We start from the raw sequence: 144,179 nt of genomic DNA on the forward strand, positions 1-144,179 counted from the left end.
AATTGTTCCCTTTATCATGTCTAATAGCACAATTGTATTCCATTATATTTATATACCATAATTTATCCATCTATTCTCCAAATGAAATGTACTTTCTTATTTTCTAGGTCTTTACCCTCATAAAAATAGTATTTATCATGCGCTTGTTAAGGATTTGATTCCTTTTACTATTTTGATGATTTCTTTGGAGCTATTCAAATCAAGTAATGGTATATTAGAATTGAAAAGATATACATTTGGGGGATATTTTTTCAAACACTTTTCCAGAATAGTTGAACCAAGTCATAACTCCACCAAAAGTGCATTAAAGTACTTATTTTTCCAAAGACCATCCAACATTTGTAAATTGTTTCTCTCTTTTTTTGGCCAATTTTGTCAGTCTGATAAGTGGAGGTTGAATGTCTAATTTGTTTTAATTTATACTTCTCTACGCAATAATTTCAGGCATACTTAGTTGGCTATTGAGAATGGGAATTTCTTATTCTGAAAACTACTATTTGTATCCTTTCACCTTTTATTAACTCATCCCTATCAATTTCAATCAGTTCTCTATGTATGTTGGAACTAAAGTTTTGATTAGAAAAGCTTGATGTACAGATTTTTTTCCCACAAGTTACTAGCTTCCCTTATAATTGTATCAACTTTGGTTTTATTTCTGCAAAGCAACTAAATTGGAAAATAGATCAAAGAGAGAGAATTTTTAAATTATTGAATTACCTGAAAGTCATGATCAACAAAAAAGAACTTAGACATCATCATTCAAGAAATTATTTTTAAAAATTGTCCTGATATTCTAGTATTTTATACATCCTATAAGTTTTGTTGATATAAAGAAATGATTTATGTTGCTTGATTTTATATCATTTAAATTTGCTGAAGTTGTTATTTATATTAATCTTAGTTGACTCTAAAAGATTATCTAACTAAACATCCCAAATTTCTAAGTTTGAGCAGACAAAAAATTAAAAGGCAATTTGTTAATTAAAAATAGATCTGTGAAAATTATATAATATCTATAATAAATGCAGTTTGTTTTCTCTTCCTATGTTTACTTGCTAAATTTCTTCTTCACATCTTATCTTTATAGCTAGAGACTATATCTACACATTATAGAATGTCATTTCTGCCAATTTATCATTTGGTAAGTGAAATTCTCTTGCTGACCATACTAGAAAGATCCCTAGCATATCCTTATTATATGTAATAGCTATTAGCTTTTGGTTTTAGATGAACTTTTTTTTATATTTAGCAAAGATCTGTTTATTTTTATGTTTTTATGCAAAACATTTCCATAAAAATCATGCTGTGAAAGAAACCATAGATTATTCCTTCCTCCCACCCTGAAAAAAAAAAAAAAAGCCTCAAGATAATTTTTTTAAAAAAAACTATGTTTAAACGTGTATTCAGACACAATCAATTCTTTCTCTGGGTATAGATAGCATTTTTCATCAGAAGTCCTTCAGAGTTGGCTTGGATCATTGTATTGCTGAGAATAGCAAAGTCATTAATAGATGATCATCCTACACTCTTGCAATGATTTTGTGCATTTTCCATGAGCTCATGGGAAGACTTTCCAGGTTTTTCTGATTATATCTTGATCATCATTTCTTATAGTACAATAGTATTCCATCATAAACACATAGCACAATTTTTTCAGCCATTCCCTAGTTGATAAGCATCCCCTCAATTCCGAATTATTTGCCCTGAGGAAAGAGATGCTGTAAATATTTTTTGTACATGTAGGTCCTCCTCTCCCACCTTTTTAAGAAATCTCTTTTAGACATTTGTTAGGTCAAAGAGTATACAATACTCTATAGCCCTTTGGGCATATTTCCAAATTCTACCAATTCCTTAATGTCTCATTTCCCCAATATTCTCTCTATCATTTGTCATTTTGTATTCTGTCTTATTAGCCAATCTAATAGGTATGAGGTACTACCTCAAAATCATTTTAATTTGCATTTCTTCAATTAAAAGTATTTTAAAATATGATTATACATAGTTTTCTTACTTCATTTGAAAATTGTGCATATCTTTTGATCATCTGTCAAGTGAAGAATGATTCTTTTTTTATACATTTGACTTAGTTCCTATACACTTGAAAAATGAGGGCTTTATCAGAGAAACTTGCTTCAAAATTGTTTTCTTTCTTAATTTCTCATAAAATCATTAGCTTCTATTTGCTCATATCTAATTTTTAAGGAAATATTTTCTTCAGTGAGCTTATATACCTTCTTTTTCTTTTATCCAATTTTATTTTTTAAGGCATTCTTCTCCTTATTGGCTTTTTGTACCTCCTTTTGCATCACTCATTTATCTTCCCAATTTTTTCTTTTAGATCTTTTATTTGATTTTCAAACTCCCTTTTGAGCTCTTTCATGGAAACCAACTCTTATTTTTTTTGGAGGCTTTTCATATAGAAGCTTTGACTTTCTTATCTGCTTCTGAATCTATATTTTGATCTTCCTTGACGCTACCTTGTCAGAATCTTTTTTTTTTTTTTGCTCATTTTTCCATCCTATTACTCTACTTTTTGTTAAAGTTGGGCTCTGTTTCCAGAATAGAGGGTGGGATGTCCCAAGATTCAGATATTTTGTGGATCTGTTTTCAGAGATCCATCTAGGGACCTATAAATTTTCTTTTCTTTAAAAAAAAATTATTACTTTATAAATCATGAAGGGAGAGAAAAATCAAAGCAAAAGGGAAAACATAGTTCTTTTTCTGAATGCAGATGGCATGTTCTATCCAAAGTCTATTGGGATTGCTTTGGCTCACAGAACTACTCAGAAGAACCAAGTCTTTCAAATTTGATGATCACATAGACTTGCTGTTACTGTGTACAATGGATTCTTAGTTCTGCTTGTTTTCCTCAGCATCAGTTCATGTACATCTTTCCAAGCATTTTTATAATCACCTTGTTCATCATTTTTATAGAACAATAATATTCCATTACCTTCATGTACCACAGCTTCTTCAGCCATTACCCAATTGGTTGACATCTATATATTTTCCAATTCTTTGTTACCACAAAAAGAGCTGCTACAAACATTTTTGAACATGTGGATCCTTTTTTCCTCCTTTATGATTTCCTGGGGATACAATCCCATTAGTGGCACTGCTGGGTCAAAAGGTATGCACAGTATTAAAACCCTTTTGGCATGGTTCCAGATTCCTTTTCAGAATGATTGGATCATTTGCAACTTTACCAACAATGCATAAGTGTCCCAGTTTTCCCACAGTCCCACCAATATTTATCATTCTTTTCCTGTAATTTTAATCACTCTGAGAGGTGTGAGGTGGTATCTCAGAATTGTTTAATTTGCATTTCTGTAATCAATAATGATTTAGAGCATTTTTTTACAGGATATCCTAAAAGTTTTAGTGAACTTCTTTTTGTTTTTTTTTTTAATATTTTTATTATAGCTTTTTATTTACAAGATATATGCATGGATAATTTTTCAGCATTGACAATTGCAAAACCTTTTGTATCAACTTTTCCCCTCCTTCCCCCATTCCCTCCCCCAAATGGCAGGTTGACCAATACATGTTAAATATGTTAAAATATAAGTTAAATACAATATAGATATACATGCCCATACAGTTATTTTGCTATGCAAAAAGTATTGGACTTTGAAATAGTGTACAATTAGCCTGCAAAATAAATTAAAAATGTAGGCAGACAAAAATAGAGGGATTGGGAATTCTATGTAGTGGTTCATCTTCTCATTTTTTAAAAGTAATAATGTCAATATAGTCAATTACTACTAATATTTTTCCTAATATTCAACCAGCCCTGCATTTCTGATATAAATCCTACTTGATCATGGTGTATTATCCTCGGGATGATTTCTGTAGTCTTTTTGCTAATATCTTATCTAAGATTTTAGCATCAATATTCATTAGGGACATTGGTCTATAATTTTCTTTCTCTGTTTTCAGCCTACTTGGTTTAGGTATCTACCATGTCTGTGTCATAAAAGGAATTTGGTAGGACTCCTTCATTCCCTATTTTTCAAATAGTTTATATAGCATTGGGGCTAATTGTTCTTTAAATGTTTGGTAGAATTCACATGTAAATCCATCAGGTCCTGGGGATTTTTTCTTAGGGAGTTGATTAATAGCTTGTTCTATTTCTTTTTCTGAAATGGGACTATTTAAGCAATTTACTTCCTGCTCTATTAATCTGGAAAGCCTATATTTTTGGAGGTAGTCATCCATTTCACTTAAATTATCAAATTTATTAGCATAAAGCTGGGCAAAGTACCTCATTATTATTTCTCTAATTTCCTCTTCATTGGTGGAAAGTTCTCCATTTTCATTTTTAAGACTAACAATTTGATTTTTCTCTTTCCTTTTTCTAATCAGATTTACCAAAGTTTTATCTATTTTATTGTTTTTTTTTCATAAAACCAACTCTTCGTTTTATTTATTAATTCAATAATTATTTTACTTTCAATATTATTAATTTCTCCTTTTAAATTTAGAATTTCAAGTTTAGTATTTGATTGGGGGTTTTAATTTGGTCTTTTTCTAGCTTTTTTAGTTGCAAGCACAATTCATTGATCTTCACTTTATCTATTTTATGCAAGTAATCCTCTATGGATATAAAATTTCCTCTTATTACCGCTTTGGCTGCATCCCACAAATTTTGGTATGATGTCTCATCATTGTCATTATCTTGTGTGAAATTATTAATTGTGTCTATAATTTGCTGTTTCACACAATCATTCTTTAAGATGAGATTGTTTAGTTTCCAATTACTTTTTGGTCTATTTTTTGTTGACTGTAGTTTTTATTGCATTGTGATCTGAAAAGAAAGCATTGGCTATTTCTGCCTTCCTGCATTTAAATTTTGAGGTCTTTATGTCCTAATACATGGTCAATTTTTGTATAGGTTCCATGAACTGCTGAAAAGAAAGCATGCTCCTTTCTGTCACCATTCAGTTTTCTCCAAAGATCTATCATACTAATTTTTCTAATATTCTATTTACCTCTTTAATTTTTTTCTTATTTGTTTTATGGTTTGATTTATCTAATTCTGAGAGTGCAAGGTTGAGATCCCCCACTATTATAGTTTTGCTGTCTACTTCTTCTTGCAACTCTCTTAACTTTTCCTTTAGGAAGTTAAATACTGTCAAAAAAAAGTTATAATATGGTGGGTGATCTTCTTCTTTTAAAATAAGTAGAATAGTTCTCTCTGGGGGAGAATGGTTCTCTCTGGGGAGAAGGTTTCTTGAGGAGATTTTCTGGAGGCAGTCTTAGTTGCAGTTGAAAGTAATAATCACCCAACTGCAGCCAGCTGGTAAAAATGCAAATCTTTATTTTCTCCTTCCAAAATGGCCCGGTTAGTTGAGGCCTATCTCTCTGCTTTGTTCCAAGAGCTCCCTCCGAATGTCTCCAAATCCAAAGGTTTGTCCTTCAGCCTCTGCCTCTGCTTTCTTCAGCCTCCAGCCAGCTCCACTCTTCATGTAATTCCAGTGAAATCTGGCTGAGAGCCTGTCTGTTTCTTTTATATGAGAAAGAAGGATTATGGTTTTTCTCCCATAGTGCTCTCTGGCCCTAAGAGCTTCAAGGGAGATGTGAATTCACAAAGTTACACAGTTAACTTTGTGAATCTCTCATACTTGTGAACTTCAATGAGTAAAGGTGTGAACACAAGCATTCTATCAATTAATTCTACTTAGTACCTTGTTTCAGGTTGTGGCCCAAAACCTCAACTCTAATGAGCTAGCAGTCTGTAAAGATTCCAACATCATAATAATAATAAAAAAGGAAGTTAAATGCTATACCACTTGATGCATATATGTTTAGTATTAATATTGCTTCATTGTCTATCCTACCCTTCAGCAAGATATAGTTTCCTTCCTTATCTCTTTTAATTAGATCAATTTTTGCTTTTGCTTGATCTGAGATAAGTATGGCTACCCCTGCTTTTATTTGCTTCACCTGAAGCATAATAGTTTCTGCTCCAGCCTTTTACCTTTACTCTGTATGTATCTCCCTGCTTTAAATGGGTTTTCTGTAAACAGCATATTGTAGGGTTCTGACTTTTGATCCAGTCTTCTATCTGCTTCCACTTTATGGGAAAGTTCATCCCATTCACATTTATAGGTAAAATTACTAATTCTGTTTTTCATGCCATCTTATTATCCCCAGATTATGCTTTTCTTTTTCTTGCTCCTCTTTTCCCCCTTTCCCAGTATTAAACTTATGGGCACCACTTGTTCCATGCAGCTCTCCCTCTTTAGGATCCCTCCCATCCCCTTTGAATCCCCTTTCCTTTCTTGTACCCTTCCCTTATTACTCTTTTCCTTTTCCCTTTTCCTCTCCCACTTTTTAATGAGGTGACAGAAGTTTCTCTGTAAACCAAATATGTCAATTATTTTCTCTTTGAGCCAACTCTGATAAGAGTAAGATTCACACAATGTTACTCCCCCTCTCTAAAATCCCTCAGATATGATAGGTTTCCTTTGCCTCTTCATGGGATGTAGTTTCCCTCTTTTTATCTCCTCTTTTCCCTTTTTCTGACACTATCCCCTTTCCATTTTTACTTCCCTTTTTTATATTATATCAGTAAAAATCAAATTATACATGTACTCTTTATGTATATCCACAAAAGAAATACAGTTCTCAAGAGTTCTTTTTATCTTTTTTCTGCTTTTCTTGAGTCCTATGTTTGGAGATCAATTTTTTTGTTTATATCTGGTTTTTTCCTTAGAAAGAAATGGAATTCATCTGTTTCATTAAATGTCCATCTTCTTCCATGGAAGAAAATGCTCAGCTTAGCTGGGTAGTTTATTCTTGGCTGCATTCCAAGTTCTTTTACCTTTTGGAATATCAGATTCCAGGACCTTTGATCCTTTAATGTGGAGGCAACCAGATCTTGAGTGATCCTTATTGTGGCACCTCAGTAATTGAATTGTTTTTTTTCTGGATGCTTGTAATATTTTTTCCTTAGTCTGATTGTTCCGAAATTTAGCCACAATATTCCTTGGAGTTTTTATTTTAGGGTCTTTTTCAGAAGGTGTTCGATGAATTTTTTCGATTACTATTTTACCTTCTGATTCTATTACATCTGGGCAGTTCTCTTTGATGATTTTATAAAAGAGTATCTAGGTTCTTTTTTCATCATAATTTTTGGGAAGTCCAATAATCCTCAGATTATCTCTCCTACATCTATTTTCTAGGTCTGCTGTTTTTCCAAGTAGATATTTAATATTTTTTCTAATTTTTTCTTTTTTTTGGTTTTGCTTGATTGATTCTTGATGTCTCAATGAATCAATAATTTCTATTTGTTCAGTTCTGATTTTTAATGAGTTATTTTCTTCATTAGCTTTTTAAACTTCTTTTTTGTATATGTCCAATTGAGTTTTTAAATGAGTTGTTTTGATATATTGATTTTTTTTTTCCATTTCACTACTTTTTTTTTTTTTTTAACTGAATTATTTTCTTTTTCCAATTCACAAATCCTACTTTCCTGGGAGTTCCTTACCTTTTTCAATTCACAAATTCTGTTTCCCTGCACTTGCTGGGAGTTCTTTACCTTTTCTAATTCACATTTCAGGAAGTTGTTACTCTCTTGCATAGCTTCTCTTTCCTTTACCCATTTTTCTTCTGGCTCTCTTTTAAGATCTTTTATAATTTCTTCTATGAGACCTTGTGTGATGGGGGCCAGATTATACCCCCCACCCTTTGTGGTTTTGAATGGAGACTATTTGCTATTAATCTCCTTGGGGTTGCAAACCTGTTCTCTTTCTGTATAGAAGCTATTGATTGTCCTTTTAATTTTTTTTACAAAACCTTTAGGTCTGCCTTCAAGTCAAGCAGGCTACCAGCTTCCTCTGCAGAGCAGGGATAGCTACATGGAAAGTAGCTGTCCTGCCAATGGGCTGCAAAGAGCACCAAGGTGCAGGCGTGCTCTAGGAAAAGTTCCCCACCAGAAGTGACTCAGGTCTGGGTATCACCACTGAGCTGCAGAAGTACCCAGTGAAGAACCCCACTGTGCAGATTAGCAACTGCCCTGAGGTTAGAGGCTGAGCAGCAAAAGTGTCACTACCCCAAGCCAAAACCCACTGTGGGGCTGTGGGTATTAGCAGTTGCCTAGTGAATAGCCCTGCACAGCACCAGAAGTGTTTCTGCCCAGGGGAGCACAGTCGTACTGCGGAAGTTCTATTGCCCCAGGCCGAGCCCCACACTGTGCAGATTACAGGCTGCCCCAGACTGCGCCCCCCCTGCTGTGCAGATTTGTGACTGCTCTGGCCTGTGATGCAGAAAGCAGCTGCACAGCTGTGCTGTGGTCTGTGCTGAGTTACTACCAGTTTTTGGTGGGTATAGCCAGATCCTGTTAGATTCTGGCATTTTTAAGAGTACCCTCTACCTTTGGCTTAAATTTCTCTACTGGTCTACTGCTTTGTAACCAAAGCAGAACATTCTATGGCAGAGTCCTCTCTGTAAATTTTCTAACCACAGAGCCCACCCCTGCCTGGTCTCCTCAATAAGTTAGCCTTTGGTTCTATTCCTGCTTACGCTGGTCTGTTCCCACCACTCAGGACAAACTTTCTCTGGCTATCTTCCAGATTATCTCTGGCTAGTAAATTGTGGCACTTCCAATCTTTGTGAATTTTACCAGTCAAGCACTATTTTTGAGGCTGAATTTAATAATTGGTAGTGAGGGTATAAGAGAGGATCAGAAAGTCGCATGTGCCTTCTTTGGCCTCTTGGCTCTGTCCTCAAGCATTTTTTATGTTGCTATAGATGGCTTTAATTTTGTAATTTGGAAATTGTTAATATTCTTTGACAATTTATCAATTGAAGAGTGACTTGCATTCTTATAAATTTAAAACAGTTTTTTTATATATTTTTAAAAACAAGACCTTTATCAGAAATCCTGGCTGTAAATAATAAATAACTTTTCCCAGCATTGTAATTCTCTTTTAATCTTGTTTCTGTTGGTTTTATTTGTATAAAAGATTATTAATATAACATAATCAAAGTTGTCTATTTTCCCTTTCATAATGTTCTCATTCTTCTTTGCTCATAAATTCCTCCCTTCTCCAAAGATCTGATGGGTAAATTATCAGTTGTTCTCCTAATTTGTTTAAGGTATCCTTTATGCCCAAATCATATACCCATTTTGTCTTTATTTTGGTATGAGATGTAGGTTTATGCTGAGTTTCTTTTTTTTAATTTTTTATTGTAGTAAGATTTTTATTTTTAGTATGCATTAATTTATGAATCATGTTGGGTGAGAAAAATCAGAGCAAAAGAGAAAAGCCATGGGAAGAGATAAAAAAAAAAACAGAAAAAAAAGAAGTTAACATAATTTATGTGTTGATTTACATTCAGTCTTCATAGTTCTTTTTCTGGATGCAGATGGCATTTTCTGTCCAAAGTCTATTGGGATTACTTTGGCTCACTGAACCACTGAGAAAACCCAGCCTTTCATAATTGATGATCACATAGTCTTGCTGTTACTATGCAGAATGTATTCTTGGTTCTATTTGTTTCAATCAGCATTAGTTCTTGTAAATCTTTTTAGGCCTTTCTATAATCAGCTTGTTCATCATTTTTTATAGAACAATAATATTCAATTACTTTCATGAACCACAGCTTCTTCAGCCATTACCCAAATCCTGTTCATCCACTCCTTTTCCAATTCTTTATTACCACAAAAAAGAGCTGCTACAAACATTTTTGCACATGTGGGTCTTTTGCCCTCCTTGATAATTTCCTTGGGATAGAGACCCAGTAATTGCACTGCTGGGTCAAAGGATATTCATAGTTTTATGGCTTGGGCATAGTTACAGATTTCTTTCTAGAATGCTTTTATTGTTTCACAACTCCACCAACAATACATTAGTGTTCCAGTTTTTCCACATCCTCTCCAATATTTGTAATTATCTTTTCTTGTCATCTTAACCAATCTGAGAGATGTGAGGTGGTAACTCAGATTTGTTTTAATTTGCATTTCTATAATCAATAGTAATTTAGAACATATTTTCATATAACTATAGATGGCTTTAATTTCATCTCCTGAAACTTGTCTGTTCATATTATTTGACTATTTATCAATTGGGGAATTAATTGTATTCTTATAAATTTGACATAGTTCTTTATATATTTTAGAAGTGAGATCTTTGTCAGAAATAGTCTGTAAAGATTTTTCCCAGCTTTATATTTTCCTTTTAATCTTGTTTCTGTTCATTTTGTTTGTGTAAAATCTTTTTAAATTTAATGTAATCAAAGTTGTGCATTTTGCCTTTAATAATGTTTTCTATTTCTTATTTGGTCATAAATCTGTCCCTTCCCCAGAGTTCTGATAGGTAAATTATCTCTTGTTTTTCTAATTTGTTTATGATATCATCCATTATGCCCAAATCATCTATCCATTCTTACCCTATTTTAGTATAGGATGTGAGATGTAGGTCTATGCCAATTTTCTGACATTATTTTCCAGTTTTCCCAGCAACTATTTTCTCAAATAGTGAATTCTTAATCAAAAGATGGAGTTTGAGGGTTTACCAAATATTAGATTGCTATAGCCCTTGATTATTTTGTGATGTGTATCTAATCTATTTCACTGACTCACCATTCTATTTCTTAGCCAGTACTAAATCATTTTGACTATTGCTGCTTTATTATACAGTTTTAGGTTTGTTACTGTTAAGCTTCTATGCTTTGTAATTTTTTCCTCTTAATTCCTATGGTATTCTTGACCTTTTGTTCTTTCAGATGAATTTTGTTATTATTTTTTCAAGTTGTATAAAATATTGTTTTGGTTGTTTGATTTAATTTTTTTTTTTTTACTATGGCACTGAGAAAGTAGAACAATTTAGGCAGAATTGTCATTTTATTATATTAGCTCAGCCTAGCCATGAACAATTGATACTTTCCTAATTGTTTAAATCTGACTTTATTTGTGTGAGAAGTATTTTGTAAATGTGTTCATATAATTCTGAGATTTGTCTTGGTGCATAGAACCTCCAAGTATTTTATTTTATCTACTATAATTTTAAATACAATTTAGCTTTCTATCTCTTACTAATAGACTTTGTCAGTAATATATAGAAATGATGATGATTTGTGTAGGCTTATTTTATATCCTGTAATTTTGCTAAAGCTGTGAATTGTTTCCAAAAGGTCTTTGGATAATTTTCTAGGATTCTCTAAGTATATCATCATATCATCTGCAAAGAATAATAGTTTTATTTCCTCATTGCCTATTCTAATTCTTTTAATTTCTTTTTTTTATTCCTAAAGCCAGCATTTCTAGTACAAGGTTGAGTAATAGTGATGATAATGGGCATCCTTATCAACTTTGTTCTTAATGGGAATGGATTTAGCTTCTCTCTTTACAAATGATGGCTACTGTACTATAGATAGATAGTGCTTATTATTTTAAAGAAAGCTTCCTTTTCCCTGTGCTCTCTAGAAATAGGAATGGGTACTGTATTTTGTCAAAAGTTATTTCAGTATCTATTGAAATTATCATAAGATTACTGTATCTAGGATATATAGTGATATATTTAACAGGTATAGGACTGCTTGCCATCTGGGGGAGGGGGAGGAGGGAAGGAAGGAAAAAATCAGAACAGAAGTGAGTGCAAGGGATAATATTGTAAAAAAATTACCCAGGCATGGGTTCTGTCAATAAAAAGTTATAATAATAATAATAATAATAATAATAAAAGAAATCAAAGACAAAAGTAAAAAAACAGAGATTATCATATGATTTCTATTGGTTTTGTTATTGATATGATCGATTATGGTATTGATATTTATATTGAACCAGCTCTACATTTCTAGTATGAATACTAATTGATCATAGTGTATCATCCTACGGATAAGTTGCTATAATCTCTTTGTTAATGTTTTATTTAAATTTTTTGCATCAATATTCATTACAGAAATTGGTCTGTAATTTTCTTTCTCTGTTTTGGCCATTTCTGGATTAGATATCAGTACCATATTTGTATCATAGAAGGAATTTGGCAGTACTCCTTCTTTACCTGTTTTTGAAAATAGTTTACATAGTATTGGAATTAATTGTTCTTTAAATATATTATAGAATGCACTTGTGAATCTATTTGGCCCTGGAGATTTTTGCTTAGGGAGTTTATTAATGACTTGTTCAATTTCTTTTTCTAAAGTAGAACTATTTAAGTAATTTATTTCATTTTCTGTTAATCTGGGAAATTTAAATTCTTCTAAATATTCATACATTTCAGTTAAACTATCAGATCTGCTGCTATACAGTTTAACAAAATAGCTCCTAATATTGCTTTAATTTCTTTTTCATTGGTGGTAAGCTCAGTTTTTTCATTTTTGATGCTAGTGATTTATTTTTTCTTTTCTTTTTTCTGATCAAATTATCCAAAGGTTTATCTATTTTGTTGGGTTTTTCAGAAAACTTACTCTTAGTTTTATTTCTTAGTTCAATAGTTTTCTTAGTTTCTATTTTATTAATCTCTCCTTTGAGTTTCAGAATTTCTAATTGAGGTTTTTTTAATTTGTTCTTTTTCTAGCTTTTTTACTTACATTCCTAATTCATTGATCTCCTTTTTCTGATTTTTATACATTTAGTCACTTAAAGATATACAATTTTTCCTAAGAGCTGTTTTGAGTGCATCCCATAGGTTTTGGTATGGTGTGTCATTATTGTCATTTTCTTGGATGAAAGTATGGATTGGTTCTGTGATTTGTTGTTTGATCTACTCATTCTTTAGAATTTGTTTATTTAATTTCCATTGATTTTTAGTTTATCTTTCCCTGGCCCTTTATTGAATATAATTTTTATTATATTGTAATCTGATAAGAAATCATTTACTATTTCTGCTTTTTTGCATTTGAGTGTGAAGTTTTTATGCCCTAATACATGGTCAATTTTTGTGCAGGTACCATGTACTGCTGAGAAAAATATATATTCCTTTCTGTCCCTATTCCATTTTTTCCAGAAGTCTATCATATCTAGATTTTCAAAGATCCTACTAACTTCCCTAGATTCTTTCTTGATTCTTTTGTGATTGTTATTAGATTTGCCTGATTCTGAGAAGGGAAGATTGAGATTCCCTCTCTAGATCAATTTTTCCATCTATTTCTTCCTGTAACTGGTTTAAAATCTACTCTAGAAATTTGCCTGCTCTAACACTTGGAGCATACACAGTTAGTATCATTAGTACTTCATTATTTACTTTACCCTTTATCAAGATGTACTTTCCTTAATTATCTCTTTTAATAAGATGTTTTTACTTTTGCTTTATCTGAAATCAGAATTGCTACCCCTGTATTTTTATTTTACTTTAGCTGAAGCATAAACTCTGCTCTAGCCTTTTACCTTAACTTTGTTACATGTTTCTTTGTGTCAAATGTATTTCTTGTAAACAACATATTGTAGGATTGTTTTTTAATCCATTCTAATATTTGTTTCCATATTATGGGAAAGTTCATCCCATTCACATTAATAGTTATGATTACCAGCTCTGTATTTCCCTCCATCCGATTTTCTCCCTTGTATATACTTTTGTTCTCTCTTTTTACCCTGTCCTTAGTCCTGTGTTTTTTTTACTCACCTATCCACTACCTTATCTCCTACCACCCCTCCCCCTTCTCTTAGGAATGTTTTTTTCACTCACTTCACCCACTATCTTATCTTCTATCAATTCTTTCCCCCTTTTTAATCTTTTTTTCCCTAGTGTTTCTACTCTTGTTTCTATCCTGTCCCTCCTTTTTCCTTTTCTCTTTTCCTCCTATTTCTTTATAGGATAAAATAAATTTCTATGCCCAACTGAATAATTAAGTTATTTCCTCTTAGAGCCAAAACTTATTACATCAAGCTGCAGACAATGCTAATTCCCCTCTCTTTTTTCCCTCCATTTTAATAGATTTTTTGAGCCTCTTGGCATAAACTAATTGTGCCATTATACCTTTCCCTTCCTATTTTTCCAGTACAGACCTTTTTCCATCCTTTAAAGTCCCTTTCTTTGATATCATCACATCAGAATTCATTTACAACCCCACCCTCAGTCTGTATAATGCCCTCTTTTTGTCTATCCCAGTGTCAGATACAGTTCTTAAAAGGTACAGATATTATTTTCCCATCTAGGGATATAAACAATTTAATCTTTAAATAATATGTATATTTTCCCCCATTTGCCTTTCTATGATTCTCTTGAGTCATTGTTTGAAGATTAAATTTTCTATTTAGTTCTGTTTTTTTTTTCCAATAGAAATGATTGAAAGTCTCTTACTTCATTGAAGACTGAGCCCCTCCCCTGAAAGATGATGCTCAGTCCCTGTAAACCATTTGCCTTCTGGAATATGTTATTCCAGGACTTCTGATCTTTTATTGTAGAAGTTGCTAGATCCTGGGTAATACTCACTGTTGCTCCTTCATATTTGAATTATTTTTTGCATGATAGTTTGAAGTATTTTTTTTTCCTTGAGATTGTAATTTTGGAGTTTGTAACAATTGTTCCGTGGGATTTTTCTTGCGGGATCTCTTTCAGAAGGTGATCAATGGATTCTTTTAATGACTATTTCCCCCTCTATTTCTAGAATTTCAGGACATTTTTTTCTTGATTATCTCTTGAAGAATGTTATCTAGACTCTTTTTTTGGTCATTGCCTTCAGGTAGACATATAATTTTAAAATTATCTATTCTGGATCCATTTTTCCTAGTCAGCTATGTTTTTCTAATGAGATTTTTCACATTTTCTTTCATTTTTTCATCTTTTTTAGTTTGATTCATTCTTTATGTCTTATATAGCCATTAGCTTCCATTTGCTCTGTTCTAGTTTTTAATGTGTGATTTTTTTCAGTTATCTTTATATCTCTTTTTTCATTTGCTTAATTACACTTTTGAGGGTGTTTCTTCAGTGGAATTTTTTTTTTAGCATTTAGTCAATTGAATTTTTAAAGGAATTGCCTTCTTTTCCCAAACTGTTGAGTCTCTCTCTTGTATAAATTCTACTCTTATTTGTCTTTTAAAGTTTTTATGAATACTTCTAAGAAGCTTCTTTGGGCTTACGACCAATTGATATCACTCTTTGAGATTTCCTCTGTGGACTTTGTGTCTTTGGCTGAGTTGGTGTTTTGGTATTCCCTGTCACCTTAGTAACTTTCTACGATGATTGTTCTTTTTTGTTTCTTGCTCATTTTATTTCTTTTCTTTTCTTTTCTTTTCTTTTTCTTTTTTCTTTTGGGAGGGAGGGTTATTTCCTCTTTCTTTCTTTCTTTCTTTTTTTAAACTTTTATGGTTGAGCTCTGCAACTGGGGTAATGGGGGTGATATCCCAAGCTTCCTATGCAGCTTTGGATCTTGGTTTTAAGCACAGAGGCTCTTTGTGTTAGCAGGGGGTAGCTTTGCCTGCTTTGTACAGGAAACAACCTGTTGCTTTTTGAACTGGGGCTGGAGGCTGCCCCACTGATTTGCTCCTCTACTAAGCCAGAACCTAGGGTCTCAATTGCTGATTTGCTGTGATTAAGAACTTCTCATCAGTTTTCACAGAGTCTGTTAAGTTAGATTTTATACCATTTTCACCCCAGGGAGACTGACTTTTCTTGAACATTTTCCAATCTATCTTGAACTGGAGAATGCTCTCATTCTATCAGATTCTGTTCAAGTGTTTGGTTTCATGTGCTTATTGAGGGAAACTGGGAGAGCTGTCATCTTGGCTCTAGCCTCAGACCTGTAAGTTTTCAGCTCTTTCAAGATAGTATTTTCCAAGGAGAAGTGTGTTTAGTAGTCTCCTGGCCTGTGCTCTGCTCTGTGAGTAACCAAGGGCATTCCTTTGTTCCCTGAAACTGTGAGAAAAATCCCTGCTCCACAGAAAGGTATTCTAATACTCTTCCTCATCCTAGTACTGTGAGGCAGAGAGATCTGAATGTGGGCAAAGCAACAGAGTCCTACCTCTATGCTAGCAAAGAGACTTTCTTCTGGCCAGATGTTCAATCCCCTTACCATCTGTGGTCTGAGACTTTCAGCAGTGTCCCCTGCTGCTACTACTGCTGATTCATTAGTTCCCAAGGCCTGGTTTGCTGGCCTGGGCCTGTGTTCCTCTCTAATCCTATTATGACAAGCCTTTCCTGCTAAACTTCTAAGTTGTCTTCAATTGGAAAATTGTTTCATACTGTATTTTTGTGGGTTCTCATGTCCTTAAAATTATTTAAAGTTATTTGGAGGGATTTGGGAAAGAGCATAGGTAAGCCCCTACCTTCACTCTGCCATCTTGACTCCCCCCACCATCTAGTGTTTTTAATAAGGATGGGTGTTTTGTCAGAAAGGACTTTTTCTCTATTAAATATAATCATATAATTTCATTATTATTAATATGGTGCATTATTAGTTTTTCTAAAATTAAACCAACCCTGAATTTTTGGTATAGCTTCAAATTATTTATAGTATATAATCTTTATGATATATTGATATAGGCTTCTTATTAATATTTTATTTGCATCAATATTCATCAAGGATATGAATCTCTAGTTTTCTTTCTCTATTTTGACTCTCTCTGGTTGTTACCATAATCTTATTTAGATTGTGAGCAGAATTCAGTAGGATTTATTTATTTATTTATTTCAAACAGTTTACTTAACATTGTGCAATTCCTCTTTAGATATTTTTACAATTTATTTGCAAATACATCTGATTCTGGGTCTTTTTACTTTGGGAGCTCATTAGGGACTTATTTAATTATTTTTATGAGATTAAATTATTTTGATACTATATTTCTTAATCTGCTAATCTATTATTTAAACTCACTTTTATTGGCATATGATTGGGAAAATATTTTCAAATTATAGCCTTTATTACTTTTTTCATTTATTAATTCCTTTTAAAAAAATTTTTGGTAGTGGTAATTTGGTTTTCTTCTGTGTGTATATTTCTCTCTCTCTCTCTCTATGTCTATCTGCCTGTCTGATAATTTCTTCCTCTTTTTCATTAAAGAATTTAATATATTATCTACTTCATTTCTTTAAAAGTCTCTAGTTTTATTTGTTAATGTTAATGACACTTTGCTGTCAATTTTTAATCTCTTATTTGATTTTTGGATTTATATTTTAGTGTTTAATTGTAGTTTTTAATTTGTTTTTGTATTTTCTTGCTGAATTAGCAATTTCCTGATTTTTCCTCTCCTGTTAATGGAGTTATTTGGAGATATACACTTTTTCTTATGGCTGCATCACAAAAATTTTAATATATTGTCTCATGATTATAATTATATTTATTGATCTTACTATTTGAAATTATTTGTACTTGGCCCATCTATTCTTTAATATTATGTTGTTTAGTTTTGAATTTTTAAATATTCCTTCAGTGGTCCTTAATTGAATATATATTTATTGGATTATGGTCTGTATAAGATGTAAACAATTCTATTATTTTGCATTTTTGCTTGGCTTTTTATTTCCTTAGTCAGTTTTTATATTCAGTTTTTGTAAATGTGTCATGCACATTTGAAAAATAAATGTAATACTTCCTATTTCCATTGAATAGTTACCAGAGGACTATAATATTTGGTTTTTCTAAAAAAAATTTCTCCATTTTCAACTTGTTTTTTGTTTATTTTTGTATTAAATTTATGTATGTCTCTCCTTATTATAACTTTACTATAATTTTCTCCTTATAACTCAAATGCTATGATATTCAGTACAGATATGTTTAGTGTTGATAAAAATTCATTGTTTATGGGACTTTTTACCAAAATATACTTTTTCTCGATATCTTTTAATCAAGTCTAATTTTGCTCTCGCTTTCTCTGAGATCATGATTGTTATTCTTGTCTTTTTTTTTTCAGATGAGACAGATTAAATTTTCCTCAAGCCCCTCATTTCAATTTTGTGACAGTTTTTATGCTTCAGATATATTTTTTGTAAACAATATATTGTTGTATTCAATTCTGCTATCCTCTTTCACTTTATAAGTGAAATCCTATTTAAACTAACACTTCTGCTAGTTAACTATATATCTTCCTCCATTTTATTCTCTTTGCAAGACAAACCTTTGTATTTTGCCTTTTGGAATATCTTATATCTTGTTCTTCATTTCTTCACACTAGTAGCTGATGATTTTTGGGTGGATCTGATTTCAGTTTCCCAGAACTTGAATTTGTTTTTTCTGGTTGCTTGTAATATGTTTTCTTTGATGTGGGCTCTATATTTTAGCTATAATATTCCTGAGAGTTTTTATTTTGGAGAGTCTTTTTGAAGGTAACTAGTAAAGTTTCTATTTTTATTTTGTCCTCTGCTTCCAAGAAATTTGGGCAGTTTTTTTTTCCTTTCTTAATTGAAATATGCTATATCAACCACTTCTTTTGTTTTTGCTCATGGCTTTCTGGTTATTCATTAATTGTCAAATTATCACTTCTTGATTTCTTTTGGGCAACTTATTTTTGATACCTTTTATTTTCTTTTATTTTTATCTGTCTTTTTGTGCTGTTTTGATGTATTCTGTGTTTTCTTGAGATTCTAATTTCTAAGAAGATTGTTACTTGCAAAGATTTATACTTGTTATACCAAGGTATTAATATTTTTTTAATATTGCTCATAGTTTCCCCAATTCTTTCCTCTGGCATTCTCATTTCACCTATAAAAATCATTTTAACTATTATTATTATTATTATTATCTCATTTATTCCAGGAATTTTAGTTGAACTTTTCTCCATTCTAGTTTTTTTGTGTTTTTGTGTTTGTTTGGTTGGGTTTTTTTTGGGGGGGTGGAGTCATCTTCTTATATTCTGGGTTTTTATCTTGGGCATCTCTGCTGCTATAATAGCTATTAATGGTAAAATTAATTTCTTTTAAGATATTTGTTTTGTTTTTGTCATTCTCATACCCTTATTTCCCACGTTTGGAATTTTTATTAGAGCCAGTATGTGCACGGTTTTGAAGGGAATCACTGATCTGTACTTTATTTTGATTTTTGTCCTCTTAGATCCTGTTTCTACTTTCTTTTGATATTGATTCTTATGTTATTCAAAAATCTTTTCACTGAGAGCTCAGGTTGTGAATCTAAGGTTTCAGCTTTCAGTGTTCCAAAAGTGGCCTGATTTAAAGCTGTCAGGTTGTTGTCTTCCTTTTATGAGCTCTGTAAGCTTTTGACCTGACATTGGTTCTGTACAATCTAATTATAGGCTTGCCCTTAGCTAGAGATCCAATAGACTTGAAGCTGAACTCAGAAACTGACAACCAGTTGGAAGTTCTGTGGAAACAGAGCAACAAAAATGCTGCTCTCCTTTGATCTAAGCTCTCTGTGCTTGTTAATCAGCTGCAGATTTCACACCAAGTTAGGTACTGGATAGGAGGATGGTTATGCTCCCAGTCAATGCCAGACAACTACCACTCACTTTGGTTCCTGGTTCTTGCCTATCACATAGCCTCAAGCCCAAGACTTTTCCTATCTTAAACACACCTATACACACAAGTCCTCTCCTTAATCTGTACTGAATCTGTGATCCACTCTGGGGTATGATGACAGTCACCAACTGGCACTTGCTCCCTAAACAGTGTTAAAATCTCTCTGCTTGATAATAGGATCTTATATTGATGAAGTGTATGACTGCAAATGTTCTTTCTGTCCACACACACACACACACACACACACACACACACACATCAGAAAGCTTTTTTTGATAGCCCCCAGTTTAGATCTTGTCCCCACTGTCCAAATACCTCTATATCTATTTTATTATGCCAACATGTGCAAAATAAAAACAACATAAAAGATTCACTTCTTCCTCCTCTGTCATCTCTGCTTATCTTTTGATGTAGATTTTGTAAAGAAAAAATCAAAAATCTACAACATATCATTGCAAGTTGAAAAAAACATAGCATCTATAAAGACACAAGCAAATATCCAAAATTTTACAAAAATATGGTACTATCTTACCTAAATTCATGACAAAATTATAAATAACAACACATATTCCCAAATAGTCTTAAAATTAAAGAAAAAAAAAAACAGCAAAGCTGTTGTTTACTTTTGACTAGATATAGCACTGAAGCATGAAAAATTTTGTTGTTGTTCAATCTTGTTTTACTCTTCATGATTCCATTTTTTTGGCAAAGAAAGCATAATAGTTTGGCATTTTCCTCTATTTTTTTTTTAGAGATGAGAAAACTGAGGAAAACCAGGGAAGTGACTTGCCTGGGATCAACAGCTAATAAGTGTCTGAGACCAAATTCGAACTCAAGTCTTCCTGACTCTAGACCTGGCACTTTATCCACTGCACCACTTAGCAAACCTTATAAAAACTTAATAAGCATATTTTAAGAGACATTACTTTATCAAATATGAATATCTTCCAACCTTGATGTTATGAAAAGCTCTTAATATGAAAATACCTAACAACATATCAAAACCATGTGAGGGCAAAATGAGTTCTATAAGAGGCTAAAGTTATCTTTAAGATGTTTTTTAGTGACTATAATTGATGAATTTATATCCTGTTATTTTTATTTAATTACCAGAACTACTTTTATCAACCTTCAAAATAGTTTATATTAATGAATCTTGAGACTATTTTGAATTCAACTCCATCAAAATAATATGAGAAATATGAGAATAATAATATTTTGCTAAGCTTTTATATTTAAAAATGCTTTCCTCATAACAGATCTATTCCAAATGGTCCATGTATCATGATTCACCTTTATACAAATGAGCAAATTGGTAAACATAGAGCTAAAGCAATAATATAATCAAAAGCTTCTATTTGAAGACCTCTGAAAAAAATGGTACCTCTTGTGGCAGATCTTTACATTTTTGGAGAGATATAATTCCAAAGGAGATTTTTCTCCAATGTATAACAATAGTCTGGAAAATGGATTCTTTATATATTCCCAAGTAACATAGCTCCATGAACTTATTTTTTTTAATATTATAAAAGCTATGTTTTAATATAATTGATTTCTTTTATAACCCTATGCTTTTGATTTTATATATCTAAAGACATTATTCTGAGAATAGGTCTTACCAGATTGCCAAAGAGATCAATCACACACACCACACACACACACACACACACACACACACACACACATACACATGCACAAAGGATAAAACTTCCTTTTTTTTATCAATGTTCCAAGTTCTGTCTACTGAGAACAAGGAGAACAAATATAATTCATTCACATGACATGCTTTTGAAGACTTGGAGGTTACTATCATACCATACCTTCCTCTTCCTAATCTTTATTGTCCAACCTAAAAATCCCTAATCCCTTCAACTGATCCTCATATTGCATGATTTACAGTCCCCTCAGCATTCTGGTTGCCCTCCTTTAGATGTACTCTAGCTTGTCAATTTTTAAATCCCCTTTGCTATGTTCAATCTTCTTTCACCCTTAACCCCACAAGTCAAGACATGAAGTCTAATGAAGTCGACTGACGAAAATTGTCTGAATTGCTATATAATCGAAAAAGATTTAAGATTTCATCTTAAAGTCATGGGACACAAAATTTAAAAGTACCCAAAGAAAAATCAACTTATATTATTGTATGGCAGTTTTCTTTGTTGGTTTCTTATTATTCTACTAAATTGTGATGTCACTGAAGAGAAACTTTATCTTATTTGAACTTTATATCTCCTCCCAACACCTAAGATAGTGTTATAATTATAGTTTCTGAATACATTGATTAATTAATATCACTAATAATAATTTATAAAAACAGCTATTATTATATAGAATTCTAAGGTTTGCAAAGATCTCCTGCATAGAATAAGTGTGTAATAGAATTTTATTAATGATCTACCAAATTCTTGCCAATGAATTTCATCTGTTCCATTCATTCAAGAAACACTTTAGGAGGGTAGCTAGATGGCACAGTGGATAGAGCACCAGCCCTGAAGTCAGGAACTGAGTCCAAATCTGGCCTCAGACACTTAATACTTCCTAACTGGGTGACCCTGAGCAAGTCACTTAACCCCAATTGCCTCAGCAGAAAAAAAAAAAAAAAAAAAAACGAAATCCTGAAGGGTTTGCTACTTACATGGTCCTATGCTAAAGGACTGACACTAAGATGGGTAAAAAAGAGTTTCTGACTTCAAAGCACAATGATATAGAAAAATTGATATCAATATACAAATAACTATAATGCAAGTTAGAAAAATGATAAAATTTTAGCAGGGGCCAAGAATTTATTCAGAAGCTTGGGACAGGGTCAATAAGATCACTTCTATCTTTAAGAAGGAAGGAGAAAAGGGGAAGACCATAGAAATCATCTAAGTATTGAAGAGGGTAGTAAATGAACCAGGAGCTCAAGGAAGGGAAAATTTTTGATGCAGATTGATATTCCAATCATAGGGTAGTAAATGAATTCAGACAAATTTGGAAGGTAACAGGATAACATTACAAAATAGCTAGTAGTCAAGTGTGCCTGAAATTCAAGCTGTGGAAGGGAAAGAAGTAAGAAATTAAATTGGGAAGGTGGGTAAGGCAAATAGGGCATAGTCTTGAATAACAGAGTCTGGATTTTATCATTTTCCTTGCATTCAGTGGGAAAACAGTGAAGAAGACTCCTGAGAAAAAAAGAGTCATGATGAAAAAAAAAAAAAACTTTAGTGTATTACAGATAATGGATGGGAGAGAAGAAGAGAATGGATAATTCAATTTAATTCAATAAACATTTAGAAATATCTATGATATGTAGACAACTATGTGCCAAGTGTTAAAGGTCATTTTCAATACCCATTATAAGATCTATCACTAAGGAATTATCCAGAATTGCATATCATATAATTGGTGGATGTGCAAAGGAGCTACATATGAGCCAGTTTCCAGCAAAAGAACAAATTGGTCCTTTTACATCCATTTGATAAGTGCCTAAACCGGAGTCTTTCAAAGCCAAGCTAGATTCTATACATCAGAAGTCAAACAATTACTATTCACAGATGTTAAACCTTAAAGATAATGCAAATTTTGAAAAATAATTCTAGGAGTTTGGCACTATGCTTAAGTGTGGATTTGGTTTCAGAATTTTTGAATCCAGAAATATCTTGCTCAATAATCAGATAATGATTATTTCAGTTTCTAGAGTGGCTTATGTACATTATTGCATTTGATCCTCACAAAGTCCTGTGAGAGATGAAGGAATAGGACTAATTTTTCCATCTCAGAGATGGAAAAAAAATAACTGCCAGAGAGATTAAATCACTCATTTGAGGTCATACAGATAATAAATAACATAGTCAGGACCAAAATCAAGGCCTCCTAACTTAAATTCCAGGGAAGAGGAAACTGAAACCCAAGGAAAAAAATAAGTTAAAATGCATAGAATGAGGAAGCCTAGATTGAGAAAGGGAAATTTCAGCCGAAAGATGATGCTTTATTTGTCTGTAGTGACTTCTGAGTTCACTGAATAACTCCCTGATAACTCCAAGTATTTTTTTCTTTTTTCACTGCATTGGAAGGTGGGGAGAAAGAGAAGAGGAAGAGTTGGCAGGGCTTAAACCCAACACTTAGAATTGGAACAATCATTTAGATATGTAGTGGAGAGGGGGTGACTTAGATTTGAGTCTTTTCTGCCATTTTTATTTTGTCCACTAAATTGTTCAATGTTCCATATTTTGTTAGCTTTCAATGTACTTCTAGAGTAGAGGTAGAAAGGAGTTAAAATTAGGTATTTCCAGATCCCGGACATGTAGTAGGAACAAAACCAGCCATACATGTTATTTGCAAAGAGAAACCCTCAAGGGTGAACTCAGTCATCTGTCAGAGGAAAGCAGTCTATGAGACCCACATGACACATGGTTTATATTATATGGGGTTTTATCAGTTGCCCTCTTAGCAGCCTCACTAGGTCTAAGGGTCACTGAAGTTTCCCTGGAGCCCTGCACTGCATCTGGCTGCTGCTCAAGACAATTGACTACCAGGTAAAATGCACGACTGATGAAATTATAGATTAGCTTCCTCATTTTTCCCTTCTCATTTTTACCCTTCTCTGGGCCTTTGCTAAAATGAAGCATTGAAAAGAGCAATTCCACTCCTAGAACAGCCAGCTTTTTTTAGGAGACTGAGATATGCTAAATGCATTGTTTAAGGAAAATGTGTCATTCCCAATCTCAGTGCTGCTCCCAAGTCCCCAGCCTCCCTTGGCTTTGACAGAGAGCTATGGGCCACCTGGCTCCCATTCAAACAGAGGCCAGGTCACACAGAGGAAAGAAACTGGCTTCTTTTCAAAGGCACTCCAGTCCAACTGAATAAATGCTGCAACTTTATACATTTGAGCTGCTTACAAAGCCTTTAAAAAATAAGATGCTTCAATCTGAATTTCAAATCTGGTGGTAGGATTCCCTTCCCCCTTCTCATCTCATCTAGGATTTGTATTATCCATTGAACTCCAACAAAAGAAATCCTCACGGGACAGATAGAACTGGTGATCTCTGTATTATGAACCCTGCATTTTCACAGACATGTCTTTCTTTTTCCTGGGAAGGTCGAGACGTACCTAGCTCTTACAAGTATATTTAGTTAAGCCTGCAAATTTTCAATACATGCTATTCCAGTTCCTGCAGAGATTACTTTCTGAATGATCAAACTTTCCCTAATTTATTTTCAATCTTCTTTCTCAATGGTGGGCTCATTTTTTCATCAATAATCAAAATCACTTTAGATCTGAAAAGGATATTAGAAATAATTCATTTTATTAGAATATGCAAAACTAATAAAGTGACTTGACCTAGGTAATAGGATTAATTAGTTTTGGATGCAGGCCTAGAACCCAGATTTCCTGATTTCCATTTCAGGGATCTTCATAGAATTTTGTGTTTTCTCTGAGGTGAGAATGGCATTTGATAGTCTTTTTTTTTTCTCTTTTTGTGTGCTCTTCTCTGGGATGATCTTCTAGACTAAAAAGACACTCAGTTCAAACTAATAATTTTTTTTAAAAAACTACTCACTTCATTTTTGATCCTCACTGCCAATTTGCTATTCTTCAGACTTTGCCCCCACTCCCATCAATCTCCTGTCCAAAACCATGTAGAGGAAATAAAAGCTATCATCATCAGTACCCCTCAATCTTTCTTGGTCTTCATTAAGCATGTTTGGCTTATGCCAAAAGGCAGTTTTCTTTAATGGGTTGCCAACCAATGAAGTTGGATACAGTGAATATAATAGACTGCACCATGTTACCAAAGATTGTCTGTGTATTTGAACTAGCATATATGATATCAAAGAGATATACATGATGGTAAAAGATCAGTTAGTCATGAGAGGAAAGCAAAAGATAATAACTTGAGAGGTCATGTCTTGCACTGGGACTCAGAAAATATCAAGAGATCAAAAGGAAGCTCTCTCCCCTGATAATGGTGGGTAGAATCCCTCTGACACAGAGGATTTATGGGAAATAAACAGACAAGAGCTATACAGAATGAGTAGATTTGGATGTGATTCAATCTGCAGCATTGGAAAGATGCTCACATGAAAGAGATAACAGAGAGATTTCAAATACAAAAATATTAAAGCTAAGCATTCCTCTATACTACCTGAGGTAAACAATTCCATCCCATTTTTTCCTAGATATCTTAACCAGGTGAAGATATGACTTAATGGACCATTGGAATGTGGTAGGTTAAATGCTAAATAAAAAGTATTTGTTGAGAGAGGTGGAGGAGTTACTTGGGTTTAGTCCCATCTTTAACACATACCAGCTGTGGAACCAGGCAAATCAGTTAACTTTGAAGCAAGCAAGGCAACTCTCTAAGACAAAACTTTAGGGAAAAATGCTAAACTACATTGGCAGAGGGAATTTCCTTTTAGGAAAGAGAAAGGAAAGAAGGAAGGAAAGAAAGAAATAGAGAGAGAGAAAAAATGAAGAGAGGAAGAGAGAAAAGGAAGGAGGAATGAAGGAATAAATTCATCTTTTTGGCTATCTAAAATTATTTTTTAAGTTACTGAATAATAAATTAGTTGCATAAACTTATTGTTTATAAGACAAGGGGCAGCTAGATAGCACAGTGAATAGAGCATCAACCCTGGGGATCTGAATTCAAATACACCCTGGGTAAGACACTTAACCCCTATTGCCTTGCAAAACAATAAGACTATGCCCATGCACACACAGAAGCCTTCCAACAATGATGTGGTGTATTCTCTCTATATATTCTATTCCGTATATTGTGTTCTTTAAGATATTATTTTTATATTTTAGGGAAATTAAAAATTTTAGTAAAAAAAGGATAATTTAGTCATGTTTATCTCATACTGTAAAATGTTTATTTTGTGCATTTTATAATGCATATGTTATTATAGAAGTATATATATACATAAATTTTATAAATAAATAAATATATGTTGGGATTTTGTGCAATTTTTAAAAACTGTTATAGTAGGTATTAATGAACAAATCATTTTGTACCTTCCCCCTTTCTTACTTCTTCCAATCCTCCTCTTTTTTTTCAAATTCTCCTGATATCTGTTCAAGTTTCTGAGTCAAATCAGATTAAATCAACAAATATTCATTAAATTCTTAGTATATGCTAGAAATTGTGTTTAACTGATTTTATAAAATACAGGAGAAAAGATAAACCCAGTCATAAAGGAGACTACATTCTAATGGGAAGAGATAATTAATAAAAGGAAACTGAAAGGGGGGAGGTGAGATAGAAGGTTCCCAGAAGGATACAAGGCAGAGAAAATCCAGACAGTCAGGAGTGGAGTCTGGAGAGAAATGAAAACTTAACTGACTTTAAAAATTGAAGTTCTAGGAGGAATCAAACAATCAGAGCTAGGCTATACTTCAGGTCACAAAAATTCAGGACTGGAATGCTTCTTTGGTAAGATAGAGAAAATCTGAAGAGTTACTTGGTAGTGGGGCCTGAAGGGGAATAGTAGATAACTGCTTAATCTTAGCTTTATTACTGATTATTTGTATGACCATGGACTTCACTACTCTGGTTTTCTGCTTCCCCTCTATAAAACAAGAGTCAAACTATATACCTAGGGCCCCTTTGAGCTCTGACATTCTATTGTTCCACCCGACTATTATGTATAACTTATGGATCCAAAATTCTATCTCAGCCTTTCAATGAATTGATCCAGAGGGATTCTTCTTCTGAGGATAGTGAGGATTTGTGTATCCTATCCTAAAGATGGCCAAGGAATGCCTTGCAGCCAATATACACTGTCTCTTGGAAGTTTGATTGATATAAAGGTCATCTTCGTTTCCTGAACATGGAAGTATAAACCAGGCCCCTGTATTGCCAGGGGATGATACTCTCAAGGACACCTGACAACCATCTAATTCCCAAATTCAGCCAGATATTAACTCCATTTCCCAGTATCCTAATATATTAAATTGAATGTCAATTCAGTAGAGTGGAAGATCTGTGATGATATCATTTGACTGCTAGTCATGATTATATAAATTTTAGTGTGAATAGCATGTCTCAACATAAAAGCTTCAAAGTGATAACAATAGTGAATTCCTGAACTTTTCAGATTGGAGAACTGGTTTCCCTTTTCTCCATTCCCATGTTTCAGATTAGGTCATGAGGCAAGCCCTGAAAACTCCTAATCAAATATTTGATGTTACAGACATTCTAGTTTGATTTTTTCATTTTATATATATGAGGAAATTAGGACCCAGAGAGGGACATGACAGCCAACAACACATTTAATGGGCACAGCTGAAATCCCAACCCAAGTTGAGTGAAATAATTCCAGTGTTCTTTCCATTATATTATCTGCCACTCGAACAAGGAAGGATCATCCTCCTACTTAAAATTCTCCATTGTTCTAAAAATCTAAAAATTAACTTTATTTTGATATGGACAGGTATCTTCCTCTCTCTTTCTAAAGCTAAGTAACGTAATTAGACTTAGAGACTTAAATTTAGGCCCTGGTTAAGTCTAAAGCAAGAAGTAATAGCAACATAAAGAGCCTTTTTACCAAGGAGGCTGTAGGAAATTAGCTACTAAGACCAAAGTTCACTTTTGGCATAGGTTCAAATCTATCTCCAAATTTATTCTTGCTATGTGACCATAGCCAAGTTCCTATCAGTTCCTATAAAATTTTCTAATACTATAAATTACCAAGGAGTTGTTGATTTGTATTAGTATTTAGGGAATTTTTTTTTCACAATGAAATCAAAATAAAATCTTAGAATTTTAGACCTCTGAGATATCAAAGTTAAATATGAATTGAAAACCCATCTAGTGTAATTTCTTTATTTTATTAACCTAGAGAGTTGGGTGATTTACCCAAGGTAATATAACTAGATTGTGGCAGGTGTCAAATTAGAAGCCAGGATCCTGTATTCTTATTTGGTTGTTTTTAATACTATACTCCAGAAATTTCTAAGTAAATGACTCTGTATCTGAGTCTATACCCTCACAAATTGAGATTGGATAAGGTGAAGGTACAATGTGTTCACTAGTTGACAAAGGGGATCTATCTAAGAAAAGTGGGCATGAGTGCCACCATGCTAGATCAAAGCTTGGGGAGGCAGATTTATTTAGACAATCATCTATATAATTCCATATTTGGGAGTAAATATTCCTAGATAAAAACTACTTCAGTTTCTAGATTCCAGACTTTCACCTCTTTCTCTGAAAGTTTACTTTTACTAAGAAATTATAGTTCTTCATAAGGCTTGGTCTCTAGTTTATACTACAGCTTGGACATAGTCCTTTTCCTGGGGTAGGAAAAATGATTTGCCCTTGTTTGAAAAGGAAAAATGATACATTGCATACTAAAATGGCAGAATTTATTTGTGAGCTTTTCTAGTTTTCCACCAAGATGGAATGTGTTCCCTTCTCACCTATACTTCATAAAATAATCTTCTTCCTGCAAGATGTAACCTTGCATAACCTTCTACTTGCAGGCTTTCCAAATTCTCTCATTTGCTGTTATGCTTTTTCTCTTACTGCCTTCTATTGAACTAGTTTATGTTTATGCTCTTTATATTTATTCTGTACATAATTATTTGTTTACTCAATGTCTTGGAATTACAATGTAAGTTTCTTGAGTGTAAGGATTATTTCAGTCATTTTATTTCTATCTCTACGTGATAAATAAAAAGAACCTTGCATACAAGTAGATGCTTAATAAATACTTGGTGATTGATTAAAATATTCAGTTTAAAATAAGCATTGATCACCCACAGTGTTGTGATAGGAATTGAAATGTCTACCAAAAAATCATATTACTCTGTCTTTAAAGACCTGGTAATCTATTTAGGGGCAATGATCAATAAAGCAATCAACTTACTCATGGAAATGGAAAAAAAAAAAGACTGAAATGATCCTGACTCCCAACAAGCTTACATTTGAGTGGGAATATATATGTATATGTGTGTACATATATACATACATAAATATGAATGTTTGTACAAAATGTGTGTGTATACAAAATGTGTGTGTGTGTGTGTGTGTGTGTGTGTGTGTGTGTGTGTGTGTATAAAGGGATGAGAGACCGAGGTGAAGAAAGAGACAGAGATAGGGAGACAGAGACACACAGAGAATAAATATAAATCAATGTAAAGTAGTTAAATATAAGGGAATCTGGGAGGAAAGGTACTCTGGGAGATAAGGAAATCATGTTCCTACATGCTGCTTGAGCTTCTTCTTAAAGAAGGGAAAAATACTATGATGTGGAAATAAGGAGGGAATGTATTCCAGGCAGGCCTGAAGGACAGCCAATGAAAAGGCATGGAGACAGAAAATAGAATGCTTTGAGTGAGGAACAAAGAGAAGGCCAGTTTGACTAAAATGAAATGTGTAAATTGGGGAATATTGTATAATGAAACTGGAGAGATAAGTTGGGACCAGATTCTGAAAGGCTTTAAAAGCTAAACAAAGGAATTTATAGTTAATTATAGAAGCAACAGGGAGTCATTGGAGCTTATTTTAAAAAGTGACATGATCAAATTTATACAGAAGGAAAATCAATTTGGCAGCAATGTGTAGAATGGACTGGAGTGGTAAGACCCTTGGGGCTGGGATACAAATTTGGAAACCATTTCGAGACTCTAGGTAAAAAGGTGGTGAGGGCCAAAACTAAGTTACTCACTGTCTCAGAAGTACTAGCTAAATAATAAATGAGTAAATGACACAAAAACTGCTTGAGGCAATTTTCATAATTCTCTCTGCCTCCTATGTCCTCCTTAGCATTCAACAAAGGAAAGAATGAGGTTAGAATGGAGGCAATTAGAAAGGGCATTTCATACCTTGGGTTTGTTAAAATTATCTCTGTGAGGAGGAAAGTCTATCTTAGAGATTAAAGAAGAAAGTTCTAGGATATGATTTTCATGTGTTGTACAACATAGTTGGTTCTAAGGGGAATGCAGAAATGTAAGCTATGGCCCCTGTTCTCAAATAATGTACAATCTATTCAGAAAGACAAGATATAGAGAAAACAATATACCGCCACCACCACCACCACCCAAAAAAAGTGAAGAATATAGTATAGAAGTAGGAACTGAACCTGGACCAATGATTTCATTGATATAGGAAAATTCCAGATGGGGAAAGTCCCTCTCCCAATCTAGGTAAACACTTTCTCTGAAATTTATAATATTAGAGAATTTCCTAGACTAATAGTCTAGGAATTCAAATAGAAACAGAATCCCTATGGTCCAGATAATGACTGAGAAAATCTTAAATTAACATTATTGTGTTGTATTGTATTTTTATTTATTTTGTTAAACTTTCCCCAATTATATTTTAATTTGATTCTATCATACTCAGACAGATATGTAAATTTGACATCTCTGGACTAACCCAGTGAAAAGTTAAATGATTTGCCCAAGATCCTATTGCCGATATGTGTCAAAGGGAAAACTTGAACTGCAGTTTTGCCATTACTGGTTCCAGCTCTCAATTTACCAAGAAACACTGCCTTTCAGTGGAAACACTGTATTATGTCCCAAAGATAATATAATGTATTGAAAAGCCCAATGGTTTGGGAGTCAGGAGAGCTGGTTCCTATTTGCAGTGCTTTCCCAAACCAGATATGTGACTTTAGCCAATGTATTTCCCCTTTCTGCACGCTGTTTAACTATCTATAAAATAAGAGGGTCTGATTAGATTTTCTCTATTTTCCTTTCTAGCCCTTATATATAATATATGTTATAAACACATACACACACACACACACACACACACACACACACACACACATGGATAAAGACTGTAAAAGGGATTAGAGAATAGACCTTCCTCCTTCATCTTTCTATGTGTATTTGATGTCTGGCTGCTTATCTGCCTCATTACTAATTCACTTGGAACTGTCTCACATTCTCCCTCCCTACCTCTTCACAAACAATTCAGAAGACTTAACCTTCTTCATGAAGACACAAATTTATAAAACTGTGCTATTTATAATTCAGAGGAGGTATATGTGCATGCATGTGCATACACATGTGTGTCACAATGTGAACATAGAGTGGAATTTCATGATAGCTTGATATAAGAGACCAAACAAATTACAACAAGCCATTCATTCCTGCCCATTTTGAATGCTCTCGCTAAGCAGAGATTACAAAGCTATAGAGCTAACACGGAGCAAATCAAAAGAGAGAATTCTTTTGAAGGAAGACCCAGATTGCAAGATGAGAAGATCCTAGGGAGCTGCTGCTCTGAAAAATTCTATCTGTAGTGTTTTTAATATCAGTTTGATGAGATCTCTGTTATAAACGGGTCTGGTGCCATGTAATTTGCAACATGATTTCACTGTCTGTTTATCTATCCATCCGTCCATCCATTCATATGTATATAAAGGAGGCAGGAAATCTGGTGTCTGTTGCTAGTTCATAAATCAGTGTCTGCTCTCAACAACATCTGAATACAAATGTGATTAAATTTGATACCATGCCCATTTTTCATTTATCAGATTTCAAGATCCGATGCCGAAGCAGCTGGCCTACTTAAAGGCATACTGCTTTTAACCCCCGGAGTGCCAGGGGCATGCCCCCCAACCATAAGCTAAGGGAGAAAGAGAATCTTTTGGGAGAGTTTGAAACAGGGGCCTAAAAGAGAGTATCAGCTATTCAAGAAATCACATTTGACCTTTTCCCTAATGTTTGGAGAACACAGGAAAAGGATGATGAGAGGATTTATACCTGGAAGAGAGTTTAGAGAATATTTGGACCAATCACTTCATTTTTCTTATAAGAACACTGAACCCCTGGGAATTGACTTGCCTAAAATTATAAAGAGAACAAATAGTAGAGCAAGGATTTGACCCAGAGGTTCAGATCCTTAATCCATCCCATATTCCTTTTATTGTATCACATGAAAAGGGGAAAAATAAGAGGAAGCAGGAAAAAAAATTGAAAATATTAGGAAAAGAATAGGAAGATAGACTAAGAAAATAGAGAACAGCTATAATGACAATGATCATTTAAAGTGTAGTTTTTTTAACTCTACTAAGTATTTTTCCACATTTTTTTGAGTTTCATGATTCTATATCAGAGGCTAGTTAGAGATTCTTATCCCCATTATACCAATGAGAAAACTGAGGACAAAAGAAATAATTTAATGTATATAAAGTACTTAGCGAACTTTAGTCTATTATAAAAATATCAATTGCCATCATTATTGTCAACTTAACTAGTTAACAGAGCAGCTGGGTCCAGCATGCTGGCTTTCTGATTCTCAGTTCATTTTTTTTTGTTGTTGTTGTTAGTACTATACTTTACCTAAGGGTACCAGACAACTCAAATTGTTCTCATCTGCCCTTTCCATTAGAGGAAATCTTCAGGTGCTTGAATTAGACATCCTCCTAAATCACCTCTACAGAGAAAGTTTTACAGGAGTGTGGTCACTATGCATGCTACAGCTTCTTAGAACCACAGGTCACACAGAAGCTGAGACATCTACCATAAAGTCTTCTTCAAAAATGAAGGACAAGTAAGAACAATCAGACTTGTCAACCAGAGAGAAGAAATAAATTGGTATAAAAGTCAGAAAATCATTAAAAGTATCTAATCATTATGTTAGATGAATATTCACGTGCATGAGGTTTTTTTCAAAAACAGGATCAAATAGAAAAACTCATATCTTTACAACATGTTTCCAAAAATAATCTTTATCACCATCAAACTTTGCCATACTTGTAGTGATAGAAAGATCAAATGCAGTCTATTTATTATTTATATTAACATTCACTTAATAAATACTGCATCTACCTACTCCTAACAATGATATTTATTTTGATTAATAACAATAGCCAACATTTATAGAGCACTTTAAGATTTGCAAAGATTTTTCTTTTTTTATTCCCATTACCTCTTTTGAGTCTTGGTATAAACCTGTGAGGGATCACAGACATTGTCTTAATTTTACAGAAGAGGGAACTGAGTTAATTGACTTGCCTCTTACTGTGCAATACTAAAGGTGAGATTTCCAAATCTGCAATTGGTATCCCTATCTATTCTATAGAAATGGAGAAAGTGAAATGAGGGATAGGACTGGGCAAAGGTGATCTGAAATCTAGTACTGATTCACTCATCTTGTGGAGGTTATTTGACTTCTCTGGGTCTCAGTTTATCCAGCTGTAAAATGCAGAGCCTCAACATAATTTAACAAACCTTTATTAAGCAATTATGTCTAAGAGCTTGTGTTTGGTGCTTGAGATTCAGGATTAAAAATAATTCTTTTCATTCATAAATATTTAGAATCTATAAATTATTTCTGCATACATCACCTTATTAGATTCTCCAAATAACCCTATGAGAGAGAAGGGGTAATAATTTTAATTTTATAGAGGGTGAAAATGAGGAATAGAGGCAGAAGTGACTTGACTCTGGTTACAAAGGCAATAAATGAGAAAACCAGGACTTGAACATAGACATCTTCACTCCTTATCCAATCATTATTCTTTTCATTTTCCTGTTATAATTCTATGATTATAAGATATACCTTGACTTTTGATACATAAGGTATATTCATTCTCTTCTCACTTAAATTTAATTCACTTGTATATCATAGCATCACCTTCCTGAAGTTATGGTCCTCTTCAAGAATAAAGAACAAACAACAATTCATTCACCCAAATATATTCACATTATCATTAGGGTTTGAGGTCTCCAGGGTGCTTTTAAAAAGCCAGGGTTCCTGTTCTAGGCCTACTGCTTGATATGGAGCACAGGCTCATAAAACTAGTAAACCAGTACCAGTATTCTATATCGGTAGTAATATAAAGATGGAAACAACGGTTTTGTAAATAGCATAGCAAATTCCTAAACAAAGGCAAGTGACTATTCCCTATTATCTTAAATACAAAAATCAACAAATATTATTGTATTTTCAATAATTGGATTTTTATGTTCATTTCCATCCCTGAAATATGAAAATGTTACTATAGCCCTCCTCCAAGATCATAAAAGAAGCAATCATTAATTATGAAACTCCTAAAATTATGGAGCAATAGAAATGAACCAATAGGGCTCACAATTCATGCCTTTGACACATTAGATATGATAGCCTTGATGTTACTTAAAGATCTACTCTTTTATGGTAAGGCACAGAGTATTTGATATATGTTGAACAAAACTCAAAATTATCCAGGGATTTTGACTTGAAGACTTTAATACATATATTCTAGGTCTGTATGTTAACCATATTTGCTTTTAACATTTTCTTCATTTTCCTCATGTTAGTCTTATCCTTTCTTCCTCAGGGACTGAATAAAAGAAGTTTTTCTTTATACCTTCCTCCCTACTCACTCTGTTCCAGCTCTCCTACCATAATGCGATTAAGAAAAGGTTCTTTTGCTCTTCTTCCTCCTTCCTCCAGCATTCATGGGGTTAACAAGTCTCCAGTTTTCCCACCTGAGTAAAGCTGTGATTATCTCACCAGCAATTTCCACCCTCAGCCAATCCTCAGATATAAAAGCCCCAGAACTAAAGGCTTATAGGGGAGGAAACACTTTCTTTCCTTTAGACATCAAAATTAGAGAGGGAAGCAAAAGGACCTTTTTTTTACAAATGCCAGGCTTTCTGCTCAAGGATCTGACCTAGGGCAGACAGGGATTTATCAATGTTTTTTGTTGTCTCAAGTGCAATAGTATTTACTGTGTGAAGGAAAACAGATAAAGCTACAAATTAGTTGCCTGGTCACTCTTGTAGATAGGAAGAGGTACAATACAGTGTATTAGGCACCCACACTCCTTTGCTCAGTGAACAGTGGTTCAAAGGACCTAAATCCATATGTCACAGTTATCGGTTTACATTTAAGCTCCAGATAATATGCGAAGTTGGGGTGGAAGAGGTGCATGGCAGATGGTAGTCCACATGGCTCACTTATTCTTCTACACTTCTTTGGTTTCCCTGGCTGCCATCAATGGCTAAAAATTGCTAGCCTCATCATGGGTCAACTCAACCATACCTTGAATTCCCTCTGTGTCCTAAATTGATTCTGGAAGAAGGGCTATCTAACCTTTAGGCCTCTTGAGAACAATCTGGTAATATCCTGGCTCTTTTTATAAAACAGTTTATCATTTGTGAGACTGAAATTATCCTGCTGTGACATATAATTTATGTGGTTATATTGAGATGTTTTCTGAAGTGATAAAACACAAAAAGAAAAGAAGAAAAAAGCATTAACCTCTTAGGATGGAATTTTTCATTCCATGCTTCAAAAAATCACAATGCAATTAATTAAATCAATCCTGAAATCACTGAATTCCAAGAGCAAAATAGGCTTGGGATAGTTGAAATACAAATCTTTGTTAATTATGTAGTGGATATCTAGAATATCTTCTATTACAGGTTTCTAGTATCCATTTCATTACAGAATCACCACTGAAAATGGCACAAGCAACCTATGGAGAAGTGGAGAAAGGATTTTTGGAAAAGGGAGTCAAGAGCAAGGTTCTTGATAATAAAATGGATCTGAAATATAGCAAAATGGACATGCAGGATATTGCAATCTAGACAAAAGTCTTCCAGTCAGATATTCAAGTATGACCATATATCTCTAAAATGAGTCAAATTGGCTAAATAATTTCTAAAGAGACTATCTAGCTTTAATATTTTCTATGCTAAGCTTTTTCCAGGTCTGACATTCTTTGTTGTATGAGGAAGATAAGAAAGAATCTCAGGTTACAGTGGGATCTAAATGACTAGAGCTTGGGGACACAATTCAAAAAATCTAGATTTCCATTTTTTGATTATACCAAAGACCAGGTCTATAAATCAATTCAAAATTTTTGACAGTGCAAATAACTGATTTATGATGATTATAACAAATTTGATATATATTTCCATCTTTTATCATATTCATATATTCAATGGCTTCGCTCTTTGACATTCTACTATAGATACTATTCCAACAAAATAAAAATTTTGGTTTTATTTGTTTTCCTCTGGTTTAGGCTCCCCAAGAACTGAAGCTCACAAGTTCAGACTCAGGAAGATCAACTATTTATAAAAAGTACTAGTAACTTTGTAAATTCTGTATTTATATGAACTACACAGATATTCTTAAACTGTGGTCATAGTCTCATATGAGATCATAAAACTAAATGTAAAGGTCACAAAAATATGATTTATTATAAATAAATATTTGATTTCTATACTTATTTTATATGCCTATATACCTTAGGATCATGTAAAAATTTCTAGGGTGAAAAGGAATCATGAGTGAAAAAAAAATTTAAGAAGTCCTGAACTTTTTGGTTAACCTCTCTTAGGGGCAATAGATTTAGGTATTCTCAGTAAGAGACAGTTGTCAATCAGCAAGACCAGTTTCCAAAAAGCACTGACACAATAAAATATATAATTACCATCAAATTAGAACAAATAGTTGAAATGATGGCGATAATAACAACAATGGATTAATAGCTGTCCTTTAAATAGAGCATTTTGTAGTTTCCAAAAACTTTAACCTATTTTGAGGACAGCCATATGATGGAAAGAAAAGGGATATTATCATTATTAGAGATGAAGAAATGGAGACCAGAAAGCTTAAATGAATTTCTCAAGATCACATCTTTTTTTAAACCATTTAGAAGTCCTTACTGGTTTAATGGGGAAAGTACTTATTTGTTCTAGTGTGAGCTTTCCTTTTAATTGGCTCTATGACTTTGGACAAATAAGTCACTTAATACTTCCAAGTCTCAAGTGTCCTCTGTATAAAATAAAGAGGTTAGACCAGCAAGCCTCTAAGCTTTCTTCCATCTCTGACATTCCAAGATATCACACCACTTCCTATTTCCAAAGGAATTTGGATAAGGCAACTATTTGTCTTGAACCAACATTTCTTCTTTAATGGCTATAGAAAAGCTAGGTGGTGCAATGGAAATAGTGGGGAGTCTGAAGTCAGAAAGAACTCAATTTCTGAGGTCAAAAACAGCTTTAGACACTTAAGTAGCTGTGTAACTCTGAACAAGTCACTTAACATTGTCTTGGTTTCTTCATCTGAAAAAAGAGCTAGAGAAGAAAAGGACAAACAACTAGAATCTTTGCCAAAGAAAAACCCAAATAGATTCATGAAGAGTCAACATGATTGATCTTCTCTAGTGGCCTGGCTCATTAGTACCTGCTAATCAGATAGATCATATGGGTATCTCTCTTTTAAATGAACTTTTAAATGAAGTTTGGTGTGAGGGAGAAAGACTTTCAAATACTTGAATGCACTTATTTTTTTCTCCATGATATCATCTCTCCTCCAAGTTAAGCATTGCCCTTCCCTTAATGCTTATGTGGCATGGTTTTGGAGTCTATCAAAATTCCTGTTCCCTTCCTGGATGTCATCTCCACTCAATAAATGTCCTTCCTATACAGTGCCCTGAACTAAGTGTGATGCTACTATAGATAGCTCTGTATATAGGATCTGACTGGGGCAGAAAGCAATGAGTGTTATCACCTATCATCTCTCCAAAAGGGGACCAGTGCTTTTGATGCAGTCTAAGATTGTGTTAGCTTTTTAGTCAGATAGGTCACATACTTAGCATAGTGGTTCACTAAACTCCCCCCTCCAAATTTAAAAAAAAAAACTGCCATCTAGCCACAGTTCCTCCATCTTATGAAGACTTTTTGAACTCAAATGTAAGCTATTAAATTTATCCCTATTTAATAGCTTATCGTATTCACAATCAACATACTAGTTTGTTGAGATCTTCGGCAATAAAGCCTAATTTTGCCTCTTTGCTCTTACCACCCATTGCTCCAAGATGGTAGATAGCATATCTATTGCTCTGTAGGGCCAAAGGGAATAATTCTAATTTCTTTCCACATGGCAAATACTTGAACATAGATATTATATTTTCTTTGGGTTAAAGATCCAAGTTTCTTCAAATAATGACCTCAAGTCCTTTCATGTCAATATCCTCATTAAAATGTGGTGCCCAGATTGATCCTAACTGTTGAACTATAGTTTGACCTGAGCAGAAGACAGAGAATTTTCTGTCTTCCTTTGCTCTAATCGAAGGGTTCTTGTAGAGGGTCACAGTCAGTGGGGAAACTCTGGGTGAGGTATAAAACCCTTCACCCAGAGGGAACCTGCTGACAGTGTCTGGTATGGCTCCCCATTTTCCCTAAGAGTTCTCAGCCTTCCTGAGAATTCAGGGGGTGGTGGCAATCTGTGTTGAGATTGAAGCAGAGTGATACCAAGTGGAAGAGTGATGCCAGCTGGCAAACTACATACACCAGCAAGTTGTTTATGTGGTTCCATGTGCCAGTGTTGTTTTTGTTACATTATATAAAGTGGAAAGTCCTTGAAATAAATGGACTCCATTTTTCCACCATCCTCAAAAGTCCCACTTCATCACTTCTCCACTAGAAAGGTATCTTTTAATCACCCCAGCTTAGGGGCTCTAGAAAGCAGGATACAACATTTGGTACCCAAACATGAGGCTCTAGGTAAGGTTCTATACAAATCACCTCCACTGACAGGATCAGCTGAGTTCAGTGGAGAATTCCCCCTGACACAGAAGAGTAAGTATAGAAATAGGCAAGTAGGAAGAATTGGTAAGGGATTAGTCTAATCACTTTCTTTTTTTCTACCAAAATGAGGCAAATACTAAGAAATGAGCCTCCCTTACCCTGGGGAAGTATGAAGCAGGCTCAGTTAGGTTAGTAGAGAAGCAAGGTTTGTTGGTAACTTGGAAGCAGATCATTGAATTCTCAGATGCTCTAGAGTACACATCTCCTTGGCTCTCTAAGGGAGAGATTTTGGAGCCAGAGATGTGGAAGATAGTGGGAGAACAACCAACTGAATACAATAGAGTTTAATTGGTTTTAAGTAATCCCACAAGTTTTAAAACTAGGAAAAATTTTAACTTGGGCAGCCAAACAAGGAAATATGAGGAGAAAAGCAAGCAGAGAGTTGGTGCCTGTAGCTGTGGAGAGTACAACATCTGGGCAGAGCTAAGGAAGATTTTTTTTTTTAGCATTTTATTGTTTTCATTGGCCAAAGATTATGGCAAACATCTATATGTCTGGCATAGAAAGATCAATAGCAGCTGAATTTGGTGCTGTTCCTTTGGGGTGGAGGTTTGGGGATGAAGCAGAGGATTTTGCTCTTTTTTTAGTGTTAAAAAAAAGGATCCTCATCAATCTATGGGGAAGAGACGTCTTACAACAGTTAGGAAACAATTAAATACTTCTGCTTTTTTAAGCAAGGCTGCTATAGAAGGCCTGCCTACACTCTCACCTGTTCCCATTCAATGGAAAATTAATATATCAGTGTGGGTGGAACAGTGTTCCTTAATCAATGAAAAAATTCAGGCCTACTGATACATACTCCTGAAATGCAATTTGATGCTATTTATCCAGATTTTGACTCCCAACAACAGAATCCAGGATCAAGATGCTCCTCCAAAAATAAAAGAGAGGAGGAGCCACAGATAACCCTACAGAACTTCTAAATTTAACTTTATGTATTAAAAAAATTTGATTTTTTGATGGATATGCACTGGTTCCAGCAGACAGGTTTTATAAACCGCAGGAAGGGCAGTGCCCAGTGCCAGCAGCTCCACTGTCTTTAGATAATCTCTAGGTGATGTGAAGAGATCTAGAAAGTGATGAATGGAAGGAGCCAGATAGGTTAACTGCTTGGGGCAGAGGATTTGCTTGTATCTCTACAGATGGAAAAGGAATCAGATGGGTGCCAATGAGCCATATTCACCTGTCCATCAGAGAGAGATGGAGAAGACCCTTGAAACAAAGAAGACCTAAGAAATATTGGGTGGTTCCATTGCTGACTGTACACACCATTAACGAAGCCTGGCAGTTAATTCTGGGATTTATGGAGATCTTTATAGCATTTTGTTTATCCATCTTGTTTGTTATGCTACTACTTGCTTGTATGATATTACAACTTACCTATGTGATTCCTCCCATGCTGATGGATTTAACCACTGTTATATACCTGCTTCAATTAAAACAAAAGAAAGGGTGAGATGTAGAGGGCCACAATCAGTGGAGAAACTGGGTAAGGTATAAAACCCTTCAGCCAGAAGGAACCTGCTGACAGTGTCTGGTTCAGCTCCCCATCTCCCCTAAAGGCTCTTGGCCTTCCTGAGAAGCCAGGGGGCAGTCACAACCTGTGTTGTGATTGAAGTAGAGTGATACCAGGTGGCAAACTACATACAACTGCAAGTTGTTTATGTGGTCCCACGTACTCAGTGTTGTTTTTGTTATGTTATAAAAAGGGAGAAATCCTTGAAATAAATGGACTCCATTTTTCCACTCTCCTCAGGAGTCCCACCTCATCACTTCTCCACTAGGAAGGTATATTTTAATCACTCCAGCATAGGGGGCTCTAGAAAGTAGGAAATAACAAGTTCTTAACCATCTTTTGTGTGTCAAAGACTCTTTTGATATTGCAAATGAGACTATGGACCCCTTCTCAGAATGTTTTGAAATGCATATAACAAAATATATATCTTTCATCTCCAACTCTCCCCTCTTCGTAACTTTTTTATTGTTTTCCTGGATAACACTATCATCCCAGTCCTCCTAATCACCTCAGCTTATGACCTAGATGTCATCTTTCACCCTCACTCCCTCTGACTATCTTCATATTCACTCAGTAACCAAATCTTATTTTTTCTACTTTATCTCTCATAGACCTCCTTCTCTCCTCTGCCCTCTGCCCTAGTGTACATGTGCATCATACATGTCAAGATTATTGCAATATGCTCCTGGTTCATTTGCCTTCCACAAGTCTTTCTCTCTGCTTTAGTTCTTCTTACACTCAGCTGTTAAACTGATCTTCCTCAGATCAGGCCTTATTACCCTTCTATTCAACAAACTTGAGTAGCTCCCTCTTACTTCCAGGATAAAATATCAAATTGTTTGTCCTTTCCTATATAAGCTGGTCCTTTCCTATATTCCCAGTTCTCTTATATCTTACTCCCTTTTACGTCCTCTGCAATCTAGTGACATTGATCTTATTGCTATTTTTTAGCCAACCATTTGGTCTATCTCCAAGCATTTTCTTTATTATTTTTATTCTTTTTTTCTTATATTTTTCTTTTTCCCTCAGAGATGATTATATTTGAAAGTCATATCAAATCCCAGATCAGATCCCATTTTCTTGTTCCAAATGGAGAACAGAGTGACAAAGTTTATTTTAAGACAGGCAGCTCTCAGCATAGAGAACCACATGTGTCCAACAATTGATTGTTCTAAGAATGGAAGGCTACCATGAACAAAAGTGGGCTGGGATTAATCTAGTTTCTGGCTTTGTTATATGAAGTTTAGACACTTTTTTTCACTGGTCATAGAGACTTTAATCCAAGATGAAGCTGACTAGATTAACCAATATGGTTTCTTCTTTGAAGAAAAATATAGAAGATGAAAAATTTATTTCTACAAAGATGATACTCTTTTCTTCCTATCTCATTAGTTCTCAGAGAAAGTTCCAATAAAAAAGAAGTCTTCTTTGAAATACTGAGTATAAATTGATAAAAGATATAAATCTTCTGAGATACTGAGACTAGTGATGATTAATGTTTTCACTTTTTTTTTAGAAAGCTCACCCCATTCTTGGCAGCATAGCAGATCACGGACAGGGTCAAAGCATAGGAACCTGAAGACTTGAAAAAAATGTTTCTTTACTGAGCAAATTTTTTGGATGAAATATTTTAGACAAATGATAACTACCTTAGATGCTCCTCAATCAGAGTATTTAATCCATTAAGGAGACTTTCTTATTATTTATCCTTGCTTGTCTTTATTTTAGACTGAGTTTACACAAATTTCAGGTAAGGATATCCCTGAGCCATATAAGATATAAGACTCTATAATTATCACTTTCTCAAAGAAAGTTGGGGTGATTTTAACAAAGATGGCACTATAAATTTTCTTCAGATGATGTTCCTCTATTATCTTTGTCATCTGGTTATTTACTCCATTAATTCTCTTCATATGGACCACAAAGTTCAGATGATGGGCATTCCTCCGCATATAACACCCCAGACTGCAAATCCAGGGACCTGACATGGGCTACATCATGGATTATCCAATGGGATTTATGGACAAATGATTCCAGCTGCCTGAATTTGAGCTGACTTCCTTTCTAATGCATCCTCTTTTCCAAAAGTGCCAGTTTAGCCTAAGAGGTTTTGAGTTCTCGGTAAACTTTCCTCTTCTTCAGGAGTTTCTCTGGAACCAAGGGAATATTTTATATGGGATCAGTTTCTGCCATTTTTCCCCTGTATCCCATGGAAAGGATCTTTCCCACCATTTTCACTGCCTGTCCTTCAAATGTAGAACTTTCTTTTCCCCTATCTCCACATCTTAGTTTCTCTAGCTTCCTTCAAGTTTCAACTAAAATGTCATTTTCTGCAAGAAACTTTGTTCAGGCCTCTTTAATCTTAGTGCCTTCTCTTGGACACAACTGAATGACCAAACAATTACAAACAACTATATTAATTTTCCATAAAAAGAAAAAAATCACATTGAAATATAATTATCAAAATATTTATAAAAAATAAACAACTTCACAGACTAAGAACCCTTTCTTTTAAGCACTATGTTTTTATTAGTTAATGTTTATTAATTCACTTAAGCTCATTATCTTTTTTTCTACCTACCATCTTATACTGCTGACTTTCAATTCTTGAAGCACCCAGATACTTTTTACTTGAACTGTAGTGAACATTTTCTATCACTTTTGAAGGAAAAATGGAAGGCAACCAAAATGAGGTATGTACTTTAAGAGTAAGCTGGGCTTCCACACCTCAGATTTCTTCAGTGACTGATGCCAAAATTGGGATGGGGGTGAGCAAAAAGGTAAAGATAGAAATAATTACCACGAAATATTTTCATCCTTTTTCTAATGACATTTATATTAGCAATTTATCCTGATGGTAATTGATCATAAAATCAGATTATTGGCAAGCCATATGTAGCTCATAATGACAACTTTGGGCAAATGATCAACAATCTTCTGCCAGATCTCAGAAGTTGACTCAACTCATTCAGTATGGAGGCCTCAAATCAAAGGCCCTGCATGAGTGGCACAGAATACAAAATTATCAAGAGAAGAAATGAACATATAAATTCGTCTTGAATTAAAAGTATAAAAAGGTAGTAAAAAGACAAATGAAATATTAGGCTGCATTTAGAAAGCCATAGGGTCCAGAAGCAATAAGTCTTCTTATTTCCATTGTGCTGAAACTCAGTTATACATGTCTGAAATATAATATTTAGTTGATAATATTTAACCCCTTGAGGTCAGAGACTAACTGGTTATTTGTTTGATTAATTTTTGTCTTTCTTTTTATCCCCAATTTTTAGTACAGAGATTAAAACACAGTGTGTTTTTTAATGTTTATTTGTTGATTGATTAAATAACCAACTGATTGGTCTGCACATTTTAATCAGAGACCTGACTCTATGCAACAAATATGTAAATTCCACAAATCTGGAGAATAGAATTGGCCAGGTATGCAGACAATTTAAGATGTAGTCCATGTAGTATGATTTCAGCCTCTTTCTCAAAATATTTTTCCCTTCTACTTGAAATCCCTGTGGTTCAAAAGCCTTTGGGAGAATTCTATAGCAGAAAGGGAACTGATTTTGGGAAAGGATAGTGATTTGGATTGTAAATCCAAATTCTCTTATTTTCTTACTGTAAATTTGGACAAGTTTCTTTGCTTCTTTAAAATTGTGTTTCTTCCTCTATAAAATGAAGTTGAACTATGTGATCTTCCAGATCTCTAATCCCATGATCCTAGTCAGTTCCATAGTTCCATAGTTTTTAGAGAAAACACAAAAAGTTAGAGAAGAAAATTATTAGAAATTATTTTTACAGAAGAGGAAAAAGAGCTCCAATAGTGAATGAAAAACATGAATATAAGCAAATTAGTTTTAAGGTATGTTTTAGAACCTAGAACTTCTCACTGTGCCCTCCTTTCACTCATTCCTAGATTTCATGTTATAACTGTCTCAATCTATTATTTGATTCTGATCTTTTAGTTTCATTTCCCTAAAACAGAATACCAAGGCCTTCATGATTGGACTCCTCCCTAGTTAGGTAGTACCACCTCCCGAGTCAGGTAGTACCACCTCCCCACCCAGATCCCCAAGTGACTGATTCTTTAACAAGGCAGTATAGATATTTGTTTCCTCTGTGAAATTCGAATGGCTCTGTAAGACTCCATGATGGCAACTGAGTGATAAATTGACTTAATGTGAGTAAAAATATCATAGATACTGTCAATAAAAAGTTATTTAAAAAAAGAAAAAATATCATAGATATAAAATTGAATATATTAGCATCATCTGTCCTCCTTACACACTCTATGGTATAGTCAGTCTGCTCTCTGTTCTTCTATACAAACCACTCCATAGGTTTCATTATCTGCCTCCCATGCCTGAAATATAATCCTTCCTCTCTTCTGCCTTTTTGTATCCCTGGTTTTTTAAAAAGTTCTAGACCACTTTGTATGTGAAGCCTTCCTCTCAATTGCTAATGCCCTCCCTCAGAAACTACTTGTATTGATATTTATATATTCAGTATATAAAAATATTTCTGCATACCACTTCATTTGTTATTATAAAATAGTAGTGTCAAACTCAAATAGAAGCTAGACCTTTAAACCAACATAAAAATCCCTATGGGCAGCATATTGATTTAGTTTTAAATTGTAATATTAACTGTGTTGCATTGTATTTTTATTTATTTTGTTATATATTTTCTAATTACATTTTAATCAGGTTCAAGCTACACCAGGGAATGTTGTATGTAGACTGCATGCAGCCTCCAGACCATGAATTTGACAGCTCTAGTGTAAAATGTAATATATTTGAGGGAAGAGACTATTTGTTTCACTTACCTTCATCACCTCTGAGTTTAGCATAGCATCTGACACATATTAAATACTTAATAAATGTTGATTGATAGTTCACTTTCTGAATTTTACAGATGTAGAAACTAAGGCTCATAGAAAAGTACTTGTCCAAATCGATCAGTTAACAAACACTTCTTAAAGACAGACTATGTGCCAAATTAAATACTAGGTCCTAGAAGGAAAAGACAAATGAGAAAGTACCTGCCCTCAAGTACCTTACATCTTCATAGGGTGAGTCAAGACATAAAGTAGAATTCTAACTAAAAGAAGGTGTTTGAATTTAATTGGTTCCAAGGATTGTGAGTAGAACTATAGAGCAACAGAACATCATGATTTCTTTTCTCATAATGAAGGATAATGTTGATTTGGTTTCTATTCCCAGGGCAAGAGCAAGTGGAAAGTCCAGAAGGAGTCTGTCTGTGTGTGTCTGCTTCTGTGTGTGTGTGTGTGTGTGTGTGTGTGTGTGTGTATGTGTGTGTGTGTATCTGTGAATTTTAAGGAGTAGAACAAGTATGGGCTAGTGAGCTCAGAGTTACTTATGTAGTAAATAGAACAACTAGGATTCTATCCCAGACTTTAACTACAAAGACAGTCCTCTTTGTCTGAGTTCATTTAATCTCAATCAAATGCAGGTTAAAACATCTTTCAGTGGCAAAACCTTTAAAATAAAAATGAATGCACTCATTTTATTTTGCTATCAGGCCTTGTTAGATAAAACTTTCAGGTTCCAATTTCTCGGTTATAGATTCTTTTTACTTCTACTTCAAGTTCTAATACCTCCTCTCTCCTCCCCAGCGAGTCTTTGTCCTGCCCTCATGCCACTGTTTTGCACTTTCTCAGACATTGAGTTTTCTTTTAGGGAAACTTTGAGTGGCAAAAACCAGTGTTGTTTTCTTTTTCTTTTTCTTTTTTTTTTTTAGCTCATTTAACTTCCTACCTCAATTCAACATTGTGGCTTATTCTTATAGATGCCCAGTGAAAACCTGCCCTTTTTGAGTATCTTAATCCTAGATTGTGATTATGGAAGGAGGAGGTTTAGGAGCATAGTGAGGGAAGGAAGTGAAGAGGAAGAGAAAGAAAAGGGGAAGAAGAGGAAAAGGGAAAGGAAGTTGGGAGGGGAAGCAGGTAATGGGAAAGGTGAGCGGAGAAAGGGGAGAAAAAGAAGAGAAGGAAAAAAAAACTCTACCCATAATTCCAAGTTTCTAAGGATGTTTTTCAAAGAACAAACGTAAAATGATGTCTTGAATCTTCCTTTGGAGGTATTTTCCTTTTTTGTAAGTGTGAAATTAAGGACAGGAAACATCATGGTAGACACTTTAAACTGACCATAGAGATTTGATAATAGAGTCTATTTTTAATTGAATTTTTTGTTAATGTTTTCCAAGTGATAAAAATTCCAGTAACACAAAATTTGCCTCAACTTGCCTCTGAAACTGAGAAATAGTGGTGTTATCACACCAAATAGCTTCTTTTTGTGTTTGGCATACTAGCAAGGGGTTTGATCATCCTCACAGGAGCACTTTACAAATTACAGCTTTTGTGAATGACCTTATTTATGTCTTCTATTTTGCTGCTCTGTTAATGTTTTCAAAGAATATTCTCTGGCACCATACTCTGATGGGAAGCCAAAGTTGTTTAGGAGGAAAAAAAATGCTAAACTAAGAAAGAGGGAATCTGAGTTCTAGTACCATTTGCTGTCATTTGTTGGGCAAGTCAATTTTCTTCTATTAGTATCCTCATCTGGAAAAAGGAAATGGTTGGATTAGAATGCAGAGTCCTTTAGCAAGGATAAGGACTTTTAAAATATCTTGATAACTGTATTTTCATATATTTATTTCTTTTGCAATTCTATAAAAACATAATTCTGAAAAGAGATCCAAAAGCTCCATCAGATTTCCAAAGTAGCCTATGAAACAAAAATGATTAAGAAGCCTTGGCATAGTCACTGAGCATCCTTCCAGTTCTATGGTCCATAGTCAAAGGTCCTATCAAACTGCAACATTCTATGTTCTATATTATATGACCTCTTACAGCTCTGAGAAACTATATAATTCTATTAAGGAAAGAATAACTTAATGGATAAAGGATGACATGTAAGACTTTTTTTTCTTTTTGCTCCTACAAATCACCACAATCCCCAAAGAGTTGATCATGAATCATAGAATCACAGGCTGTTCCCAGGAAATCCCTTAGGAAGGATTCTAGGAAATGTAGTCAGATTCATAAGCTAGAAGCCTGCTGGTTTGGGCATGATGAGCCAGCTGGACAAGCTCTTATACTTGTGGGCTCAGTGCAGCTGCACTTTCTATCCAACTGTTAACACAGTTCTGGCCTCATAACACAAGGCACATAAGCTGGTTGGCTTAAATTTTGGAATTTAGCCTATAATAGAACCTCATTATGATACTGGTGTCAGGAGGCAAGGATAATACCAGAATGATGGGTTTTCTAGGTAACTTTGAGAGAGATGCCCTCTAACTATGAATATGGTTTGACCCACAATCTAACCAAAATATAGTATGTGGATAAAAGTTTTTCTAATAAGATTTAACTATAATTTTCTATGAAGGCAACATTCAAGCAAAAAACAGAATTCAAGCTATGGGATGATAATTGTCAAGCTGTGAGATAATTCTAGATAGTAAGCTAGACAGAACATCATGGAATCAGAGATAGAGAGCTTGAAAGTATCTCAGATATAATCTAATCCAATCTTTTTTTTTTCCACAGAAAATTTTCTACAGGGAGACAATATAGTTAAATAGAGAGAGTTCTGGATTGGAAGAGAGGATTTTGAATTCATGCTTTGTCACTTGTGTAATTTTTGGAAAGCTACTTAATCACTCTGGGCTTCAAGTTACTCATCTTTAAAATAAAGGTACTGAATTAGGTAGATTCTAAAGTAGCATATAGCTTTGAATCTATGATCTTGTGATTCCTTCTAGACCTGTATCTGTTATCCTGTAAGGGTACCAGCATAGTATCCAGAGCACAGTAATGTTTAATAAATATTTACAGACTGATACTTTGAGGTTAAGTGATTTGCCCAAAGTCATAGAAATAACAAAATAGTTATTTGAATCCACCATGCTCCTGTTTTCTATATATTGTCTTTAAAAGTGGACATTAACTAATTTTTCAATAGATTAATACATTTGAGTAGTGAAGATAACCAAGATAGGCTATTTATATCCATAGTGAGAATGGAACTTAGAGTCATCTAGATTGACTACAATGAATGCCAAAAGATTGTTAAGACTTCTTTTAGTAATATAAAGATGGTGGCTTTGGATCAACTTACCCATAACAAAGTAGTTATAACACACCTTTAAATACATATATATATATATATATATATATAGATATATATATAGAATAGAATGCTGAACTTGGACTCCAGAGACATGGCTTTGAATCCCATATTAAACATTTAGATGCTATGTAATCCTGCAAAAATCATTTAACTCCTTTGGTCTCAGTTTTCTCATCTGTAAAATGAAGCATTTGGACTCAAGGGCATCTAAGGCTGCTTACAATTTTAAAACTGCAAAGGTCTCTGTCTGCATACTAGATTCCAGAGATCTCAGGAAGCTATTTACTTAATTTGTGACTACAATCAATTGACAGATGTTATAATGCAAATATGAACATTACTAAAAAGCAACTTTTAGTAAATTGAACTAATAAATATAGTACTTGAATAAATAACTAGGGATAGAAAGACTAGCTAATCAAACACTTCATGTAGAAAGGACTGCCAATCATAGAAAACTACAAGAGTTAGGAATGTTAGTTTCCATTATGCAGGTAATGGAATGAGGCATAAGGGAGCAGATGATTTAAGAGTCTACACTTGCAATTTTAGTTTGAAATAGGGGAGTCATGATGTATGGACAGAAAACTGGGTATTATTTATTGACCAATCTTTTGGATATGGAAAAAAGAAAAAACTATGAGGGAGACAGAAAGAGCTAAAACTGTAAGGAATGGTCCAGGAACTATTTTGTACTTTCTTCTAAGTCTTGAGGGCAACACCTTAAGAGAGACTTGTGATGTTTATTCAAGATTGAAACTAAGAACTGCTTATATAAAGCTTTTCACTGTGAAATCCAATCCTTCATTCCCAAGGAAGGAATGCTTAATGGCAGGCATCATGATGACACCATTTTTTAAAGTTTCTTTTCAAGTCAAATCAACAAACACAACCAACTATAATCTATTATTAAGCTCATATTAGAAGAATTTCAAAATCAGTAGAATCTACCAGACCTTTCATCCCATTGGCACAGTTTTTAGAAATCAATGGTCACATCTGTCATAATTCAGAATTAGAAGACTTTGCTAAAGGGGCCCCAAAAACTGCAGTTTTGATTTTAAAAAATCATGTATCATCCATATACAAAGATAACAAGGTTGAGTGTATAACCAAATTCTCTTTTTCTCTGTCTCTGTCTCTGTCTCTTTGTTTCTTTTTGTCTCTGTCTCTGTCTTTTTCTGTTTCTCTCTTTGAGTGTCTCTGTTTCTCTCTCTCTCCTCTCTCTCTCTCTCTCTCTCTCTCTGTCTCTCTCTCTCTGTCTTTCTCTCTCTCTCTCTCTCTCTCTCTCTCTCTCTCACACACACACACACACACACACACACACACACATTTCTATTTCAGAGCCATAACCACTAGGGTGGACTAGAAAAAAATTTTTTGAAAACAATGGACCCTACCTGGTACATTGTTATGTCAATTTTAATGTAATATAATTACTTCTGGGGTCACATGAACAAATAACAAATACACAAGCAAAAACTCCATATGTCCCTTATTTAAGTACAAAAAAAAATTTGTCCTAAAAGATGCTCATCATCTATCTATATGAGGACTAAAATCAAATTGCATTTTATGAAAATCGATGTAATTGAATGAGAAATGCTGTGGTGCAGAAGGAAAAACACTGGAATTCAAGTCAGATGACCCTAAAATTTAGCATGAACTTGAGAAAAATATTTAACGTGTTGGAGCCTTGGTTTCCTCATGTGAGAAATAGGGATAAAATTATTCTCACTGCTTTCCTTCACAAAACAGTTTGGAGAGGCGAATGAAATATTATATGAAAAATTCTTTAGCCATGAATGTTATATAAATTAAGCTATTATCTTTAATACAATCCTTTTTCAATTTATATTTTAGTTAAATACACATATCATCCTCCTATAAGAGTGTAAGGAATATTCTTGAGAGTTGGAAATATATCATTTTAATACTCTATAGCCACAGTGCCTCTTAGTGAAACTTATACATACAAATGGTTGGTGATCATCTAGAAAAGGAAACAGTGAATTAAATAAGCCAACATTGCTTCAATATCAGCTCATGTAGAGCTGTCTTATTTCTTTGTTAGATAAAATTACTAAACTACTAGGTCAAGAGAATATTATTTATCCTTAGATAATCTTTTGTTTTGGCAAATCATTCAATGCAGTATCACATAGTATCTATTTTTTGTGGGAAAAAATGTAGAGATGTGAGCTAGTCAAAACTACAAGTAGATTGAAGTAATTAAATAGCTGGACTCAAAGTATAGTTTCCATTGGTTCAATGCCAACTTAATAGTAGATTTTCAGAGGATATCCTAGGGAACTCTGCTTTACTCAGTAGTTAATATAACATATATCAACAATTTAGAGCTAGAAATAATCCAAATGATAATATAATACAAAACGCATACTGTAGAACACTTTTATCAATGACTGTTAATTAACTTGATAAAAGGATAGAAGGCAAGTTTATCTAATTTTCAGATATCACAAAGATGATCTAGTTAACCCACTATGAGTGAGGATCCAAAATATATTAAATGGCTAGAATTTTAGATTCAATTGAATAAAATATAATTCAGTGGGGGAAATGCAACATATTGCACTTGATTTAAAAAAAATCAACTTCACAAATACAAGATGTGGTTTCATGGAGAGATAGAAGTTTGTCTGTGAAATCTCAGTAGAAGTCAGAAATTATGATATAACATGAAAAAAAGAAAAAGAATAAAAGTTCTTGGGTTACAATGAAAAGAACTATGGAGCTAATCATCCCTCTGCACTCTGCCATGAAGAAATGCCACCTGGTTCTTAGTGTCGCAATTTAGGAAAGACATTAATAAGCTGGAAACTGAAGTAAAGGACAATCAGAATGTTAAGAACATTGGCTGAAGAAACTATGAGAAAGAAAAGAAGGGAGAAGAGAAGGTTCAGGAAGAACTGTATCTGAAGGGCTATTCTATGAGTCTAAGCAGAAACATTAAAAACTTACACTATAGTCATTTAACATGTACTTGTTAGCAACAGAATAATAGTAGAAAGATTGGCAGGTGTACAAAGTTTAAAACTTTCTATCTCAGCTCTTACACTTATTATATGTGTGACCTCAAGCAAGTAACTTAAACTTTCAGGTTCTCACTTTACTACCCTTAATTCAGAGGTTATTGTAGCTCAAATGTCTTGATCTGAGGTATATGAATGTTATGATATAGATTCAGATATAGATTAAATTAGACATAGGTAGAAATATACATATATGTATATAAAAAGAAAGGGGGAAACAGGGAGAAAGAGAAGGGAAAGAGATTAAATATGGCACATGCTGGACCTGGAGTTAGAAAAACACATCTTCCTAAATTCAATTCCAGTCTCAGGTACAAATCAGTTGCATAAGCCTGTACAAGTTACTTAATCCTGTTTGCCTCAGTTTCCTTATATATAAAATGGTCTGAAGAAAGAAATGCCAAACCACAAAGTTGTGTTTGCCAATAAAACTTCAAATGCAATCATAAAGAGATGAATAGGACTAAAAACTGATTGAACCACAAAAAAGATTAAATATAGATAGATATAGATATCTGTATTTCAACTTAATAAGTTTCTTTTGTACGTCTTTTTTCTTTTGTGCCTTTACAAACATTATTATGAGAAGAGGTCCATGCTCTTTACCAATTATAACACAGAAAAGATAAGAACCCTTGGTACAGGTGACTTCTAAAGCTTTTCAGTTTTAGGACTATGATGTTATGGTGTCAAAATTTTTTACATTAAAGTGAAAGCCACTAAAATAACACTAAGGTATTTGGGAAAGAAAAAGAATAGAGCACTAACCTGAAAGGATCACATAGAAATTATTTAAACACTTACTGATTTCAACAGGAAGACATTTTCATATGAAATACTTTGCATAAATAAAGCACCCTCTCCAGCCTCCCCCCAGCCAATCGGTAGAAATAACATCCCTGAACTCCAATAGTGGGCTGGGTGAGTAAATTTTGCATTCCTGGCACAGATAGATTTTCATACCGACTAGACAGGGATTATGAGCTATATGTCAACTATTTACTGTGTGAGTTGTTTCCGCTTTCCAGTGGTGCATACTATAAAATGTTGGAGATTTAAAAGGTTCTCTATGCAGTCTCATGAAGGCAGTGACAGACACCCTTAATTTGTAAGCATTAGCAGAATGAGATGCAGTTGCAGAAATTGTAATTGGATCACCTTTGTATTTTATGTCGGCATGTCTAAGTGTGCTTAAAGAATGCGCCATGTGCTTGGTGAGACCTGACAGAAACAGAGAAGCTCTTGTAGGCATGACAGATAATAGCAGAGTTGACTTTTTACTGTTGATTCTGCAGTGCATGTATGTGTGTGTGTACTTCCAAGGCACTATTCATTAAATAAGCAACTTGAAGCATCTGACTACAAGCTTAATGGTTATCAAACCTTTTTGACATTAAAATCATCTGTAATCACTATTCCATTAGCAAAACATACAGAATACTTACTTTATAAATTGTAAAATCCAAAATTTATATCTCTCATCCCTGTTTTCCCCCAGCATCCATGAACTCATCACACTAATTAGCTTTCTTCAGGGTAGCTTCCATTTTTTCATCTCATTACTAAGGTGTCAAACCTCAGGGTATAACATATAGATAGAGAAATGTATGAATGCTAATGACACATCTTGAATTAGGTGGTTTCTGTGGGGTAAAATATGAAGGAGAAAGTTAAACCTTTTAACACATGCATCTTTTTGAGCAACCATGTGTATAGAATATCTCGATTCATGGTGTTGGAAAGGATCTTCAGGATTACAAAATCCTGTATCCTGTTTTATTTCTTATACTATACTTCTTCATATCAACTCTAAACATGCTTTTCTGTAACATCCATCAATTGATCCTAGTTCCAACTTTTAGGGCCTTGAAAAATATATCTAATCAAAATCACATGTGATGAGCTATCAAATATTTGAAGATAATAAAGCTGCCTCCTCCAAAAAACAAACATTTCCAATTCTATTAATAAGTTTTTATATGATGTGATTTCCAATATTTTTGGTTCTCTGATAGCTCTTATCTGCATTGACTCCATCTTATCCATTACTTTTTAAACTGATTCAACATATGAGAGAATACCATGGATAAAGTCTGCCTGATGGAGAGGAATCAATGCTGAACTTGGAGTTGTAGGACCTGAATTCATATCTCAGTCCTAAAACTGTGCCCCCTATGTGTTTGTGTGACCTTGAACAAATCACTTAACTTCTCTGAGCTTTAGTCTTCTCATCTGTAAAATGAAGGGGTTGGACTAAGTGGCTTCCAAAATGGTGACATTCTGGGAAATATTTAACAACCAACTCTTTGGGGTGGGGGTGGGAGGTAGAAAGGTAGAGAATATACTTAGGGTATAGGATTAAATTTGATATGCATAATTAACATTTTTCCATAACTTTTTTAGACAATCAAAACAATAAGTCAAGCCTGGCTTACAGAATTTACATATTCCCAAGGAATAAATGCTCATGGTTAAAGGTTAAAAATTGTTCTCTCAAATCAGTTTATGAGAGAGAGGTAGAGAGAGAAAGAGACAGACAGACAGAGGAAAAGAAGTAAAAAGACTAATGTCATTTTCAGATGCAGATCTATGATTCTATGTTAAGGGGTACTCTGCTAGGCACAGAGGAAGACATAAAACATTCTATTGAAAAAGATTATATATATATATAAAATTGGCCCACTAGTAGAACATGAAAAAACATTAGATTTCATCTAGTCCAATTCTATCATTTTTACAGATGAGTAAATTACAGTTTAGAAATATGATTTGACTTTTCTAAGGACACGAAATGAATCAGTACTTTTTAATGGGTCATATATATATGAGGTGCTTAATAAGCATTTATTCAATTTGTATAACAGAAAGAGACCTGTATTTGAATTGAAGGAACCTAAGTTCAAATCCTACTTCTACTACTTGCTCCCTATATGGTCTAAGGCAAATCATTTAATTCTCTGAGCCCCAGCATCTTCATTTATAAAGTGTATATAATAACTGTAGTATATATGTCTTAAAATTGTTGTAAACATAAAATAATGAGATTTATAGAGCACTTGTTGAGTCTTAAAGGGCTAACTTTCCCCTCTCCACCCCCACATACACATTTCTCTGTCTCTTTTCTGTCCCTCTCTCTCTGTGTGTCTCTTTCTGTCTCTATCTCTTTCTCTCTCCCCAACTGTATGTCTCTCTGTCTCTGTGTTTCATTTCCCCTTCTTCTCTTCTTGCCTTCATCTCCATTTTCTCTGTCTTTGTGTGTGTGTGTGTGTGTGTGTGTGTGTGTGTGTGTGTGTCTGAATTCTGGGAGTTCTTAATTTGTAGTACACAATCTTTAGAAGCACAAGGCCTGTGCTACTTTTGGTATTGGAAAATCTTCAGTCCTGTTAATTACAGCTGATATGCCATTTATATCACTTAGATCATATCCTTTCTTATCAAATATTTACTGAATGCAACAGTAAATGCAACTGGCCCTTCATCACACTCAACAAAGTTCAGCCAACCCTTCCCTACTAGAAGAAGCAGATGATTATTTTTAGTAGCTATGTGACCATGGCCAAGTCATTTAAACTCTTTTGCACTATTTTCTCATTTGCAAAATGGATATAAATATATTTCAACAATCTCTTTCATGGAGAAACAGCATAACCTAGTAGCCAGATAGTCAGCCAGAAAATCAGGAAGACCCAGGTTCAAGTTTTGCCTCTGAAATATACCTTAGAAAAATTACTTATATTGACAATATGATTACAAGTTACAAATAATGTATCAAATTGCATTAATAAAAGGAGTTTCTTCAACTAGGAGTGACAGCACCAGTGAAATCAGGAGGTACAATTTCCTTCCCAGGATAACTGTGAGCAAATGTCTTTGTTGACCTTAAAGTACAATAGCAGTTTGAATTACATTTAATTTAAGATCAACGAATGAAAAATTCCTGGCAGAGCCTTAAATGCATTCAGAGTTGAATCAAATCTTTATAACCTACTATTCACCAAACATGTGACTAACTTTCCAACTTGTTTTCATATATGCTGTTCTCTGTTCTTAGAATGACCGCTTATTTTCTGAATCCTGAATGGCTGAAATCCAACATTCTGCAAGAACCACTATATTTAGGTGACCAAATCATGCTTGATTTTAATCCCTGTCATATTTTCACTAGTTATTTAATAATGCACCATCAAAATAACCTTCCTAATCCCAGCTTTTATCTCTCCTCAACTGAATTTTTACAAAAACCACTAGGATTGGTCTTCCTGCCTTGTGTCTCCCCACAATAGTTTATCCTTCTCACTGCTGCCAAAGGGATCTCCCTTTTTACAGATCAGACTGCATCCCTTGCCCTATTCAGTAAGCTCCAATATCTTCCTATTGCTTCTAAGATAAAATATAAACTCCTCTATTAAGCTTTTAAAGCCATTCCCAGCTTATCTTTCTAGCTTCACTGAACACTGGTGTCACTCTGGAATTCTGTGATAAAACCAAAATGATCTCCTTTATGTTTTTCACTTATAATATTCTATCTCCTAGCTCTGTACTTTTGAACTGTCTGTCCTCCATGCCTGGAATTCACTCTATCTTAACTTCTGACTCAGACTCTTTCTCTTACTTAAATTTGAACTGAAGCACTACTTTCTTTATGAAACTTTTAATGATTAATAGCACACACACACACACACACACACACACACACACACACGCAAAAATACAGGTGCCCTCCATCTCAAACTACTCGGTATTTAATCATTTGCATTTATTTGCATTTTAGCTTTATTTTTATTCTATAAATACTTATGTATTGTACTGGTCTTGTCCATTAGAATGTAAGCTCCATGAACATAGAGACTATTTCATTTAGTATGTGTCCACAGTGTCCAGTACATAGTAATAACCCTCAATAAATATTGATTGATTGATTGAACTTTAACAAGACTTAAAATCTACATACTCATAAGATGACAAGATTCTTAGCATCTCAGAGATCCTTTATCTAATACATTGTCCTCATTCTACAAACAAGGAAAGAGTCTCTGATGTCACACTGTGAGTAGGTAGCAAAGATAGAGATTGACCCCAGATCCCTTGAATCACAATTTAGCTGTACTAAAACAATTATTTCATTGTGTATCAATTATTTAATGACCTCTGTAGTTAATCTTTTTTTTTCAAAAACAAAAACAATTCCTTCCCTCCCCAAATAAATCTCTAGTTTCTTAAAAGCAGAGCACTCTATCTTCCATTCCCATCCAAAGTACACATAAAATTGCTTTACTAGTACTAAGTGCTCAATGGATGTTTGTGGGTGGCTGATTCAGTTATACTTTCATCTGGACATATACCAGATTCAACCCAATACTTTATCTAAAATTGTACTTTCAACCAAGACTGTAGAGTTTGGAAAGTGGCAGGGGCACCACAGGAATGGAAATGTTTTCAATTGAAGTAAATCCATGGGCAGCGACGTACCCTGCTATTTCAAATAGATTCAGCATGAAAAAAGGCATCCCCACAGGAATAAATGGCACTGTTCTTCCTAAATAGCAGCTTTATTTAATTAAAAAATTCAGGCAATTCCCAATGAAGTGAGAATTTAAATGGCAAGTCCTTGTGGTCTGAATGACAATTTTTGCCCTTACCAAATTAACTGGCCTAGTCACCCTTCCATGAACATAGCTAGCACCTGCTTGCTTCCTGTCAAAAATCATAAGAGGAGAGCTAAGAAAGAACTTAAAGTGTTGATGGAAGAAGGTGGATAGGCTAAGACATAGAACTTGGTGTGACCATACTTGCCTGTTTGGAAAAATAGCATAGTAAAAAGAATACTGGATTTGAAGTCAATGTGTCTGAGTTTAAATCCCAGCTCTGGTAGCTGGGAAACTATGAGCAAGTCATTAAATATCTCTGGGTCTCAGTTTCATTTTCTGTTAGAGGAAAATGTTGAATTAGATGATCTCTGAGAGGACCTAGAAAATTTGACCAGAAAAGAATGATGAAATAAATCTACTAAGATAGATAGTAACAGGAATTAAATGCCAATTTCTATATTAGTGTTACAAAATAAACTCAAAAATTACAAAATGGAGAAAATATTTACATAGAAAAAGGTAGAGGATTTTTAGTAAATTCAAGAATGAATTAATATTGCAACATGGTATCTCAAAATACTAATTTAATACTAAATAGCAAATAGTGTCAAGAATGAGGGAAGTGATAACTATGCTTTGTCTGAAAAAGGCAGAGTACCTCTATTATATTGCATTCACCTCTTAGTGTCACATTTTAGAAAGTCAATGCCAAGTTAGAGAGAATTCCTAGCCTAACACTAGGATGAATTTCTAGGATAATATTAGGAAGGAATTTCTAGGATAACACTAGGAGAATATTTAGGACAGACTAGAATGAAAGAAAATATATATGATGACTATGCAAAAGAACTAGAGATAGCCAAGAGAAATCAAGGCTTTGGTAGAAACATGAAATCTTCAAGTAGATGACAGACTATCATGTAGAACATTGCTCAGATGTATTCTATTAGGTTTTAAAGGCAAAACTAAAACAGATGTAAATTACTGAGTGACAGATTAAAGCTTGATATCTAGAAGAACTTCCTACTAATTAGAATTATTCAAAAGTGGAATGCACTACCTTGGAAGGTAATTAACAACAGCAACAACTAACATTCATATCCCTTTTTGATATTTGCAGAATGTTTCCCATAGATTACTTCATTTGAATATCACAATAATTCTATCAGATCAATGCTATTATTATCCCCATTTTACAGATGAGGAAACTAAAGCTGAGGAAGACTGAGGACTTTGCTCAAGATCACACAGCCAGTAAGTCATGAAGGTAGGATATGAAGTGAGTTATGATTTCCTGTCCAGTGTTCTGACTACTATACAATCTAGTTAGTATGAAGATCCTTTTAAGAGGTCTTAAAACAAAGACTGGATGAAGACTTGTTTAGTATTCCATAATGGAAATTCTTGATCTAGTGGTGTTAGATAAGGATCTATCTTGAGATGTCTATAAGATTCAGTGATTGTTTCTTTCCATGATCCTACCAGAACTCAAGCTAGCTTGTCCACTCCCTAAAACCAAAATTCCTTAATCCATTTTGAGATTATCTCCCCTACCTTCGTCCTTCAGGTGTTCTCTCCAGCTCTCCTCTGATTTTGTCTTTATCCTTCAAGTACTTTCCCCTCCCCCAGTTTTATCCTTCAAGCATCTAACTTCTCCTGGATTCCTTCAAAAAATCCATCATCGCCCCAGCTCTCTCCATGCCTCCCCTTCCTTCTGTCTTTAAAAATCATCCCTTCCAGAAGTATGGAACAGAATAATAATTGAATTTTGTCTGTGACCTTTACTCATTAATAAAGATGCCTTCCAATAAGGAGAATGCCCCATCATGATTTTTCACAATCTTTGTGTCTCATCTTTGCTCTCCAGAACCTCATCATGTAACCTCTTCACTATGACTAAACGTTTTCTTTTCTCTTAATTCCACTAAACACCTTCCTAGAAATTCAATCATTGTAGTCCACAGCTGCACCCCCAATAGAAAGAGCTACTAAAGGAGTCTTCTTACACAAATGACAATAGCTGTGCTTTGTTTCCCTATAATTAACAATCCTATAATTATTTCAGAGTTTAAAGGTGCCTCAGAAGCTAATTAATTAAACCTATATCTCATCAAGAATTCTTTCTATAACATCTAAAATGTTTTCTTCCAACATTTGCTTAAAGACATAATAAAAGAGAATCCTCTACTTTCTGAGATAGCTCACTCTACTTTCCTCTTGGTCTAATTGATAAGTTTTAATTTATATTAAGACTAAGTTTACTTCTTTGTCAACATCTATTTCTACTAATTCTGTCTTGGGGATAGAAGAGAAGAAGCCAGGGTAGTATATAGAACATGGCTCATCCCTCCATCACATGACAGACCTTCAAATACTTAAAAGAGAACTGTCATCCCACACTACATTTTCTCTTCTCTAGGCTAAACATCCATAGTTCCTTCCACCTTATCCTCAAAGTGTGCTCCACTGTAGGTAAGTCTAGCTTAATAATGCTTTTATTTAAAATTTGATATCCAGAACTTTACAAACTTACAGACAGTGCCCTTAACAAATACTTCAGTCTTTCAAAGATATTTGAATTCTTTCTGCTTCATTTTTCCGCTTGCTTTAAGAATAATTTCACAGAACTTTAGAGAGGCTGTAAGAAATAATTACTAGTTACAAATCACACTAAAAAAAATCAATGCCACCTATTTTACACGCTAAATATTAAATTCTTATAAAGGATACAGAGGTCCAATATTTGTTTTTTTAACCACTCTATAGAATGTCACAACAAGTCATTTAGATAATGTTTTTAATCAGCATACAGCAGTTACATTAAATTATCCCTGTGGTGCATGGGCAGGACCAAGACATTCACAGCACATTCACAAAGAATGACCCAGAGCCAAACTGCCCCTTGTCAATAAATTTACACAACAGTAATTACCTGAGGGTTATAATCAGCAAGAGAAAAAAAAAACACCAATCTAACAACTTGGTGCTGCAATCAAGCAATTGTGGGTGTAGTGTAAATCATATAGAAAATTTGCATCTGAATCTCAAAGAAAATGGAAAATGGTCACTTAATAACTGGTAGATGGGTCAGGAGTATATATGCTGAGCTGCAACTAGGGTGGGTTAGGGAAGATTAGGGCTTTGCCACTGGACAACAAAAAGTAGAGGAGGCCAATGCTAATTGTATTTCCTCCTTCAGCAGATAGAAATAGTTGCATTTAGCACCTTATTATCAAGAATGGTTGGCCCTGAATAGAATTCCTCTCCAAATCTGATGTCTACTCTAGATTTCTTTCCCATTTCTTGGAGTCTCCTTTTCAGTGCTTCTTTCCCCTGTGTATATGTTGCAATTCCCCACTACTAGGTAAGCTCCTTGAGCTAAGATATTATAACTTTTTTGTCTTTGCTTCTAGTGCTTCATATAGTATTTGGCAAATGGATGCAATGTTTTTGGATTTGAACTGAGAGGACTAAAACCCTCAACTTCCGTGATGATTTTTGGAGTAGTGTCTGTTATATCAGCTACTGAAGATTATAGATCAATAAAACTCCATTTGACAATGGGGGAATGAGATGACCAATAACAGGGGAAATAAGGAAAGATCTATTATAGGAAGTAGCATTTGATCTCTATCCTTCGAGGGAGGTAGCGTAGGAAAATCATTCTAGGAATGTGGAATAGCCTCTGGAGATGGTCATGGAAGAAGCTGAAACATTGGGTAAGGGAAACAACAAACAAGCCAATTTGATTGGAAAACAACATATGATGACATATGAGTACTGAGTGGAGATGGATTGTGTGAATAGCATAAAGAGTTTTACATAAAATCCCTGAACAGAAACCTGAGATAGTAATAAAGGCCCATAATTTAAAGATAATGATAACAATGAACAATTGTCATTGAACAAGATGGAGTGAGATCTCTAAAAGATAGTTGTGAAAATTGAGTATGGCTTCCTCTACGCCAGAGGTGGAGTAAGCCTGAAAGTAGTCATTGGTCATTGACCCAAGGATATACCAACTTCCCCTCCCTGCTATTCTTCCATGACATCATTTTCATCCTACCTCAATCAAACATCTGCTGCTAAGTACTTAATGGCCAAAGTTCAATTTCCTGAGTAGTTCCCACGTTTAGAATGTTAAGACCTTCAGTCAATACAGGTGAAGGTCAGTGGTGGGAGGGATATTTGCATTAGAATCTATTTAAACTGTTAAACCTGTCTCCAAGAGGCCTTCTCCTTTTGAATGCTTGTTCTACTGGAGGGATGCCGGCTTCTCGCAAGAACGTATAATAAATCTTCATTTTGCTCCTAGAGATATCTCCAACTTTTTTAATTATATAATTATAATAATTAAATATCATATAATTCTGAGTCACACAGCATCTATATAAATTTTAAGGTTTGTGAAATGTTTTGATCTTCACAACAATCTTGTGAGGTAGATGTTATTGTTATCCCCATTTAATGGATGAGGAAACTGAGCATTTAAATTAGATAACTTGCCCAACATTCCAGAACCTATTTTTCAAGGATTTTACTTCTTTATCCACTCTCTCTTTAACTGACTTCTCCAGGCTCTTTTGCCAAGCCTCCCTCTCCTTTTCCCAAGCTTCCTTCTCCTTTTGCCAAGCCTCACTCTGCTTTCCCCATTTTTCTTCTAGCTCCCTTGTGAGAGCCTTTTTAATCACTTCTATGAGGTTCATCTGTGCTGAGGAACAGACGATCTCCTCCTTTGGGGAATCACCTGGGGACTGCCTGTTTTTAGTCTCCTCAGGATTTAGAGTCTGCTCTCTATCTGTGTAGAAGCTGTCAAGGGTTAAAGTCCTCTTCAGCTTCTTGCTCATTCTGTCTATTAATCAGAGACAAACTACCAAAGAAAAACAGAAAAAACTGGAGTCTTTCTTTGGGGGGGGGCTGGGTGTGTTATCGAGCTTCCTCTACAGACTGCAGGGGGCAGCAGTGAGGCACAAGCAGGACTGTGCTGCGCCTGCGCTCTGAGATCCCAGAGCGTGCTGAGTCACTGAGGGGGGGGAAGGGGGAGGCGGCCAGGTCCTGAGAGACTCCAGCTGTTTGCAGTTGTGTTCTTCAGCCCCGGTGTTTTTAGCTTCTCTGCTGGGCTGTTGACTTGCTGCAGGTTCCAAACCTGTAGCGAAGCTCTCCCCGCAGAGACGGCTACGATCACTCCCCACCCCCTCTCAGCTCTGCTCCCGTGCTCTCACTGCCGCTGCCCTCAGCCTGCGCCCGATCTAAAACCGCCCCAGCCCTCCAGTAAAGACAGACCTTTCTTGGCGGATCTCAAGGATGGCTTCTCTTGGTAACTATTTGTGGGTTTTTTTCAGTCAAGCATTGATTCAGAGGCTTGTAATGAAGTGGATAGTGAGAGAAAGCGCGGAGCTTATGCAACTGTGAGCCTCCTCTCTGCCATCTTAACCGGAAGTCCTCCATGACATCATTTTCATCCTACCTCAATCAAACATCTGCTGCTAAGTACTTAATGGCCAAAGTTCAATTTCCTGAGTAGTTCCCACGTTTAGAATGTAAGACCTTCAGTCAATACAGGTGAAGGTCAGTGGTAGGAGGGATATTTGCATTAGAATCTATTTAAACTGTTAAACCTGTCTCCAAGAGGCCTTCTCCTTTTGAATGCTTGTTCTACTGGAGGGATGCCGGCTTCTCGCAAGAACGTATAATAAACCTTCATTTTGCTCCTAGAGATATCTCCAACTTTTTTAATTATATAATTATAATAATTAAATATCATATAATTCTGAGTCACACAGCATCTATATAAATTTTAAGGTTTATGAAATGTTTTGATCTGCACAACAATCTTGTGAGGTAGATGTTATTGTTATCCCCATTTAATGGATGAGGAAACTGAGCATTTAAATTAGATAACTTGCCCAACATTCCAGAACTCATAAGTGGCTAAGGCAGAATTTAAATTCAGGTCTTACAAATTCAACACACTAATTCCTCTTTTGTCTTATAAATTGGTTGTCTCATATATATTGTGGTTTTGATTGTCTTTTCTAATACTAGTCACTGACTAATGACACATCAGAATTCAAAGAAATTTTACAAATCATGTAGTGAAAGGTTCACAGAATTATGAGCCAAAAGAGATCTGGGTTCAAATTCTGACTCTGATATTTAATACATAGCTTAAGCTTTAAAATCTTAAAATCCCTGGCTCCAGTCTAATGTTTTCTCATCTGGGAAATGAGATTTTGGTCTTCTGGATCTCTTCTGTCCTTGCTAGCTCTAAATTTTATGATCTGAAAATGTCAATGATCTCATTGTCCCCTCAATGTTGTACATTCCAGATGTATATATCTCAACGACTGGTTCATGATCACAAGCCCTGTTTCTCTTGACCATATAGCTATTTCCATTTCTCCAGAGAAAGCCCAGATTCAGAGGTTTTCATTCAGAAACATATTAATGACATTGTCTTAGCTTAGCTAGGAAGTGGATTTCAATATGCATTTAAGCAAAATTCCCTGCTGCTTTTATTTCAATATGTAGCCTAAATGGTTTCTTCACTTCTACAGTAAAGCAAAGAACAGGAAATTTTCACCTCAAACTTAATTATAAAAATACAACAATGACTAAAAGCCCCTTGAAATTACTCAGAATATTAAGGGTACATCTGCCATTATTGAAACAAAACCTGCTAATGACTGAGTGCAGCTGAAAAGAATGACTGGGAAATGCATGACTGATGGGAAGTGGACAGACAAAGCAGCTCTATAATGTGTTGTTCAATATTTTGTGGTTAGAATGTTCTGTGGCCTATAATGATCAAAACATCAAACATCCTAAGTTACTTATTTATATTGAAGGTAAATTCTGCAGATTCTTTTTTTTTTTTTTACTTTGATTACATAATCAAAACAGAGGTATGGGCCAAAGTGATAACATTTGTCTACTTAAAAAATTATTGAAATCAAAGGGAGAGTGTAAAAGTGGAAGAATTACAATATTTTGAGTCAGAGGTTCTAGTTTTAAATATTGGCTCTTCTACTTAGATTCTTTTTTGACTTTGGATAAAGTTACTACTTCTCTAAGTATTTGTTTCTTCATATACATATGCATATAAATATACATATATATACTAATGTGGCCCCAGAGAGGAGATCTAAGCAATGAGAATAGCTGTCTCATTTTCACTTCTCTTCACTATGAAATTTTGAAATGATGCAAATCCCAGAGAAATACCTAACATAATAGATGATAGAATCAGAATTCCCAAAGATTCAGCAAACTACAAGAAAAAGGGAAGGAAGGAAGGAAGGAAGGAAGGAAGGAAGGAAGGAAGAAGGAGGAAGGAAGGAAGGAAGGAAGGAAGGAAGGAAGGAAGGAAGGAAGGAAGGAAGGAAGGGAGAGGGAGGGAGGGAGGAAAGGAAGGAAGGAAGGAAGGAGGAGGAAGAAAGGAAGGAAGGAAAGAAGGGAAGGAGGGAGGGAGAGGAAGGAAGCAAACAGACATCCAATGCCAAGATAGAGCACATCAGAGCCACCATCCACATCAATTTTAACAGAGGAAGAAGAAGAGGCACATAACTCTCAAATATTTAAGGACCTGCCCTATGAAAGAATTATATTCATTCTTGTAAGTCAAAAAAAAAAAAAAAAGTGACACACCTGAAGTCAGGGACTGTTTCATTTTGGTTTTGATTTTGTAACTTAAGCACTGAGCACAATGACTTGAACATAGGAAATTAATGTATCTTCTGTATATGTATGTGTATGTATATGTGATCTCTCTATGTGTGTGTATACATATACATATACACATACATAAGCATATAAATATACATATACATACAAATGTTGCTCCAAGGAGGAAAGCTAAGCAATGAGAATAGCAAGGAGAAAAGAGATCATTTTCAACTCTCTTCAGTATGAAATTTTCTTTTCTTTTTCTTTCTTTTCTTTTTTTAAATTTTTTTTATTTACAAGTTATATGCGTGGGTAATTTTACAGCATTGACAATTGCCAAACCTTTTGTTCCAATTTTTCCCCTCCTTCCCCCTACCCCCTCCTCTAGATGGCAGGATGACCAATACATGTTAAATAATTAAAGTATAAATTAAATACAAAATAAGTAGTATGAAATTTTCAAATGATACAAATCCCAGGAAATAACTAACATAATAGATGATGGAATCAGAACTACAATAATAGACCAATCTAATAAAAGGAAATGTAATAGACATAAATACAAACTCTTAAACTTGGATTTTTAAAAAAATCTTTACAATACAGAGATATGGAATACATGGGGTAGAAAATAATCAGATTCCCCAACAAAGTTACATTCCATACATTTATAATTTACATTCCAAGAATAACCAAATTGATATTACCATTGCTTCTGGAAATGACTAGTCATTTCCCTTCCTTATGGATCCATTCATGATCCCAGTGACTTCCTAGATAAAAACACCCTTTCCTATACACAAATCCCCTATCAACCAATCAGTTTATATATCTATCAATCAATATATACACATATATGCATATATTTATATAATAAAATATACATATACATATGTGTATTTATATGTGTGTATTCTACATACATATTTCTACACATACATGATGCTCTTCTTTTTTGTGATATATGTTTTTGTATGTGTGTGTGTGTGTGTATGTAGTCTCCTATTTAAAATACTTCAGGACCTTAGAGAAGGAATGATATCTATTTTGTATTTGTATCTCCAGCATTTAGCAGAGTGCCTGACATACAATTAAAGTAACAATAGATCCTATTATTTTTCCATTTCATTCATTCACTCCAAAGCACTCATTATATAATATTATGGATTATTCTTGTCTTCATATTGCCTAACTAAACTGAGTTCCAGTTTTCATCTCAACCCTGTATCTCCCACAGTTCTTAGAAGAAGGTTCTGCACATAGTATGTGATAATAAATTTTTATTGAATAGAGAAATGAATGAATGAATGAATATGAAGTATAAATGCTATGTTCACATTACTTTTGTGACATGGAAGCATGAGAAGATCAGGGGAAATTCTTTGGGCTGGGAAACTGCACCAGACAGATTTGATTTAAGCCCATCTGTGAAGGTTACTCAAGCAGTTTATCAGAAGTGACACACATCAATGGACTCACCATGAAAGAACCAGTGAGGGACAGATGCCTATTCTGAGACTAGCCTATCAGTAAACCTCCTTGGGGAGGGACTGATTAAGCCTCTGAATCACACTGCTGTCAGAGATCACTCATGCACACACCTTTTCAATAACACTCTTCAAAGACTTTTGCAATTGATTGTGTGACAAGAGTTTTACATGAACAACTGGACCAGCTGATCAACCCAGATTATTTCTAAAGAAAACTGTTAGAAGGAAGTAACTTAATTACACAAAAATGGTACAAATAAAAAATACAGAATGAATTACTAAGAAGGCTATGAATTATGGGAAAAAGAATATTTCATTGAAGATTACCATTAAAACTTCAGAGGCAGAAGGAGAGTACCAAATTCTAAATTCATTTTAGAGATGATAAATCTGAAACCCACAGAGGGGAATGAATTTGTCCAATTTCAGTCAGTGTTAGAACCCAATGAGTACCAGGACGGAACAAATATGAAAGGAATATGACCCAGACATTAAATAGAATCTGTTCAGAAAGGCAAGAAAACTGGAAACATCACAGCAGCACCCATTGGTAGAAAACCTGATGCATGTGCATCTTTAGGAAATTGTGATGAGACACATGTTGTACAGTGTTGGAACCAAAGGAGTTTAGTAGAGAATAACAAAAGTGTGTCCCACTAGACAGGTAGATGCTTTTAGCAGGTAACACACAAGGAACAGATATAGTCTATGGGGTAGAGTTGATAGCAAGTTTTGTGACATAGACATAAAAGTTTTCTTCTAAGGCAAGGCTCAAGTTCTTTGGAATGAGAAATATAAAGAGCAGAAGGATCCCTATACTTGAAATCACAAGGCCTGAATTTGAATCTGGGTTTTATCATTTACTTTCTTTTTGACTTTAAGTTAACTTCTATGGGCCTCACTTTCCTTATTTGTAAAATGAAGGCATTGGGTTTAAAACAATCCCTAAGATTCTTTCCAAATCTGAATGTTAAGACTCTAGAGAGCAAAGACAGATTCCAAATATGAAGCATCTAGGATTTGGGTAGGGTTTTGTGTGTATATGTGTGTGTGTGTATGTGTGTATAGTATTCACACAAATCTTTATTTACAGTAAGCTCTGTTTTGTAGTTAAAAGATTTCTCACATTTACTCCAACCAAATGAGTCATCCACATATGAATTCTATCCTGTTCAACAAATTGGGTCAGATGAAGAATCCCCCATGTTCATTACATTAAAAAGGTTTCTTCCAGTATGAATTCTCTAATGTATTTTAATGTAGCTTCTGCAACTAAAGTTTTTCCCACATTGTTTGCACTTAATGAGTCTCTCTCCAGTATGTATTCTTTCATGTTGAATGAGGTTCTCACCACAACTCAACAATTTCCCACATGCATAACAGTCAAAAGACTTTTCTGCAGTATGAGTTCTCTGTTATACCATAAGGTGTGCATTTCATTTGAAAGCTTTCCCATATTGATTACATTCAAAGGATTTCTTTGCTCTAATATGGATTCTCTTATGTTTGGTAAGTTGTGAAGACTGAGTAAAAGATTCCCCAGAAGGTATTTCACATTTTTCTCCATTGTTTGATTTTTTTGGATTTGCTTGACTGATTCTTCTTGTCTCCTCGAGTCATTCAATTCCACTTGTTCAATTCTGATTTTCAGTGAAGTATTCTCTTCACTCACTTTTTTAAAATCTTTCTCTAATTGTCCAGTTGAGTTCTTTTGTTCTGTGGAATTTTTTTCCATTTCGCCAATTTTGTTTTTTAGAGAGCTGTTTTCTGTTTCCAGTTCACTAATCCTATTTTTCAAGGATTTTACTTCTTTATCCACTCTCTCTTTAACTGACTTCTCCAGGCTCTTTTGCCAAGCCTCCCTCTCCTTTTCCCAAGCTTCCTTCTCCTTTTGCCAAGCCTCACTCTGCTTTCCCCATTTTTCTTCTAGCTCCCTTGTGAGAGCCTTTTTAATCACTTCTATGAGGTTCATCTGTGCTGAGGAACAGACGATCTCCTCCTTTGGGGAATCACCTGGGGACTGCCTGTTTTTAGTCTCCTCAGGATTTAGAGTCTGCTCTCTATCTGTGTAGAAGCTGTCAAGGGTTAAAGTCCTCTTCAGCTTCTTGCTCATTCTGTCTATTAATCAGAGACAAACTACCAAAGAAAAACAGAAAAAACTGGAGTCTTTCTTTGGGGGGGGGGCTGGGTGTGTTATCGAGCTTCCTCTACAGACTGCAGGGGGCAGCAGTGAGGCACAAGCAGGACTGTGCTGCGCCTGCGCTCTGAGATCCCAGAGCGTGCTGAGTCACTGAGGGGGGGGAAGGGGGAGGCGGCCAGGTCCTGAGAGACTCCAGCTGTTTGCAGTTGTGTTCTTCAGCCCCGGTGTTTTTAGCTTCTCTGCTGGGCTGTTGACTTGCTGCAGGTTCCAAACCTGTAGCGAAGCTCTCCCCGCAGAGACGGCTACGATCACTCCCCACCCCCTCTCAGCTCTGCTCCCGTGCTCTCACTGCCGCTGCCCTCAGCCTGCGCCCGATCTAAAACCGCCCCAGCCCTCCAGTAAAGACAGACCTTTCTTGGCGGATCTCAAGGATGGCTTCTCTGGTAACTATTTGTGGGTTTTTTTCAGTCAAGCATTGATTCAGAGGCTTGTAATGAAGTGGATAGTGAGAGAAAGCGCGGAGCTTATGCAACTGTGAGCCTCCTCTCTGCCATCTTAACCGGAAGTCCTCCATGACATCATTTTCATCCTACCTCAATCAAACATCTGCTGCTAAGTACTTAATGGCCAAAGTTCAATTTCCTGAGTAGTTCCCACGTTTAGAATGTAAGACCTTCAGTCAATACAGGTGAAGGTCAGTGGTAGGAGGGATATTTGCATTAGAATCTATTTAAACTGTTAAACCTGTCTCCAAGAGGCCTTCTCCTTTTGAATGCTTGTTCTACTGGAGGGATGCCGGCTTCTCGCAAGAACGTATAATAAACCTTCATTTTGCTCCTAGAGATATCTCCAACTTTTTTAATTATATAATTATAATAATTAAATATCATATAATTCTGAGTCACACAGCATCTATATAAATTTTAAGGTTTATGAAATGTTTTGATCTGCACAACAATCTTGTGAGGTAGATGTTATTGTTATCCCCATTTAATGGATGAGGAAACTGAGCATTTAAATTAGATAACTTGCCCAACATTCCAGAACTCATAAGTGGCTAAGGCAGAATTTAAATTCAGGTCTTACAAATTCAACACACTAATTCCTCTTTTGTCTTATAAATTGGTTGTCTCATATATATTGTGGTTTTGATTGTCTTTTCTAATACTAGTCACTGACTAATGACACATCAGAATTCAAAGAAATTTTACAAATCATGTAGTGAAAGGTTCACAGAATTATGAGCCAAAAGAGATCTGGGTTCAAATTCTGACTCTGATATTTAATACATAGCTTAAGCTTTAAAATCTTAAAATCCCTGGCTCCAGTCTAATGTTTTCTCATCTGGAAATGAGATTTTGGTCTTCTGGATCTCTTCTGTCCTTGCTAGCTCTAAATTTTATGATCTGAAAATGTCAATGATCTCATTGTCCCCTCAATGTTGTACATTCCAGATGTATATATCTCAACGACTGGTTCATGATCACAAGCCCTGTTTCTCTTGACCATATAGCTATTTCCATTTCTCCAGAGAAAGCCCAGATTCAGAGGTTTTCATTCAGAAACATATTAATGACATTGTCTTAGCTTAGCTAGGAAGTGGATTTCAATATGCATTTAAGCAAAATTCCCTGCTGCTTTTATTTCAATATGTAGCCTAAATGGTTTCTTCACTTCTACAGTAAAGCAAAGAACAGGAAATTTTCACCTCAAACTTAATTATAAAAATACAACAATGACTAAAAGCCCCTTGAAATTACTCAGAATATTAAGGGTACATCTGCCATTATTGAAACAAAACCTGCTAATGACTGAGTGCAGCTGAAAAGAATGACTGGGAAATGCATGACTGATGGGAAGTGGACAGACAAAGCAGCTCTATAATGTGTTGTTCAATATTTTGTGGTTAGAATGTTCTGTGGCCTATAATGATCAAAACATCAAACATCCTAAGTTACTTATTTATATTGAAGGTAAATTCTGCAGATTCTTTTTTTTTTTTTTTTTACTTTGATTACATAATCAAAACAGAGGTATGGGCCAAAGTGATAACATTTGTCTAAAATTATTGAAATCAAAGGGAGAGTGTAAAAGTGGAAGAATTACAATATTTTGAGTCAGAGGTTCTAGTTTTAAATATTGGCTCTTCTACTTAGCTTCTTTTTTGACTTTGGATAAAGTTACTACTTCTCTAAGTATTTGTTTCTTCATATACATATGCATATAAATATACATATATATACTAATGTGGCCCCAGAGAGGAGATCTAAGCAATGAGAATAGCTGTCTCATTTTCACTTCTCTTCACTATGAAATTTTGAAATGATGCAAATCCCAGAGAAATACCTAACATAATAGATGATAGAATCAGAATTCCCAAAGATTCAGCAAACTACAAGAAAAAGGGAAGGAAGGAAGGAAGGAAGGAAGGAAGGAAGGAAGGAAGGAAGGAAGGAAGGAAGGAAGGAAGGAAGGAAGGAAGGAAGGAAGGAAGGAAGGAAGGAAGGAAGGAAGGAAGGAAGGAAGGAAGGAAGGAAGGAAGGAGAGAGGGAGGGAGGGAGGGAAAGAAGGAAGGAAGGAAGGAGGAGGAAGAAAGGAAGGAAGGAAAGAAGGGAAGGAGGGAGGGAGGAAAGGAAGCAAACAGACATCCAATGCCAAGATAGAGCACATCAGAGCCACCATCCACATCAATTTTAACAGAGGAAGAAGAAGAGGCACATAACTCTCAAATATTTAAGGACCTGCCCTATGAAAGAATTATATTCATTCTTGTAAGTCAAAAAAAAAAAAGTGACACACCTGAAGTCAGGGACTGTTTCATTTTGGTTTTGATTTTGTAACTTAAGCACTGAGCACAATGACTTGAACATAGGAAATTAATATATCTTCTGTATATGTATATGTATGTATATGTGATCTCTCTATGTGTGTGTATACATATACATATACACATACATAAGCATATAAATATACATATACATACAAATGTTGCTCCAAGGAGGAAAGCTAAGCAATGAGAATAGCAAGGAGAAAAGAGATCATTTTCAACTCTCTTCAGTATGAAATTTTCTTTTCTTTTTCTTTCTTTTCTTTTTTTAAATTTTTTTTATTTACAAGTTATATGCGTGGGTAATTTTACAGCATTGACAATTGCCAAACCTTTTGTTCCAATTTTTCCCCTCCTTCCCCCTACCTCCTCCTCTAGATGGCAGGATGACCAATACATGTTAAATAATTAAAGTATAAATTAAATACAAAATAAGTAGTATGAAATTTTCAAATGATACAAATCCCAGGAAATAACTAACATAATAGATGATGGAATCAGAACTACAATAATAGACCAATCTAATAAAAGGAAATGTAATAGACATAAATACAAACTCTTAAACTTGGATTTTTAAAAAAATCTTTACAATACAGAGATATGGAATACATGGGGTAGAAAATAATCAGATTCCCCAACAAAGTTACATTCCATACATTTATAATTTACATTCCAAGAATAACCAAATTGATATTACCATTGCTTCTGGAAATGACTAGTCATTTCCCTTCCTTATGGATCCATTCATGATCCCAGTGACTTCCTAGATAAAAACACCCTTTCCTATACACAAATCCTATATATCAGTTTATATATCTATCAATCAATATATACACATATATGCATATATTTATATAATAAAATATACATATACATATGTGTATTTATATGTGTGTATTCTACATACATATTTCTACACATACATGATGCTCTTCTTTTTTGTGATATATGTTTTTGTATGTGTGTGTGTGTGTGTATGTAGTCTCCTATTTAAAATACTTCAGGACCTTAGAGAAGGAATGATATCTATTTTGTATTTGTATCTCCAGCATTTAGCAGAGCGCCTGACATACAATTAAAGTAACAATAGATCCTATTATTTTTCCATTTCATTCATTCACTCCAAAGCACTCATTATATAATATTATGGATTATTCTTGTCTTCATATTGCCTAACTAAACTGAGTTCCAGTTTTCATCTCAACCCTGTATCTCCCACAGTTCTTAGAAGAAGGTTCTGCACATAGTATGTGATAATAAATTTTTATTGAATAGAGAAATGAATGAATGAATGAATATGAAGTATAAATGCTATGTTCACATTACTTTTGTGACATGGAAGCATGAGAAGATCAGGGGAAATTCTTTGGGCTGGGAAACTGCACCAGACAGATTTGATTTAAGCCCATCTGTGAAGGTTACTCAAGCAGTTTATCAGAAGTGACACACATCAATGGACTCACCATGAAAGAACCAGTGAGGGACAGATGCCTATTCTGAGACTAGCCTATCAGTAAACCTCCTTGGGGAGGGACTGATTAAGCCTCTGAATCACATTGCTGTCAGAGATCACTCATGCACACACCTTTTCAATAACACTCTTCAAAGACTTTTGCAATTGATTGTGTGACAAGAGTTTTACATGAACAACTGGACCAGCTGATCAACCCAGATTATTTCTAAAGAAAACTGTTAGAAGGAAGTAACTTAATTACACAAAAATGGTACAAATAAAAAAATACAGAATGAATTACTAAGAAGGCTATGAATTATGGGAAAAAGAATATTTCATTGAAGATTACCATTAAAACTTCAGAGGCAGAAGGAGAGTACCAAATTCTAAATTCATTTTAGAGATGATAAATCTGAAACCCACAGAGGGGAATGAATTTGTCCAATTTCAGTCAGTGTTAGAACCCAATGAGTACCAGGACGGAACAAATATGAAAGGAATATGACCCAGACATTAAATAGAATCTGTTCAGAAAGGCAAGAAAACTGGAAACATCACAGCAGCACCCATTGGTAGAAAACCTGATGCATGTGCATCTTTAGGAAATTGTGATGAGACACATGTTGTACAGTGTTGGAACCAAAGGAGTTTAGTAGAGAATAACAAAAGTGTGTCCCACTAGACAGGTAGATGCTTTTAGCAGGTAACACACAAGGAACAGATATAGTCTATGGGGTAGAGTTGATAGCAAGTTTTGTGACATAGACATAAAAGTTTTCTTCTAAGGCAAGGCTCAAGTTCTTTGGAATGAGAAATATAAAGAGCAGAAGGATCCCTATACTTGAAATCACAAGGCCTGAATTTGAATCTGGGTTTTATCATTTACTTTCTTTTTGACTTTAAGTTAACTTCTATGGGCCTCACTTTCCTTATTTGTAAAATGAAGGCATTGGGTTTAAAACAATCCCTAAGATTCTTTCCAAATCTGAATGTTAAGACTCTAGAGAGCAAAGACAGATTCCAAATATGAAGCATCTAGGATTTGGGTAGGGTTTTGTGTGTATATGTGTGTGTGTGTATGTGTGTATAGTATTCACACAAATCTTTATTTACAGTAAGCTCTGTTTTGTAGTTAAAAGATTTCTCACATTTACTCCAACCAAATGAGTCATCCACATATGAATTCTATCCTGTTCAACAAATTGGGTCAGATGAAGAATCCCCCATGTTCATTACATTAAAAAGGTTTCTTCCAGTATGAATTCTCTAATGTATTTTAATGTAGCTTCTGCAACTAAAGTTTTTCCCACATTGTTTGCACTTAATGAGTCTCTCTCCAGTATGTATTCTTTCATGTTGAATGAGGTTCTCACCACAACTCAACAATTTCCCACATGCATAACAGTCAAAAGACTTTTCTGCAGTATGAGTTCTCTGTTATACCATAAGGTGTGCATTTCATTTGAAAGCTTTCCCATATTGATTACATTCAAAGGATTTCTTTGCTCTAATATGGATTCTCTTATGTTTGGTAAGTTGTGAAGACTGAGTAAAAGATTCCCCATAAGCATAATATTCAAAGTGTTTCTTTCCAGTATGAATTTGCTCATGTTGAGTAAGATAAAAACTTATACTGAAGATTTTACCACATTGATTACATTCAAAGGGCTTCTTTGCTCCAGCATGAATTTTCTTATGTTCAGTCTATCTACACTGGTCAAAGAATTCACCACAATCTTTGCATTTAAAGGGTTTCTCTCCAGTCTCTGATGTATAATAATGTAATTACCACAGATAAAAGATTTCTCACATTCAAAGGTTTTCTGTTCAATACAAATTCTCTGACAATTCTTATGAGATTTAGTACTGTTGAAGACTTTCTCACATTTCTTTAGTATGTTTTCTATGAGAATAAAGTCTGATGGGTAATTTAATGATGTTATGCATAGTTTCTTCCTGGAAAAGAGTCTATCATATTGACTTGGATCTTAAATTTTTTTCGAAACTCTTTCTACCTATGTCATATTTCTAAAACCTTTCTACCTTATGAATTTCCCATAATGGAACAAGGTTTGAACCCAAACTGAAACTTCCAAATATATGAAATTTGTAATTAAACTTAGCACAAGTTTGTGTATGTGTGTGTATTTACAGTTGTCTGTACACAAATATATGTATACATTCAAGTACTGATCGCCATTTAATTTGTTGCATGCTACTAATCATGATTTGTTGTATGATATTATGACAAATGTCTACCCAATTCAGTTCCCAGATCTGTTGGAAAGATCAACTTATTTTTAGACTTAATCCATTCAGTGATATTAAAGCTGGTCCTAATCAACCATATAGTCATTTTTATTAGATGGGAAGACTAAGGTGCTAGAAAGAGTAATATAATGGAAAAGATCCCGATTCTTCAGTTAGAAGGTCTGCTTTCAGATTTTACCTCTGATATTCCCTATGCATTCTTGGGCTAATCATTGGACCTCTGCAGACCTCAGTTTCTTTATCTGTAAATTGAATGGGTGGAGGGCAGTAAGATAATTCAGTGGATAAAGCACCTGCTTTAGATTCAGGAAAACTTAAGTTTAAATCTGACCTCAGACATTTAACACTTCCTTGCTGTGTGATCCTGGGCAAGTCACAACCCCAATTGCCTCACAAAAAAAGAAAAAAAAAAGATATTTTTTTAAAATTAAGTAAGTTAACTTGATAGCCCCTCTAATTTGTTGAAGATCACACAATAACTGAAGTGGAAAAACTAACACAAGAATTCAGGTCTCCTAACTCGCAAGCCACTTTCCAATTAAAAATAAAGTTAGTGATTATATGTTTCTTTGTAACAGTTAAAGTCATTGTTCAAACATTAGTAATCATAATTGATGTCATCAGTTCACAACTTCAGTTTTACATTCATTCCCACCTCATATATCAAAGCACTTGTCAAATCTTAAGGTTTCACATTTAAGAACATGTCCTTTTCTCTCCACTAACAATCGTGACCTGCATTGAGATTCTTATCACTTCTTCCTTAAGATTACCACAATACATTGTTAATTGGTCTCCCTGCCTAAAGTCTCTCTTAATGCCAAATCTCCTCTACACAATAGGCAGAGTGATTTCCACAAAGTACAAATCTGATCGTGCTAAACCCTCCTTCACTAATAAACTTCAGTAGCTCCCTATTACCTTTAGGAACAAATATTTGCTATTAAATATTTTCACAACTTGGCCCCTTCTTATTTTTCTAGTTTTCTTATATTGTACGTTCCTCCATACATTCAACCTCAGGAACTCCTTACTCTGCTTCTATCAAATATGTTGTCTCTATTTAGTTAATTATTCCCATGTGCCTATCTCTAAAGTTATATATTCTTATTTATTACCCAGATCTGAACTAATAAGTGCATGTAAACTATCAGGAGACAAATAACCAAACTCCTACTAGTTATGATTTCCTGATGGAAGCGGTATGAGGTAGAAGAACTCTTGAACTGGAGTTTGGCAGACATGAATTTCAATTCTACATCTGTCAGTTATCAAATATGAACAAGTTACTTAATATCCTGTGTCTCACTTCCTCACTTGTAAAACCATGATAGTACTAATGGTATTGCCTTATAGCCTGATGTGAAATAAGAAAGATCTGGGTTTAAATTCCAATTCTGACACTTACAAATTGCATGTGCCAAGCAAGCTCTGTGAATCAAGCAACTTCCCTCTAAGTTATAAATTTCTTATGGGGTGCTAAGGGAGAACCCTGTTGTAAGAACTTACTGAATCCTTTTAAGGACTGTTGATCCACCTTTGGTGTTCAACCAGTCACCCAACTCTCACCTGTGGCTCCAAGAAGCTACAGCATACATGATGGCCACATCCAGTAAAACCATCTTCACAGAAAGGCTAAAACAAGTTGAATGTAATCAACAAGTCTCAAATCCATCAGTAAAAAAATTTCCAAACATGTGAACCACCCCCTCCCCCCATCATAATGGACAGTTGAGAGCCATGAAGCCAACTGAAGCTGTCATTGTGGGCTTCTTAGAGCCTGGTCAGACATAGAAAGAACCATAGTCATCTATGACGCCAGTTGTCCTAACTTTTTTCTCACCACTAGACTTCAAGAGTGAGGCTGACAACTTTATGAAACTCTGTCTCATTTAAATTCAGTTCACAAACAAGTCAAGACAACAATGTTCCTTTCTGAAAAAAAAAAAAAGACAATAAAAACATAGATAACCTATAGTAGAGGTTTCCATGATGACCTATCAGAAATTTCAGCTCTTTTCCCCATCACTTTCCCTCTCTAGTTCTCAGTGGGGAAAGTTAATACAGCATTATTTACCTGACAGAGCTGTTGCACCTAGAGATAAAACTAGAACATAATATTTGGGATTTTGATCCAGAGTGCTATCATCAGGAAGAGAGCTACTTCCTAATTATTAAATTCCTTCAATCTGAAGCTCTTTGCCTAATAGGCCTCAGTAGACCATGGGCTATTTAACTTTTCTTAACTCCTCACCTGATCTTGTACCACTATCTTAAGAATCCATTGTTGCACTCAACTAGTGACATTCCTTTAGCCTGTTGTATTCCCCCCCCCCCCCAGTACAATAATGTCCTGGGATTGGAGAGAGAGCACTGTGCTAACAAGCCATAGTCTGGAATCTTTGAGCAAAATTTTGTTTCTTCTCCTGGTAACACTCCACTTGATGGAGAAGAATAATTTTCTGTGCTCAGTGTTGTTCTGCCCTTTTCATGAGGAATATTGCAATTAAAAACATTATCTGATTGTCCATCTTGCTCCCTCCCTGGTGACCTCTCTAACAAGAGGTCTCTTGCTCTCTTCTTCTCCCCACTAAGTCATGTTCCAGGACCTCAATCTTTATGCAACGTTTTCTTTTGCATTCTGAGTTTTTTTCCTTAAGTATCATCTATATCCTCCTAAATTCCTGTTAAAACTTTTGTTGTTGGGAAATTAAGTAAGATAATACATATAAATATTTCTTAAGATACAAATTTTATATATACAAATATATAGTGTATATGCAAATATTCATATACATATATGTATGTTTATATATAAATTATTGTCATTGTTATTTGAACAAGATCATCTCAAAGACCTCTTTGAGTTCTATAATTTTCTGTGTGATTCACTAGGCTGTAACATGTTGAGATAAGGGACACTCTTTTATTCATCTCTACTATAATAATACTGTTAACTCATATTTTTAGGGTACTTTTAACATGTTCAAGGTTACCTCCTCACAGGCAACCTGTAAAATAAGTGATGCAAAAAATTGTTAGAATACAAATTTCTTGAGCTTAAAGATCATCATCCATCTTGTACTTATGTTCCCAGTGGCTAGTTGTGCCTGGCACATAGTTCCATAGTACAAGCTACACATATTTGTGTCTAACAGCAATTTGTGCCATTTCTGGGAATGAGTGGAGGAAGAAAGTTACGTGAGAATTTTATTGTGCATTTAAAAGGAATAGTAAGTTATTTATAATAGACTGACAGTTTCATGCAAACTCATCTCACCTTCCCAATTCTACTATGGTAATGTTTGTTTTATTTCTTAAGTTTAAAATAAAATAAATTATATATTATAAATATGTATATATATATATGTATATATGCATATTATATATTTAAATGCTTGTTGTTCAATTGCTTATTTTACAAATAAGTAAACTGAGGGTCAGAAAAATAACTAGTCCTTGCTACACAGTGTCAAATAGCTCCTACCCCCAAAGTACCAAATACAGTTCTTGGTGAAAAAGAATATAAGCATCTTATTCCCATGTTGGAGAGTTATCAGAATACCAAAGGAAGGGAAAGAGGAAAAGAAAGAAAAAGGGAAGGAAGGAAGGAGGAAAGGGAGGAAGGAAAGAAGGAAGGAGGAAAGGGAAGAAGGAGGAAAGGGAGGGAGGAAAAAAGGGAGGGAGGAAAGAAGGAAGGAAGGAAGGAAGGAAGGAAGGAAGGAAGGAAGGAAGGAAGGAAGGAAGGAAGGAAGGAAAGAAAGGAAGAGAAAGAAGGAAGAAAGGAAGGAGGAGGGAAGGAGGAGGGAAGAGGGAAGGAGGAGAGAGGAAGAAAGGAAGAATGAATAAATATAAGAAAGAAAAGTGGAGCATTCTAGAAAAAAACAAGATTTTTTTGTGATAAAAATAAATTTAGAGGAAGGAGAATGAGGCACCCCAGATTCATTAAGGTTGCTCTTAGTAAGGCAACTGACAAAAGAAAGAAAGTTTAATTCCCAATACCCAAAAAAATCTAATTTCCAATTGCTTATGCATTATGCTATACAGCATAGTATCCGGGCATATGAACCTTGGATATCTGGATAAGGGAATTTTATAGCTGTTATACTAAAGGGACCCCATTTTAAAATCCTTCTCCTTATCTGGCAGCCTCACACTATGGGCTCAAAGAACAGTAGACTAGATCTGTTCCAAGGCTGAATACAAACAACCTTCATCCATCCAAACATGGTGTCCGCTGGAGCCTACTCCATCTTGGTTCTTGTATATGACTGCTATAGCCCAATAAAGCATTTTTACTGCAACATGCAGAACAGATTTGCCAGCCATCCCCACATTTACAGATGGCCATTAATTTCTTTCCCAATGTAATGCATTCCATTCACAACCCCCCCCCCATTCCTCATCATAAATTTTGAGTGTAGAGAGGCATCGTTACTGTTAAACATTGAAAAATAAATGTGCCTGCTTACTTCACCATTTATTTTTTCACTCAGAATTCAATCTATCTTAAGAATATCTCAGGAAAAGCAATTAGTTTGGTAGGAAAGGCTTCAAACATTGCTGAGAGTTTTCCCTTCCTTGTGGAATACAAAAGTTGATGCCAACAAGAAATCATCTGTAGAATTCAAATAAATAAATAATTCCTTGTCAATATATTTATTAATGGTTGGGTTGTTGTTGCAATGGCAGTTTTTTAGAATCCCTGATGTTAATGTGGAGTAAATACATTAAGGATGACCTGTCTAAATACAGGGATTGAAGGGCTACACACAAACCTATCAAAGCACAGACTGAAGCACCATTTTGTCTCTCAATATCACAATGTTCTACCTCTGGGTAATACATGGATCATTTGGACTCAAAAAGGAAACAATCTCTCAGACACTTAATAAGAAGAAATCCTACCTTAAGATACTTAATAGCACTGCAATGCTAAGCATTCACTAATCCTTTTTGAATCCTAGTTCTTCATCTATCAAAAAAGATAGTAATAGTGTCAAACTTGTTGACTATTGTGAGATACAAATGAGATAATGTACATTAAAACACTTTGAAAATATTTGTCAGCTATTATATCCAAATATTCAAATGGATTTGTGTTTCCTCCAAGAACACAAATCAGAACAATTAATTGCCTGCCCTTCTTGTGTAAATCTTGTCCATGTCTTTCCAAAAATTTCATCAAAGGTTATGCACATGACTACTAGGAAAATTCCTCAATTTCTTTTAACATTATAGAAATGCATTCCTCAACCAAAAGATGTGAACATTTATCAGGAGACAAACTAGAAATGCTAAATGACCACTTGAAAAGATATTCCAAATCACTAATAATAAGAGAAGTATCAAAATTACCATTAGTTTTCACCTTATACTAAATAGTCAAAGATAAAATAAGAATAGTCACTTATACATAATAGTCAAAGATAAAATAAAAATAGTCAATATTGGAGGAACTATGGGAATATAAGCCTCTTTGTGCCTTGTTAGGAGAACTGTGAGTCCTTACAGTCATTTTGGAAATCAGTTTTGTGTTATATAAATAAAATGACTGAAATGTTCATGTCCTTTGACCTAGGGATTCCACCACTACTAGGTTTATACCACAAGGAGTTCATTAATAATTAGAAAGTCTCTAATTGTGTAATAACAAAAAAACAAAACAAAACTGGAAACAAAGTTGATTTTCAGTGACTAGAATAAACACATTATGATATAAGATTATAATATATTGTTGGAAATAATGAATATATTGAATACAGAGAAACATGGAAAGGCTAATATTAATTGATAGATAGTAAAGTCAGAAGAGATAAGAAAATAATAAACACAATGAATCCAATAATTTAAATTGAAAAATCAACAACCCCAAAATAATTGAAAAAAAAGTTTCAAGGTGAAATGGGTTTATGATCTAGACATATAGAATGATATTATAAACAGATTAGAAGAACATAGGATAGTTTACCTCTTAGATATGTAGGGGAGGAAGGAATTTGCGACCAAAGAAGAATTAGAGATCATTATTGATCATAAAATAGATAGTTTTGATTATATTAAGTTAAAAAGTTTTTGTACAAACAAAACTAATGCAAATTAGTTGAAATTAAAAGGGAAAAAGGGAAGCAATAAACTGGGGAAAGATTTTTACAATGAAAGGTTCTGATAAAGGCCTCATTTTTAAAATATACAGAGAACTGACTCAAATTTATAATAGTTCAAGTCATTCTCCAATTGATAAATGGTCAAAGTAAATAGACAATTTTCAGAGGAAAAAATTGAAATTATTTATAGTCATATGAAAAGGTGTTACAAATCACTATTGATTAGAGAAATGCAAATTAAGACAATTCTGAGATAGCACTACACATCTGTCAGATTGACTAAGATAACAGGAAATGATAATGAACAATTTTGGAGGGGATGTAGGAAAACTGGGACACTGATAATTGTTGGTGGAACTGTGAATGGATCCAACCATTCTGGAGAGCAATTTGGAACCCTGCTCAAAAAATTATCAAACTGTGCATACCCTTTGATCCAGTAGTGTTTCTATTGGGATTATATCCCAAAGAGACCATAAAGGAGGGAAAGGGACCTACCAGTGCAAAAATGTTTGTGGCAGATCTTTTTGTAGTGACAAGAAACTGGAAACTGAATGGATGCCCATCTATTGGAGAATGGTTAAATAAATTATGGTATATGAATGTTATAGAATATTATTGTTCTGTAAGAAACAATCAGCAGAATGATTTCAGAGTAGCCTGGAGAAACCTATATGAACTGATGCTAAGTTAAATAAGCAGAACCAGGAGATCATTATACACGACAACAATCAATTCTGATGGACATGGCTCTCTTTAACAATGAGAGGATTCAAATCAATACCACTTGTTCAATGATGAAGAGAGCCTTCTACACCCAGAGAGAGGACCGTGGGAACTGAGTGTGGAACAAACACAGCATTCTCACTCCCTCTGTTGTTGTTTGCTTGCATTTTATTTTCTTTCTCAGTTTCTTTTCTTCCTTCTTGATCTGATTTTTCTTGTTCAGCAAGAAATTTATAACTGTATAAATATGTATACACATATTGGATTTAACTTATATTTTAACATATTTAACATGTATTAGACTACCTGCCAGTTAGGGGAGGAGGGAGGGAGTGGGGGGAAAGAGAGGAAATTTGGAACAAAAGGTTTTGCAAGGGTCAATGTTGAATCATTACCCATGCATATGTTTTGTAAATAAAAAGCATTAATAAATTTTAAAAAATAATTCCAAAAAAAAGTTGCAAAAAAAAAAAAAAGAAAAGAAAACTAACACTCTTTGAAGAGATATGGGAAGGGAAAAGTCATTGGATGTGGAATATTACATGTTTTCAGATTTTTTCACATATACTGATTTTTTCTCTTTTTCTTTCAAAAAATATTCTTTATTTTATAAGATAGCTCTCTGGAAGGGAAAAGAGGATGAAATAAAATGAAATAGTGGCAATAAAATGTCTTTTTTTATTTAAAAAAATCATTAAAAGTATGTTTTAAAAAATCACAGGAATCCTCATACAATATCGTTGTCGAATTGTATAATGATCTCCTGATTCTGCTCATTTCACTTAGCATCAGTTTATGTAAGTCTCGCCAGTCCTCTCTGTATTCATCCTGCTGGTCATTTCTTACAGAACAATAATATTCCATAACATTCATATACCACAATTTACCCAGCCATTCTCCAATTGATAGGCATCCATTCATTTTCCAGTTTGTAGCCACTACAAACAGGGCTGCTACAAACATTTTGGCACATACAGGTCCCTTTCCCTTCTTTAATATTTCTTTGGGATATAAGCTCAATAGAAACACTGCTGGATCAAAGAGTATGCATAATTTGATAACTTTTTGGGCATAATTCCAGATTGTTCTCCAGAATGGTTGGATTCATTCACAACTCCACCAGCAATGCATCAGTGTCCCAGTTTTCCCGCATCCCCTCCAACATTCATCATTAGGATGTATTCTGATGGAAGTGGATTTCTTAGACAAAGAGACCTAACTGAGTTTCAATTGATAAATGATGGACAGAAGCAGCTACACCCAAAGAAAGAACTCTGGGAAACGAATGTGAACTATCTGCATTTTTGTTTTTCTTCCCGTGTTATTTTTACCTTCTGAATCCAATTCTCCCTGTGCAACAAGAGAACTGTTCAGTTCTGCAAACATATGTTGTATCTAGGATATACTGTAACATATCTAACATATATAGGACTGCTTGCCATCTAGGGGAGGGGGTGGAGGGAGGGAGGGGAAAAATCGGAACAGAAATGAGTGCAAGGGATAATGTTGTAAAAAAAATTACCCTGGCATGGATTCTGTCAATATAAAGTTATTATTAAATAAAATAAAATAAAATATTAAAAAAATCACAGGAATGCCACAATAGCAGATAGATATACATTCTGGTAATGTGACAAATCCATTTTCTTATTTGATCATGCCTTTCTTTGATATGTGATCCTTTGCTCCCAACTGTATAACCCAACTGTACTCATCAGGCAACTCTTATTCTTTCAGTAATATTTTTTTTAATTCTGCAGAATACCAATATTTGCAGTAATCTAATTCATTTAATTCTTTGCTACTTTTTAATAGAGCTTATATATAGAAATGACCCTGGGAAAATTTAATAATCCACTGTTATTCTTTTATATTTAATGTTCTATTGCTTTTATCAATATTGATAAGCTGAGTGTTATAGATTAATAAAAATATAGGTTTACAAATTCATCTTCTATAGCTCACTCATAACCTCAGGACAACTGCACAAAGGAACCAAATAATAGAGATGTTGTATAATTCATCTGGTTCTGATTTATTTCACATGGGCATTTTTTTTTACTTTAAAAACTTTTCTTGTTTTATTTGTTACATTAAAGATTAAGGGTATTTGTTATTTAAAACATTTTTATAGACCAATTTTATGGCTAGATGATTGGATTAAGTCTTATAGTAGAACATTCTTTTTCCAATAGTTATTTGTTGAATTAAGATATTTTGAGGTCTATATTTTAGGACATGATTCTTATTACTTGGAAAGAGTGGTGTTCTTGGAAAGAACATAGTGCCCAGAGATGAAAGATGTGGTTTCAAATTCCAACTTTTGTTACTAATCTTTGGAAAGTCACTTAGTCTTAGTTCCTGTATCTCTCAAACCTTTATATTTCCTGCTATGCCCTTCAACTCACTTCATCTTAACTTGTCCATTACTGCCCTTATTTCCTTATTTCTTCCTATTTTCCTTAGTATCAGGTAAATTCTAGGTATATGAATTTGGGAGAAAGAGAGAGGATTAGGCTTTAAAAGGGTGAATCTGGTTTGGTCTAGATAAGGATAAAAATGAATCCTAGATTTATTACCATGAGATGCTCTAAGTGAATCATAGGGGTTACTCAAAGATAAATGTAATGAGTTGGAGAAACAGTGGAATTTAGTAGAAATAGCTGAGAAGTGAGAGAACCTAGCTTTGAATTGTCTTTGCCATTTACTGCCTTGGGTACCTATAAACATGGCAAATTACTTCACTGCATCTCAGTTGTTTTTTCCTACAAAGTTTAAGAGTTAAGAATAGCTGGTTTCAAAGATGCCTTCCAGTTCCAAATTCTTTAATCATTAAATGTTAAAAATAAGATTCTCATCCCAACTTTTTTTACAATGGTCTAAGCATGTTGTGGGGAAGGGTTGGAGATTATAGCTATAACAAATGTACTGGCAGATTTTTTTTTCTATGTATTGACAAATGTTGCTAATTTTCCCTCTTCTTCCCTCTTCTGTTTTAATTTTTTTCTCTAAATTATTATAATAGATGACTCTCTGGATAGAAATAACCTATAGAGGATAATCTAGGCTATAAAAATACAAGATAACTTTTAAAAAAGGTCTGTTAAAATTGACCTTTTGGTGCATATTTATTATCAAATAGGTTTTCCTGATCACATCTTTCTTCCTTCCTTTCCTCCTTCCTTTCTTTCCTTCTTTTCTTCCTTCCTTCCTTCCTTCTTTCCTTCTTTTCTTTTTTCTTCCTTCCTTCCTTCTTTCCTTCTTTTCTTTTTTCTTCCTTCCTTCTTTCCTTCTTTCTTTCCTTTCCATGTTAGAGATAATAATACTTGTGTAAGTTCCTCATGCAGCATTTCAAAGTCAATGTTTTGTAAACCAAAAAGTGCTATTTTATAGAAATTGCTATATATATAAATCATAACTATTGAAAAGCATCATGTCATAGTGAATTGAATGCTGACCTCAAAACCAGAAAGACAGGTTCAATATTCATCTATGATCCTTAGGTGACTTAAATTCTCAGTGTTCTCAGCATCTCTCTAAGACTATAAGTTGCAAAGAAGGTTTCAACCTGCATGGATAGAATATTTTTGTAACTGTGAGATGATAGATCTATCCATATCCATATGCTATCATTTTTTATTAATCCTCAGTGACATGATGCCATATGCCTAAGAGCCCAATCCATTAAATATGGAATTATATGTTTATAGCTAGAAGATAAATAGTTAGTCTGGAGGTTCTGAATTTGTCTTATGCCAGTTTGGTGAAGCCTATGAACCCCCTTCTAGAATGTTTTTAAATTAATAAAAGAAAATACATGAAATTACAAAGGAAACAAATTATACTAGAATAGTTTCACATAATATTAAAGAAGAAAAAAGACAGTGTCAGGTTAAGTTTAAGGACTCCAGGTTAAGAATATCTTCTCTGTGTTTCAAACGACTGAGAATTAGCAAGACTGAGTCATATATAACAGTCACATAGTAGTAAATGAAAGGACTGCAGTTCGAATTCAAGTCTACTAAATTCAAATCCAATATTCTTTCCACTATTTCTATGTTTGCTTTCAGGACCTCAAAAAATAAATCTGCAGAGAAGAAAGCAAGCCTTTTGGAACTTATGCCTAGGAATAGGAGTCCAGAAGTCATTAGTAGCTTAGTGCATAAGCAGTGTGGTGGGCAAATGAGAAATGGTTGGGATATTTAACTAGCAGGAAGATTGAAGAAGCAAGGGAGGAGACACATACAAGAAGAATGCTAACAGTGGAACTCATCTGAGGCTATGTGCCAGAAGTTAATAGTAAAATATACACCTATTTCCTCTTAGACAAAATTAGATGTTTAATTTAACTTTGTGCTTACTTCAGTGTTGGAGTACTCTGATTAAATTTTTGCACAAGTTACAAGAGAAGTGAATGGCAGGCAGCTCACTGAAACTTAATATTGTCCTTGACTCTGGCTATTTTGCCTCTAGGGAGGGTATCAGAAGAATATGTGCTGTCTGTTTTCCTGGATGTCTTTTATGATCCATGATTATGTCTGATTGGGAATCAGGTCACCAGACAATTCTAAAGGTAAAGGTATATGTGAGCCATAATGCTGTCCAAAGCTTCAAAACTGATCCTTCAAGGCACAATTCCATTCCCCCATCACTGAGGGGGAAAAAAAATTTGCCTAACAATGGGTATCTTCATGGCACACTGTGATAAGAAGGATATTTCTGTTAAACATTCACTGAATTTAGGAAGACCAATCCCAAACCTATACCTAAATACTGCCACATCAAGGCAGATAAAAAATCTGACTGGAGATTGGGAAGCTGGCAGGGAGATGGTAGAAAGGAAAACAGTAACAACAAAAACATTAAAAAAAAAAAAAGTAGTGTAGCAACAGACAACAAAGATTCATAATTGTAACCTAAGTATGTTTTAAGATGTTTTTCACAGTGGATGCTTTGTCAGGAGCTGCTCAAATGGGATTATATGAATTAGATGAAGCAGAAAATTAAAAGAACTCTAGCTCGGTAGGAGAACAGAAGAGATTTTAATAGATTGGGTAGAAAGAACACTGCTAACTGACAACATATCTGCTCAAAATGGATATTAGATACTAAATTATTTCTGTTAGAAATGGAGATTTTGTGTTATTTAGTTCATTGTTAATTGAAAGCAAAATGTTATATATCAATTTCACCATTCATCCAATCTTTTCAAATTTTGCCCAAAGCCCCTCCTTCCAACACTGATTCCAAAGATCTATTCCTTGGGTGGATAATCAATCAGGCAACCCAAATCTATATTTGTAATACCCCAGAGTGTCTCCAATTATCTCAAAGGGAGATGTGGAAATGTTTTAAGTGTTCTCAAGACAAAAGTTGACTTTAATTTAACAATAATGTGGCATGTAGCCAGATATAGGACATTTCCAGGCTGCTTCAGTAAGACTCACAAACATTCAGAAAATGATTAGCTGACTAAAAAAAAATCACAAATAACAGAGAAAACAAACAAATATGAGAAGATTTATTTGAAGTGGTACAGGATGAATAAGGAATCAAAATAAAAAAATTCACACTGAATACATAATCTTCCCTATACACTATTAATTTTCATATTTTATCCCTTTCAAAGTAACTATAATTTTGGTGGAATGTACACACCTTCCACTAAGGTATAAAATAATCTCATCACAACAAAGTCGTTGTGTAGGACAGAAAAATCCATCAACATCAGTACTCTCAGTGATAATCTCCTTCAAATTTTGCTAGGCTGATCCACAGAAAACAGAAAGACAAGCTATGGACAGTCCTGCATTATAACATTCAAATTTAGATTTGTCAAGTTTGTTCTTCTACTTTAATTTTCAATAACCTGGGGTTTTCCATGATGCAGTGAAGTTTGAGAAGAGTTTAGTGTAAAAATATTATTTTTATTATTAGTTATTATTAGCAATATAATCTGAAAAAATGCACAAATAAAAAATAAGAAGGGAAAGTGAGAAAAAGTCAAATATTCCTGTTAATTAATTAACATTAATTAATTAATATTCTTGTTAATGTTAATGTGCATGCATTTTTTTTAAACAAACCAACTCTAATAATGGAAGTTTATAGGAGGAATAGAGACAGACACTAAGACAGAGAGAGACCTCGTAAACCAAGTCATGTCAACAAGTCTACAAGCATTTATTCAGCATTTAGTATAGGTCAAGCACTGTGTTAATCATCTTGGATAGAAAGAAAGAGAAAATCAATTAATGTTCCAACTTTTTGGTTGGGGAGATATGGTTGGGAGATATTATGTAAACAACAATTTTATACATACACAAAATAGTGTGGGTGTGGATGTCTCTGTGTATCTCTCTAGGTGTATATATATACATATATAAATATATACACACATGTATTTTACATGTATCTATATTTACATTGGAGAGAGTTATTTTGGTTATAAACAAGGTTGTCAAATTGTGCTAATAATTGGAAAAAATCCTCTAATAAAATCCTCTAATCCATGTAAGGGAAGTTTTTGTCTAGCTTAGGGGAAGAGTTGAAAGAAGAGCTGGAAAAACAGAGTACAAAAATTGAAGTCAGGTCAACTATCAAAGTTTCCACAGAATGGGATTCTAAAGACCCAGATATTGATCAAAGAATTCACTCAAGATCCAAAGTGTCTTCTTTTTTTTGGAAGCAATTGAGATTAAGTGACCCACCCACGATCACACAACTAGTAAGTGTCAAGTATCTGAGGTTGGATTTCAACTCAGGTCCTCCTGACTCCAGAGTCAGTGCTTTATTAGCTATTGCATCTAGCCATCCCCAAGAGCCTATGTATCTTACCACTAAGTGATGCTAATGCATTCAAGTGGTTAAAGGCTGGAATCCCTCATGCTTCCTTCTGACCCATACAAATCAATGGGTCTTTACAGTGGCCAGGATTAAGACCCAGACAAAAAATAGTGAGCTGTGGTCCCAGGCCCCAGCAAAAATTTTTTGAACATGAGAGCTCAGAATGTTTAGGAGAAAAAACAACATTCCATGAATGGTTTGTACTAGACATGTTCATAAGCCCCATCCTGCCCTGGTCACACTTCTATTCTTGCTTTCTTGGGACCAACCTTAGTCAGGATTTTAGCCCTATTCATCCCATCACTATTATCATTCCAATTATGACCAACTATTAGAATCTATGTAAGGGGCAAATAAAAGCCCCTTGCTTATTCACATCTGTTTCATTAATACAGCATCTCCTCTAGCAAACTAATGGGGTTGCACTGCCAGAGCTGCTGATCTTTTCCTTTCACTGAGTTACCATCCTTGACAAAGCCAACCCACTGAAATGTGACAGCCAGCGGAGCAGCCATTTGGAAAGCGGACATCCTATTTCAGCGATATCCAGCTCATTTCTAAATGGTGAGATTTCATTAGGATAGGGATGAAGAGTGCTGGAAGTGACTTGGATCACATGGGTGAACACGAAGGCATCTCTCAATAGCCTCCAGCTGGTGATTATATGAACCTATTGAGTTCAGAGCCTCCTATCGCATGAATATAGATTAGAAGAACAAGGAAAGGAATAATCAGAGAGTGATCTAAACTGGTTTGCAAGGCCCCATGAAGTAATCTTTACCTTGAATTCTGACTTCCCACAATGTTTTCTTGGGATGTATTAAAGGCAAGTTTGAACTGGAATGTGATACAGACTATTGTTTTCTATGAATTTAACTGCCTCTAGTCTCAAAACAAGACACAGAGTAGATACACACTTATTCACACATAAGCCATCATGATTCAAGGGAATCTGTTTTCTATTTTAAACTGAGTGCTTTAATAATAAAAATAAAATATTCTTCATGCCATGCACAAGGTTTACTAATTCCCTAAGGACCTCTACTATGGCTTTAACACTTCAGTGCATCTGTAATCTCACCAATAAGGCTGTTCCTTCCAACAATGAAGATCCTAATTCATCTATGTCTGTTTATCCTTCACTGATTTTGTCTATATTATTCCATAAGTTTTCTGTAGAAAGTCTACTTATACTAGGGGCCTACTACACTTTTATATGATATTAATCAATAAGCAAGCATTTATTAAGCACTTATTCTGTGCCAAACAGTGTGCTAGGTGCTAGAGATATGAAGAAAGAAATGCAATATTTTCAGCTTTTATAGAAGTTTATATTCTAACAGGAATATAAGTATGCATATAAAAAGATACATAATAATTATAAATCAATACAAGGTAGTTAAATATAAGAACCTTAGGAAGAAAAGAACTAGCAATTCCTGAAGTTGGAGTGCAATAAGGAAAGGATTAATGTAGAAGTTAATGTCTCCCAAAATAGCAGAGTGATTCTATAAAGTGAAATGTGGGGGAAGAGGAAACACATTCCATGCATGGAGGATAGCCAGCACAAATGATACCAATAGAAAGTAATTTCTATCAGTTTGTTATCTCTTGCTCTCAACCATGTGATGAACACATATCATTTTTTTTCCTAAATCTCTGACAAGATTTCTTACTCTGATTCTCTCTGTAGTTTTTTATTTGTCACACTGTTCAGCCCTCACACACCTATGTTAAACTTATTCATTGCACTCCACTTTAATTATTTGGAGTACTCTACATTTTGAACCTATTTGATTACACCAGCAAAATATTGTTTTTAAAACAAGGCCTTTTGCTTCTGGAGTTTTGGACCTATGAAAGGATCAATTTCCAAAGATGAAGATGAACAGATATAATTTGGCAAGAAATAGATATGTATTTGAATCTTCTATGCATTTCCCCTTCTTCCCTAAGTCAATGAAATGAAAATATTTTATCATGAGTACTTTTAATAGCTTCAGTAACTATCAAGCGTTTGAAAATTTATTGTTCACCTATTATTTGTCCTATGTTATATGGTGTAAATAAACAAAGCCTCAAGGACTGTGGGAAGGAAATAAACATTTTTCTCATTCCTGCTTTGTGCAAAGTACATAGTGCTAAACACTTTACAAATATTATCTCCTTTGATTCTACGGTGCTGAGAGATAGATGCAATTATTATCCTCATTTTGTAGTTAAGGAAACTAAGGCAGACAGAGATTACATGATTTGGCCTAGACTAGAAACTATCTGAGTCCACATTTCAACTAAATTCTTCCTGATTTCAAGTCCACTTTAAATTGTTTTAAAAGAGAGCATTCTGGATTAGGGTCAGAGGGGGGGAGAACAGGGAGTAAAGTCAAGATGGTAGAATAGAGGCAGCAGCTCAGCTAGCTTCTCTCAACATTTCCATCCAAAGAACTTTAAAATAACATGTCAAAATTAATTCTGATGAAGCAGAGTCAATGATGGTTAGAATAATACATTTTTTTTATTCCAAGAAATCTTTGAAGGTTAGCATAAGAGGGCTCTAACACTGGGTTTGGTGTTGATACACCAGATGGTAGCATCAACAGCACACTTTGGAAGTAGCAACATCAGCAAAAATAGAAGTTTTGGGAACTCCCAGCCCAGAGATAATAAAGGAATATTTATCAGAAAGAAAATTGCAGCAGAACCTGAACTGACACTGGGCCATTGTTCCAAGGCACTTGTTGTAAGTCACATGGAAGTAGCCATCATATTCACAGAATTAAAAGGAATGCTATCATTTGTGGCTGAATGTGATCAGGACTCAAAGCACAGAACAGGAGTACACACTTGTGTTTCTATCACACTAACATGGAAGAACTAAAATTTTTCACATCCTTAGAGCTAACTCAAGGCCATGCACAAAAAGCTTTGATATTTTCTTCTTCCTTGGGGGGAAAAAAACTCACACATAAAGTTAAAAGTCAAGAAACTGGGTGGAAATTGAGGAAACAGCAACAACACATGGCCAAATTTGGCCATAAAAATCATTATGACAAAAGAGAAGATCAAGGCACAAATTCAGAAGAAAACAACATGAACACAGCTATAAGCAAGGCCTCAAAGAAAGATGCAGATTCAACATGAGCTTAAGTAGAATTCTTGGAAGAGCTAAAGAATTAGTTAAGAATAATTTAAAAAATAGGAAAAGAAATAAAAGCATTTCAAGGAAATTATGTGAAAAGAAATAACAGTTTTATAAAAGAGTCACACACACACACACTGAAGAAAATAGCACCTTAAAAAACAACTGACCAAAGAGTAAAAGACAAAATTCATCATGGAAAAGAAATCTTTATTAATTAGAATTGGTCAACTCAAAAAACCCACTGAAAAAAAAATTTCTTTTAAAAAATGGAATTTGACAAGTGGAATCTAGTGACCACACAAGACATCAGGAAACAAGAAAAGTTAAAAGAATGGGTAAAATTGAAGAAAAAATGAAATATAGCATTGAAAAAGACAATAGACCTGGAAAATAGAGGAGAGAACTACTTGAAAGACATGATTTTAAAAATATATCTTAGACATCAAATTTCAAGAGATTATAAAGGAAAGTGAACTGAATATCTTAAAGGGTAAAATAAAATTAAGAACCCATCAATTATCATATGAAAGAGATCTCAAAATTAAAACTCATATGAATATTATAGACAAATGTTAAAATTCTCTGTTCAAAGAAGAAATATTTTTTAATTAAGGCTTATTTTCAAAACATATACATATAATAGATAATTTTCAACATTTATCCTTACAAAATTTTGTGTTCTAATTTTTTCCCCTTTCTTCTCTCCACCCATTTCCCTAAATGGCAAGTAATCCAATAGTTCTTCTATACATATTTCTACAAATATCATACTGCACAAGAAAATCAGCTCAAAAAGAAAAAAAATGAGAAAGAAAACAAAATGCAAGCAAACAACAACAAAAAGAGTAAAAATGCTAGGTTGAGATCCACATTCAGTTCCTGCACATTTCTCTCTCTGGGTACAGATAGCTCTCTTTATCATAAAACTATACAACTGGCCTGATTCATTTCATTTTTGAAGAGAACCATATGCATCAGAATTGATCATCATATAATCTTGTTGTTGATGTGTATAATGATCTCCTCATTCTGCTCATTTCATTCAGCATCAGTTCATATAATTCTCTCCAAGCCTTTCAGAAATCATTCTGCTGATCATTTCTTATAGAACAATAGTATTCCATAACATTCATATACCATAAGTTATTCAACCATTCTCCAATTGATGGAGTTTCCAGTCTCTTGCCACTTTGAAAAGGACTGCCACAAATATTTTTGCATATGTGTGTCCTTTTTCCTCCTCTATCATCTCTTTGGAATACATGCCCAGTAGAAGCAATGCTGGATCAAAGGGTGTACACAGTTTTACAGACCTTTGGGCATAGTTCCAAATTGCTCTGCAGAATAGTTCAATCAATTTACAACTTCACCAACAATGTATTAGTGTCCCAGTTTTCTCACATCCCCTCCAACATTCATCATCATCTTTTCCCATCATCTTAGCCAATCTGACAGATGTGTAGTAGTTCCTCATTTGCTTTCTCTGATCAATAGTGATTTAGAGCACCTTTTCATATGACTAGAAATGGTTTCAATTTCTTCATCTGAAAATTGTCTGCACATATTTTTTGACCATTTATCAATTAGAGAATGGCTTGAATTCTTATAAATATGAGGCAATTTTCTATATATTCTAGAAATGAGACTTTTATCAGAACCCTTGAATGTAAAAAAAAAAAATTCCTGTTTATTGCTTCTCTTATAATCTTGTCTATATTGATTTTGTTTGAACAAAAACTTTTGAACTTAATATAGTCAAAATTATCCATTTTTATTCAATAGTGCACTTCAGGTCTTCTTTGACCACAAATTACTTCCTTCTCCACAGATCTGAGAGGTAAACTATCTAAATAAGAACTATTTCAAAAAGTCAAAAAGAAACCATTCAGATATTATGGAGCTAAAATCAGAATCACAAAAGAATTATCAGGATCCATGTTAAAGATGTAAAAGTCTTGTAATATGATATAGTGGAGGCCAAAAGAACTAGGAGTACAACCAAAAATCACCTACCCAGTGAATACAATCCTTAAGAAAAAAAATTAATTTTTAATAGAAAATAGGACTTTCAAATTTCCCTGATGAAAAGACCAGAGCAACATAAAAAAATTGAAATCAAAAGACAAGACTCAAGAAAATCATTTAAAAAGTATATATGAAAGAGAAACCATACAAGACTAGAGTCTCTTTTAAAAGGTTAGATATTTACATTCTAACATAGGAAAATGATAATGTAAATCCTAAGAATTTTATCATTCTTTGGGCAGCTAACAGAACTAAACATGGAGAACATAAATGTGAGTCTATTACATTACAATGTTTTCAAAACTAAATGAAGACTTAAGAAAAAGAGCTTCACTGGGAAAAAATGGAGAAAAAGAATGGGGAGAATTACGTCACATAAAAGTAGCACACAAAGAAGAGCTTTTGCAACAGAGGGGAAGATGAGGTTAGGGAGTGACTGACAATACTAGAAAATCACTTTCATTAAAATTGATTCAAAAAAAGAAGAATGTGTGTGTGTGTGTGTGTGTGTGTGTGTGAGAAAGAGAGAGAGAGAGAGAGATCTGTCTTACAAAATAGAGAAGTGGGAGGAAAAGGGGATTGAAAAAAAAAGTGATGAGAGTGTGGGAATTAAAGGGAAGGGAAATAAAAGGAGGCAGTGGTCAGAAGTTAAAGAAACATTTGAGGAGAGAGTACAAAGAGAGGAAAAAATAATAAAGAATGGAGAGAGAATAGGATTGAGAGGAAATAAAAGGAATTCGGAATAATAATGGAATAAACTTATCCATAAAGTGGAAGCAGATAGAAGAAAGTATTAGAAATCAGAGTCCTACAATATATTGTTTACAAGAAACACAACTTAAAAAATTTACAAAAAGTTTCTGAAGTTGAATTTATAATGATGAGGTTTTAAAAAGAAAAGGCAGGGGTAACAGTTATGGATTCAGACAAAGCAAAATCAAAAATAGACCTAATTAAAGATGTATCATGAAAGCCATAGAAAATGAAGTCATTTCAATATTAAACATATATACACCAAATTTTTCTTATGGAAAAAGTTAAATGAATTTTAGAAAGAAACAGATAATAAAATTCTACTAGTAACCAAACAAGAGATAGAAAGGATCTTGGAAGGTAAAATCTGTAATTTTGATTACATTAAATTGAAAAGATTTGTACAAAGCCAATCTAGCCCAAGCCAAAGTTAAAAGAAAAGCAGGAAAATGGGCAAGAAACAGAAAAGAATCTTGAACACGGAAAGCTACTATGATGACAGGGAAGACCAAAATATCAACTCAGAGAGGACAAAATGTCCATAAAGGAAATGTAAAAGAGTGATATGAGTTGGTCTCAAACCCAAAGAGGCCTTTTAGAAGTGCTCATAAAGAATTGTAAATGGAAAATAGAGGGTAGAAGAAAAATGAGAAAGGACAATCAAAGCTTGGAAAAGGAAGGGAATTATTTTAAAAATACAGTTGGCTAAATGCAAAAAAAAAAAAAAAATCCACTGAAGAAAACAATACCTTTAAAAGTAGAATTAATCAAATGGGAAAAAAGATACAAAAGCTAAGTGAAGAAAATCACACAATAAAAACTAAAATGGGGCAAATGGAAGCTAGTGACTCTGAGACATCAAGAATCAGTCAAACAAAATGAAAAGAATGAAACTATGGAAGAAAATGTAAAATGACTTATTAGAAAAACACCAGATAAGAGGCAATTTAAAATATATTCTTCTACCTAAAGGCCTTGTTCAAAAGAGAGAGAGAGAGAAAGAGAGAGAGAGAGACAGAGAGACAGAGAGAGAGAGAGAGAGAGAGAGAGAGAGAGAGAGAGAGAGAGAGAGAGAGAGAGAGAGAGAGAGAGAGAGAGAGAGAGAGAGAGAGAACGAGAGAGAGAGAGAGAGAGAGAGAGAGCCTGTAAAGCATTCTTCAAGAGACCATTAAGGAAAACTGCCCTGATATTTTAGAAACAGAGCAGGAAATAGTCATTGAAAGATTCCACTAATCATCTTCAGAAAGAGATCCCACACGAAAAATCTCAAGGAATATTGTTGCAAAACTCCAAAACTCCAATCTCAAGGAAAAAAATGCTGCAAGTTAACAAAAGCAATTCAAATATCAAGTTTCAATAGTGAAGATTACCTAGGATCTGGCCGTTTGTACAATAAAGGATTAAAGGGCCTAGAATACCATTTTCTGTACTCAAAGGAGAAATTAATAAAATTGAAACTAAGCAAACTATTGCACTAATTAGTGAAACTAAGATTTGGTTTTACCAAAAAAAAAAAAAAAAAACCACCAAAATAAACCTTTGGTTAATTTGATTTTTAAAAAAGAAAGGAAAAAATACAAAACAAAACAATTTACCAGCATCAAAAATGAAAAGGGTAAACTTATCACCAATGAAAAAGAAATTAAAACAGTAATTAAGAGCTATTTTGTCAAACTGAATGGCAGCAAATCTGACAATCTAACTGAAATGAATGAATACTTACAAAAATATAAATTTCCAAATAAACAGAAGAGGAATTAAATTACTTAAATAGTCCCATTTTAGAAAAAGAAATTGAACAAGCCATTAATAAACTCCCTAAAAAGAAACTCCAGGATCAGATGAATTCAGAATTCTACCAAATATTTAAAGAACAATTAATTCTAATACTATATTACCTATTTGGAAAAATAGATAAAGAAGGACTCCTGCTAAATTCCTTCCATGACACAAATATGGTATTGATACCATGCTGATACTAAGGAGAGCCAAAACAGAAAAAGAAAATTACAGATCAATTTCCTGAATGAATACTGATGCAAAAAAATTTAAATAAAGTATTAGGTAAGAGATTACAGCAATTTATCAAGAGGATAGTATATGATATCTAAGTGGTACTTATGCCAGGAATTCAGGGCTGGTTCAATATTAAGAAAACTATTACTATAACAGATCATATCAATAACAAAAATAAAAGAAATCATATGATAATCTCAATAGATTCAGAAAAAGTTTTTGACAAACTATAGCACCCATTCCTTAAAAACATTAGATACCATAGGGATAAAGGGAGCTTTCCTTAAAATAATAAGTGGTATCTATCTAGAATCAATATCAAGCATTATTTTGTAATGGAGAGAAGTTGGATGTATTCCCACTAAGACTAGGGGTGAAACATTATCATTATTTTTATTCAACATTGTACCAAAATGTTGGCTTAAACAGTAAGAAAAGAAAAATAAATTAAAATAATTAGAGTAGACAATGAAGAGATGAAACTATTACTCTTTGCAAATGATACAATTAGAAAATTTTAGAAAATCATCCAAAAATCTACTAGAAACAATTGCAGCTTTAGCAAAGTTACACTATATAAAATAATCCCACACAATTCATCAGAATTTTTCTATATTAATGACAAAGCCTATCAGCAAGAGATAAAAAGAGAAATTGCATTTAAAATAAAGATAGACAAAATAAAATACTTGGATGTCTGCCTGCCAACATAAACTCAGGAACTATATGAAAACAATTACAAAATGGTTCTCAACAAAAATAAAGTCAGATCTAAGCAACTGGAAAAATATCAATTGCTCATCAGTAGGCTGAGCTAATATATCAAAAAAACAATTCTGCCTAGATTGATCTAATTCAGTGCCATAGCAAGCAAAGTGCCAAAAGATTATTTTATAGAACTACCAAAAATAATAAAATTCATCTGGAAGAACAAAAGGTCAAGAATATCAAAGGAATTAATGTAAAAAAAAAATTCAAAGCATGTAGCTTAGCAGTACCAGACCTAAAACTATCTTATTAAGCTGCAGTCATTAAAACCATTTGGTAGGGGTAGCTAGGTGGTGCAGTGGATAGAGCACCAGCCCTGAAATCAGGAGGACCTGAGTTCAAATCTGGTCTCAGACACTTAATACTTCCTACTCTGGACAAGTCACTTAACCCCAATTGCCTCAGAATTTGTTGCTAACAACAACAACAACAACAACAACAAAAACTGGTACTCTAGCTAAGAAATACAGTGATGGATCAATGGAATAGATTAGATTAGATACACATGATATAATAATCAAGGCCTATTGAGTCTAGTATTTGATAAAACCCCAAACTCCAATTTCTGAGATAAGAACTCAGTATTTGATAAAAATTGCTGGGAAAATTTGAAAATAATATGTCAGAAACTCACCATAGACCTAAATCTCACACCCCATACCAAAATAAGATGAAAATGGGTACATGATTTGGGTATAAAACATGTTACCATAAGCAAATTAGGAGAGGAAAAAATAATTTATCTATCAGATCTTTGGAGAAATGAGGAACTTATGATCAAAGAAGAACTAAAGAACATTATGAAAGGCAAAATTAACAACTTTGATTACATTAAATTAAAAAGGGGTTGCACAAACAAAACCAATACTATTAATTGACAATATTAACAATATTAAAGGGGAAGTACAATGCTGGAGAAAATATTTTACTGTCAGTATTTCTGATATAGTCCTCATTTTCAAAATATATAAATAAATGGGTCAAATTTATAAGAATACAAGTCATTCTCCAATTGATAAATGGTCAAAGAATTTGAACAGATGATTCTCATACTGAAAATGCTCTACCACTATTGACTAAAGAAATGCAATTTAAAACAATTCTAAGGTATCGCCTCACACCTCTCAGATTGGCTAAGATGACAGGAAAACGTTAAACATAAATGTTGGAGGGAATGTGGGAAGACTGGAATACTAATGCATTGTTGGTGGAGATATAAAATGATCCAGTAATGACACTACCGAGTCTGTGTTTCAAGGAAATCACAAAGGAAGGAAAAGGACTCACATGTGCAAAAATGTTTGAAGCAGCTCTTTTTGTGATAGCAAAGAATTGGAAAATGAGTAGATACCCATCAATTGGGGAATAACTGAATTTAAGTAGTGGTATATGAAAGTAACAGAATATTATTGTGCTATAAAAATGATGTATAAGCTCATTTTAGAAAAGTCTAGAAAAGATTTACATGCACTTATTCTGAGCAAAACAAGCAGAACCAGAAATATATTTTACACAGTAACAGCAAAATGCCATCTAGATCTGGAAAAAAAAAAAAATCTATGGAGATTGAAAGTAAATCAACACATAATATGTTTACTTCTTTTTTTATTTGTTTTTATCTCTCTCATGGTTTTTCCCTTTTGTTCTGATTTTTCTATCCCAACATGATTCATAAAGCATTGTATATTAAAATAAATAATTAAAAAATAAAAAAGAAATTGGAAAAAATCCATCAGTCACCTTGAGAGATTTCAAAATGAAAAGAGCTAGAAATATTACAATATTCTTACATCACTCTCATTTCTGTTCTCAATTTTTCTTCTACTTCTATTATTTGAATTTCAAAATCCTTTTTTGATCTCTTCCATGGCCTGAAACCAATTCCTATTTTTCTTGGAGGCTTTTCATATAGGAGTTTTGGGTTTGGCTGTCTTCTGAGTGTGTGCTTTGATTTTCTTTATCACCATAGTAATATTCTAGGTGTCAAAATTTTTCTGTCATTGGCTCATTTTTTCTAGTCAATTTCTTGACATTTAAATCTTTGCAAATGTAGGGCTCTGCTTCCAGGATAGAGGGCACAATGGCCCAAGCTTCAGGTGTTTTGTGTAGGTGTTTTCAGAGAAAATTCTGGAGATCTATAAGTTTTCAGTTCTTCCAAAGTGGTATGATCTAAAGTGAAGTGTGTTTATTATTCTATTCATTTGTGTTTTGGTCTGTGAACAATCACAAGCAGTCTTTTTTGCTCTAGAATTGTGACCATGGTCCATAATATCCACAAGCTCTGGTGTGCTAGTGCTCCTTCTCACACTGGACTGCCACCAAGGACTGCAACCCAGATCTGAGTGTAAGGGAAATAACAGAGATCTGCCCCCAGTGCCAGCAAGGAGACCTCTAAAATTTCCTTTTGACCAATTGTTCAACCCTCTAACCTTCTGTGGACTAAGAACTCCAGAACCATTCACTGCTACTGCTGATTCAATGACTCCCAAAGTTTGTTCCTGATTTAATGGATTACAGTCTGCATTGATATGACCTGTGCTGGACTGTGCTCCACTCTCATATTGATTCGAGAGACTTTTTCTGCTGATCTACTAAGTTGTCTTTGTCTGGAAAATTTATTTTACTCCTTCCTTTTGTAGTCTACAAATCCAGAATTTGTTTTAGGGTATTACTGAAATATGTCCAGAAGAATTTAGGGGACAGTCAGGCTAATACCTGCTTTTCTCTGCTATCTTGTCTCTGCTATTAGGAATATTATAGCAAAATACCAGAGCTACTAGATCAAGGAAAAAATATTTCATGCATCCAGAAAAAGTTCAAATATCATAGAGCCATACTCAGAATAATACATGATTTAGACGCTTCTACATTAAATGAGTGATGGGTTTAGATTATGATATTCCAGAGGGCAAAGGAGCTAGAATTATAACCAAGAATCACTACCCAGTAAAAATGAGTATAATCCCCCACAAAAATGAATACTTAATGAATAGGGGATTATCAAGAATTCCTGATGAAAAGATTAAAGCTGAAAAAAATTCAAATTTCAAATACAAGACTCAAGAAAAGCATAAAAATTATAGTTCTCAGTATTAAACCACACATTCAATATATATACTGTCTGAGATTATTTAATAACTTCAGAGATTTAAGGCTTATCTCTCCAACTACAGAATATAAACTCCTTTTAATTCTGAATTCTGTAATTATTGGAATAACAAATAAACAAATGATTAAACAACTGAATGAAATAATAATTAAATAATAGTAACCAAATATTAAATAAGAAATCACAACTTATTTGGTTGGGATTTAAAAGGAAGTCAAGAAAGACAATCATGCAGATGAGGAGGGCAAGCATTCCACTTTGAGGAGACAGCCAGAGTAAATGTCTCCAGCCAAGGAATGTAGTCTTATTCATGGAACAACAAGGAGGCCAGTGTTACTGAACTGAAAAGTACATGGTAAAGAGTAAGATGTGCTAAGTAATTAACAATTAGGTAAGAGAAAGAGGCAAACTTTGCTTCAATTTACTAATGGGGTTATTCATCACAAAATATCAGATATAAGCCTCTTAGCTATGATCAGATCTAATATCTTTCTTTTATAGACTCCAAGAGAGATAAAGTGATTTATCCAAAGGCACAAAAATGTCCCAGATGGACCTGAACTTAAATTCAGAGCTGAATTAACCAAAGTTTAGAAAACAACTAGTTTCTCTCTTCCTATCCTCCTTATCTCCATTGGATTACTAAATGGTCTGTTTGTATTTAAGAAAGAGATTGCAGCTCATGTTTACAAAGAACTTACCTAGTTCTAATCAGTTGATATTAAAGCAAAGGATGTAGTGAGGATATGTATTAGTCTTTGATGTAGCCCCCTGAGCCTATTTTGTCCTGATCTGGGACATATCATAGCACACTTGAGGTCTAACTAGGAGTTGTTCGGCTCTTTCAGGACCATAGGCTGACCTACATGCTTCCTGAATGCTGCAGCATCAACTGTTTTATACTCGAGAGGAAAAGAGCCACAGCTTTTTACAAAAGTACCAATCTAGGCTAAATGGACCCCAGGCACCTTTGAATACACCCATCATGACTAAGTTAAATAAAAATACACACAGGGGGTAGTAAAATTCCTTTGGTGCTCAGTGGCAGCATGATTCATTAGCCACTGTTTCTGGTGACATGCTCCCCCCTTTCTATTGTGTGAAAGACTTATCCTGACTAACCTAACCAAAAAAAAAAAAAAATCCATATGTATATGTCTACATATACACGTGCATGAGCACACACATACACAGAGAAAATGTCTATATAGCAAGATAATTATAAACCTATATATAAATATCTTTTTACATAGATATATTTCCTAATCTTATTTTTAATACAAGATAAATTCTATAAAGGATATTATATAGATGTGAATACTTATATACATATGTGTATATGTATGTGTGTATACATACATGTATAAAAATTATACAATATTTCCCTATTGAGGACCATTAAAAATGACATATTGTTGGCAGAGAAAGGAAGATAGAATAAGGAAGGAAGTGACCTTTTCTTTTTAACTTATTTTTTTCTCTTTTCAGCTTTAGACTCTCTTCCTTCCTATACTTCCTCCTCTACTTTCTGAGAAGGCAAGAAATAAGATACCTATTATACATCTGAAGTCACTGAAAACATTTCCTTATTAGCCATGTTGTGAAGAGGAGAGCACATTAAGTTAAAAAAAAAAAGCTTCAATCTGCTCCCAGAGTCCATCAGTTTTTTTCCTCTGGAAATGGATAGTATTTTTAATGATGAATCCTTTGAAGTTGTTATAGATTGTTGTATTGAAAAGAATAGCTAAGCTTTTTTCATGATTATTATTATAATATTGATGTTATTATGTGCAATGTCTCCTCGTTTCACTTTACATCAGTTTATATAAAGCTTCCTCGGCTTTTTCTGAAATGTTCTCTTCATCCTTACTTAAAGCAAACAATACTCCATCATAATCATTTATCCAATTTCTTCAGTTATTCCCGAATCAATGGATATCCCCTTAGATGCCAATTCTTTTTTTTTTCTCTTTTTATTTTCAGCTTTAGACTCTCTTCCTCCCTTCACTTCCTCCTCTACTTTCTGAGAAGGCAAGAAATAAGATACGCATTATACATCTGAAGTCATTGAAAACATTTCCTTATTAGCCATGTTGTGGAGAGGAGAGCACATTAAGAAAAAAAAAAAAAAGCTTCAATCTGCTCCCAGAATCCATCAGTTTTTCCCCCCTATGGAAATGGATAGTATTTTTAATCATGAATCCTTTGAAGTTGTTATAGATTGTTGTATTGAAAAGAGTAGCTAAGCTTTTTTCACAATTGATTATTATTACAATATTGATGTTATTATGTGCAATGTCTCCTCATTTCACTTTATATCAGTTTATATAAAGCTTCCTCAGCTTTTTCTGAAATATTCTCTTCATCCTTACTTAAAGCAAACAATACCCCATCATAATTATTTATCCATTTTCTTCAGTTATTCCCCAATCAATGGATATCCCCTTAGATGCAAATTCTTTTCTTTTTCATTTTCCTTTTATCTCTTTGGGGTATGAAGTGACCATTTAACTAAGAAAATCACACTTAAGTACAAGTCACAGCATAGCAAAGAGTCATAAATTTGAATTCTGAAGACCTTACTTTATGTCATGGTATTGCCACTTCCATGAGCAAGTCATATTCTTTTACTGGTTATTAGTTTTCTCTTCTGAAACAAGAAAGGTTTGGACCAGATGATCTTTAGGGATTTTTCTCAGCTCTAATATTCTATGGATGAAATAATTCATTTGAAAATCTCATGTAGGAGTGCATTCTGGGAAGATGACAGAGTGGGTCAGAATAATTTTACAAATATACCTATTTGTACCTAATAGTCATCTTTCAGATGAAGGGGAAGAAAAAAAAGAGAAATTAACATGATAATGTATATTTGAAAGGAATAGCAAATTGTGCATAGTAGATTTGCAATTTCATATGCAATCATTTTATTGTATTATATTATGAAAATTATTGTTTTATTGCATATATATATATTTTTAAAATCATATTTAAATGAGGACCAAATTATCTTTGCTAGTATAAAATAAATAGAACCTGGAGACACACAACCTAGTCATCAGATATATAGATTACCCCAGAGGACACCCTAAGTTTAAGGTCTGATAAGTCCACAATCACTCCAAACCACTCCATGGTTCATGAAGTTCTAACAATTTTTTTAATAGCCAAAGGGCACTATAAACTCAAAGCAAAATAATTAATTGAAATAGTAAAGTAAGAAAAGAAATAATATAAACCTTCTTTAATTTTTTGAACTCCTAGTATAATTAAAATAAATTAAAATGTAATAGAAGATAGATAAGGTTATGTGGTTTTTCTAAGGTAACAAAAAATCCCTTAGGATCCTTATGTACAATTTAGTAAGGCCTGTTTCTATTAGCACTTGCCCTAAGATATCTAAGATATAGTGTTCCCCACTTTCTTGATTCCAAACTTTCAGTTGTGCTGTATAGAAAACTGAGCAGGAATAAGGTACAGAGACAAATGTAAGCTCAGGAGGCAAGGTGATTTTCTCTGCTATATACTTAGCCACATTTCTGCTTTTTCATTTTTATAGAAAACAAGAAATATATTTTTAAAAGGGTTTGAGTTCACCTTTATAAATATATTCCTTCAGTTTCTTTTCAGACAGTGAAGTAAAGTACAAAGAATATTTAATTCAAATTCAAAGAGTTTGTTCTGCTGAGAGTAGTGTGATCAGTCAAGAAAGTACTAGATTTTGTCAGGAGAACTTGGGTCAATATCTTGGCACTGTTACTTGTATCAATTTGGGAAAGTTAACATGGCCTCTCTGACATGACATCACAGACCAGCTGTGTTCTCTTGCACAACAGTCAGCACTTTTTATCTATCCTGCTACTGAACCACATTCTATGATCCTAGTATTCTTTGAGTCTCCATCTATAAAATGAAGTGGTTTAATGAAATGATTTTTAATTTCCTTTCAAGTTCTAACATTACTATAATCTTTTTAAGTATTACATTTTAAATTGGACAGTTATTAAATATGAAGTTTTCATTTTGAGGACTCCTTTCTGATAGAATTTCTCATATTTTGCTGATTAATTGGCTGTATCCTAAAGATCTGGTCATTTCAGGATCTAATACTTTTTCAGGGTTAGTTACCAGTTTCCCTTTGAAACACACAGGTTCACAAAGCATAAACTAATGGAAATAGAAAAGATTTGCTCCTGAATCCACAAAAGTAATTAAATCATAGGCACTAGTAAGCCAGTTTCATCTTAGAAACCTGTACAATTTCAGTGACTTATAGTACCCCTGTACATACATTTCCATTAGAAAATGCTCGTTTTTTTTTTTTTTTCTCTTTCTTAGTATCATTTTCCTCTTAGGGACTCCTGCCTGATCAAGGCAAGGATACTTCATAAAATTTGTTGAAAATAAAGGAAGGATAGTACTGGATCTTGCCAATGTCTACACAGCAGGTCAAAGGAAAGATGCTCCATTGTTATTAGTATCATCAATATAACTTTACCTTCTTTCAAAGCAACACATTAGAAAAAAATTAGAGGAGAAATCATTGAGTGATAAAATAAATAGGTAGCATTGTAAAAATAAATAACACTGAATGTAATCAAGACAAATTCAAATTGTGATCTTGCAATTCCTGTTAATAAGATTATTACTATATACCATTTCTATATAATGTGGGAATATCTATACTTGTCACATATCTATGTCAAAGTTACTACAAATAGTAGTCAGAGTCAATGATTGACATATTTAGGAGGTGCTTTCCTTACAACAGACTTGTTAGCTAGTAAGGGGAAAAATAAATATGATTATCCTTATTTAACTGACAAAGAAACTGAATTCCAAATACAAAATGTCTTGTCTAAGGTCACATGGCTCATAGTAGAGATAGTAATACAAATCAAATCAACTGATTACAAGCTTTTTCCTTTCTACTATGTTGCCTCTGGAGACTGAATTCCCATGCTTCTACAATATTATTTACATGGCTCTTCCTCTTAGTTGTCATAAAAGGAGTTATTTTTAATACTTCAGGAACCAATTCCTCTGGATGAGGGTCAAAGAAACTTGTATTTTATTCCAAGTTCTCTTTTAAATCGATGAGAATTCCAATGTGAGAGTGAGAACTAATGTAGCAGTTACAGTATGGGTGAGATCCAACATATCCATGATATGTAATGACACCAAACATAGTCATTCATTCAATTCCCTGTATTTCTATCTACTCCATATGCTCCATAGTAAAATCACTGGGCAGATAAATCATGTTATTTTATATTCCTGAAAAAATTTTGCACAGTATTGGTACTCAACAAATATTGCTCAGTACATTCTATAAGCAGTAATTTAGTTGTCAAGTTAGAAGAGAAATTTTCCAACATGGTGGAAAGAACACCAGCCTGGGAGCAAGGAGGAATTGATTTTAGTAATAGTTCATCCATTGACCATATGTGTTACATTGAACAAGTCATTTAACCTCTATGGACTATTGTTACCTCATTTGTAAAATCAGAAATGACATCTAAGTTCCTTGCCTGCTCTAATAGTCTGAATCTACTATTTATTATTGTGAAATAAATTACATTAGATCAGTGAAATATATGATATAGTAGAGTCATATTTTATATGTTATTATTCTACTTAAATTTTTTTTCTTGTCTAAAAAGATAGTTGGCTATATACTGGTATTCTGGCCTGTTTTAATGCCTTCTGAACACTATTTATGGTAAAGCCTGCCATATATTCCCCTTACTTGAGTATCTTAGAAATCATTTATTCTCTCTGGCCCTCATTTTTTCAATTTTAAAAATGGGAGAATTAGATTATAAGATATTTAAGGCACATAATTCTAAATCTATTATCCTATGATGTTTTACAACTCTAAAATTATAAGCTGGGACACAAAGTTATCACTAAAAGAGATATATAGTTCTAGCTTGATATTGCAGATATACTGATTGTCAAATGTATGTTTTGAATGCCATTCAGTCAATTCTTGGTATCTCATTCACTATATCTCATCAACAACTCATTATGATGTAAAGATGATCATTGATATAGATTAAGATATAGAGATGATCATCTGAACAATTATCCCAGTCAATCTGACAGGTCCTAAAAATGTAGAAAAAATTTTACTAGGGACATGTGGCAAGGGATTGTATAAACTTCTGCTGAGGACAAATCTGTGTTTATCATCTGAGTGCTGATTTTTTACCATATTGTAAAGTTCTAAAGGCCACATTCTAAGTTAGAGATGAAGTGGGGAAGGGGGGGGTTGCTCTATTGGAGAAAATGCCTAGGAAAAAAATTGCACATCTTTGAAGTGCTGTCAATTAATATTGGGCCAATCAATTATCAAGTATTTATTAAGCATTTACTATGTTCCAGGACTGGATGTCGGGGATACATGTAAAAAGAATGAAACAATCTCTACTCAAAATGTACTTAAAGCCTCCAATTATTCCATCTGTCTTGTCAGAAAGTGTAATATCCTTTATTCTGACCTACGAATACATGGTGGACTGAGTGTATCATATTTTAAAGCTGCTCCAGTCTCACTTTTCTAGGACAAGAGAGGATATTAATATAAAGCATTCTGCTTTATAACACAATTAATCATAGCATTGCTTTTATTAGTTAATATGCATTTGTGTCCTCAAAAAATTTTTGTTACTACAAAGCAACATTAGTCTTCCTAATGACCAAAAACAAAACAAAACAAACAAAAAAATCCATTCAAACCATAGTACTTCCATACCTCCAAATCCTATGACAAACTATATTAATGGTATGATTCAATTAAAAGAATGGCAACTCCACTGGTGTGGCAGCTCCAAGAGGATGGTGACTATAATCAATCTCCTATTCTAGTAACCTATGATTTTGCACATATGAACCACTTAAGCCTCCAAATCTGAACTATGTTTTCTTTGTAGGTTGCTGGTAGTAATGGCTGTTTACCATTATTTATTGCCTTTCACCTTGTCTAAATGTAAATATTTCAGATATTATCCCTCTTTTAAGGCCGTCTAAGATTGTATTAGCTGTCTGAGCTACCAAATGACACCCTTTATTCACATGGATTGAGTTTAACAATACACTATAGCTCTCAGAACTTCAGAAATTTGAGTGGACTACAAGTTCAATATGAATTGAGAATAAAGTATGGTAGGCAAGATTAAAATCTTAAATTGTAATGTATAGATTAGGTGGAAATATAGGTTTGGGCTGGCAGATTCATACACTTACTAGATTTTTTGATTTGTGTCTACCTGCCTCAATTTCCTCATTATAAATGGGAAAAATAATAACACCTACCTCTTAATGTTGTTATAGGATCAAATGAGATAGCATTTGTGAAGCATTTGTACAATGCCACATTGTGCATTATGTCACATAATAGATGTTCCACAAATACTTATTTCTCTCTTTCCAGGCTTAGAGTGATGAGAATATAATAATCCTGCAATTCTCTACTCTGATCACTAAAGTATCATTTTTCACAATCTAGTAATAATAGCTAAAATTTATATAGCTTCTACAATATGCCATTATAGGAAAGATATTGGTAAACTTTAGAGAATTTGGAAGATAGCAACCAGAGATATCATATGATAGGTAGTTTAATAAAAATTTGGAAAGCTCCTGATAAATAGATGGCATTCAGAGTAGAGATTAAGATATGCATACACACATCACATATATGTATATATGCACATGCATATTTATATATGTGTGTGTATTACACACATGCAGATAGAGAGAGAGATATAGATAGATAGAGCTAGAGGTAGAGATATATTTAGAAATATGAAGCAGTTAGATGATGTGATGAAAGAATGCTAGAACCAGTCAGAAAGATTAATCTTCCTGAATTCAAATCTAACCTCAGACATTTACTAACTGTGTGACCCTGGACAAGTCATATGATGCTGTTTGCCTCAGTTTCCTCATCTATAAACCACTTCAGTATCTTAGTCAAGAAAATCCCAAACGGGATCACAAAAAACCAGATATGAGTGAAAAACAACTGAACATGAATATACATATACATACATGCACAATATATGTGTGTGTATCTATGCTTGTAATAAGGGTTTTATTTTTATTGTTTTCTCAGTGCGGGGGAGAAAAGAATGTAGATCTGAAACTAAAATAAAATTGAATTTTAAAAAGAATATTTAAACTGTAGAAAAGGAAAGTTGGCTATTAACTTCTCAAGAACTGTTGTATTTGAATGTTGTTAAAAGTGTCCATTTCATTAGTATGGCAGAAATTAGGCAAGGACCCACACTTAACACCATATACCAAGATAAGATCAAAATGGGTCCGTGACCTAGGCATAAAGAATGAGATTATAAATAAATTAGAGGAACATAGGATAGTTTATCTCTCAGACTTGTGGAGGAGAAAGAAATTTGTGACCAAAGATGAACTAGAGACCATTACTGATCACAAAATAGAAAATTTTGATTATATCAAATTAAAAAGCCTTTGTACAAACAGAACGAATGCAAACAAGATTAGTAGGGAAGCAACAAACTGGGAAAACATCTTTACAATTAAAGGTTCTGATAAAGGCCTCATTTCCAAAATATATAGAGAACTGACTCAAATTTATAAAAAATCAAGCCATTCTCCAATTGATAAGCGGTCAAAGGATATGAATAGACAATTTTCAGATGATGACATTGAAACTATTACCACTCACATGAAAGAGTGTTCCAAATCACTATTGATCAGAGAAATGCAAATTAAGACAACTCTGAGATATCACTACACACCTGTCAGATTGGCTAAGATGACAGGAAAAAATAATGATGAATGTTGGAGGGGATGCGGGAAAACGGGGACACTGATGCATTGTTGGTGGAGTTGTGAACGAATCCAACCATTATGGAGAGCAATCTGGAATTATGCCCCAAAAGTTATCAAACTATGCATACCCTTAGATCCAGCAGTGTTTCTATTGGGCTTATATCCCAAAAAAATACTAAAGAAGGGACAGGGACCTGTATGTGCCAAAATGTTTGTAGCAGCCCTGTTTGTAGTGGCTAGAAACTGGAAAATGAATGGATACCCATCAATTGGAGAATGGCTGAGTAAATTGTGGTATATGAATGTTATGGAATATTATTGCTCTGTAAGGAATGACCAGCAGGATGAATACAGAGAGGCTTGGAGAGACCTACATGGACTGATGCTAAGTGAGATGAGCAGAACCAGGAGATCATTATACACTTCGACAACGATATTGTATGAGGATGTATTCTGATGGAAGTGGATTTCTATGACAAAGAGACCTAACTGAGTTTCAATGGATAAATGATGGACAGAGACAGCTACACCCAGAGAAGGAACACTGGGAAACGAATGTGAACTATTTGCATTTTTTATTTTCTTCCCGAGTTATTTTTACCTTCTGAATCCAATTCTCCCTGTGCAACAGGAGAACTGTTCGGTTCTGCAAATATGTATTGTATCTAGGATATACTGCAACATATTTAACATATATAGGACTGCTTGCCATCTTGGGGGGGGGTGGAGGGAGGGAGGGGAAAAAACGAAGCATAAGCGAGTGCAAGGGATAATGTTGTAAAAAACTACCCTGGCATGGATTCTGTCAGTGCGAAGTTATTATTAAAAAAAATAAAATTTAAATTAAAAAAAAAAAAGAATTTCTTAGTTCTCAAAAAAAAAAGTGTCAATTTCATTTGGGAATAAATAAGACTTAGGACTGGAAGGAATAATTAGAACTGATGAGTAGAAATTATAAAGAAACAGATTTAAATTTGGTCTAAGAAAAAAAAATCTTCTTCAATTATAGCTATCCCACAGTGGGATGGAGAATTAGATTCTCCCTCATGGATATCTTCAGGAAAAGGTTAGACAATGGCAACCTATTGGGTGATTTTTTCCTCAATAAATTTTAGAATCCAATAAATAGCATCTGCATTCCCTATCTAATTCAGAGATATATTCAGGGCAGAATAGCAAGGTGATAATTTTCACCAACTGGCAGTATTTTTAGGAGAAACTACCCCAAATCTTATTCCTATTGTTCATTCTATCGTAGTTTGAACTTCTATTGACTTGTCACTGACCACTTTCACATTAAGCATGACACCACCACATAAACTGATTTACTTTCTTAGATCCCTGTTTGGTTGATAGATTTGTTTACTCCCAAGCATTCCATCTACTATTCAAATAGAATGGTATTATTCACATTCATGGAGCAATTTGCTTACAACAACTCCAAATATTTCTTGATTATTTTTGCTGTTAAATTCAACAAATCCTGGATATATATAAATGCATTGTTATGTGCTATCCTCTGGGGATACAAATTCAGCAAATAATAATTCACAGATTAGGAGGTAACATTTGCATCATTTATTTCCTCCAACATTATCCTAATATTTTCCAGATAAGGAAATAGACCCTTGAGAATTAAAGTGACTTCTTCTAATATAGTAGAGAGAGTAAGCAACAGAACTACTAGGGCAGCTAGATGGTGCAGAGTATAGAATGCAGGGCTTGAATCAGGATGCTGTATCAGACATTCTTTCGCTGTGTAGCACATATCATTTAGCTGCTCTGTGCCTCAGTTTCCTCATCTGGATAATCAAATTCAGCATTATTTACACTATTCTAAACTTTCTGCTACGTTACAGTTCAATTGAGATTTATTTAGATTCTAGGATCATAAGATTCAGACCTGGAAAGGGTCATAGGAAATATTTGGTCAGACTCATTTTATGGATGAGGAAACCTACATTCAGGGATTGAGAATTTTTCTCATGGTCAGATTGGCAAAAAGCAAATAAGCCAGAATGTACAAATACAATACATAGCACTATGCTAAATCAGGCACTGTGTTAGGGACTGATAGAACATAATAAATATATGGGAGAAATATAAACAAGGAGTGAAATGTATAACTTCCTGGGGATAAAAGTGGATAGAAAGAGACTTTTTTAAAGTCTCAATGAAAGTAGTTGTAACAGAGCTTTCCTATAAAAACTAGAGAAATTTCTATAAAGAAATGATAAATATAAGGTACTGAAATAAGAAAAGAGAGGATGATATCTGGCAATCAGTAATAGTTCAATTTAGCTGAAAGATAAACTGCATGGAAAGGAGGAATAAGACTTAAAACTGGAAGAATAGTTTTAGAAAAAAATTAGAGGACCATGAATGCCAGGCAAAAATATTTGTGCTTAAAATGGTGGCATTTTGAGGCACAAAAATAGGATTATGACATTATAAAACTGAGTCATTTAGAAATATGAGATACACCTAAAAATAAAAATTCTCTGATGTACCTAATAGAAAATAAAGATCTGTAGATTTACCTCATCTCTCAAAAGTTGACATCTTTGCTAGATCAGGAGTCTCAAACCACTTCAACTATAGTTTCCATATTAACATGAGGATCTCAATTTACCCAGTGTTCCTAACAACCATGGAGTGTTAGTAAGAATGGCATGATATAACATTGAAGTCATAGGAAGTTGGTTTAAATCTTGGCTTTATATTATAACTAGGATTGAGTTATAAGACTTTTTTACCTAGGGCACTGAAAATTAGAGAGTACTAACATTATTTATACATTCTCAGTTTTGTAGTTTTTTTAAATATGTTCCTATGTATTATGGAGGGGGAAGTAAAAAAAAAAAAAGCTGCATCTCAAATGAGATTCTTCTTTATCTATCTTTCTTCTTAATCTTTTGTATGTTTCCTCCCCCAATAGCAACCACCCTAGCAACAACCTCTTGATGCTCCAGAATTTTTATTTCTTCTTCCTCCCACAGACCACAGTGTTCTGGGATCTCCTCATCAATGGGGATTTTTTTTCCTGAAGGCTGATGTTGCTCTCAAAGGTGCTACCCACCCAGTGGTTTTCATGCTGTTTGTACAAAATATGTTGCTAAGACTTATGTGAAGGCATCAAAAGACCTACCTATGACTTTAGAATAAAGGCATTTGCACTAACTGACCACTAAGGACCCTTTCAACTCCAAATCCTATTATTTCCTCTGCTCAAGGAAACTGTTTCTAAAATCTTCTCTATTGAAGCAGAAGGCAGATCATTAACTCCAATACCTGAAAACTAAAGTGTGTTGCTTAAAGAGTGCCCTAAAAATAGTCTATTCTGATAACAGCTTCATTTGACAAATGTCAGGCTCTTTAAAGGTTCCCCCTTATAGACAGACACAGGGCAAGCCAGCATTTTCACAGTTGTCAAGTAACACTCTTAGCTGAAACACAGTAGAATAAAGCCTGACAGTGAACCATAACTGTATCCAAGTGCTGGTTATATAATGTAGCCTAGGAAAAATGAGTGTTTTTCAGATTAACTTTAATGCCAAAGCTGGTGGTATGAATATAATTATGGCTGATATTTTTGTTCTACAACTTGACAGCTAGTTAGCAATAAGTGCATCGTCTCATGTAGTTAACGATCCAGCTCTCAAAACACAAGAAGAGGAAAAAGGCTTGCAGGGTGAAAAAAACTTGGGTAGGATTTCTCCCTTCCATCAGAGTCCAGCCTCTTTGGACAGCAGAAATGACTCAAAAAGGATCCTTAAGGAGTCAGCTATTGACCTTATGACTTGAAGTCATCACTGACTAGCTTTATGCTATACTGTATCCCAGAGACCTCCAGCATATCATAATATAGCACAATACACAAGACTTTCTCTCAAGATTTAGGCAACACAAGAAAAACAAACAGACACACAGGGAAGAGCGCCCAGGTCTATAGCCTCTATAATATTATACTGATCCCTCACAGTGAAGTCTTACCCATTCTTCTTCCTCTCTCTTATTTGAAAACACTGAACAACTCTTCCTGCTTTTATGTGTTAGAAACAGCCTCAGAGTAGGAAAGAAGTCAGTATCCTTGTTAGAGTTACTGAGTACATCTTATATCATTGTTCAATTATTTTATTTCATTGATGGTTGAAAAACCTACTTTCTCCTAACATTTTTGATGGTCCTTGTTTTATTCAAACTGCTTTTGGCTTAGTGATCTGGATTTACCAGCTAAGAAAGCAAACCTACATTATTTGAAGCATTGGTGGAAATTATATGCCCTACCTACATTTGCCATTCTAGAAAGAATTCTGACAAGATATTATTATAGGGTTCTAAGTCCAAATTCTGTAATTTAAAGATAGAAGGGACTTTATACCCTAGTCTGAACTTTTTTCTGAGCTACAGATAAGGAAAGTAACAAATCCCAATTCAGACAGGTAATGAAAAACAAGTAAAATTCAAACAATCTTCCAAGTAAAATTCCAGTAGTCTTTCCACTAAATGATATTATCTCACATTTAACCATCCCCTTTCTAAGAATCTTTTAAGATATTCAAACAAGCAAAAGCTAATGGAAAAATAGGACTCAACATAACAATATGAAGTTCTCATGGTGTATTGATATCAGGAGACCAAATTACTTCAACTTCTTTGATTCAGACAATGAACATTAAATGAGTTTTTAAAAGTATGTTATTATCATTATTCCTTAGCCATTGCATCCTCCATACAACAGATTTCCATGATTTGATGTAAATGAACTGTTAATTTAATTGAATAAGATTTGGGACAGAATTTATCCACATTCATTTAAAAAAATTAACCAAACTTCTTTTGATTAGATAAATATATAAAGTATATGTATATATGCAAACATACACACACACACACACACACACACACACACACACACATATATATACATACATTCCCTTCTTTTCATATCAAGAATTTATTCCTTCTAATAAATAATTCATAGATTCATAAAGTCATTTAAAACTAGAAGGAACTTTAGAGATCATCTAGTTTAATTCATTTTGCAGATAAGGAAACTGAGGTTCAGAAAAGCTATAAGAATCACTCCAAGTCACACAGCTAATAAGAAGAAGTACCCAGATCCTCTGAGTTCAAATCCTGTACCCTCCTCATTGAACCATGTTGCTATTTTATTTTAATGGAAAGCAATATTGGGGCATGGAAAGTGGGTATCAGGAGAAGCGAATTCTAGTAATCTTCTGTTACTTGGTCATGTCTCTTGTACTCTCAACTCAATATACTAATTTATAAATTAAAAGGATTAATTGGTTCCCTTTCCATTTGTAGTATTTAATGATTTTATTGCTTGGGTTACTCCATGACCATCAGGAGTAACATTTAGACCTACTCATTACTTATGTGTAGTAAATCGTCACTTTTGCACTATCTGACAGCATTTGTAGATGAACATGAGTTCCAACTGTTGATCTTGAGCAATCATTTAGCATCCTTTCAATTTGAGTTCATCTTGTTTCCAGTTCTTTGGCTCAATAAAAAATGCAGAAATAAATCATTTGGAATAAATGGGGCTTTTTCTTTTGAGAAGGTGTACTTTTATAACAGTGGGATCTCTAGGTCAAATGATATGAAGAGTTCAATGACCATTTTCACGGATTCCAAATAGTTTTTCACTACATTTTGGGAAATGTATGGTTGCCCCAATCATGTATTAGTGGACATTTTATCCCTTATCTACTCCAACTTTAAACATTTCACCATCTCAATCTATTTCCTGGGCATGAAATGAAACTGTAGAATGGCTGAATTTTTTTTATTTTTATTATAATTAATGATCTGAAGCAATCCTTGATATAGATATGTCTTAATTATCAGTACTTAATTAGAAATCACTTATGCCGAAATAATTTTCCCATTCAGAATTTCTTCCTTCTTACTCTAGCTTCATTGATTTTCAATTCCATGACACTGAAACCGTCAATTTTGTCTTTTGCAGTTTTCTCTAATCATTAGAAAATTTCTCCTTAGCCATAGTTATGAAAGATATATCTTTCCATTTTTCTCTGAAATAAATATTCTCGTGCTACAAATATAATCATTTGGTTTTAAGTCTTATATCCATTTGGAAATTATCGTATATAGCATAAAATATTGACCTAAACCTATTTTTTTGGTCAAAACAATCCATGAATCATAATAGTTATGAAATTAGTATTCTTTCTCCAAGTTTCATTCTTGGGTTGATTAATCACTGTGCTATTGATTGAAATAATTTCTGATTATTCTCTATCCAGTCTAATGTCTTTTAATCAAATCATTTTAACAACTCTGGTTTTAAAAAGCATAGATAGAGTTGAAAATATTCTATTTGATACTGGTGCTTAGATAGTTATGGACATTTTTTTAAACCGAATCAGCCAGAATTAAGTGTAAACAGGACCTGGAGCCATCTTAAATTATCAAAACCACTATGTGATAGAGGCAGGATTATAATCTATGTACTTTAAATTTTTAAAGATGAAATATTACGAACAGAGAAGAGATTCAGAATATTTTGACTTAAGAGGGTAAAACAAACAGGAAGCAAAGAACAGAACTGTGGGAGAGAAGGAAGATATCAAAGAGAATACTTGGCTCTATGGACATCATAGAAAGAAAGATTCAAGCTAATGGAAATTCCAAGAAAAAAATAGATTTTTAAAAAATGTTATTTGTTTTACCAAGTTCCCACCACGATGTCTGTATATTCACAGACACTTAATACAATTACCCAAATTTGGGAAGATTTGTTGAATTCTTTTATATCTTTATTTATATTTGTATTTATATCTTATTCAATTGCTCCTCCTAAGATTAGGTTCTTCAAAATCTCTGTTATTTTATTAATTTCTAGTATTTTATATTTTTGTAGCACCCATTGCTGGATCTTCTGAGATCCAGCATTCTAGGCAAAAATTACTAACTAAACTAAATGACTAACTAAATAAACTAAATGACTAACTAACTAAAATGACTAAAATGTTATTTCTACTTTTTTCCTCATTGTTTCTCTTGAGATTTTAGACCTTTTATTATGGTTAAAAAGATCATTTGTTTTTTTCCAGCAACATAAAATAATCACCTGATAGTTTTATTACAATAACCTTTTGTTATTTGTTAATATTTCAACATATTATAGTATAGTTACTAGTAACATCATTTCTATTATATTGATAAGACCCAACTATGAGCAATGAATATTGCAACTGCTTAAAAGTATAATTTTTGTAAATAAAATGTTACATAAGCATACCTATAAAAATTGAGCATATTTTGGTAAATTGGTTTCCAATTTTATGATTTTGAGGGTAGTTTAAATATTTTTAATTTGATTAGTTTCTCCTAATTCTTATTATTGCTTTATAGAAATACTTTTGATGTTTTATTAATTTATTTTATAATCTGCTCTTTTAATGAAGCTATTACCTCAATTATTTTCTTTGCTGACTTTCACAGGCTTTCATAAACTATGTCACCACCTGCAAATAATGGTACATTTATCCCTACTTTGACTTTTTTGTACTCTTTCCCCTCTTTTATTTTACTTCTACAAGTAGCATTTCTAGAACTATATGACATCCTTGCTATACCCCTGTATTTGAGAGGAAAACTTGTCATATTTCTATATTATTAATGACGCTAACTTTACATATGCACACACCCAGATAAATTTAAAATTATCTTCCTTTTCCTATGGTTTTTTGAATTTTGAAAATCATAAATATAAATCAGTGTTATATCTTGACAAAGGCTTTTCCTACACCTCTTGATATAATCATGTAGTTTAAATTGGTTGTATTGTAAATGTACTAAATAAGGATTAATTTATTAAATGTTTTCCTCATTTTAAACCTTCATAGTCTTCATAATAAAAATCCAACTTGATCAAAAAAATAAAAGATAAATTGTTTAGGATTTTTTTCTTTTTATTATTGTTTGAATTGAATTTGTTTCCCCCCATTAGTAGTCATTAGTGACAGAGTTCACAGTTCTTTTTCTTTGCTTTATCACTCACTAATGAATTAATAGAATGTTTTTCTCATTAGTAGTGTTTAATAGAGTACTTTCTCAACTAATGAGAACAATTTATATATCATAGATAGTAACTACTCATTAGATATTTGATATGACTAATTTGTAAATTATTCTAGAATAGGACTTTTGGGAATTTGGGAAAATTTGTTGAATTCTTTTATATCTTTATTTATATTAATATCTTATTCAATTGCTCCTCCTAAGATTAGGTTCTTCAAAATCTCTGTTATTTTATTAATTTCTAGTTTTGTAGGCAATCTATTAACTTCTCAGTTTTACAATCATTTAATTGTCCACAAGAGGTTGTAATAGTAATTTTATTTCCTCTCTGTCATGAATATATTTTTCTTACTTTTTATATTATAATTACGTTTACTTCCCTTTAAAAAAAAATCAGAGTGGGCAGCGAGGTGTTGTAGTGGGTAGAGCACCAGCCCTGAAGTCAGGAAGACCTGAATTCAAATCTGGTTTCAGAACAACATTTTCTAGTTGTGTGACTCTGGGCAAGTCACTTAACCCCAACTGCCTCAGCCAAAAAAAAAAAAAAAATCAGGATAGCTAAAGATTTGCCAACTTTTAAAAATGACTTCTTCCAAAGTTGAGCTATTAGTTCTCCTAACCATTTCTATTTTATTTTTATTCTACATTTCATGTATTCCTATCCTAATATTTAAAATGTCTTCATTTATGCTTATTTTTTAGTTCTCTTAAATCTGTAGCATTGATGCTCTCCATTTTTTAAAATGAATGTTTTTAAGGATTTTCCCCCTTTAAGTACTGCTTTAAATGTATCCAAATACATATATTTTTCACTTAATTGTTCATTATTTCTATGATATACTCTTTGACCCATTCACTGTTCATGTCATTAAATCTTTATTTAGACATAAAGCATTTTCTTCTGTCTTCAGCATTATACTTTTATGACATTTTTATTGCCATTATCAATGTGATTAATATATTATATGTTACGAATAAGCTCAATATTTTTTTCATGTTGCTGATTTTTGTCTTTATTTGTTCTGTGTTCTAACACATGATCTGTTTTTGGAAGGTAACATTTGCTATTGAAAAATAAGTATATTCTGTAGCAATCTAATGTTTGACAAACCCAAAGATCCCAACTTTTGGGATAAGAATTCATTATTTGACAAAAACTTGTGGGAAAACTGGAAATTAGTATAGCAGAAACTAGGCATGGACCCATACTTAATACCATACACCAAGATAAGATCAAAATGGGTTCATGATTTAGGCATAAAGAACAAGATTATAAATAAATTAGAAGAACATAGGATAGGTTACCCCTCAGACTTGTGAAGGAGGAAGGAATTTGTGACCAAAGAAAATCATTATTGATCACAAAATAGAAAATTTTGATTACATCAAGTTAAAAAGCTTTTGTACAAAAAAACTAGTGCAGATGAGATTAGATGGAAAGCAATAAATTGGGAAAATATTTTCACAGTTAAAGGTTCTGATAAAGGTCTTATTTCCAAAATATATATAGAATTGACTCTAATTTATAAGAAATTCTCCAATTGATAAATGGTCAAAAGATATGAACAGACAATTTTCAGATGATGAAATTGAAACTATTACCACTAATATGAAAGTGTTCCAAATCACTATTGATCAGAGAAATGAAAATTAAGACAATTCTGAGATACCACTACACACCTGTCAGATTGGCTAAGATGACAGGAAAAAATAATGATGAATGTTGGAGGGGATGTGGGGAAACTGGGACACTGATGCATTGTTGGTGGAGTTGTGAATGGATCCAACCATTCTGGAGAGCAATTTGGAACTATGCTCAAAAAGTTATCAAACTGTGCATACCCTTTGATCCAGCAGTGTTACTATTGGGCTTATATCCCAAAGAGATATTAAAGAAGGGAAAGGGACCTTATGGGTTAAAATGTTTGTGGCAGCTCTTTTTGTAGTCACTAGAAACTGGAAAATGAATGGATACCCATTAACTGGAGAATGTCTGGATAAATTGTGGTATATGAATGTTATGGAATATTATTGTTCTGTAAGAAATGACCAGCAGGATGAATACAGAGAGGATTGGAGAGATTTACATGAATTCATGCTAAGTGAAATGAGCAGAACCGGAGATCATTATACACCTCAACAACAATTATATGCACTAACAAAACCCAACAGTTAGAGTTACAAAAAGAAATTCCATTTAAAGTAACTACTGATTGTATAAAATATTTAGGAATCTATCTGCCAAGGGAAAATCAGAAACTTTATGAGCAAAACTACAAAACACATTCCACACAAATTAAGTCTGATCTAACCAACTGGAAAAATATTAAATGCTCTTGGATTGGGCGAGCAAATATACTAAAGACGACAATACTACCTCAATTAATCTACTTATTTAGCACTATACCAATCAGACTCCCAAAAAACTACTTTGATGAATTAGAAAAAATAACAACAAAGTTCATATGGAAAAACAAAAGGTCAAGAATTTCAAGGGAATTAATGAAAAAAATCAAATGAAGGTGGCCTAGCTGTACCAGATTTAAAATTATATTATAAAGCAGCAGTTACTAAAACCATCTGGTATTGGCTAAGAAATAGACTAGTTGATCAATGGAATAGGTTAGGTTCAAAGGACAAAACAGCCAATAACTTTAATAATATGGTGTTTGACAAACCCAAAGATGCCAGTTTCTGGGATAAGAATGCACTATTTGACAAAAATTGCTGGGAAAATTGGAAATTAGTATGGCAGAAACTAGGCATTGACCTACACTTAACACCGTACACCAAGATAAGATCAAAATGGGTTCATGACCTAGGCATAAAGAATGAGATTATAAATAAATTGGAAGAGCATAGGATAGTTTACTTCTCAGACCTGTGGAAGAGGGAGGAATTTATGACTAAAGAAGAACTAGAGATCAGTATTGACCACAACATAGAAAATTTTGATTATATCAAATTGAAAAGTTTTTGTACAAACAAAACAAATGCAGACAAGATTATAAGGGAAACAATAAACTGGGAAAACATTTTTACAATCAAAGGTTCTGATAAAGAGCTCATTTCCAAAATATATAGAGAATTGACTCTAATTTATAAGAAATCAAACCATTCTCCAATTGATAAATGGTCAAAGGATATGAACAGACAATTCTCAGATGAAGAAATTGAAACTATTTATAGACATATGAAAATATGCTCCAAATCATTATTAATCAGAGAAATGCAAATTAAGACAACTCTGAGATACCACTACACACCTGTCAGATTGGCTAGAATGACAGGGAAAGATAATGTGGAATGTTAGAGGGGATGTGGGAAAACAGGGACACTGATACATTGTTGGTGGAATTGTGAACACATCCAGCCATTCTGGAGAGCAATTTGGAACTATGCTCAAAAAGTTATCAAACGGTGCATACCCTTTGATCCAGCAGTGTTTCTACTGGGCTTATACCCCAAAGAGATACTGAAGAAGGGAAAGAGACCTGTATGTGCCAAAATGTTTGTGGCAGCCCTGTTTGTAGTGGCTAGAAGCTGGAAAACAAATGGATGCCCATCAATTGGAGTACGGTTGAGTAAATTGTGGTATATGAACGTTATGGAATATTATTGTTCTGTAAGGAATGACCAGCAGTATGAATACAGAGAGGACTGGCGAGACTTACATGAACTGATGCTAAGTGAAATGAGCAGAACCAGGAGATCATTATATACCTCAATAATGATACTGTTTGAGGATGTATTCTGATGGAAGTGGATCTCTTCGATAAAGAGAGCTAATTCAGTTTCAATTGATCAAAGATGGGCAGAAGCAGCTACACCCAAAGAAAGAACACTGGGAGATGAATATAAACTGCTTGCATTTTTGTTTTTCTTCCCGGATTATTTATACCTTCTGAATTCAATTCTCCCTGTGCAACAAGAAAACTGTTTGGTTCTGCACACGTATATTGTATCTAGGATATACTGTAACCTATTCAACATGTAAAAGACTGCTTGCCATCTGGGGGAAGGGGTGGAGGGAGGGAGGGGAAAAATCGGAACAGAAGTGAATACAAGGGATAATGCTATAAAAAATTACCCTGGCATGGGTTCTATCAATAAAAAGTAATTTTAAAAAATTATATGAGGATCAATTCTGATGGAAGTGGATGTCTTTGTCCATGAGAAGATCCAATTCAGTTCCAATTGTTCAGTGATGAACAGAACCAGCTACACCTTGAGGTTTTTCCTGGGAATGGCATTTTTGTTTTTCTTCCCAGTTTATTTTTACCTTTCTAAATCTGATTTTTCTTGTGCAAGAAGAGAACTGCATAAATATGTACACATATATTGTATTTAAGATATACTTTAACATGTTTAACATGCATGAGACTGCCTACCATCTAGGGGAGGGGGTGGAGGGAAGGAAGAGAAAAGTTGTAACAGAAGTGATTGCAAGGGACATTGTTGAAAAATTACCCATGCATATGTTCTGTCAATAAAAATCTATAATAAAAAATAAGTATATTTTTCAATAATGTATCATATCTTATATATCTTATTATATATTATATATCATATCATATATCTTTCAAATCTCATTTTTTTACAATTGTGTTTATTCTGTAATTTCCTTTTTAATTTAGTTTTTTTTTTTTTTAGATTTAGGATCCTCTGAGGGAAAAAATGAAAATTTATCATAATTATTTTGGTAATATTTATGTTTTTTAAATAGTTAACTTTTTTTCTTCTTAAATCTGGGATATACCAGTTGGTACCCAGGAATCTAAACATGATATTGTTTCATTGTCTCTAGTTCCTTTTTGTCTCCATTACATTTTCTCCAGAGATCTATCATATCTAACTTTTCTAGTATTCTATTTACCTCTTTGACTTCTTTCTTATTTATTTTGTGGTTTGATTTATCTAATTCTGAGAGTGCAAGGTTAAGATCTCCCACTATTATAGTTTTACTGTCTATTTCTTCTTGCAGCTCTCTTAGTTTCTCTTTTAAGAATTTAGATGCTACCCCACTTGGTGCATATATGTTTAATATAGATAGTGCTTCATTATCCATGCTACCCTTTAGCAAGATATAGTGTCCTTCCTTATCTCTTTTAATTAGGTCAATTTTTGCTTTAGCTTGATCTGAGATCAGGATGGCTACCCCTGCTTTTTTGACTTCACCTGAAGCATAGTAGATTTTGCTCCAACCTTTTACCTTTAACCTGCATGTATCTCCCCGCTTCAGGTGTGTTTCCTGTAAACAACATATTGTAGGATTCTGGCTTTTAATCCATTCTGCTAACCGCTTCCTCTTTATGGGGGAGTTTACCCCATTCACGTTTATGGTTAGAATGACCAATTCTGTATTACTTGCCATCTTGTTAACCCCGGTTTATGCTTTCCTCCCTTCTTTCCCCTTTCCCCCCCTTCCAAGTATTAAGCTTGTGAGCACCCCTTGCTTCTCACAGCCCTCCCTTTTTAGTGTCCCTCCCCCCGCCTTAGAGTTCCTCCCCCTATCTTACCCCTTTCCCTCCCAGTTCCCGTATTCCCTTCCGCTTAGCTTATTCCTTCCCTTTCCACTTTTCCCTTCTCACTTTTCAATGAGATGGGAGAAGTTTCACCATAGATTGAATATGTCTTAAGATTTTTCACTTAAAGCCAATTCTGAAGGCAGTAAGATACCCAATATATTCATCCCCCTCCATTCTTTCTCTCAGATATAATAGGTTTCCTATGCCTCTTCATGAGATGTACTACCCCCACTTTACCCTTTTTCTGGTACAATGTCCTTTCCACATCAATTTCTAGAACAAGGTATACATGTATTCTTTATACATCTATATAGTCAAAATATAGTTCCCAAGATTAATCTTTACCTTTTTAGATTTCTCTTGAGTTCTATATTTGTAGATCAAACTTTTTGTTAAGTTCTGGTTTTTTCATCAGAAATAGATGAAATTCGCTTACTTCGTTGAATGTCCATCTTCTTCCCTGGAAAAAGATGCTCATTCTCGCTGGGTAAGTTATTTTTGGTTGCATACCAAGTTCCTTAACCTTTCGGAATATCATATTCCAGGCCCTTCGATCTTTTAATGTGGATGCTGCCAGATCCTGGGTGATCCTTATTGTGGCTCCTTGATACTTGAATTGGGTTTTTCTAGCCGCTTGCAATATTTTTTCTTTCATCTGAGGGTTCTGGCATTTGGCCACTATATTCCTTGGTGTTTTGATTTTAGGATCCCTTTCAGTGGGTGATCGATGAATCCTTTCAATGTTTATTTTTTCCTCTGTTCCTATGACTTCTGGGCAGTTCTCTTTGATAATTTCCTGGAAGACAGTGTCCAGGCTCTTTTTTTCATCATGTTTTTCTGGGAGTCCAATGATTCTCAGATTGTCTCTCCTGGATCTGTTTTCCAGGTCTGTTGTCTTCCCCAGAAGGTATTTCACATTTTTCTCCATTGTTTGATTTTTTTGGATTTGCTTGACTGATTCTTCTTGTCTCCTCGAGTCATTCAATTCCACTTGTTCAATTCTGATTTTCAGTGAAGTATTCTCTTCACTCACTTTTTTAAAATCTTTCTCTAATTGTCCAATTGAGTTCTTTTGTTCTGTGGGATTTTTTTCCATTTCGCCAATTTTGTTTTTTAGAGAGCTGTTTTCTGTTTCCAGTTCACTAATCCTATTTTTCAAGGATTTTACTTCTTTATCCACTCTCTCTTTAACTTTCTCCAGGCTCTTTTGCCAAGCCTCCCTCTCCTTTTCCCAAGCCTCACTCTGCTTTCCCCATTTTTCTTCTAGCTCCCTTGTGAGAGCCTTTTAAATCACTTCTATGAGGTTCATCTGTGCTGAGGAACAGACAATCTCCTCCTTTGGGGATTCACCTGGGGACTGCCTGTTTTTAGTCTCCTCAGGATTTAGAGTCTGCTCTCTATCTGTGTAGAAGCTGTCAAGGGTTAAAGTCCTCTTCAGCTTCTTGCTCATTCTGTCTATTAATCAGAGACAAACTACCAAAGAAAAACAGAAAAAACTGGAGTCTTTCTTTGGGGGGGGGCTGGGTGTGTTATCGAGCTTCCTCTACAGACTGCAGGGGGCAGCAGTGAGGCACTAGCAGGACTGTGCTGCGCCTGCGCTCTGAGATCCCAAAGCGTGCTGAGTCACTGAGGGGGGGGAAGGGGGGGCGGCCAGGTCCTGAGAGACTCCAGCTGTTTGGGGTTGTATTCTTCAGCCCTGGTGTTTTTAGCTTCTCTGCTGGGCTGTTGACTTGCTGCCGGAGGAAAGTATCCAAACCTGTAGCGAAGCTCTCCCCGCAGAGACGGCTGCGATCACTCTCCACCCCCTCTCCAGTCTGCTCCTGTGCCCTCACTGCCGCTGCCCGCCGCCTGCGCCCGATCTAAAACCGCCCCAGCCCTCCAGTAAAGACAGACCTTTCGTGGCGGATCTCAAGGATGGCTTCTCTTGGTAACTATTTGTGGGTTTTTTTCAGTCAAGCATTGATTCAGAGGCTTGTAATGAAATGGATAGTGAGAGAAAGCGTGGAGCTTATGCAGCTGTGAGCCTCCTCTCCGCCATCTTAACCGGCTCTAGTTCCTTAGTTATAATACAATTGATCTTTTTTCTTCAGGTTTCTCTCTTGACATTGGAATTTTTATTGTTGCTTTGTCTGAGAATGCTATTTCAAATCCTGCTTTATTGAAATAAGCTGGAACATAATAAACTTTGTGCCAGGGTAATTCTTTATGTCTTTTTAAAAATAATTTTCATATGCACAGAAAATACTGAGAGGTTTTTAACCTATTTTTTCCACTTCTCTTTCATTTTATTGGTTTGTTGATTCCATTCATGTTTAAGAAAATGATTTCTAGGTTTGCATTTCCCTCATATTTTTCTTTTGTGTTAATTTAATCCCTCCCTCTTTTTAAACCAGTCCTATTTCCTCATAATTGTTTTATTTATATGTATGCTAATTTGATACTACTATATTCCCATTGGCATCCCTACTTTGCCTACTTTCATTATTCTTGTTGTCATTCACTTATCAGTACTGTCTGATTCTTTGTGATTCTGAGAACCACAGCATGTCAGTACTATACTTGGGATTTTCTTGATAAAGATACTAGAGTGTTTGTCAGTTCCTTTATCAGATTAAGGCAAACAGAATTTAAGTAACTTGCCCAGAGCTTCACAGCTAGTAAGTATCTGAGGTCTGATTTGAACTCAGGTCTCATTATTTATTATTATTATTATTATTACAAGCCCAGTACTCTATCTACTAAACCACCTAATTGCTTCCATTTAAAATATTAATTCCCCTTTTATTTTCATTCTTTATGTATTTCTCCCTATTATCTCTTTCTTAATCCACCACTCAACTCTCTACTACCACCACTTTATCCTCATATCAAACATTCTTTTATGTCACCCTTTTCTTAGAAGTTTTCATTTATATTGTCTTCCTTTACTTATATCCCCTTCTATTCTATCTTGAATTCTACAGCTCTTCATTGCATTTGTGCTTATTTATTGTTTATAGCCCTCAAGAAAGGGAGAGCTTCTTGAATACCAAATTTAAATACCCTCCTCCAGCCTCTAACCTTTAGTCTCATTTAGTGCATATGTAGAAATCACTCTATCACTCCATTACTTTGGATGTGTATTTAATTGCTTTATCTTGCTCAACTTTTTTTGTGTTCCAAAAAAATCAGTTCATGAAAGAAGCAGTGATTTAGTTTACCATTTAGTTTTAGTGTACTTAGCATATACTGTATACCAAATAACAAGACACAATCATAACTTCTGACATTACCATGTTCATTTTCACTCCTAGGCTCAATTTGTCCTCTTTCTTGATCTATTTCTCCCCTTTTTATCTTATGGGTTTTCTATCATCTTATCTTTAGGATTAAGTTTTAGTTACTAGAAATTTGGCATCTATTTCCTTCTTTAGAGGTTTTTGTGTTAGGTAGTTATGGCAATTTAGATAATTCTATCAAATTGCGATCATAGTCACTTTTCACTTTTCTGACAATCTTTCCCCTAAAAAAACAAAAATAAAACATTTTTCAGGTATTTCATTTAATTTGAGATGTATTGGATCTTGAGCCTCTCCCAAAGGAATTTGCATAGTAATAGCAGCTGAAGCTCTCTTTTAAGCTTTTTTGGGGGTCCAAGATGTTTTATTTTATCATTTCCCCCCTAGAAAACCAATGATTGTCTCTAACATTTTGTCTTTATTTTTGATGGCGTACTGCAAGCCATGAAAAGATGGAGTTATATGGAAAGAATTCACAGAGTCAAACCATCTTCAAATCAAGAGACAAATCTTTATTGTAATGCTTTAATAAACAGCCTAAGTTCCCTGGCAGAACTTGTGGCTAACAAGAGATGTGGGACCTTTTTTGTGAAAAAGAACCCCAGCAAAGTGTACTAAATATGCTAATTTTGTGTGTCAGTAAATCATCTGGTGGTTGTGGCCATCCTTTTTATACAATTCAGCTTCAAGATGTGACACCTATAGCTTAATGTCTAAATTGTATTAGATAACTGTGAGATCAGTGCAGGCTAGCTCTTTCTGCACAAGATAATTTTGTCAGTACAAGATAATTATATAGGGTCAGTTTGTTCCTCACAGGGGCCCACTTAGATACTGGACTATCAGGAACATTTTTGTTTTGTTTTGTGTTTTTGCTGAGGTAATTGGGGTTAAGTCAATTGCACAGGGTCACACAGCTAGGCAATGTTAAATGTCTGAAGGCAAATTTGAACTCAGGTCTTCCTGACTTCAGTCTGATACTCTATCCATTGTACCAACTAGCTGCCCCCAAGAATATGGTTTTTTGCTGTAGTCCATTCACCCCATCTCTTTGATTATTAAAGAATTCATGTCCTCTTGAAAAATCTGGGTGGTTTTTTTTTTTCTTTTCTTCAGTGCAGTTTTTTCCTACTTATATTCTGACTTAGGTAATAAATTATAGCTAGATGTATAATTAGCTAGTCAACTAAATAACTATATTTCAATGATTAGTTTCCTTTGCAACCATATGTTTTTTTTTTTCATTTCATGCATTTAAACATTATTCTAAGAAAAGGTCCTTCAAAAGACTGACAAAGGAGCCCATTAGACACACACATACACATATATGTGTATATGCTATATATGTACATATAGTATATATACATATTATATAACTATATATAGCTATTGTATATTTATGTATAGTTATAAGTAAGGAAAAATTTAGAAGAGTAGTACCCGGAACTCTGAAATCATACCACTAAAAAGTAGTGCTATATTCTCTGAAAAGGCTCACTCTACCTGGTTGAGAAGTCTCCATGGCATCAAGAAACTATTTCAGAGATCAAATCCTTACAAAAGTGGGAGGGATTGTATAATTGTATAATTGTGTTTCACAGTTATAGTCAATTGAGAGATGCATCTTATAGATATCAATGAAGAACTAGAAAACTTAAAGGGTAAGATATACAGAGGTTTTCTTAAAGAGATGTATTGGTTCTGAGAAAACTGGAAAATAATATGTCAGAAATTCAGCATGGACTTACTAACACCTCATACCAAAATAAGGCAGAAATGAGTATATGATTTGGGCATAAAGAGTGATACCATAAGCAAATTAGGAGAGAACAGGATAGTTTACTTATCAGATCTTCAGAGAAGGGAGAAATTTATGACAAAGAAGAACTAGATAGAGAACATTATGAAATACAAAAAGGACAACTTTTAGAACATTAAATTAAAAAGATTTTACACAACCAAAACCGATACAAACAAGATTAAAAGGAAAGTATTAAGCTGGGGGGAAATTTTTATATCCAATGTCTCTGATAAAGTCCTCATTTTAAAAATATATAAATAACTGTGATAAATTTATAAGAATACAAGTCATTCCCAAATTGATAGTCAAACAATATGAACAGACAATTTTCAGATGATGAAATTAAAGCCATTTATAGTCATATGAAAAAATGCTCTAAATCACTTAGAGAAATGCAAACTGAAACTATAGCTACCACCTTATACTTCTCAGATTGGCTAAGGTGGAAGGAAAAAAATAATGATAAATGTTAGAGGGGATATGGGAAAACTGGGACACTAATGCATTGCTGATAGAGTTGTGAATGGGTTTAACCATTCTGAAATGCAATTTGGAACTATGCCCAAAAGGCTATCAAAATGTGCACTCTCTTTGATCCAGCAGTGCTATTAGTGGGTCTGTGTACCAATGAAATCATAAAGGAGGGAAAAGGATCCACATGTGCAAAATGTTTGTAGCAGCACTTTTGGGGGCGACAAAGAATTAGAAAATGAGTAAATGTCTCTCAATTGAAAAATGGCTGAATAAGGTATGATATATGAAAATAATGGAATATTATTGTTCTATAAAATATGATGAACAGTGGACTTTAGAAAGGCCTGGAAAGATTTACATGAATGATGCTGATCAAAACAAGCAGAACCATAAATACATTGTATACAGTAATAGCAAGGTTGCGTGATGATCAGCTGTGAAAGACGATTCTTCTCAGTGATTCAGTGATCCAAGGCAATCCCAATAAACTTTGGATAAAAAAACACCATTTGTATCCAGTGAGATAACTATGAGGACTGAATGTAAATCAACACATGATATGTTCACTTTCTTTCCTTTTTCTTCTGTTTTTTTTTTCTCTCATGGTTTTTCTGTTTTGTTTTGATATTTCTTTCCCAACATGATTCATAAAGAAATATGTATTTTTAAAAATGAATATACATGTATAACCAGAAGAAAATTTAAAAATGAAAAAATGATTTATTGGTAGGGGAAGGCAAAGATAGAAGTTCAGGGGGTAGATGGGAATTAGGAAAGAATTAGGAAAGAATTTTTTAAAAGACCAAGAACAAGAGAGAAAAGAAAAATTTAAGGGAAGGAAAAAGCATGAGTTAAGTAAAAAGCTGAAGCCAAAAGTTTAAAGAAATAAAATGAGAGGAGCAAGGAGACAGTTAAAAATAGAGGATGAAATGAGAGAAATTGCTACTTTACCCTTTTTTTCTCTGTGTGTGTATTGTTTGTGTATGCATGTGTCCTTCAATTTTTAAGTACTTAAAAGAAAAAAAGACAAAAACACTGAAAGTGGAAGATACACACATACACTGACCAGTAAATATTTTCCAAAACAGCCCTAAAAGAGACACACCAGTCAAAGGTAGAATAAAACCTATTTAGGTCCCTACATCTACCATATCAAAGTACCATATCATTAGGGTCCTACCATATCAAAGCATTGCTCTGTAATAGAACTCCTTTTTGATCATTGCTTTCCTTTCTATATAGAAAACCACCAATGGATGAGGGGAAAATCTTTTAAATCAGTCAATATTTTTCAGACTTAGGTACATCTCACAATGTTTCAAAATAGAAACACAGTTCAGTGAGAGCTATAGGTAAGAGCATTCACGGAGCATTTTTTAATAGACAAACAGATCTTCTAATATTGGGAACCAAGAGTTCTCATTCAGACTTTCAAATCCCACTTTTGAAACTTATTAGTTATGCAACTGTGGTTAAGTCACTTTTTCTTTGTTCAGTGGTAATAATAAACCCTACTCTATCTACCACATTGGGTTGTGTTAAGGAAAGCATTTTACAAACTTTAAAGAACTAAACAAATATGAGTTATTATTCTGCCATCTGACCCTTATCCAATCTAATCCAATTCCACCTGCAGGCATTATAGATCTCCTTGTATCTCTCCCTGGTAGCCCAACATCTCAAAGGTTTGTGTATTTTTGTTTTTTCCTGACCTCACCTGAGAATGCTTTATTGGTTTTTTTAAGACCACTTGAGGTTAGCACTGCGGGACATTATTGACTTCTGCTTACTGAGTGAACAATTTCTACCTCCTAGAGACAAGCCTTGGTCACAGGCTATTTCTCTAATTGGTGAAGTGAACAAAAAAAGAAAGTGGGCTCTCTGCAGGGTTCTATGGCCAAATTGAGCTATTATCAGCTGCTGCTTTGGCATAAGATGATGCCCCACATGTCCAATTTCAACAGGACTTTGGCATTATGCAAGAAGGAACTCGGGGAAAGAGAAGTTTATTCAAGGGGAAAGTGAGGGCCAGGTACCATGCCTTCCCAGAATGATAATCAAAGCTAAAGGTGCTGCTGAAGAGTCAAATATAAGGTTCAGGATTTTGATAAATCAATCATCTTTTTAATGTGGGTGTTATCTCACTGACCCATTTTATAAGACAGCCATCCACCCCTACTTATTTTGTGTAATTCAGGTTCTTGTCTCTTCCTAAATCTTTCACATGGCATCCATCCAGTGTGATGGAGGAGTTCCTCTGATTCTTTTAATATTTTATGGTTACCGGGGAAGCACTTGGGCTGTCCATCTGTTATCCCTTACTTCCATACATGACTGGCCCATTTCCTTTTCTGGTCACACAGAGCCTTGATAATGTCTTTTAGGTCACTTTTCTCACTAAGATAATTATGAGTATCAGCTGCAACTCATTGATACCCACTTTGCATCTCTCCATTTTCCTTTGGATCACCTGAAAGAATAATTCTTTAGAAGTTGTTGCATTCTTTGATTCATGAGCACATAGTTTTGGCAAGGAATATTGTCCTTAATAAGATGGATTTAAGGATTATTAAAAGAATTGGTCATATTCCCAAATTTAATTGATCCAATTCTAAGCCATGTAATTGTCCATATGCAATGCATATGCAAGATACTGCTTAGCTGCAGCAGGTGGCACAAAGTATAGAAGATTGGACCTGGAGTCACAAAGATCTGCCTGAATCACCAGGGATGTGAGCCCGGAAAATTTACTTAACTTTCTTTTGCCTCAGTTTCATCAACAATAAAATGGGATAATAATAGCACCTATCTCCCAGAGTTGTTATGAGCATCAAATGAAGTAATATTTTTAAAGCACTTAGCACATAATAATACTTGTGTACATTTTTTCTCTCCCAATGATTTAACTCAATGATATGACCATCTAATTGAATATGAATAAGATGCAATCTTCATCCACTTGGTTTTGCCCATATGAATGACTCTATATGATTCAATCCAGCCACTCCAGTGTTCCAGAAGATAAACATCATATTCCTAATCACAGTTTACAAGTTTACCTTAGGTAACATTGTATAGCTTTTCCAGCCCCAAATAAGAGAGACAACTAGAAAAAATAATTCCAGTTATCCAGCCCCAAATAAGAGAGACAACTAGAAAAAAATAATTCCAGTTATTACTTATATCATGAGATGGAGAACTGAAATAAATACTAGGTAATCAATTGATTCCTCCCCTTTCCTTGTTCCAATTAAAAATAAACCCCCAAATCTCCTCCCCTCTCTAACATTATATACACATGTAGGATTAGCAGCATCCATCTTGAAATGGCCTTCCCCTCAATCATTACTATATCTTCTATCTTGGGTCCTAATCAGATTCCTATCAAAGATAAGAATAGTTTTCTTTGACTAACAAACTCTTTAATATCTCTCAATATCTATTTCATTCTTCTATGGGTATGGTATGAGTACCACCTTATCTTGGGCTTTTAACATCTCTTATCGTGTCCACTACAATAGATTCCTTATTGGCCCCCTCCAACCTCTAGTCTTTCCCATATACAAGCCATATTCTTCACAGTTGTCAAAATAATATTCCTAAAGCTTAAGTTCTACTTTGTCACTACTCTGGTAGGAAGATTTAGTGACTCCTTACTTAGTAATCCTTACTTAATTTTCTAAGATAAATTAAAAATTTTTCTCTTTAGAATTAAAGCCCTTCACAACCTAGCCTCATTCTACCCAATAATTAAATTATACTCTAAGCATCTCATTATACATCCTATCACACACACACACACACACACACACACACACACACACACACATCTTCAGTGATGATCAAAGAATCATAAGTAAATCCAAAGATTGAAGCAGTCTCCTGACTGGCAAAAGGATGTTGGATACATTACTTTTAAACCCCAAAATTTAAGCCATCATTCAGATTTGTAGTTACATTAAACACACATAGAGATGAAACATCGCATAATGTACACAAAAAAGAAAAAGCAATATACATGGTTGTAGGATCAAAAATCTTGATCTCAAAGAATTAGGGCAATTTTATTCTTTACTGTTTCATGGCAATGTTAAGAATTAGTGACTTCAAACTATAGGGAGTTTTTTGGGATATCCTGTACTTTTAAAAAGGAAAAAATGTATTGAAAAATTCAGGGTAAAGATTAAATATTTCTGAATATAGTTACCAGCAATGTTTTTAATCCCAAATTAGGTGTTCAGCAGGAATAAAATGAGTTAGAATGATTTTCCTGGTCAATTGTGAAAGTAATTAGCATATTTTATAAGAATATTTGCATGTAATTAATTTAATAAAGATATTACCAATGGCTAAATGTTCTCATTACCCAAAGCAACAGCAATTATATACTGAACTTTTGGAAGTTTCAGTATTGCTAATATCTAGTAGATCTGGGCAAGGAAAGAGTCTGGATGATGACTGGAAAAATTCACTTATAGATAATGGCTACTTGATGACAAATAATGACAACACACTCATAGGCTATAATTCTACTGAAAAATAACAACTGCATACAAGCAAAGGCAGAAAATTTTCTAAGTGCACAAACTGATATAAAAGAGGGTAAAAAAGTATTATTATACTCTTAAAATACCTACATTAATAATTCAATGGCGCCATGATTTCACTGATATAAACACTCCCTCCATTGGTGCAATGTATAAACTGTCCACATCTTATTTTTACACTATTTGTTATTTACACTATACACTTATTTTACACTATACACTATCTTCCCATAATTCTATATAGATGAATTACCCACCATGCAAGACCTTCTTCCTAGACCTTTCAATATCTGTGAGTGCAAAATGCAGCACTCAAGATGGTCATCTATTACTATCTCTTACTCTTGATATATGAACTTGCATTTCAAGTTGTACATTTCTAGAATAACATCTCTCAGAACATTTATCACATACAAAACATCACTATTTTTCTGTTTACTTTATAATTACCATGAATCTCTCCAATGACCTTTGGGGCACCCATAATTTTGTCTCTGGAGATTGTACCATCCTCTGATTCTTGACTACAACACAGAATTTGGGAACTGGAAAAGACCCAGCAACAATCAAGTTAAAATGATAATTTGAAAGAATCTACACTGCAACATGCAGGACAAGTGATCATCCAACTTCAGACTAAAGATGTCCCAAGAGGGGAAACTCTTAAGAGAGTCATTCTAATTTTGAATAGTTCTAATCATAAGAAATGTTTCTTAATGTCAAGCATAATTTCCCCTCCTTGAAATATTTATCTGTGGCTTCTGATCCAGTTATCAGGGACCAAAGAGAATCCATCCTCCATATTATAAATTTTCAAATATGAAGACAGCTGTCATGTTCCTCTCATTTTTTCTTCTCCAGGCTAAATATTTCTGATTGCTATAATTTACTTTTACTATGTTTTTGTTTGTCTTTCTCCTGACAATCTCTAACTTTCCAAAGTCCTTCTTAAGGCGCTCAGAATAAATATACTTTCCAGATCAGGTTTGATGAGGGCAGATTGCAATGGAAGTTTCATTCCCCTATTCCTGGAAACCATGTCCCTTATAATGCAGTCTAAGACTGTATTAACTCTTTCTGGTTTCTATTCTATAACAAGGAGTATATTGAGTTACAATCTACTACAACTCCATGCTCTTTTTTTTCTTGCTTTTTATATTCATGCCTCCTCCCACCCATGGTTATGAATTTAATTTTCTCTACCCAAGGCTAAGACTTTGCATTTATCCCTATTGAATTTAATCTTATTAACCCAATATTTTAGCCTCTAAAGATCTGGTTGTCACTGTTATTCACTGTGTTAGTTATTCCAATTAGTTCTGTGACATCTATAAATCTGACAAGCAGGTAAAGCAGGTAAAAAATGCCTTTGTCTAGGTCAATGATAAAAATGGCACGCGGCACAAAGTCAAACAGAGATTCCTTGGGCACAACACTGTAGTCCTCTTTAGTCTGTCTATCCAACTTATATCAAATCCTTTGGATTGTATTATTGTCTAAGCTATATCTCTGCAATGGCAAAAACATCACTGAAGAGCATTGTAATGTTCCAGTCAATCCACCTCTCCATTCTTTCCCAGTCCATTACCCCTGCACTGGCTAAGTCTTTCCCTTTCTACAACTGAAGCCCACGTTGGACCAATTCAGCTTTATAATAACATCTTCCCTGAGCCATTTGCTTCTTTATCCTACTGAAGAAATTGTTGTTTAAACCCCAACTTTGGATTACTCCCATTCTTCTGCCTTCACTTCTACTCATATGATGAAACTGGTCTGAGTCCATTATAATTTTATGTCATATAACCACAACTGGGCCATCACTGCAACAAGACAAACCTTTTATATTTCCATAATTTATTCATTAATCCACAAATCAGAACTTTTTCCAAACTTTTTTGATACCTCCTCAAACTTAGGTTTTTTCTGACAGCTCTCCAGATTCTGTTCCTACCTGTTTAAATATTCCTTTTCTGTCTCCTTTGTTTAATGTTCATCCATATCACATTGACTAATTGTTAGGCTACCCCATGTCCCTGTCCTGGACCTTCTTCTCTTCTCCCTATAGATTATTTCACTTGGTGAAATCATCTCCCATGATAGTACTTATCATATTGATGTAGATGACTCATCCTTATATTCACAGATCTGTATACAGGATCCCACCTTCATTTGCCTTTTAGATATCCTGTAGATATCTTAAACTCAACATATCCACACCTGAATTCATTATCTTTCCTCCAAAATTCTTCCTGCTCAGCTTCTCTATTGCTGTGAAGGGTAGCACCATCTTTCCAGTCACTCATAGAGCTTACAATGAAACTATCTTATAACTGGACGTAGACTGGAATCCCCTCCATGTCTAGACATCTTAGAATCCTTGGCCCCCTTTAATGTTCATCTAAAGTCCCACCCTTTATACAGAGTCTTTCCTGATCCAGAAAGATCAACTCCCATCATCTTAAAATTATACTGTGGTTGCTTATTTGTACACATGAAATATTCTTCAGTAGAATATAAACTCTTTTAGGATAAGGACTATTTTATTTTTGGCTTTGTATTTGTATATTGGTGAGTCAAAGATAGAGTTGGCGAGGGGGCATGGTGAGAGGGGAAGATATAGTGTTGTCTGGAATTATTAATATTGGCAATCTGGATGTGGAAATGGAGATCTGCAATTCCTCCACTATATATATATGTATATGTATGTATGTATGTATATATATATATTACTGTTTATGTTTATATATGCATATATGTTTGTATGTTATATTTCTCTCTGTGTATGTATAGGATGTATCATAGGTCACTGATTTTATGTTATATGTATGTATAGGATATATGTATGTGTGTATATATAGATATGGATATATATCCTTAAAGAACTTCCCAGGACCACTAAGAGATTAAGAGTTTCCCTGTGGTTACATTTTGAATATGAATTTGAGGCAGCAGGTAAATACAGAATTCATGAATTCAAAACCTGCACTCTGTCCATTGTACAACATTGCCTTGTAAATAGTAATAAGTAATACATAAAATTCTGTCTTAATAAATTTTGTTGAAATAGAGCAGAGTGAACATACGCCAAAAGCCATAGATGTCGAATTAAGGTAACTTGTTAAGTGCAAGAGAGAAAAGTGACTTTTGGCACTAACATTTTGAATTCACTTAGCATATAGTAAGAGCTTAATTTTTTTCATTTATCCATTCATTCAAAATAAATAGTAGTTGCATTGTTCCCTTCTCTAAATAGTGTGTAAATTCCATACCCCACAACTCTCCACTCCTTGCCCCCATTTATAGAGCAACCCCTTTTTCTATCCTCCATATAGTTCCCAACCCTGCTCCTTAAAGCTCTTTATCTCTTCTTTGAAGACTCTCTGAGACTATGGTCCTGACAGCGGGTGATAAGCTGAGCAGTATTGCAAGTCAAGCATGCATTGTTTCAGCCGCCACACAAGAGCCACCCCCTGGGAATTCATTTGGCTGGGTTTGCCCTTGTCTAACATATGTCCTAAACCTCATCTATTTTCCTGTTACTGGAATACCTAACCCCTTCCTGGTGCTCAGTAAGTGGAGATAATGGCTAAAGGCAACAGAGCCACTAAAAAACAGGAACATTTAAATATTTACCTTGCAATGCCAGGATCCTGAGTGTATTAAATATCAGTTTGATACAAGATAGCACACTGGGTGGTGGAAACACTGATGGGATTTTGAAAAGCTCATAACCTGTAAATGAAGTATTTCTAACATTTTGTGTATGTGTGTGTGTATGTGTGTGTGTGTGTGTGTGTGTGTGTGTGTGTGTGTGCGTGTGTGTGCCCAACTTCCCCATGCTGCTTAGAAGTTGGTAGTTCAGGAAACATTAGAATTATCTTAGAATTTTAAAAATTGAATGGGACCTTAAAGATGATCAAATATAAGATCCTCATTTTGGAGTATTTATTAAATGTCTAATATGGCAGGGACAGCTAGGTAGTACAGTGGACAGGATAGAACAGGCTTTTCAAACTGTCAAGCTCCTGGCTATGAAGCCTGGAGACAGGAATTCTCATCTTTCTGAGTTCAAATCTAGCCTAAGACACTTACTATCTTTGTGACCAGGGGCAAATTACTTAATCCTGTTTGCCTCAGATTACTCATCTGAAAAATGAGCCAGAGAAGGAAATGGTAAACTAGTAACACTGCCAAGAAAACCCAAATAACCCAAATGGGGTCACAAAGTAGTAGATATGACTGAAAAATGATTCAACAACAACAATAATGTCATTAAAAAATCCAGCTTTGGAATCAGAAAGATTTGGATTCAAATTGTATCTTCTTCATATTCTTACTGGTTACGTGACCCTGGACCAAACACTTAACCTCTCAGTAATCCTGAGCAAAAGTTATGAAAAAGTTGTCCATCTGCTTTGGCAGAAGGAATTTGCTCATAAAGGAGCTCCTTACACCTATTAAAGCATAGTCCAGGTCCCCCCAAAGTCCAGATACCAGGGACAAAAAGTCACAAATTAAATAAGGAGATATTTAAATACATATATATTGATAAATAAATACACAAAATAAATATATAATCATTTGGGGAGGGATGAATACTAGCATCTGGAAATACTTCTTGTAGGAGGTAGAATTTGAGCTGATGTTTCAAGGGAAAAAAAGTTGCAAAGTCAGAGGTGTAGATGGAAATCATGAAATATTTTTATTTATTTATTTTTTAAATAATTTTTTTATTGATAGAACGCATGCCAGGGTAATTTTTACAGCATTATCCCTTGCATTCATTTCTGTTCCGATTTTACCCCTCCCTCCCTCCACCCCTTCCCCCAGATGGCAAGAGTCCTTTACATGTTGAATGGGTTGCAGTATATCCTAGATACAATATATGTGTGCAGAACCAAACAGTTTTCTTGTTGCACAGGAAGAATTGGATTCAGAAGGTATAAATAACCTGGGAGGAAAAACATAAATGCAAGCAGTTTATATTCATTTCCAGTGTTCTTTCTCTGGGTGTAGCTGCTTCTGTCCATCTTTGATCAATTAAGGCTCTCTTTATCGAAGAGGTCCACTTCCATCAGAATACATCCTCAAACAGTATCATTGTTGAGGTATATAATGATCTCCTGGTTCTGCTCATTTCACTCAGCATCAGTTCATGTAAGTCTCACCAGTCCTCTCTGTATTCATCCTGCTGGTCGTTCCTTACAGAACAATAATATTCCATAATGTTCATATACCACAATTTACTCAACCATTCTCCAATTGATGGACATCCTTTCATTTGGAAATCATGAAATAAAGAGAAGGAAAGTGACTATTCCAAAGTCAAACAGCTATTTAGAAGCAACTATGAGACTTCAACTCACAATTTACTTGCATATTCAAAGTGCTTTACGGTTAAAAATGAAATTTCATTTGCTCTTCACACCAACTCACAGACAGGGGCAGTAGAAGTACAGTCAGGTGTCTGTGGATAAAGTATAGAACCTTAAACATTTCCTAGGTATGTGACTTTGGGCAAGTCACTTTACCTCTAATCTCCCTCAGTTTTTTCATCTATAAATTGAGGGTGATGACAGCACCTACCTACTAGAGTTGTTAGGATCAACTGAGTTTTAACATTTATTCTCTGAACATTAAAGCATTGTATAAATGCTAGCTAGAATTACCAATTATTATCCCTTTCTTATAATTATGTTTGATTCAAAAGGATACCTACCTCTGGAAATAAAATGAGGGAAAGGAGAACAAGTAAAAAGACACATCTTGAAGAAAACCAGCAGTCATAGTTCACAAGTGTTCCTAGGAACATAAAATCCTAGATTTTAAACTGGAAGGGACCTTAGGAGCTATACAGTCTTATTACCTCGTTATAAAAATGAAGAAAAGAAAGCTCATAAAGCTTTTGATGTCACATCCTATGTGTCATATAGCTAGTTAGTACAAAAGCAACATAGAAAAAATACAAGATCAAAAGTAACATTCATGTCAAAATATGATTTTATGATTTTATGATTTTCTTTATGAATGCACATGAAGTAAATAGGAGAGTTCGGATTCCAGCGCAAGACCTCTCACTCCCAAATCCAGTGCCACTTCTACTTTATCTAGATCAGTCATATTCAGACTACTTAGAATCCCTAATATTCTGTAAATCACACAAATCTAATTTTGTCTGTGATTTGTTTTAAAAAAAAGTGCTTGTCCAAGTTAACTGTTAGGATTGACCCTTATTGCCTTCAATTTTTATTTTTAATTCATATTTAATTAATATGACAAAACCCACATTCTCAGCAATCAAAACCCTTAGATATGGAATGGATTTTGGTTCATGATATTGGAAAAGTTCAGGAACTTGGTAGGATGTTCAAGACTCATTCCATTTTATTAATATTACTTAAAATATTGCTTATCCTTATTATGAAGTCAGGTGTTGTAGAATTGAGACATAGGGTCACGTGAACTACTTGAGAGGAGAAATTTTTCCATTCTGTCTTGATATTCATAAAGCCCAGCAAAATGGTGGATACTTAATATATGCTTGTTGATTGACTGATTCCAATGAATAGTATTAATGATGTCAAACAATTCAGCATTATTTTTGTCAAGAAATTACAAAATAGTAAGAATTACAAACACTTTGATATAGACAAACAAAATGGTAGAACTTGAAGACATTTTAGAGGTCAGAATCCATCCTCCTTATCTTACAGATAATAAAAAGAGGTCCAAAGAAATTAACTTAATTATCCAAGGTCATTATAACAGGCTGATGATTGAATTGGATCTATTGACTCCTAAGGAGTTTTCCTTTACACCATGCTGCCTCACTAATAAAGTAATACATTTATATACTATATCATTATATTTTATCTCATTTAATCCTTAGAACATCCCTACAAAGTAGGTAATAATAATTCACATTCCTAGATTGTTTTGTGGCATACAATATATTTTCCTTTCAAAAACTCTCTGAGGGAAGTAGTGTGAATATTATTATCCCTATTTTACAAGTACAGAAAACTGAGTCTCAGATAGAACAGGTGACTTACTCAGAATCACATAGCAAGTGAATATGAGAATCTAGTTTCCTCCCCAGGGCTCCTGACTCTGGATCAAACACTCTTTCTAGTATATAATCTTTCTTCTTAGAGTAAGAAAATAGCTTCATCTTATACATGAGAAATACGTTGATAAACAGTAACTTAAATAATAGTGGCTGATAAGCAATCCTTAATATTAAATGGCTAGGTATATAAGGAAAACTCAATGAATATTTTTTGATTTCTTCATAATGGCTTCTATTTAGTTTTAAAGAGCCTGAAAATTGAATGGGGGAAAAATAAGACAAAGGGGAGCAATTGGAATTTCTTGTTTGTCTGTCTCGTATTTTCTGTCTTCCCCTGTCATACTAATTTTTCCATTCAGAACAGGTCCCCAACAAGATAGTTTTGTCTCTGGCTTCTTTTCCCTTGAGGCCAGAGAAGGGGTAGAATCTGGTCAGCAGCTGCTCAAACATCTGCAGGCTGAGCCAGGATGAGCAGATAGAGGAAAACTAATTAACACTCTTCTTTCCTGGGCACCAAATAGCCATTACAGCAAGATGGGAAAGCAAAAAAAAAAAAAAAAAAAAAAAAAAAAAAACTATTTGCTCAGATACAGAAGTTTTTCTGATGGAACCAATATCCTCAAAATGACAAACAATGTTCAATTTGCTTAGGACCAATAAAAATAATGGTAATTATTATGACTGTTCTTATATATAATACTTTGAGGTTTATAAAGCATGTTCCTTTAAGGACCTGAGAGAAAGATTTTGCAAATATTAACACTCCCATTTTATGAGTGAAGAAATAGAAATCGTGAAATTAAAGAAGAAAGGAAACAAGTATTTATTATCTATTAAATCCCAGAACTTAAGAACTTACAAATATTTCACTTGACCTTCAGAATAGCCCTAGAAAGTAGGTGCTGTTATTATCTCTACTTTACAGATGAGGAAACTGAGGGAAATAAATTGGGTAAGTGATTTACCCAGAGTAACAAAGCAGTAAGTATGTAAGGCCAGATTTGTACTTAAGTCAGTCCTCCAATCATTGTACTACCCAAATTCATCTACTAAGTTCATATCTTCTGACTCCAGATCCAGCTCATTTTACAATATACCACAGGATCCTGTAATTAACAAGGTGAAAGACATCATTTAATATATTATTCTTAACGAAAGTCACAGAATATTGGCCTGTAGCTGTGTAGATAGCTGTAGACAAAGAAAAGGCAAGCAGATTGTAGTGTGACTTCCCAGGAGGCTGATCTTTTCTGCTTTGACCTGAAATTCTCTCAAGGAAGTGTAAATATTATGTTCTTTCTAGGAGCAGTAAGATTTCAATGGTGGCTCTAGGCAAAATAATGTAATAGGCCAAATTTAGTGACATCCCTTCTGGCTACCCAAGGGACAGATTGGTTATAGTAGAAAAGGTTTTAGGCTTAGAGTTGGGACTTGAATTCAGTTCTGGTGGTTAATACTGACACAATCAGATAGAAGTTATAAATTTATAAAATGCTTTCCTCAGCACTGTGAACAAGTAGCACAAATATGATGAACTTCATTTTCCATATCTAGAAACTGAGGCTCAAACTGCCTATGTGTTATTCTGTTTTTCCTCCAAGAGTCCTGTGTTTCAGGTGAAGCTTGGGAAGTATCAGGCAATTTCCCCATAATTGTGACAAATCTAGGGAAACTATTCTAGAATCAAGTTGGTCCAAAGAAGTAGTGACTCCAGGCGCAAATATCTTCAAGGAGCATTACCTGAGGTAGAAAAGAAAATAACAACTAGAGGTTCAAGAAGCAAATCCAACTGCAGAAAGCTGTAGGAACACAGAGCCCAGCTGAGCTGTCTACCCAGCAATGACATTGTACCTCTGAAGGAAATTTATGAAATCTGAAGAAAGAAGGGACATTAGGGCCCTGAGAGATAAGACCTGTGAGTCATCTTAATCATTTCTATCCTTCATTTGTTTGTCTAATTACTTAGAGTTTGTACCCACTCTTTCCACAGACATAAATACGTTTGTATTTGTAGGAGAGTGTGTCCCTAAGATTAAAGGGGGGAATGTTTCATAACTAGTTTTTTATTTGTTTTCTTTTATTTTTGATTAGTTTTGTAGTCATGTTTGACACTTCCTGACACCTTTTAGGAATTTCTCAGAAAAAATATTTGAATGTTTTGACATTGCTCTTTCCAGTTCATTTTAAAGATGAGTCAAAAAAAAACTGCTGGGATAACTGGAAATTATTATGGCAGAAATTAGGCATGGACCACACTTAACACCACATACCAAGATAAGATCAAAATGGGTCCATGACCTAGGCATAAAGAACAAGATTATAAATAAATTAGAGGAACATAGGATAGTTTATCTCTCAGACTTGTGGAGGAAGAAATTTGTGACCAAAGATGAACTAGAGATCATATTGATCACAAAATAGAAAATTTTGATTACATCAAATTAAAAAGCCTTTGTACAAACAAAACTAATGCAAACAAGATTAGAAGGGAAGCAACAAACTGGGAAAACATTTTCACAATTAAAGGCCTTCTGATAAAGGCTTCATTTCTAAAATATATAGAGAATTGACTCTAATTTATAAGAAATCAGGACATTCTCCAATTGATAAATGGTCAAAGGATATGAACAGACAATTCTAAAATGAAGAAATTGAAACTATTTCTAGCCATATGAAAAGATGCTCTCAGTCATTATTAGTCAGACAAATGCAAATTAAGACAATTCTGAGATACCACTACACACCTGTCAGATTGGCGACAGGAAAAAATAATGATGATTGTTGGAGGGGATGCGGGAAAACTGGGACACTGATGCATTGTTGGTGGACTTGTGAATGAATCCAACCATTCTGGAGAGCAATCTGAAATTATGCCCCCCCCCAAAAAAAAACTATGCATACCCTTTATTCCAGCAGTGTTACTACTAGGCTTATACCCCAAAGAGATACTAAAGAAGTTACCCAAGTTACCTGTATGTGCCAAAATGTTTGTGGCAGTCCTGTTTGTACTGGCTGGAAACTGGAAACTGAGTGGATGCCCATCAATTGGAGAATAGCTGGGTAAATTGTGGTATATGAATGTTATGGAATATTATTGTTCTGTAAGAAATGACCAGCAGGATGAATACAGAGAGGCTTGGAGAGACTTACATGAACTGATGCTAAGTGAAATGAGCAGAACCAGGAGATCATTATATACTTCAACAACTGTACTGTATGAGGGTGTATTCTGATGGAAGTGGATTTCTTTGTCAAAGAGAAGCTCTAACTCAGTTTCAATTGATCAAGGATGGACAAAAGCAGCTACACCCAAAGAAAGAACACTGGGGAAATGAATGTAAACTGTTTGCATTTTGGTTTTTCTTCCCGGGTTATTTATACCTTCTGAATCCAATTCTTCCTGTGCAACAAGAGAACACATATATTGTATCTAGGATATAATGTGACATCCTTAACATGTATAGGACTGCTTGCCACCTGAGGAAGGGGGTGGAGGGGGGGATGGGAAAAATTGGAACAGAAGTGAGTGCAAGGGATAATGTTGTAAAAAATTACCCTAGCATGGGTTCTGTCAATAAAAAATTATAATTGGTTCTTCCGGGGCAGAGCCAAGATGGAGAAGCAGGTACACAGGACTCTCTAAGCTCCTCTCATTACCCTCATAACCAACTATTTAATCCAGCCTCAAAAATAACTCTTCACTGCTTAAATTCATGAAGATAAGAAGCACTACAACTTACCAGCTGATCCGGAAGCTCGCCAGGAAAGGTTTGTCCTGAGGGGCCGGGAACAGACTAGCACAGGCAGTGAGAGGCTAGGGTCCTGAGCAGACCAGGGGCGGGGGTGATCTCTGTGGCTAGAGAAGTTATAGGGACCACTCTGCTATAGGCTAACTGCTCTGCCTTGATTACAAAGCAGTAAACTGGTGGAGAAGTTAAAGCCTAAAACAGAGGGTCCTCTAAAAAACACCAGAACCTAACGAGATCTGGCTGTAACCCCTCAAATCCGGAAGTGACTCAGGCAGACTTTACCGCAGCCCTGTGGCCACATCCGGCAGT

At 34.2% G+C, this 144,179-nt stretch overlaps 1 pseudogene; it reads right to left on the reverse strand.

The window, feature by feature from the left end:
* Window positions 1–41,900: 41,900 nt before the first annotated feature.
* On the reverse strand, window positions 41,901–42,565 carry LOC127546524 (60S ribosomal protein L7-like 1; annotated as a pseudogene).
* Between the last annotated feature and the right edge of the window lie 101,614 nt (window positions 42,566–144,179).

The sequence above is a fragment of the Antechinus flavipes genome, chromosome 2 (assembly GCF_016432865.1).
Source record: "Antechinus flavipes isolate AdamAnt ecotype Samford, QLD, Australia chromosome 2, AdamAnt_v2, whole genome shotgun sequence".
Lineage (NCBI taxonomy): Eukaryota > Metazoa > Chordata > Mammalia > Dasyuromorphia > Dasyuridae > Antechinus > Antechinus flavipes.